Source organism: Budorcas taxicolor, chromosome 15, assembly GCF_023091745.1.
Source record: "Budorcas taxicolor isolate Tak-1 chromosome 15, Takin1.1, whole genome shotgun sequence".
NCBI classification, from domain to species: Eukaryota; Metazoa; Chordata; class Mammalia; order Artiodactyla; family Bovidae; genus Budorcas; species Budorcas taxicolor.
Window position 1 is genome coordinate 41,403,308 of NC_068924.1, and position 144,179 is coordinate 41,547,486.

At 46.2% G+C, this 144,179-nt stretch overlaps 2 protein-coding genes across 2 annotated transcripts; both read left to right on the plus strand.

Moving 5' to 3' along the window:
- The first annotated feature begins 3,787 nt into the window (after positions 1-3,787).
- Positions 3,788-119,053, plus strand: IRAG1 (inositol 1,4,5-triphosphate receptor associated 1). The gene is made up of 21 exons (XM_052652881.1): positions 3,788-3,854; positions 49,410-49,567; positions 64,193-64,293; positions 65,516-65,586; positions 68,032-68,205; positions 69,481-69,558; positions 70,238-70,290; positions 70,493-70,540; positions 71,950-72,567; positions 74,400-74,478; positions 80,742-80,865; positions 88,573-88,603; positions 90,957-91,097; positions 91,556-91,687; positions 94,067-94,208; positions 100,741-100,790; positions 101,825-101,932; positions 103,276-103,340; positions 111,212-111,331; positions 112,664-112,798; positions 118,810-119,053. The coding sequence occupies exons 1-21, from the start codon at positions 3,788-3,790 to the stop codon at positions 119,051-119,053; spliced, it is 2,739 nt and encodes a 912-aa protein (XP_052508841.1).
- An 8,404-nt stretch (positions 119,054-127,457) lies between these two features.
- On the plus strand, positions 127,458-141,728 carry LYVE1 (lymphatic vessel endothelial hyaluronan receptor 1). The gene is made up of 6 exons (XM_052652970.1): positions 127,458-127,694; positions 131,321-131,492; positions 131,599-131,738; positions 138,250-138,555; positions 139,687-139,765; positions 140,307-141,728. Exons 1-6 carry the CDS (start codon positions 127,610-127,612, stop codon positions 140,491-140,493), a joined length of 969 nt encoding a protein of 322 aa, XP_052508930.1. The 5' UTR covers positions 127,458-127,609; the 3' UTR covers positions 140,494-141,728.
- The last annotated feature ends 2,451 nt before the right edge of the window (positions 141,729-144,179 follow it).

The following is a 144,179-nucleotide window of genomic DNA, read 5'->3' on the forward strand; positions in this document are numbered from 1 at the left end:
CTGTTTCTAGCAACGCTTCTGTTTCATTACTATTTTTGAATGTAAACACGTGACTTATTCACATGATTCAAACTTTAAATGTATAAATAAAATATACAGTGTGTACTCTTTGCCCCAGCCGCTTAGATTTCCTCCCCATAGGTTACTACGTGCCAAGTCACTTGAGTTGTGTCCGACTCTTTGAAACCCTATGGTCTGTAGGACCCACCGGGCTCCTCTGTCCATGGGATTCTCCAAGCAACAATACTGTACTGGGTTGCCATGCCCTCCTCCAGGGGATCTTTCTGACCAGGGACTGAACCTGTGTCTCTTACGTCTCCTGCACTGGCAGATGGGTTCTTTACCATTAACAATTAATGTTAATGTTAATGTTAATCTGGTAATTAATGTTAACGTTATTTGTTTCTTGTGTTAATTTTAGTGAGATTGTGTGTACACACACATATGTACTTGTGAGTATGTATGTGTGAATGTAAGTATATTTATATGTATGAAGCTGAAACTCCAGTACTTTGGCCACCTCATGCAAAGAGTTGGAAAAGACTCATTGGAAAAGACTCTGATGCTGGGAGGGATTGGGGGCAGGAGGAGAAGGGGACGACAGAGGATGAGATGGCTGGATGGCACCACGGACTCGATGGACGTGAGTCTGAGTGAACTCCGGGAGTTGGTGATGGACAGGGAGGCCTGGCGTGCTGAGATTCATGGGGTCACAAAGAGTCAGACATGACTGAGCGACTGAACTGAACTGATATATATATCTATACTGTTCTGTTATCTTACTTTTTCCACTTAACCATGAGATCTTGGAGGCTTTTCTTATCACTACATAAAATGCTTTCTCACCCTGTGCTGCGGCTATACCCATCATTTTTTATGGCTTCCAGTAGGTGGACACTTATGTTGCTTCCAATCCTTCTGCTTTTATACACAAAGCTGCAGTGAATAATCGTGTTCATTTGCCATTTCCCCAAGTGTGGGAATATGTTTGCAAAATAAATTCTTAGGTGTGGAATTGGGTCAAAGGATACAAGCCTTATAATTTTGATCATGCTAAATTGTCTTCTATAGAGTGTGCTCATTTCACACACCCATCAGTGACGTGCTTTATGAAATGTGTGTTAATGTAGTAATTTTAAATGTTATTTGGTGACCCCTTTCTGAGTCCAGTGAAAGCTATGGGCCTGTGCCCAAGAAAAACAGAAATCACACAGTATTTTGCACACAGTTTCAGTTGGCTCAGAGACCCCTGAAGGCTATCCACAAACCCTAATTTAAGAAATTAGGCTGCAGGGAAGGACATATGGTACGAGGGAAGACTTTTAGGGCCAAACCACCTAACTTCACTTCTTCACTCTACAACTTACTAGCTGTGGAACATCAGACAAGTCTTTTTCAAGTCTTAGTTTCCTTTTCAAAAGAATGGTATAATAGCTCTACTTCATGGGGCACGTAGGAAGGTACATGCTTTCATACAGAGTGTCTAATATAGTGATTGGAATATAGTAGGTGTTCAATATAAGGTATATATAACACATACAGACACATAAACACACAGACATACACTCACACCTCCTTCCTCACATGCACACAAACCCAAGTTTCTAGTTGTCTTTGCGGTAGTTGCCGCTGGATTCACAAAATCAACTTTTGGAGTACCATTCCCTAAAATGGGGTTTTTGGACCAACGGCATAAGAATCACCCAAGGGCCTTAATTAAAACATGGGTTTCTGGGCCTCACTCTAGATCCACAAGATTAGAATGTCTAGAAAAGGGGTCCAGAGAGTTTCACACTTGATGGTCCTATTGCACAATGAAGTTGGAGAAACAGTGCTAAAGAGTTTGATAATTCATTCTAGTCCCTATACCTGCAGTTCTAGTAGCTATCACCTTGTGGTTTTGCCAGAGAGAGCCTGTTCCCAGTAGATGGGTAGGTGTAGATGCCTGAGAGAAAGCATAGCTAGTACCCAGGAGTCTCCTCTGGTTCCATCTACAAAAATACAGTTATTTATGGGTTTGACAGACAGCATGTATTATAGTCTCATCAGGAATCTTTTTTGTAACAAGGAAGAAGAGACAGTCCAGGACTGGATGTTCATGGAGGGGGCTGGGATAGAAGCCCAGTGGGCCAGGTTTGGGGGAGAAAGCCTGCCACAGCCAGGAACTGAGGATAAGGACTGTATGCAGCCAGGCAACAGTCACCAGGAGGGCTTGAGGCCACACGTCTTGAGGCACCAACACTTAGAGCTCTCAGCATGACTGGTGAGCACTTTCTGAGGCGGTAAGTGATGGCCCACGACTAGAGTTGCCAGATTTAGCAAATAAAAATACAGGATGAGCCATTAAATTTCATTAAATTAGAATTTCAGATTATATATATATATATGTATATATACACATACATGCACATATATATGGGGCTTCCCTGGTAGGTCAGCTGGTAAAGAATTCGCCTGCAATGCAGGAGAAGCCAGTTTGATTCCTGAGTTGGGAAAATCCCCTGGAGAAGGAATAGGCTACCCACTCCAGTATTCTTGGGCTTCCCTGGTGGCTTAGATGGTAAAGAATCCACTTGCAATGTGGCAGGCCTAGGCTTAATCCCTGGGTTGGGCAGATGCCCTGGAAGAGGGCATGGCAAGAGGCCACTCCAGTATTTTTACCTGGAGAATCCCCATGGACAGAGGAACCTTGTGGGTTACAGTCTGTAGGGTCACAAAGAGTCAGATACAACTGAATAATTCAACATAGCACAGCATATGTGTGTGTGTGTGTGTGTGTGTGTGTGTGTGTGTGTGTGTGTGTAGGAATGTCCTGTGCAATGTTTGGGACATACTTATACTATAATAGATATGTGTTATCTGAAATTCAAGTCTAAGTAGGTGTCCTGCATTCTATCTGGCAGTCCTGCTCAGGGTTTCTCTGAGCTGCCTCTAACTGCTGAAAAGGGCTGGAGCCCCCATGTGACTGGCCAGGGCCCGCAGCACCATGATGCACCCAAAGTGGTGAGGAGCAAGTAAGGGCAAGGTGTGGACTTCGGGAGAGAGCAGCTTTTCCTCACCTGTGTCTGAGCAGGGGCAGGAAACTCGCTGGTGTTGATCAGCAAGTCTGAGATGCTAGCGCTGTGCTAAGCCTTTCCGTATCATCTCATCAAATCCTCCTGCAACCCGAGGAGTTAGGCATTGTGATCCCAATGATTCCCACTTTAGGGATGAGGAGACTGAGTCTCCATGAGGTTAAGACCACAGGGCTACTCAGTGGAGGAGCAAGGACTGAAGCCCTGGGGCTGGTGCCAGGTCTGGGATTAGCTGAATCTTCCAGGCCCTTCTCTCTGCTAATCCCGAGGGCTTAAGGTGGGAGCAGCCCCCACCTCCCAATCCCCGGGACAGGAAATGTTCCCAGTCTCGCTGGCGCTGGGCCAGGGTCTTGTCCAGGCTCACATGCTCGCTGGAGACTCCAGGCTGGGAGGCAGATCGGCCGAGTTCTCTTGGTCCCTGCCTGGCCAGGACATGCCCAGCAGCATGAGCTGCCTGTGGGCACTGCCCTCCACTGTGTGGGTGCCTGTGGGAGGGGCCCAGGGCCAGCCGCTGCCTCTCAGGCCCAGCCTGCGCTGAGCCTCGGATGGCCTGGCCAGCTTCCCTGCCGTTTGCCCCCTGAGTCGGGCCAGAGGGGTCCCCGAGGAGCTCTGGGCTAAGTCCCAGCCCCTCTCCGAGGAGGCGGGCAGTGGAGCTCAGCAGCCAGAGGCTTCTCAGCTCCAAGCTCCGGAGCCAGATGTAACATTGACCTTAAATGGTAAAAGCTCCCCAGAGTGAAGAGAGGCTGGCCAGAGGAGGAAAGTGGAATAACTCAGTTTTAGGTAAGTCGTCTCTGTCTCCAAGAATAACCTGCCTCTTCAGCCGGGAGCAAGGGAACTCTTCTCCTCCTTAAAGGTACAGGGTGTGCTGGGATGGGGGCGCCTGACTTTAACTTTCTAGGGGAGCTGGCTTGGTCGAATGGCATTTCAGCCGAGTATTTTTATTGTTGCTGTCATTTTAAAATAAGAAGTGAATCTTAGCCCGTCCTAACTTAACTAAATTGTGTCTCTTTTGCTTGCTGTTGGAAAGCTGCACAGGTTAGGGTGAAAACGTGGGTTCTGACTGGGGATCCCCATCCCCAGATTTCCTGTGGACCACTTTGGAGTAATAGAGGGTCCCCAGATTACGTAAGCCCACTGGGCAGGGTTCTTCGTGCACTGCCTGCTGCCCCAGCCCTGCTCTGTGAGCACTTGTGTCTCTCTCTGCCACCGCCACCCCCAACCCCCAACACTCTCGCCTCCTGTCCGCTCTGGCCCTTGTGCTGGCCCAGCCCTGTCTGTCTCCCTCCTTGACCTGCCCCTGTGTCTGTCCCTGCACTTTCTATCCTGTGTCCTGGTGGCAGCCCCTGTTTTTACCCCTGTCCCCATCTCTCCTGCCTCCAGCTTTGCCCCCCTGTGACCTTTCCCTGCACCCTCGAGGGGTTGTGTGTGCCTGGCCTGTCCGCTGAGCCTGCACACCTCTAGAAGCTCGGAATCAGAGCTATTCCTAGAGTGGAAGGCACTCAGGCTGCCTTTTTCCAAAGGAAAGGCCGGTGGAAGCCAGAGGCCAGAGAGGGGCCCAGCTGACTGTTCCCTCCTGTCCAGTAAACGGCTATAAAAGCCTGGAGATGCTCTGCAGATTGAGTAAACACAGTGTGGGATTGTCAGGGCCCCCTGGCCGGTGCTCCCATCTCCCAGAGTTCAGCAGCAGCTGCCCTCTTAACACCCACTTTTCAGGCTGTTCATTGAGGGTCTCGGTGTGGGGGGACTCAAGCAGCCTATGGATCTCGTGCAGGAAAAGGCAGTTGCTTCCCAGGCTGTTAGGTGGGGAGCACTAGGGAGGCGGAGCCTGTGGGGCTTCTGTTGTCCCCACCAGGTGGCAGTGACGTGCGGGTGACAGGTGGCGTGAACTCCCCTCAGCTTCACCCCAAGGCTTTTATGGGGAGGAAACTCAGATTAAGTGACTTGTCTAGGGTCAGACCACTGAGGAGGAGCAGAGCTGGGAGAGCTAGGAGTCAGAGCCGCGAGTCCAGCCACAATGCTCAACACAACCAGGAGTATGAGGGTACGCTTTTGCCTAGGGGAGCGTCTTGGGCTTTTTGTCCCTAATGGAAATTACAATCGTCATTGTCACGTTCGTTTTGTCCATGATTCAGTGGTGTTTGTGTGTGGGTGCGCAAGTCTATAGGTGTGTGCTGAAAGTGGCTGTTTGTATTCACGGCTGATGCATCTTCCTCTGTGCTTGGTAGTAAGCAGGATGTTCTTGCATACCATGTAAGATTGGGAGGTATAATCCTGTACAAATGGCTACACCATGATCAGTGATCCCCATAAACATGTTTTCTAGAAGGAAAAAAAAAAGCAAACATGCCACTCTTACTATGCATGGAACACTGCTCTAAGCACTTGCTGTGTAGTAATTCAGACCTCCACAACCCTACAAAGCACAGGTTATTATTGTCCTCAGCATGTAGATGGGACATTTTAGCCCAGAGAGGAAACACAGCTGGTGACAGGTGGTGCTGGCCTGTGACCCCAGGCAGCCCATCTCCATAGGCTCTGCTCTAACCACCATGCCCTGTTCATCTCTGGCTGGCGCCGCTTCTGAGCGGGTCGTGGGGAAGCACCGACTCTCTTCCAACACTGAGGGGCAGACTTTGATATGTGATTTCGTGTGCTCTGGCCAGCAGCGCTAAAGGGGGTGTGTCTTCACCGCAGTTTCATAGGCGGACACTAGAACCGGGGGATGTTACATGACCTGTCCAAGGCCATTCAGCCACCAAGTGACAAGCAGGAGACTTCGTATCCTGGGTGAAGATAGTTAAGGCCATGGGATCTCTTCTACTTGAAACTAACTCTCAGGTGGACCAGTGGGCTCATAATTTCAGGATGAGGGGTTGGTTCTGTGAGTCTCTGTGTGAGGAAGCCAGATTCCTTGCCTGGTGGACTGAACCTCACATATGGATTCTCAGCTTCCCAAACAATCCTTGCCTCTGTCCTATTAGTAACAAAGGTGGAGGGATGTGCCCACAGCTTCAGCAGGAGTGGATACTGAGCTCTCTTAGGGCAGAGACCCCATCTCATTCTGTAGAGTGTGTCCTACACTCAGAATAATGCCAAGAGTATATCAATACAAAGTTCTCAGGAGCAATTTTTTTTCTTATGAAGAAATGGACATAATGTTTATGATGTGGTTTCTGGTTAAACAGGGCCCTGGGTTTATTACATATGTGTGCCGGATGATCAGATTCTTCTGGTGTATCTTGAGAGAATGCAAGGTGTGTATGTGGGGGGGTGTCTCAAGTTATCCACCACCTCCTTACCCTGCCACCTCTCCTGGGTAGCCGCATGTAGCTTCTAGAGTACCTCTCAGCTGCCCTCTCTGTGGCTTGGCAGAGGGACTGTTTGATGAGTGAGGAGGAGCAGAGGCCCAGAAGGGTGGGGAGGAGAGATCTAGGAGCCTCCAGATTCTGCTCTTTGAGCTTTTGGAGACAGGGGGACAGAGATAGAGAACTGAGTTCTCTTGTAGCAAATGTAAAAGGAAGGAGGAGAGAAAATGGATATGAATTGACTTTGTGCCAGGGTCTGTGCTAGAACTGTTATTTCATTTAATCCTGTGGTCGAGATGAGAATGTTGTGGTTGAGAGAGGTGAAGCAGCATGCCCAAGGGATCACAGTTGGTGGGCGGTGAGCAAGGGCTCCAGTGCAGGCCAGTGTGGTCCAAAGCGGGCACCTGCGGGGCTAGATGCCATCCTGCCTCTAGTTAGTGACCAGGGTCTCGGGCAGTTACAGTGCCACAGTCCAGGCGATGGGAAGGCCAAGGGGACTCCTTTTGCCCCGTGGACCTTGGAGGCCAGACCCTGAGTCCAGGTGACAGCCCAGGGCAGCCTCACTGGATGAGGTGCAGAGGCAACATGAGTCCGTGACCTTGGGCATGCCCTGACTTCTCTGTGAGGGCCTTCCCCATGGAAGAAGGCAAACAGGTAACAGTCAGCCAGCCGGACAGAAAACCTCTTCTGCCTCTCAGCTAATAAGCCACAGATGTGAAAAAAGGGTTCGTGAAGGCTGGGGCGTAATCTGCTCTGATTACTTTCTTCCCACCCCAGTACTTTTTAAATTTATAATTTTTTTTTAATTTTTACTTTATTTTACTTTACAGTACTGTATTGGTTTTGCCATACATTGACATGAATCCACCATGGGTGTACATGAGCTCCCAAACATGAACCCCCCTCCCACCTCCCACCCCATTTCATCTTATTCAGATAATATAATTCTTATTCAGATTTTTTCCCTAGTAATAAAAGTAATGTGTATTCTTTGCTAAACTTTCTTGGAAAGTATAAATAAGAAATTCAGAAACAAATATAAATAAGAGAAAGATCTCTGTGGAACTGCATCATTCAGAGATAAATACTGGGTTTTTGTTTTTGCCCAGGCTGCACAGCATGGGGGATCTTAGTTCTCTGACCAGGGATCGAACTTGTGCCCCCTGCATTGGAAGAGTGGAGTTTTAAGCACTGGACCGTCAGGGAAGTCCCCAAAACTATTGTTAATATGGTGTGTCTCTTCCTTTACATTTCTGTATATTTTATAAAACTAGGGTCTTACCATACGGGTTTTATAGTCTGCTTAAAAACATAATTGTTTTAAAGGAACTCCCTGGTGGTCCAGTGTTTCGGACTCAGCGCTTTCACTGCAGTGGCCCAGGTTCAGTCTCTTGTCAGGGAACTAAGATCCTGCAACCCACACGGCACAGCCAAAAAAAAAAATTTTTTTAAGACTGTTTTTTCAGAGCAGTTTTAGGGTCACAGCAAAGTTGAGAGGAAGGTCTGCACAGAAATTTCCCAGTTCCTCCCCACCCCCACACACCATAGCCTCTGCCAGGTAACAGCTCCACCAGGGTAATACATTTGTTACAACTGATGAACCTGCATTGACAGTCATAGTCACCCAAAGTCCATGGTTTACCTTAGGGGTCACTCTTGGTGTTGTACATTCTGTGGGTTTGGAAAAATTGTATAATGACATGTTTGCACCACGATAGTATTATACAGAGTATTTTCACTTGCCTAAAAATCCTCTGTGCTCCATCTATTCATCCTTCTCCAATAACCCCAACCTCTAGCAATCACAGATCTTTATTACTGTCTCCGTAGTTTCACCTTTTCCAGAATGCCATACAGTTGCAATCACACACTATGTAGGCTTTCCAGACTGGCTTCTTTCACACAGTAACAAGCATTTAAGATTCTTCTATGTCTTTTCATGGCTTGATAGCTCATTTCTTTTTAGCACTGAATAACATTCCGTTACCTAGATGCACCACAATTTATCCATTCTCCTACTGAAGGACATCTTTGGCTTTTCTTCCCCCCAATTTTTAAAAAACTGAAGTATCAATGATGTGCAATATTATATGTTACAGCTTACAACATTCAGTTCAGTTCAGTCACTCAGTCATGTCTGACTCTGCGACCCCATAGATTGCAGCACGCCGGGCCTCCCTGTCCATCACCAACTCCCGGAGCTTACTCAAACTCATAACCATTGAGTCAGTGATGCCATCCAACCATTTCATTCTCTGTTGTCCCCTTCTCCTCCCACCTTCAATCTTTCCCAACATCAGAGTCTTTTCAAATGAGTTAGTTCTTAGCATCAGGTGGCCAAAGTATTGGAGTTTCAGCTCCAGCATCAGTTCTTCCTGATTCACAATTTTTAAAGGTTATACTCCTTATATAGTTTCAAAATGTTGGCTGTGTTCCCTATGTTGTACATTATATCCTCATAGATCATTTATTTTATACATAACACTTTGCAAATTTTAATCCCTTACTCTTATCCTACCCCTCCTGCTTCCCTTTCCCCACTGGTAACCACTGGAGTTATTTGTGAATCTCTTTCTTTTTTTGTTATATTCACTAGTTTGTTTTTTAGATTCCACATAAGTGATATCATAAGGTATTTGTCTTTCTTTGTCTGACATTTCACTAAGCATAATACCCTCCAAGTCTGTCCACATTATTGCAAATGGCAAGATTTCATTCTTTCTTTTTTTAATGTCTGAGTAGTAGTCTTTTTTTAACCAAACATTCTATCTTGATTATTTTCTCATGTCATGAAAGATACTTCAAAACGTGATTGTATGCAAAACATGGTTGTATGCAAAACATGGTTGTATGCGACTGAGGAATTCTGCCCTGCGACAGTTAAATCATCGTTCCTCCCACTGGGCATTTACAAGTGTGGTTTTTCTTTGGGGCCCACCTCAGTAGCACACACATGACGGCTTTTCCATCCACATGTGGCGTTTGGGAACTCCGTGCTCCCAGGTGGGCTTGTGTGGTGTGGCTCTAGGGTGCGGGTTTTTTTCTGCAAGATGCTAGTGAGTGGGATATTGACTCAGCTCTAAACACACGGATTCACGTCAGAATTGCCTTTTGTGTTCTTTCCTGTCTATCTGCGGCAGCCCAGGAGCGCGGGTGTGCAGGACTGGCAGTACTAAAACCAGACGTCCCAGGCAAATCGGGGCAAGTTGTTCCCCCGGGTTTGTGCCTAGTGTGCCTTCAATGTCTTTCCAATGCTTTCCTGTCTCTCTTCTTGACAAAAATGAGAGCAAGTCTTGGGCTTGGAGACTTCGTCAGGAATAGTTAGAATTTAATAACTGTTTTCATTAAGTTTATTTTTACAACTAAGTCCTCTCTATTTGTGTTACAAATGGTACTGACTTTTCCATGGATGGTAGGGATATACAGTTCCCTTTTAAAATAAGTGTGACGACAGGGGAGGCTAGTACACCGGGCACTTCTTGTGTGCTTAGCGATATCTATTGTTTTCCCTGCAGGACCTCATTTCATCCTCGTAGCAGCCCCCTGAAGTAGTTACAACTGTTCGCTCTATTGTACAGATGAGGAAAGTGAGGGCCAGAGAGGGTAAAGAACTTGGCCAACAACACAGAGCTGGTAAATGGCCCAGCCAAGAGAGCAATCCTGGCGCCTTGCTAATCAAATGAAAAAAATTAAATCACTAAATATATAGGAGAGAACATGTGAGGGTGAGGTGTAGATGACTCGGGTTTAGGGAACACAGGTTCTGTGAGCAGGCGTATCAGTGAGTATAAGATGGGGCAGAGGGAACTAAGTGAAAATTAGGAGCCAACGGGCCCAGAAGAGGTTGGAAGGGACGGGGCCATCCAGTGATTGCAGCAGGGGTGCAGCGCTGGGACATGGTGCAGAGGGCATGGTGGTCATTCCAGGAAGAGACACACAGAGGCTACTGGAGGCTACCCACAAGCTAACTGGAGCATGTTTCCAGAGAGCCCAAGGTTCCTGGTTCATCAGAAGAGAAAGAAAGCCGGAAGACACCCTTGATTTTGCTCATACAGATGTGGTCAAAAGAGCGCCGGCTCTGAGTCGGGAGGAGGGCTCAGCTTTGACCTGCTCTTCTCTCACAGTCACAGTGGAAGCTGGTGGTTGGAGCTGGAATTAGCACCTTGCCTGGTGGAGAGCACAGGCCCTGGAGTGACCACGTGACTCCACCACTGACCAGCTCCACACCTTGAGCCACAGCTAACCTCTCCGAGTCTCAGTTCCCTCTCCTGTAAAACAGGGATAATGATGGTGTCCGCTTCGTGGGGTTAAATCCCTCAGCTTGGTGTCTGCTCTCAGCGACCCCCTCCCATCCCACCCTTCTGAGTCAGGTCTTAGTTGTGATATGTGGGATTTTTCGTTGTGGCCTTCATGCTCAGTAGTTAGTTCTCACATCTTAGTTTCCCTACCAGGGATTGAACTCTCATCCTTTGCATTGGAAGGTGAATTCTTAACCACTGGACCGCCAGGGAACTCCCAGTATATGGCAGTCTCTATCAGGTCTCATAACCTTGTCCATGAGCAAGACCTTATCTTCTGTTTAGTAGGAAAATACAAGTCTAGAACCATGAGCTTTCTATTAGCAGGAAATGTCATGTCCTGTGTCATGAGGCCTGAGTCACTCTCTCTGACCCACCAAGGTTTATGCCCGAAAAGTTCCTAGACATGGCCAAGGCCACGCAATCTCCTACAGAGGCAGCATGGAGTATGGTTGGGACCTCAGGTGTTCAAATCAAATGACCTGAATTCAAATCCCTACTCTGCAACTTACCGTGTGACTTTGGGGGAAAGAATCTAACTACTTTTCTTACCTGTAAGATGAGGCTGAAGATGATAACAATTTAACTTGCTCAAAGAGGTTTTATGAAAATGAAATGGACTGCTGTATCCATAGTACTTATATGTGTATAAGTACTCAAATAATAACTGTTATTTAAGCTTAGATTAACATCAAGCACAGGGAACACCTAGAGTTTTGTGGCTCCAGGTGGTCAGGTTTCACTAAGGGCTGTCTTATCATGATATTTTCCACTTGTTTGGGGTTTGGATCCCTGGTAGAAAGACTGTGATGCCCTTCTGGACTTCTTACCTTAAACATCTTTCCTGTTTCCCAGTTGAGATCCAACTGGTCCCCGATGGAAGGTGATGATGATGAAGCTGAATATTGTCAGGAGGAATGTAGACTCGATGCCAAGAGGACTCCCTAAGGAGCATGATCTTGGGGGTATTCCAGGGTCCTGGTCTGTGGCCTGGAGTTAATTATGTATATGGAGACTGACTCATGATAATCAAACTCATAAGAGAGTGAAGTATGTGATTCTGAATGCCTGTGTGCTAATGTATGGGAAAGGATTACCCTTCCAGTGACCAAAATGCCTGGGAGATGGAGATTTAGCTCAGAAGGTGGAAAGTTCTAAGGAGTATTTCATGTGAGCCATTAGATGGCCTGATAGCCATCTCTGCTTATAACAAAGACACTCCCCCAGAGCACAGGATGGGTCTGTCCCCTGAGAACTTTAGATAAGCATTTCTCTTTGGAATTCCCTTTGTCTTCTGTAGAAAGATGGGATTTGTTGGAACAGAGTTCAGAGAATCAAAGGAAGGAGGAGACTTTCCCCAGGAACGCAGCCCCCGGGCAGTGGAAGGGACCCGGCAGCAGGAACTTGCCAGTGTTTTCTTTAGAGCAGAGGTCTTCTCTACAGCAGAGGGTTTTGATGGTTCATCTCATCAGTTAAAATATTTTAGAATGCATCTCTAATTTATGTGTATGTCTCCATTTTCAGTTGTGTTCATGAGCCACTGCATTCATGTTGTCCTTGTGTGCAGTCTTGTCCGAGTCTTTTGCGACCCCATGGACTGTCGCGCTCCAGACTCTTCTGTTCATGTAATTTTCTAGGCAAGAATACTGGAGTGGGTTACCATTTCCTACTTCAGGGGATCTTTCCAACCCAGGGATCAAACCTGCGTCTCTTGTGTCTCCTGTACTGTTCTCCACTGGCAGTTGGATTCTTTACCACTGGCGATATGCAAGTTATTTTATAAAATTAGTAAAAATAGAAATTTTTAAGAGATAAGAAAGACAAAACACTATTTAAAAGTCTTGCTTTGTGTTTTCACCAGTGCCAGCGACTTGTTTTGTTTTGTTTTGTTTTCCTTAAAAGCGTATTCTTTACTAAGAGAAATGTGATTACTTATGCCTCATTATGTTTTAAGATCTCAGCACTTTGGATAACCTCTGGCTTTAATAACTGTCATGACTCCATGAGACACGTACCAGCCTCCCGGTGAGGAACCAAGTTTAACTGAGTTGGCTCAAGAGATTTAACAAAAGAAAGAACCATTTATAGAGGTTTAGAAACCACAAGGGATGGTGCCCAGGTACTCCCTCAAACTAGCAACAGCAGGGAGCCATTACCAGTTCTAGCCAGGAGGGGCGAGAGGAGAAAATAGTGTGATTGGAAGCCAGTGACACCTGGAGCCGTGGAGGTGGGACCATCCAGGTTGAGCTGTTATTAAGGAGGGTCACAGCCACGGCTAGAGATGTAAGCGAGAAGGGTGCAGGGAAGGAAATGCCCAACCTCTCCCCCTACCTCCTACTGGTCCGTTGGCCAAACTCAGCAAGCATGGAAGCCTGCATCTAGTCTTCTAGGTGTCATCCGGGAGCCCAGAGCAGAGAGGATGAATCCTGGGGCAGGGCAAGGAGAGAGAGCAGGCGGAGGACAGCCAGCTCAGACAGCTGATGTAGAAGAAAACTGTCCTTACTTACAGAATTGTAAGTGAGCTTCTTTAGTTTGATCCACTAGGTTGTAGAAACTTTTGAAGAGTTGCTTGCGGTATTATTAGTAGTTATAGTATTCTTACTCCACATATTTGCAGGAGACATTTAAGCCACTTGTCCAGTTTATGATGATTGGTTTGCTTAAAACTAGATATGTGTCACGAATCCACTTGATCACATATAAACCGTGTCATATGTCGCTGAAAGCAAATGAATACGTGAGGGTGTGACGTCAGTCCCTTAGCATTGTAGAATTCCCCGTGTTCCCTCAGGACATCTCACACACTGGATGTGACAGTGACCTTTCGACGTGTGACTGAATGAAGGCATCGTTGCCTGTCTGCTTATTTAATACTAAAGAAATGAAATAAGTGATAGTTCCCGATTGTCTTCCCGTGTTCCACAGATCATCTTGGATATTCCTTGGGTATGCAACCCCCACCTGGAAGACCACCACACTAGGGCTCAACTCCTATCTTAACCAGGTTCCATGGCTCCTCATCTCTGTCCGTGGTCTCAGGGGAGAGACCCTGATAGGTAGGCCCAGTTTGGTTGGGTCAATATCAGTCAGCCACGGTCAGGTGACAGGACCGTGGGATATAGATGTGGCCATAAGGAGCCATTCCTCAGGATGTAAGGGATCCTCGTAGAGAAGGGGAAATCGCTGAGAGCAAAGTTCTCTCCAAAAGGTGTCGTCACATGCTTATAATTGTCTTTCTGTCCTGCCCTCTGGAGATCCTGGTCAAGCCTCCCGTCTCTTCAGCCACATTTACAGACAATTTCTTGGGTTACTTCCACAGATGACTAATCATATCCATTGCATGTGGTTTTTCACATGGTTGTACATCAGAGGGCAGCCTTGTTTCCTTTGCAGTTTTCTCCACATACAGCCAAAATTTCCAACAATGCTGGGGTTCACAGGGCCTTCCGCTGGTTGGGGCAGACTGTTTCTCTGGTCAGCTGGGTTCAGCAGACAAAGATGGACGTGGTGATGACTTCAAGGATCTGGTACATTAGACCCAGAAACACTTGCAAGTTGTCCCTCTGTCATGAGTCCTAGAGTTTGTAAACCACAGAAGTTGTGCACGCACGTGAACAAAGAAAGCCTGACTTTTCAGCATTCTGGGTGGGAGGTTCCACTTGCTGAAATCCCCAGGAGCTTGTTTCACTTGACAAGAGCAAGGGAATAATGATGTACTTATGATCATTACTATCACAACTGTCATTGACTGAGCACCAGCTACATAGTGTGTTAAATGCTTTACACATATTATAACATTTTTGCACCTTGTGAGATAGGTAATAATAATATCTCTATTTTACTGATGAGAAATTGAGGCTTTGAGTTTTGCTAGTTCACTCGGGTTTACACAGTGGAAAGTGGTAAGGTCAAGGCTAGATTGCCCTTGCTGCAAAACACATACAGCCCATCAACAGATAGAAACCCACACTTGGAACTATCAGGCTGGAGGACATAGAGGCTGGGCCAGTAAGACTCTTCAAAAGGTTAGATCATTATGATTTTATTGAGATGTATTAAGGGAAGCTAGAACCATGGCAGGTTTAGGGTGGTTTTCAGTAGACAGTGAGTGAATGAAAGAATGAATCTTCCCAGGTTTGAAAACAGTAAAAGTCTGAAGGCAGTATTCCAATATCCATCCCTGGTGCTGAAATGGAGACTGCATATATAAACAGTGGTCCCAGGTGCTAGGCATGGCTCTGCTTCTAACTCATTTTGTGCCCTTGAACAGATGACATCTCCCTTCTGGGACCTTAGTTTCCTCATCCATGAACATACACCAACCAAGGCCCAATGGTTCACCCCAGTAGTTGCATGACTGAGGCCAAGCAAGAGCAATAATTGTGTCAGACGCATCTGTGACAAAGGAGGATCGCAGGTGCGTTAGAGTCAGCTACTATTGTCCAATCTCTCAAAGTAAATGCAGTGCTTTTGGGGACAGTCAGACCTGGCATCAGGTCCAAATGGATGGCTGTGTTGTTAAGGAAACATTTACTGCTGAAGGGAATGCTTATTCATTCTCTTTCTTGTCACAAGGCGTTTGACTCGTGCTTTGAATGTTTGCTGCTTAGATTAGAGATGATGGTCTTGTGTTCATCACTAACAAAAAATGCCTCTGGAGCCGGGTCCTTCTTCCCTTTCACTACAGGGCCAGCTGCTCCAAGCCCCCCAGCTCTGGGAGCACATGGGTGTGTCCTATGCCATGGGGAGCAGGGAAAAAAAGACTGGAAGTCTCTTGGAAGACTTTGGGACACTAGAATTTGAGGGCCGCCAGGAGGCATTGGGTACCCCTCAGAGCTCCCTAAGTGGAGATCTTGAGAACCTGAGGACACTCAGAAAAATGGTTCAAACAACTAACTGCATCTTGGTGACTAAGTCTAATGCAAATTGGGATGCCCACCTCCATCTTGTGGCAAGAAGTTCTAGAAGAGACCATCCTAAAAGGAATCAACATTAAGTGAGTATGGATGCCAAGAATTTCTGGATGAGCTTGGCTGCCAAAGCCATTCTGTGTTGCCTAGTAACATGTTCTTATACTGTATCTCCTATGATCCTCCCCACTGAGAGGACCACAGAGCCATTTTATCTGTGTCACCTTTCATGACTGCTCAAGATTTCACAATTTTATGTACTATAGAGGGGTTTCACTGATGGCTCATCAAGTAAAGAATCCACCTGCAATGGACTGAAGCATGCCAGGCTTCTCTGTCCTTCCCTCGGTCAGGAAGATTCCCTGGAGGAGGAAATGGCAACCCACTCCAATACTGTTGCCTGGGAAATCCCATGGACAGAGGAGCCTGGCAGGCTACAGTCCATGGGGTTACTAAGAGTCGAATATGCACACTCATATACACTATAGATGGCGTAGCCCCTCCCACTGCCCCCCTGGCCTGTGTAGGATTTTGGTGGGGTCTAGGCATTTTTGCCTTAATGAGGCCTTTCTTTTTAAAAAAAAAAAAAAAAACAACTACTTATTTACTTTTACTTTTTTGCTGTACCTTGAGGCATCGTATTTCCTTGACCAGGAATCAAACTCATGCCGCACTGCAGTGGAAGCACGGAGTCTTAACCACTGGATGGCCGAGGAAGTCCCCGTGAGCCCCTTCTTGCTTACAAAATCTATATCTCTGTTGGTGTAAAGATAAATATGTTAAATGTTATGTATTAAAACATTTTCTTTGACCTAAAAGCTTTTTTTTTTTTCTGATTTTTTAAAGTGATTAAAACATTTTCAAGGGCCCTAGGTTCTGTTCCTACCATATGTAATGGATGAGTCAGCCCTACCCCCTCACCTTCCTGTTCAGAACATAGTCTAGTGACCTGGGAGCTTGTTAGAAATGCAGGCTTTTGAGTGCTGCCACAGAATTACTGAATCAGAATCTGCAGCTTAACGAGACCCCTGGGTCATTTGTGTGTATATTGTAGTCTGTGGCATGCTGTCTGCCACACTGTCCCATGGTACCGCTGGTATATCAGAATCACAGGTCACACTGTTCCCCCAAATTACAGCGAGAAGTTCAGTCACAGAAAGCCCACTTGGAAGGTGCATCTAGCGCTAAATGGCTGTGTAAATGCCAGGAATTCCTGGACGGCCCTGTGGGCAAACACTGTGATCCTCTCTTAGCCAGCTGTCGCTGTTCAGTCACTCTGTCATGTCCAACACTCTGTGACCCCATGGACTGAAGCACGCCAGGCTTCTCTGTCCTTCACCATCTCCCAGGGCTTGCTCAAACTCATGTCCATTGAGTAGGTGAGGGCCCCTCTTTTCCCCTCCCCGCTCACACACTCTCAGTGGAGAAGGCAGACCCAGGAGGACGGGGTGTGTCTGCTTCTGAGTTGGTTCTGCCAGCTCTTCTATGAAGCTCCTGGCCTCCGGAGCCATCTTGACAGGGGCAGAGGTAGGAGGCCCTGCCCCTGGCGCCTCAACTCAGAGGTGACACCTGGTCTCTTGGGCAGAGATAGTTATACGGCCCCAGTAAACTGCAAGGGAAGCTGGGAAATGCGGAGGGGCACGGACGTATGCAGAGAGTATGGGCCATCTCTGCTCCAGGTGAAGTCAGTGGGACAAGCGACAGCTACTGCACAGCCTGAGGCCTCCCAGAGGCAAGAATTCGATAAACTGGGATGTAGACCTCTAGAGACTCAGACTTGCAGAGAAGACTTTTAAAAGCTGAGAGCATTAACACATGCTCTCCCTCAAGGTCTTGCTTCTCCGATCAGAGGGAGGAGAGCATCAGCCGAGCAACAGAGAAAGGTTTTGGCAGCCAAAGTCATCCAGGAATTCTTGGTATTCACATACCCACTTAATGCTGGCCATATATTCCATATAGACTGGTCTCTTCTAGAACTTCTTGCTAGTGGAGGTGGGCATCGCAACTTGTGTTACACTTTGTCCCCAAGGTGTACATGCAACGCCACTAAGATTTTAGGTCTGTTGCAGCAGTTACTGTGAATTCTCCTATTTTAGTATCCAAGTCCACTTGTCATATTCCCCGTCTCCCACTTCCCCCAAAGGGGAAGACACACACCACCTGTCACCGGTGCTGTCCTCTGTGGCTTGGCCATCCAGCCTCTGCCTGCTGTAACCCCACCCACTCTGTGCCTTACCATTGGTTTAGAGGCTTGTTATGTTCCATGTTGTTGGGAAGGAAACTCAAGATCCCGCTGGAAAAATAAATAAGTAGCGTGCAGAATCTTGGTCTTCTCATTCTTATGTGCCTGTCTGTGAGTGAGAAAAATATCACGTAGAAATAAAAGGCGCTTTCACAGCCATCAAGGATAGGAAGGATTATTCCCAGGGAGCTGTCTTTTAATTGGCTTTGCATCATCTTCACTGAGAGGCTTTATAAAACAACAACAAAAAAATGCTACTGTTGGCCTGGGGGCAGGGAGGCCAGGTGTAGACTCTGCCTTGCAGGGCTCAAGAAAGATTGAAAATGCCACTTGGCATCTAGTGAGTGCTATGTGCTGAACATTGTTCTAAGAAGCTAACATGTAGAGTATAATTTACATTGTTATCATCATCCATGTTTTACAAATGCAGAAATTGAAGTACAGATAGATGAGGTAACTTGCTTGAGGTTCATGCAGCTACTACGCAGCAGGGCTGGGATGTGATCCAAGACAGCCTGGCTTCAGAGCCCAGGGCACAGCCATCATGCTCCCTCAGTTCTGGATACCCACTAATTAGAGGGCTCAGGGGCATCTCTGATCAGGGCTTTGAGGAAGACACATTGAGCCACTTCTTGAAAAAGGAGATATTCTGTTTGACATCCCATAATCAAATAAATTTAAGGCTATCTAAATATCCTTTCTTAATAGTGTTTTTAAAGTTTTCCTCCTTGTATTTTACTTATTATTTTATTTTTAAACATTTTTAATTGGAGGATTATTGCTTTACAATGTTGTGCTTGTTTCTGCCATAGGTCAACATAAATCCGTCATAGGCATACAGGTCTCCTCCTTCTTGAACCTCCCTCCCACCCACCACCCATTCCCACTCCTGGCACCCTTCTAGGTAGTCACAGAACACCTGGCTGAGCCCCCGGCATCATGCAGCAAACCCCCACCAGCTATCCCCATCTGTTTTATACGTGGTAATGCATATGTACCTGCGCTACTCTCTCAGCTCACCCCATTCTCTCCTACCCCTGCTGTGTCCACTGTTCTCCATGTCTGGGTCTGTTTATTTGTCTATTTATCTAAATCTTTGGGCCACACTGCAAGTTATGTGGGATCTTCGATCCGGGAACAGGGATTGAACCCACACCCTCTGCATTGGCAGTGCAGTCTTAACCACTGGACTACCAGGCAAGTCCCAGGGCTATTTTGCCTCTTAAGGGCTGAGAAGGCCTACAGGACAGACACCTGCCTCATAGTGATAGCCCCAAGTGTATCAAAATGTGGAGCCTTTATTTTCGGAGCTCCTGTTATCACCCCGGAGCACCAGGGTTCCAGAGGACATAACTTGGGCGAAGCTGGCTCGGGACGCCTGTGGCTGAGTTGCAGTGAGGCAGATCCCACGGCCGCTTTCAGGACTGCCAGAGCAGGGCCAGTCCCACTCCCAAAGCCTCTCCCTGGGAGGCAGGTGGCGACCAGGATGAGGGACAGCGTGGGCTCTGCTGGTGTCCACCTGCCCGGCCACCCTCAGCCCTGCTGCTCTGGAGAAATCACCACAGGGCACTGAATCTCAGCTTCCTCACCCGCTGAATGACATCCTCCTTCAGGCGCAGCTGGGGGACAGCGTGAGCCAATAGACCTGAAGCATCGGGGGCACGGTATGCTCTGATGAATGTGAGTGTTGTCATTGCCGTCCGTCGTCTATTTTGCTTTACAGTCTTCCGTGCGTTTCCACGGGGAAATAGGATACTAGGGTTGGAGGCTTCCAAGCAAGGCTGTGCCTCTTCTCTGCTCCAAAGAGATCACGGGACTCCTCAGTCCAAGAGAGAGTTTCCTCCTAAGAAGGGGAAGAGGATGCTCTTGGGTTGAACTTGAGTTGGATAAAAGAATGGGGAGGAAATGTCAGATTGAGCTGAGGGACACCCTCACATTTAGCTTCAGCTCAACACCAAAAGGGAGTATTAACCCAGGATTGCAGCAGGTCCCAGAAGATCCAGAAAAGGAAAAAGTTGATCTTCTTGCTACAGGCAGAATCTGCCCCAGGGAAAAAGTTCTGATTATAAATGAGGTGCCAACTGGCAGAGTGTGTGAAGTCTGTGCCAGCACTGACCAGTCACCTAGCAAGGGGCATCTTTAACAGTAATGGATCTGAGAATACATTTCAGATATTCAGAACACATTATTTCAAAAAAGACCTTGGACAGAGAGGGACACTGTGGTTGTATGGAAAGGGCTTGGCGCTGGGCATCAATCTCAGTTGGTCCCCTATGGTTGTGAACCTTGTCAAGTCACATCCCTCCACTGAAATTCAGCCTCTTCGTCTGAAAAACAGACATCATAATATCTACCCTGCAGCATTTCTGTGATGCACAAATGAGACAAGCGGACCTGAACAGCTTAGACAATAGAAAATTCAAAACAGCAGAAGGTTAATACTAAAAACTGGGAACACCCCGTAAGGATTGCTGTCAGGAGACAGTCATAAAGATGAAATAGCTTACTTTTAAAAAGCTGACGGACTCTCCTGAAGTAAAGTCAGTTAAGCAGACTCAGGATATTGGTGAAATTAAAGATGACAAGTGTGAGAGGCTTCCCAGTAGATGTAGAATTACCATGTGACCCAGCAATTTCACTCTGAGGTATATACCCCAAACTTGAGAACAGGTGTTCAAACAAAAACTTGTACAGCAATGTTTATAGTAGCACTGTTCACAATAGCCAAAATGTGGAAACAACCTAACAGCCATCAACTGATGAACAGATAAACAAAACGTGATATAACCGTGCGGTGAAGTCATTTGGTCATTAGAAGGAATGAAGTACTAACATATGCTACGGCAGGGATGAATCTTGAAAACACGATGCCAAGTGAAAGAAGCCAGACACAGAGACCACATACTGTATGAGTCCGTTTACAGGAGATGCCCAGCACAGGCAAATCCATACAGACAGAAAGCAGACTAGTGGTTGACAGGCCTGGCGGGGGGAGCGGAGGAATGGGAGGGGACTGCCTAGCAGGTATGAGGTTTCCATTTGGGTGCTGAAAAGTTCTGGAACCGGATCATGGTGACAGGTGCCCAGCATTGTGATAGCACTTAATGCCACCAAACTGCATACTTTTAAATGGTTTAAATTTACAATTTATTTTATGTGTATTTTACCACAATTAAAAAAAGTTTCCTGGTAAAGAGGAAATGTGACCCCAAGGCTACATTCCCTTCTCCTAGAGTGTGGTTGAGAGGAGGGGCGGGGGCCTCAGAGCTTGTCAGCTAGAAGCTGAGATCTTGTTGTCAACAAGTTTACCAAGAGCATATGGCAGGCAATCCTTGTGTGGGGGCCCCGGGGGGACCCTTATCAACATGACATGCTTCTTGCTCTCAAAGTGTATACACGTTATTCTCACTTAAGGACAGACTGACAAGTACTATGTATAAGCAGGGAGGAAGGGCAGGGCAGTGAGACATTCACTCTGCCTGGGTCATCTGGGCAGGCTTCTCAGAAAAGAAGATAGCTGAGGAGGTGGAGTGTTGGCAGATTGGTGAGAAGGGGAAGGCTTTCCAGGGAAGGGCATGGGGCGTGTGGGAGGGTGCGGGGGAGCATTTCAGAGTGGGGAGCTGGCAGCTATGGATCAGGCACAATATCTGTAAAGCAGCAGGTGGGGTGGCGGGAGAGAGGGTCCTGAGAGGGAATTGGGTCAGACTGTAGAGGGCTTTGCAGGTAGAGCTGGGGAAGTGGCGACTTGTTCTCTACACAGTGGTGGGGGCGGGCCGGGAAGGAGCCTTCTAAGCGAGGAGTAACAGGACTAAGCCCGTGTTCCAGAATGGTCAGGGTGGTGGCTGATGGACTGAAGAGAAGGAGGCTGAGGACGAGAAGGTGGGCTGTGGTATTAGCTCTGCTGGCCTCAAGGAGCCCCTCCCCACACCCTGAGCAATGGCAGGGGGCATGGTCAAACCAAATCTGGTGAGCTCTGCATTAGCCAAGATTCTTGTTTGCATGGAACAGAAAGGCATTTGAATTAGATTAGACAAGAACCAGAATTTTCCTGGTCACATAACTGAGATGTCTAGGGCAGTTCCAGAAATGACTGGACCCATGGGGCTCGTTCCCTCCATCTCCCAACTGCCTTCAGTATGGGACCCCTCTCCTCAGGCAGCCTCTGCCTCTCGGTGGCACCGTGGTGCTTGCAGTTCCCAGCTTATATCCTCCTCTCAGAACCTTCCCTCATACCTCAGTTGGTAAAGAATCCGCCTGCAATGCAGGAGACCCCTGTTGGATTCCTGGGTCAGAAAGATCCCCTGGAGAAGGGAAAGGCTACCCACTCCAACATTCTGGCCTAGAGAATTCCATGGACTGTATAGTCCATGGGGTCGCAAAGTGTTGGACACGACTGAGCAACTTTCACTTCACTTCACTTTCAGAACCCCCAGCAGCAAGGATTCCCCCAATCCTTCCAATGAAAGTCACCAAGTTGAATTTATTGGCCCATTCCTTTTCTTTATTTTCTGCAAGGGAAATTCATTTTATTTTTCCTTAGTACAGAAAGGATTTTAAGAATGTCCATGGTAGTAACAGTTAAACACTTTCATTTTAAAATGTGCAATGATATTTTTTCTCAAAGCTATTCATAAAAATAATTACAATACATTCATTCACAGTAGGACAATTAGTGTGCAGACACAGGAAAGCCCAGGTGGGAGTGTGTATTTGGTGTCCTAGTCCGTGGATAGGACACTGTTTCTTCCTCCAGTATTGGCTCATTCTGACCCATTTGATGTTCCTCCCTCAGTGAATTGCCAGGGCCAGGGGCGTGGGGTGCTCTGATGAGCCTGGCCTCATCCCTCCCCAAGCAAAGGGATGATGATGCTGTTGTTGCTACCAGAAGAAGGGGGACTTGCGGCAACAAAGGGCATAATTTGCAGCTGTCCCTCAAAGCAGCAACTCTGAGCCAAGTTGTTTACATATCTCATTTCATCCAAGTAACCATCCTAAGGTGGAATCAGTGATCTTCCTTTTGCAGAAGAGGAAACAGAGGCATAGGCTAGCTTGTCCTCCCTCCCCACTCCCCAAGCACTTTCTCTGTTCTGTGCCACATGGGCATCTCTTAAGGAGGCAATGTGGGGCCACTAAGGAGGCTGACAGCCAAGAAAATGAGAAGTAAAGCACACGATCTTTAAGCTGAGAGACACTCAGGCTGCGTTCGGTCAGGCAGCTCATGCAGTGTTGGAGAGCCTGACCACTTCATTTTTGGAAGACTGGAGGTCAGTCCAGTTGTTGGAGATGCTCATTCCCTGTGTCCCTCCTGTCCTGGGGGCAAGGCAACTGGGAATCCCTGTTGATCGAGAGGTGGGCGAGTCTGGGGTGTGCATCTCTAGACATGGACTACAACCTGGCAGTGATTCAGAAGCATTCAATGCAGACAAACTTCACGCACACCGTGGCTTCCCAGTCCTTAGCAAGACATTGCAGAAGAGGGCAATGGGGCATTTGTCAGGCAGGGAAGAGGGGGTAAAGGACATTCATACTTGGAGCAGAGGATGTACAGAGGCACTGAGACATGCTTGGTATGACAAGTCTTTCTGATGATAAAGTTCCCTGGGGACCCAGAATCATTCTGAGAGATAGGCTGTCATGGAAATGTCTTTCTTTGGCATCAGCATCAAGCCAGAAGCTCTGCCCGCTACCAGGTGATTCTGCTTTCCTGGTCTTCATTTTTAGGAATTAGTTTGGAATTAATTCACAGCTAATGACATACTCAAAGCTATGGTTTTTTCATTAGTCAAGTCCAGATGTGAGAGTTGGACCATAAAGACGGCTGAATGCCAAAGAATTGATGCTTTTTGAATTGTGGCATTGGAGAAGACTCTTGAGAGTCTCTTGGACAGCAGGGAGATCAAACCAGTCAATCCCAAAGGAAAGCAACCCTTAATATTCATTGGAAGGACTGATGCTAAAGCTGAAGTTCCAATACTCTGGCCACCTGATGCGAAGAGCTGACTCACTGGAAAAGACCTTGTTGCTGGGGAAAATTGAGGGCAGGAGGAGAAGGGGATGGCAGAGGATGAGATGGTTGGATGGCATCACTGGCTCGATGGACATGAGTTTGAGCAAACTCTGGGAGATAGTGAAGGACAGCAGAGCCTGGCTTGCTGCAGGTCATGGGGTCGCAAAGAGTTGGTCACAACTTAGTGACTAAACAATGACAGAGAGTCAGCCAGGCCACTTTCTGCCCTTCCGAGCCATGTGCCTGGTTAAAGGCCTTTGACCTGGTGGCAGCAAGCAGCATAAATCTAGAGCATTTCCTGTTTGGGAAGCAGGACAAGTGATGTAGCATTGAGAAGGCCTGGGCAAGAGTGAACCCAACCAGCAGACCTTAACGGTTGCCCAGATCCCTACTCGGGTCTGACACAAGGCACTCTGGGTGAATGGAGACATTCTAGAAATACTGACATCCCCAGGGGACTGGCCCAGCCCAGGGTGGAAGGCAATTTTAGATGCTCTGAATACTATTTTTGGAGCCTGGATCACATTAATTCACTACCGTTCCAAATGGTGGCCAGCTGAGGAGGCCTTCAGGGAACCAAGCGCTGTTTCCCAGCACAGCTCTGGTTCAGCCTGCCCAGAGTCTGCAAGCCAGTGTCCCCTTCCTGCATGCCCTGGGTTTTATGAATTTCCTACTTCTCTGCCTATACACAGTGCCCAAAGCACTGAATACCAAATCTTCCAAAGAGAATTCTTCACACACTAATACAAAAGGATGGATGGGACTTCCCTGGTGGACCAGTGGTTAAGACTTGGCCTTCCAATGCAGGAGGTATGGATTCGATCCCTAGTTGGGGAACTAAGATCTCACATGCTTCAGGGCCAAAAATCCCCAAAACTTAAAGCAGAAGCAATATTGTGAAAAATTCAATAAAGACTTGAAAAATGGTCCACACCAAAAAAAATCTTAAAAAAAAAAAGGGAGGGGGGATGAACTACCAATTTAGGATGACTCAAGACTATTTCAGGGATGTTATGCGGCTTGGACTCTGGCTAACTTAGGAGAAAAGGGATCAGAGCCAGAAACATCCAGAAACTTCCCTGCCTTCCTTTCTAAATCAGGCAGGGAGCAGAGTCTGTGGAGGGAACAGTCACATTTCCTGACGAGCTGAGATCTCCTCTCACGCGCTTGTCAGCAGTAGAGGGGACAGGAGACAGGAGAATGGGCAACATGAATGTCTTTATCAGGATAAATCTGAATGGATGAAAGGACAATTATAACAACGTGTTCTGGGAACTTTCCAGCTGCAAGCCCAGAGGAGCAGTCCTGGTGTACTTGTTACAGTTCATATTCCTCTCTGTTTCCAAAGCCAGTCCTTACAGATGAAGGGGAAGAGTACAAGGAAGCTCCTGACTGCGATGAATCCTGTCCTTGAGACTCTTTTATAGAAACTTTAGGAAGAGAATAAAAGACGCCATTCCCATTTGTGCCTGTGCTTGTAAAAGTTCAACATATTTGAATATTTGAATGTCCTTGTTAGCAGAACCTTAAATGCTTCAGGTGAGAAACGATGTACAGGGCAGGATTATTGGACTTTGGGGAATGCGGCACGTGTTGCGTGTGGTCTGGAGTGAGTATTTGTAAATGTCTGTGGACCGGTGGACCGCATTCCAGCTTTCACCATCCATGCCTGCGAGTGCCTGACGGAGGCTCTGTCTCTAAGCACGGAACTCAGTGACTTGCTCTGCCTGGTTTACTAGATATATACAGAGCTTGGCGTTGTAGGTGCGCAGTAAATACCTGCTAGATGGAAGAATCGACGCACGATCTGCACATGCACCTTGGGGTTCTCTCTCTTTTAGGTGTAGTCTTGTCTCCCCGCCTCCACGTGTCTGTCTCTCTCAGCTCATATCTCTGGCCCCTCCATCCTTTCCTATTTCCTATCATCATTTTGTTGTCTCTTTCTCCTTTATTTCTCCACACTTAGCCCCATACACAAACAGATATTCCATCTGTTTTCCTCAATCTGTTTTCTTAAATTTTTTGTTTTTTCTTTTCTTTTTTTGGCCAAAGTTTTTTTTAACAGCTTTATAAAGATATACTTCCTATATCATATAATTCACCCAAACAAAGTGTAAATAAATAAAATATACAATTCCAGTGTTTTTTTATATGTTCAGAGAATTGTGCAGCCATTACCACTATTTAAAAATTCCAGAAAATTTTCACCACTCAAAAAGGAATTTGTACCTACTAATAGTTACTTCCCATCCTCCCACATCCTGTGAGCCCTAAGCCACCACTAATCTACTTTCTGCCTCTATAGATTTCTCTATTCTTGCCATTTCATATGACTGCAGTCACATAATAAATGGTCTTTTGTGCCTGGCTCCTTTCACTTAGCATAAAGTTTTCAAGGTCTGTCCTTATTTTAGCATGGATCAGTACTTCGTTCCTTTTTATGGCTGAATAATATCCCATTGTCTAGATATACCATATTTTATTAATCTGTTAATCAGTCGGACATTTGGTTTATTTCCACTTTCTGACTGTAATGAATAATACTGCTATGAACCCCGTGCACGTGTTTTTGCGTAGCTGTAAGTCTTCATTTCTCTTGGGTATATACCTAGGAGTGGAACTGGCAGATCATATGGCAAATAGATGTTTAATCTTTCAAGGAACTGCTAATGTATTTTCCACAGTGGCTGTATCATTTTACATTTCCACTAGCAATGTGTAAGTGTTCCTATTTCTCCACATCTTTGCCAATACTTGTTCTTATCTGTCTGTTTCATTTTAGTCATCCTAATGGGTATGAAGTGGTGTCTCATTGTTCTTTCGATTTGTACTCCCTGATGGCTAATTATGTTGGACCCCTTTTACATGTTTATTGGCCGTTTGTATATCTTCTTTGGAGAAATGCCTATTCAAATATTTTGTTTACTTTAAAATTGATTTTTGTCTTTTTATTATTGATTTGTAAGAGTTCTTTGTATATTCTGGATACAAGTCCCTTATTAGATATGTTAGTTGCAAATATTTCTCCTATTCTATTGGTTGTATTTTCACTTTCTCGATCGTATCATTTGCAGTGCAAAAGGTTTTAATTTTGAGGAAGTCCAAGTTATTTATATTTTCTTTTATTGACTGTGTTTTTGGTATTTTATTTAAGAAGGTATTGCCTAACCCAAGGACACGAAGGTTTATTCCTATATTTTTATTTAAGAATTGTATAGTTTTATCTTTTCCATTTAGGTGTTTGATTTATTTCAAGTTAATTTTTATATATGGTATAAGGAACAGGTCTGACTTTATTATTTTGAATGTAGATATTAACTTGTTTCAGGAATATTTGTTATAGAGATTATTCTTTCCTCCATTGAATTATCTAAGCACCTTTGTTGAAATCAATTAGCTATAAATATAAAGGTTTATTTATGAACTCTCAATTCTGTTTCATTCACCTTTATGTCTATTTTTGTGTAGTATCTGATATCACACTGTCTTACTGTAGTTTTATATATTAAGCTTTGAAATTAAAAAGTGTGGATTACTTATTTTCTCCCTTCTTTTTTTGAGATTGTTTTGATTATTCTTGGACCCTTGCATTTCCATATGAAATTTAGGATCCACTTGTTGGATGTTGATAGGGATTGTTTTATGTATATATACATATATCTCAACTGGGGGACTATTCCATCTTAGTATTAAGTCTTCTGATCTGTGAACGTGAGATGGCATCCTGCTTATTCAGGTCTTCTTTAATTTCTTTCAACAATGCTTTGTTGTTTTCAGAGTGTATGTTTTTCATTTCTTTTATCGAGTGTGTTCCCAATTATTTTATGCTTTCACATTTTCAGATTGTCCACTGCTAGTGTATAGAAATATATAGTTGACTTTTGTACATCAATCTTGTATCCTGCAACCTTGCTGGACGTGTTTATTAATTCTAATAGATTTTTAGTGGATTTCTCAGGATTTTCTACATATAAGATTGTGTCTTCTGTGAATAGTGATACTTTCACTTCTTTAAAACTGGAATTCTTTGGGCCTACTTCAGAGCATTTTAATTTTATTAGAGAGTCCTGAAAGGACATTTGTGGCTGGCCTAGAAACATGCTAAAGCAATTATTCCCCCAAATTTCATTGATACCAAAGACTTGCTGTTTGAAAAATAATTGACTTCAAACCTGACATGACTAAGAAATCCTATCAATAGCTGTATTACTTTTCTAGGTCTCCCATAACAAAATACCAAAGATTAGGTGACTTAAACAACAGAAACGTATTTTCTCACAGTTCTAGGTGTCAGCAGGTGTGGTTTCTCCTGTGGTCTCTCTCCTTGGCTTGCAGAAGGCCGCTTTCTTGCTGTGCCCTCCATGGTCCTTCCTCTGTGCATGTACAACCCTGGTGTCTCTCTGTGTGTCCAAATTTCCTCTTCCTATAAGGATGCAAGTCAGACTGAATAAAGTCCTAATGGCTTCATTTTGATGCCCTCACCTCTTTGAAGACACTATCTCCAGATACAGTCCCATTCTGAGGTGCTGGGGGCTAAGGCTTCAGTATATGAAATTTTGAGGACACAGTTCAACCCATAACAATACCCTTATTATTTTTTTTCTGAGTCATCTGATTTCTGGTTAGTTGCAACTAGTGAAGCCAGAATTTTTTTAAATGACCCATTCACAAGACCACCGAATGACAGGACCTGCAGCAAGAATTAAGAGGCACTCCCTCTAGTCCCTGAGCTAAAGGACCCTCACTTGTGGTCCTGGATGTTCCTTGAGCTCATTTTAGCCAGTTTACCCTAGAGCCACGTCAAGGACAGTCAGTGACCAGCCATCAAACTCACACATGCATATAACACCTAGAACCTCTATTTATACTGCCTGCTTAAAAAAAAAAGTTATTCCAGATCCTGCTGTGTAGCAGCATGATGACATACTTGAAGAAGGAGTCCTTTTGTGGAGTGAAATTTGAAGTTCTTAAATGGAAAGACTCCTGTGAAATGAACTTCAAAGTTCTGAAATGCAAAAGCTCACTCTAATTTTGTTCTTTTTTGAGCAAGAGTCAGTTTTGAAAGTTCAAGATGTTAACTATTCTTTGGTCTTTATGTCTTTGCTCTTTAATTCTTATAGTAGCCCAAAGCAAAATTAGTTATGTCTATAAAAACTGAAAATTAAGCTTTCTCTCCAAGTCATCTGAATGGAAGACATATCCCAAACTTGACTGGTGAAATTATCCCCTCTTTCCTCTGCTCTCTTTTTCAGCCTTTTATTTTTAACTCTCTTACCCTCTGTTTGTTTTTATTGACATCTGGCCACACTCCATTTTAGGAAGCAGGCAGTTATAAATCACCCACAGGAAAATCAATAAAATCCAGCTCAATCCATAGTAAGACTGATTTGCTCCCAGATAACCAGGATTCTGCAGGCACAGGAGTTAAGCCCATGGGGGGATCTGCAAGGAGGGTGAGGGGTAAGGGGTGCTTTGTGCTCTGAAACGGGAGGTGGGCAGCCAGCTCCCAGAAGCTCAAGGAAGGGATGGACTTTGGCCTCTCTCCATGCTCTTCTCATCTGGCCTCCAGGGAAAGCTCTGTGTTTCCGTTTCATCTAGCTCAGATTTTTCCAACTACATCAGTGGCATTTTCTTATCTTCCAAGGATCAGCTTCAGAGCTAAAGTATCTTCTTTAAGCCTCGAGAAAGGGCAGTAGGAATGAACTGCTGGATTTGCTGGGGAGTGGGGAGAAGGCAGAGGAGGTTACCGTAGCACAGGGGCGGGAAAGAAGAAAGAAGTTCTATGGAGCCGTCTGTTGTCAGGCCACTGCTTTCCGTCCCTGCCCAGGGAGTCAAAAGTCTGTATGTTTTTGGGCAGAAGCTGAAAGCTAGGCCCAGCGAAAGGCATGACTTGCCAAGGTCAGAGAGTGGTTTCATAACAAGGTCACAAAGAAATGGCCTCTCTGCATTGAAATCCTAATTTCTTCGCAAAAGGAACTTTGGTCAGGAAATGCAAACTCATAAGCAGTCAGCACTAAAAGAGAAGACTAGAAAGAAAAAATATCAGCTAGTTCATTTATTATTTAAGAAGAATATATCAAATTGTCCACTGTAAGGGGCAATTTGGACCAACCATTTCTGCCCTCTTGGATAATGAGAGTGTACTAACTTTGAAAAGAAAATTTCCTAGAAGGAGCTTCTCCTCTCCTTCCATCAAGGAAAATATTCTAACTGCAAGGCCCAGGGTGCTGGAATTGGGTGATGGAAGTCAGTGAGACCATCTGTGGGTGCCCTGAGAGCAGGGCCACCCCTGCCTAAGGCGGGAGAATCATGCTCAGAAGCAGGACCATGAGGAAAAATTCAGAATGCCTGATTTTACTCCCCAGGTGGCCCTGGTTTCCTCAAGTCGCACATCTCTGACCTTCCCAGAAGTCTTGTCCCCTTTCTCCTTGGAGTTTTCAGGAGACGTATGCATTAATCTGGGTTAAAGAATTATTTGACTGAGCTCAACTCTTGCCATATCCTAATTATATCTGTATCTGTTGCTGGGGATGCACAGATGAGGAGACTGGGCTTTGAAGGATGACTAGGAGTCTGCCAGGAAACCCACGGGGTTGCTGTCAGTGAAGTCGGGGAGACCAACTTGAAAACAAATAACTGGAATTGTGTTAGAGCAGGGTTGGTAAGCTTTTGTAAAAAGCCAAATAGTAAACATTTTAGGCTTTGTAAGTCAAATATAACAGTATATGTCTTACCTACTCGACTCTGTCCTTGGAGTGCAAAAACACCTATAGGCAAGGCAAAAATGAATGGTTGTGGCTGTGTTTCAATACAATTTTATTTACAAATAAAGTCAGTGGGTTAGAGTTAGTTCACTGAATCCTGAGTTTGAGAAGTGTCATCATAATATGGGAACCAACCCTCTCGAGGTCCATTTTCTGATTCGTTATCAGTTTCTCTTACCTGGAAGTGCAGATGAGAAATTTCCAGAAGCTTCTTAAGAATGACTCAGCTTAAACTCTGCATTGAACTCTATGCTACTTACCTGTTAACTTAAGGACTTAACCAACTGCAATTTAACAGACAGAAGCTATGTGAATCTGACATTAAGGATGACACCTTCTCCATGATGAATCGGTGAATCCTTGGCCAGAAAAATCTCTTCTGCTCCAGCACTGGTGTTTCTTTTGTGCCACCACAGCTGCTGGGTTCTGTAATGCCCACATCATGGTGTATTGAACAGAACCCTGGGCTTGGAGCCAGACTATTCTGAGCTCAAACTCTACTTATAGCGCTTGCAATGCATGGAGCAAATTGCTTAGCCTTTCTGAGCTTCCCATCTGTAAAATGGGAATAACAAGACCTTGCAGGGCTGATGTAAGGACTTTTTAAAGGATGTAAAGAGCCAGGAAGAGCACCTCGTGCAACAAATGTATGTTCTCTTCTGCCGATGCCTTGGTATTGTTGTCATGCGCTTGCCATCTTTCCACTGTGGGAAGATGACAACTCCCCTGGAGAGAAATCCTTTATGGTCCTTCCTGTCTCAGATCATTAAGCAGCTGTTGTTGCTCATGCCTGTTCAAGTAGCAGCACAATGAAATCCATGTGCCGCAGGCCACCAAAGTTTGCTACTGGGATAGCCATTCCCAGGCTCCTGCCCTTGCCCTCCCCACCCCCAGCCTCCCAGGCCAATTCACATCACTGTTTACCATAGTCTGTTCTCAAGCTGTGCTTGAAGACTCAAATCCCACAGCTATTTGCATAGATCTGGACACCAAGGGAATTGCTGCATTTGACTTAAGCACATGGCTTCTTGTGGCCACAGCCCCCACCCAAAGGGCATCTTTGGAGTTGACCAGACTGCAAATGCAGTTGGATTCAGATTCTCTTAGTGAAGATAAGACCCTAACCAAGATCCAGAACTACTCCTGTCTCCTCCACAGGCCTCAATGAATGAGAGGTGTGAGCTTCTTCCTTGTCCAGCAAACTGGGGTCCTCATCCCCAACTATAGGACTGGGGTCCAGGGCAGAGGGTGGGAATTGTATTCACACAGCAACCCATTGCGGAAGCCTTGGGATCTGCTCTCCTGGGGAGGGTTAGCAGTCAGATCCCATCTGACTCTGAGCTGAGGAGTGGGTGGCGGAAGGTCCCGGTGGTCAAAAACAGGAGGCAATGACATTTGATATGACGCACTGCTGTACATGTCAAAATGGATACCCAACCTACTGTATAGTGCAGGGACCTCTGCTCAATGCTATGTGGCAGCCTCGTCGGGAGGGGAGCTTGGGGGAGAATGGATACATGTATGTGTTTGGCTCAGTTGCTTTGCTGTCCACCTGAAACTCTCATATTATTGTTAATCAGCTAAATTCCAACATAAAAAAAAGTTTAAAATGTGTCAATTAAAAAAAAAGAAAAGAAAATCACGATATTTGATTCAAACATGTTTTTATGTTCATCATGCCATCTTTTAGGCAAGAACATGCTGGCTGCTCAAACCTGGTCCCTCGCACATCTGGAGCCTGAGTTTAAGAGAGAGAGAGAGTATGTGTGTGTATGTGTGTGTGTGTGTGTGTGTGTGTGTGTGTGTGTGTGTGTGTGTGTGTAGTAGGAGGTAGGGTGGGAGACAGGCCTTGTGCAGGAGGGCTTTGGGCTGGGGGTTCTGGGAGGGTGCTGAGCCCATCAATGAGGGCAGGGAATGCAGAATGAGGAGCAGGTTTTGAGGAAAGGGGCATGGTAATAAGTTTAGTCACAGAATAATAGGGCAAATGCATTTGCTCCAGATCTGAGTTTTTCAGATCAAACGCCCATGTAGGCAGCAGAACAATAAGAAGAGAGAAGCCTTTGGTGTCGAGAGAGACCCTGTACAGCCAACTTTACAAAGACTCAGCTGTGTGTCCCAGTTGGAACTCTTTTTAGCAAGAGACAAAAAAGTCAACATAAGCTAGTTTAAGCAGAAAGGGGTATTCATCAGTTCTTGAAACATAAAAGGCCAGGGATATCAGGCATGGCCTGATCAGGGCCTTAGATGATAGCCTTAGAACTTACTTCCTTTCTGGATCTTTGCTGTGCTTTCTTTCACACTGATTCCATTCTTAGACAAATTCTTTACCTTCACAATGAGAATTCTGTTTTCACCCTCTTACACTCAAGGTCTGCACTTAAGAATCTCATTCCAGAATGACCAGCAAAGTCTTACTGTATCTCATTGGCTCTGGCTGGTCACATGCTCACCCTTGAACCCATCACTGTAATAAGGGAAGTGATACAAAGATGGCCTCAGACTGCCTCTGCTCTGAGGTTGTCAGTTAAGACCCCTCATCACTGGTTGTCTGATTGCTCTCAATAGGCTCCATGGACCCCAAAATTGTGGGGCACAGACCAGCAACATAATCAGACCCTGTACTGCAATGGGGAGACTGAGGGCTGAGTGCTGAAGGAACCCATCCCCACACAGGCTGGGGACGTCACAGTCAACTCTCCATTCTCCCAGAAGGCTCCTTCACCAACCCATCGTAATTCCTTCCTTTGGCCTTCTGAAGCACTTATAGAGCCTGGCTCTGCCATGCAGCTCAGTCCAGGTTATCAGGCCTGTTCCCACAGCTTCTGAGAACTGGGATTCCTAACGTGGATATACATGGGGGACAGGTAGAGCTATGTCTTCTGTTTGCCTCGGGTTGTACAGCTACTTCCTATCTACCCAGGGGGATGCTGTGAAGAGGACTTTTAGTTCTGCACCTCAGCTAGGGTTGCCCTTGCTGGCCCAGGAGTAGGGCTGTGACCTGGAACAATCCAGAGCCCTTGTCTGGAAACCTGTCCCAGTGCTCTTGTCTGTCTCCATTGAGGTTACAGAGGGACAGAAGTGACTTTGCTCTTGAGAAAAAAAGTACCCCATTTTGGGCACAGGAGGCCCAGGTTTTTGTCCTGACTCTGCTCCCCAGTGGTGTGACCCAGCACAAGTCACTTTACCCCTCTGAGACTCTATTTTCTCATTTGTGAAATGGAAAGATAAAACCCTTCCTCACAGAGCCGAGAGGGTTCAAACGCTAATAAATAACATTGACATAGTGTGCTGTGTGTGGAGGATGCCAGATGAAAAACAAGGTTTGATTCCTAGAGCCCTTTCTTTCCAAAGGAGGATCCACCAGGTGCTGAGCCCTGGACCCTGCTGATTCCCACAGCTGGGGCACAGACGAGAGCTCTCTGCCTTCAGGCTTGGCAGATGCGGCTGGGATGCCGGGAACCACTGTGCGGCAGATGGGGGCAGCTGCACAGCGCTGTCATGGACCAGAGGGCACACAGCATCCGGGAGAGGCCAGGACGGCTTCCTGGGGAGGCGGCCGTGAAGGACGCGCTTGGAGCCCCAGTGCCCAGCATGGCACTGACACTGAGCAGGCACTCCCTCGGCGTTTCCTGAATGAATGAATGATTTAGACAGGCACCATGCAGCCCATATTTTCCTTCTGACTTTCCCAAACCAGTTCCTACATGTAGTCCCTGATGGTCACTCCCCAGAACAAAGCTGGGAAGGGAGAGGAAGGAGGGGCCATGGAGGGAAGAATGGCAAAGAGAAGCAAGCTGGGACCTGGACATTCACTAATTATTTTTGTTTGGGGATAGGGGTGTTGCTGAGTTGAGGAATAAATTTTGTTTTCTTTTATTATTATTATTTTTTTGGCCACATCATTCAGATTGTGAGATCTTAGACCCTCGACCAGGGATCAAACCTGGGCCCTCAGTAGTGAAAGTTCAGAGTCCTAACCTCTGGGCCACCAGGGAAATCTCAAGAAATTTTATTTTTATTTGGAACAAAATTCCCATGGTGGTAGCATGCTGTTCCTGGGTTTTCAGACAGGTTACTGCTGGTGGTTTCCTTTAATTTCTCAGGACACCAAAGAGAGTATCTTTTCTTCCTTTTAACAATTCCATTATTTATTATCCAGGCAAGTCAGGTTCAGTGTAGAAAAAAAAATGGGAAAATATACACATAAATATTTAAAAGATGTTCAGTTCAGTTGCTCAGTCACGTCCAACTCTTTGCGACCCCATGAATTGCAACATGCCAGGCCTCCCTGTCCATCATCAACTCCCGGAGTTCACTCAGACTCACATCCATCGAGTCAGTGATGCCATCCAGCCATCTCATCCTCGGTCGTCCCCTTCTCCTCCTGCCCCCAATCCCTCCCAGCATCAGATGTTAGATTGAATTTATTCATGATTCTACTTGAAAGTGTTAGTCAGTCAATCGTGTCTGGGTCTTTGAGACACCATAGACTATAGCCTGCCAGGCTCCCTTTGTCCGTGGGATTTCCCAAGCAAGCATGCTAGAGTGGGTTGCCATTCCCTTCTCCAGGGTATCTTCCCCACCCAGGAAACAAACCCAGGTCTCTTGCATTGCAGGCAGATTCTTTGCCATCTGAGCCACAAGGGAAGCCCATCCTACTTGAAGATAACTGTTTTTAACGTTTGGGTTTTAACCTTCTTGACTTCTCCTCCCCATCCTCATGAATACATAGAGTCATATTTCGATCTAGATATATTTCACAAAAAAGGTGTATACATAAAAATATATATGATTTTAAAATAAACGTAGAATCATGCCACCTGTTCCCCCCCCCCCACACACCCCCAGTCAATATTTTACAAACAAACAATGTCCAAACCATCAAACTTTTATGCCTTTGAACCATTTTGGACAGAATGTTCTAAAATGGAACTTCTTCTCCAATCTTTCCCAAGGAGCCAGATGCGAGCTCTGTTTCATCCACACTCACTGTGGGCGCTCCAGCTCTGTAGCAGGGCTGAGCACAGGGGACGTGTTAGTTGCTCAGTCATGTCCGACTCTTTGCAACCCCTTGGGCTGCTCGAGGGTCCTCTGCCCATGGAATTCTCTGAGAATACTGGGGTGGGCTGCCATTCCCTTCTGCAGGGGCTCTTCTGACCCGGGAACTGAACCCAGGTCTCCCTCGTTGCAAGCAGATTCTTTACCATCCGAGCCACCAGGGACGCACAGGGCCTGGAAGGCCAAGACAGGCCCAGACCCAGTGGCTCCGGGTCTGGGCCACACAGAGTGCTTGTCTGCTCTTTGGCTGCTGCCCTCCTCGTGGTCAGTTGTGTCTTCTCACTGTTGTTGATCTGCCGTGACCTGGAAAGCCAGAAAGCCAAGCCTGGAGAGGTGCTTATGTAGGTTTGAAGTCAAACCCTCTGTTCCATGAGGTATGGGTGATTAGTGTTATCAATATTTTCTCTCTCAGAGGTGAGTAAATGAGCCTTTCTTAAGTATTTACTGTGTCCTGGATACTTTACATGCCAAATGTACTTAAATCTCCTAACAACAGTTTGAGAGGAGTATCTTAATTCCATTTTACAAACAGCAGTCTGATCCCACCGAAGTTCATTGCTTTGTCAAGAGCCACTGAGCTGTAAGTTTCAGAGCTGCAGTGGAACCTCTGGTCTGTTTCACCCCTAAATCCCAACTCTTCTTGATGTACCACATCTCATGTTCGCTGCCAGTCCTGAGCTGGGTTTGGTTTCATGTCCTTGCCAGAGGCAGGGCCACTGGACTGGGGAGATGCTTCTGCATGGAGCAGGCCTTCGCCTCCATCAAGGTCTGAGGCCAGGCAGAGAGCTGTGCTGTCTCCTCAAGCAGCAACTCCAGGACCTAGACAGCAAAGAGAGACCCATAGACTCACAAATCACCCAAAGAACCCATGGGATGGAGCCTCATCAGTCTTTAGGAAGTGCCAGTCTCCACTTAGCTGGCTGGCCTTCTCAGATGGTGCTCGTGGTTGGCACTGCTTATTGGACTTGATTTGAATTAGGTTAACTAGCAGGAAAAGTCAAGGGGAACATGTTCGCAGGATATAAATCAGAGGTGATAATTTGTGGCTACAGACGGAATCTTGACCAGGGATGTGTTTGTTTTGACAAACATTTATAAATTGGGGAGACTTAATATTTATACATCTGGGATTTGGGCTTTTCTTGAAAAACTGGGAGATCCAGGCAATGGAGATGGATATTTTTTCATGACCCACCTCTGCCAGTTGAGTAGCAGTAACTGTCACAGTTAGATGGTACCTGAGCTCTGTGGTTGGCCACTCACTGTGACGGCTCTCTTTCATCTCAGCTGCCTGGCCCCTGGAGGATCTCAATCTGCCACCTTTGCATGAGTCCTATTTTTACAGAAGCTAGGTGCCAGTTAAAGCAAACCCTTCTTAATCTGTTTATTAATATATGGTTTCATTCATTCATTCAATCAACATTTAGTGGGTAGCCATTCTGGGTTTCACCCTGGATGTGGGTCATAAAAGTATGAAGACTTATTAAAGACAGTCATAAAAATATGAATAAGGTATAGTCCCTGCTGTTGAGGTGCTCAAATTCTAGCTGAGTTGAGGCCAGTGCCAATCGCTCAGGGAGAACAGAGAGAAATGTGGTAAACTGAATACTCCTCCCCTGCTCCCCACCAAGAGGTCTGTGCCCTAATCCCTGGACCCTGAATATGTTACCTTAAATGGAAAAAGGACTTTTGCAGATATGATTAGATTAAGTTTCCTTAGATTTGGAGATCATCCTGCATTATCTGTGTGGGCCCAGTGTAATTCCAAGGGTCCTTATAAGAATGAGGCAGGACAAAGTCAGACAAGAAGGAAATGTGAGAATGGAAGCAGAGGTCAGAGAAGAGAAAAGATGCTACACTGTCGGCTTTGAAGATGGAGAAAGGGCCACCAGCCAAGGAGTGCAGGCAGCATCTAGAAGCGGAAAAAGCAAGGAGATGGATTCTCCCCTAGACCCTGCGGAAGGAACACAGTCTGCTGGTATGACTTTAGTCACTGAGACTGAGTTGGGACTTCTGACCTCCAGAACAGTAAGATAATAAATCTGTGTTCTTATAAGAGACCAAGTTTGTAATAATTTGTCACAGGAACCATAATACTAATATACGAAGGGAGAATTTTTTTCTGGGGTGAATGAAGGACTGTTTGAACTGAATGAATAGGACCTCATCAGGTATAGAAAGGGGATGAAAGGCAGCCTACGCATAGAGAAAAGAATTGTGCAAAAGGTGTAAAAAAGCAGGGCATGTTTGGAGGTTAGCTGGTGGGCCATTGTGGTTGGATCATAAGATGTATGACGGCTGAACTAAGAGATGAGGCCAGTGAGAGGGGTTGGAATCTCACCTTAGATCTCGTCCCATGGGAAAAGGGACCAGTTCTAAATCACGATTTATCATCTCAAGGATTAAAAGAAAGGAAAGGGCGATCCAAATTATGTTTTAGAGAGACTGCTCTGGCAGTTTGGGGAAGGTGTTTGGGAGGGGCCAGACCAGAGGCAAGGAGACCAATGAGACTGCCGCAGTGACTTGGGTCCCACGGAGCCATGGCAAGGATGGCGGCCACGGGAAGAAGGCAAGTGACCAAAGACACGTGAACTAGGATTGACAAGACTCAGAGTCTAACTGAACGAGGGGAGTGATGCAGAGGGAGGAGAGATGATGGCTGGGGTTTGAGCGTGAGTCTGTTCTCTAGGTCACAGGAGTGGGCTTGTGGGAGGGCAGGGCTGGGGGCGGGAAGAATGATGGGTTCTGTTTGGGACATAGTGAGTGTGCAGGGCCCACAGTACCTGTGGGAAGAGTTGTCCAGAGGCAGTTGGCAATCACAAGTCCATAATCCTGCTCTCTGGGGCGATGTTCAAGTCATCTGCATCCCCTCTGCTCCCGGCAAGAGGTGAGGAGCAGGGGGCTTGGGACTGAGGGGCTCAGTGGTGTCCTGGGAAGTGTTTAACACCTGGCTCTCTAGGGAAATAAGACTTTGATATATAACATTTGCTGATTCCTGCGGTAAAGCTACTCCCATCATGACCAATTTTAAGCTATTAATTCGACATCACTGAACATGGGGCTGGGAAGAGGTACACAGTAGCAGGTCATTAGACAGTGTTCCCTCCATACAGGTACACTAGGAAAGAGTCATCTCAAGAGCACAGATAATGGTAAAACGTAGTCAAACAATCAAGACATCATTATTGTGGGTATTTATTTCCTTTGTTTCCAAGGTAATTTATTTATTTATTTATTTATTATTATTTTTTTTTAATTTTAAAATCTTTAATCCAAGGTAATTTAATTTTTCATAATATCTGTGTTTAATGACCAGCTCACCAAACACTTGACAATTTTACATTCGGCTCTTACGAGCCCATACTAGCAGGCATCAGCACAGCACTGGAGATGTTCCCGTGAAACACAGGATGGAAGAGCCTGGAAAGCCACCTCCTTCCCAGACAGCCTGAGCGACTCCCTGAGGTCACACACCTGAGGAGGGTAGAACCAGGTCCGAGATCTCGGAGGCAGTTTCTGGTCCTCTATTGACTGGAGGCAGCTTCGGCTCTCCCTGCTGGCCCTTCTATGCCCCGGCCAGCCCTGCAGCCCCGGGAACACTGTGTGGTCCTTAGCCCCAGGACGATGACTCATGTCACTCTGGAGTGAGTGACTCAGGGAAGAGGCTGCTGGGCTGCCTGGAACAAAGAGAACCGAGCGAGATTTATCTCCTGGGAGCTCAATGCAAGACTCGGATATTTTTCTGCTGTTCCCGGTACCTTTGAACTGCCTCTGATGAAGCAATTGTACATATTTCCAAGAAAAAAATTTTTTTCAAGTGGACTTATTTTTAAAGAAAGAATTGCTGAAGTGAACAAGCTGGAGCAGCAAGCTGGGGAGATGCTCTGGCTAACTTCCTGTCCTAGCTGGGGCAGGGAGTGGGGGTGGGGGCGGGTGGATAGAGGTCTGGCTGTGACTCGACCACTTTTTAGGGGTGTAGAAGCTGGATCCCAGGCACTGATGGGTCTCCAACCCTCCACTTCTTCCTGAGCAGCATCTGAGTTTCAAGAGGCTTCCCGCATGAGCAGGGCACCTGTCATTTGACAAGACAGCCCCCTGCTTTCAGTCCTTGCTTAGGAGTAACTTCCGGTCTGTCTTCTCAAGGCATCTTCGGGTTTGGCAACTCTGCTCCTAGGTGTGCAAAAATCTCTGTGCTCTCAGCCCCATGCCCCGCACCCCACCCCCAGGGGTGTAAAAAATCCAGTGACAATGTCTGAAGGCCTCATCGAGCAAGTCACAGCAAACAGCCATCTCTTCTCTTCTGAGGTGTCTGGGGAATGCAGCCCAAGACCTCTCGGTTCTCAGATTTGGGGATCTTTGCTCACCTCCCTGGGGAGGAAGGGCACAGGCCCCTTTCTCAGGGACTCACCAGAGCCTAACTTCTCGCTGCTCCTACTCCACCTCCCCTGTCTTCCCCTCACCCCATCATCTTCACGGTCTTGGGTGGAGAGAGACTTACCCTTAGAATGCTTTTGCCCCAATTTTTTTTTTTTTCTGAGCACACACACATACCATGGAGAACCATAGCAGCTATACCAAAATACAATCTCATCAAATAGGACACAAATTTGCCCTCACCAGCATTTGTCAGCTCTTGTCTTTCTGATGATAGCCATTCTAACAGGTGTGAGATGATATCTCATTGTTGTTTTAATTTGCATTTCCCTAGTGACTCTTGATGTTGAACATCTGTTTATGTACCTGTTGGCCTTTTATGTGTCTTGGCAGAAATGTTTATCCAGCCCTTCCAGTTTCCCTAAGGGCTAGCCCTTTGTGATGCGTAAGGCAGAGACAGACTCCCTTTTCTCTACCTCCTGCTGCCACCACGAGCCCCCTCTCCCCAGACCCCCTTCCCAAGCAATGGGCACAGAAGGGCCTCACTGTTTACTGGAGGGGAAAGGCAGTAGGGGAAAGGAGATGTGAAGGGAAATGAGTCTGTTATGATTCCAGATGTGCCATCTATCTGCTGTGGCCCTCCTTTCCCGCCCACCCCGGCCCCCATCAGCCGAGCATCAGCCTCACTCAGGTACTCTTCCTCCGGGGACTGGCCCCACCCCCACTCCTGGATGTAGTGCTGGCACTGGTCTCAGCAGATGCTGGCTCACTCTCAGGACTAGATCGGTGTCTGAATTAGGGGAGGAAGGCACCCCCAGCCAAATGGGCCCATAAAAGATCCTCTGGGCTAGACAGCACAGCCAGACCCCAGGGAGTGTCAGGAGTGCTCAGGGCCCCCTTGCCCAAACACTGCTAGGCCGAGACCCCTTTGCTCCTAGTCCCTGGGGCAGAAGGGTTGTGGTGAGGATGAGAAGTAACTGAGGGCGTCCCTTCCGGTTCCTCGTCCTCTCTTCTCTGTTGCCCACAAGGCCTCTTGCTTCTACCCTTCTACACCCAACCTTAGCTCTCCACTCCTCCTTTCAATCCAGATCTGCCACCAGGATGGAAACCTGGGGCCCCTGCTGACTTGCTGAGGGCTGTGCCCTGTTCAGCCATCAGTTCTCTTATTTACCCTGTGCAGCCTGAGCAGCTGCTCCAGTTCTCAAGCCAGGTGTCATCTCTCCCTTGCAGAATGACAACCTCTGTACTTTGGGAGTCAGCACCGGGGTGGCCGAAAAGTCTGGGGCTTTGGAACCAGATATGGGCTTCCCAGAGGGCTCAGTGGTAAAGAACCTGCCTGCCAATCTGCAGGAGATGTGAGTTCAATCCCTGGCTTGGGAAGATCCCCTGGAGAGGGCATAGCAACTCACTCTAGTATTCTTGCCTGGAGAATCCCATGGACAGAGGAGACTGGCAGGCTACAGTCCATGGGGTCGAAAAGAGTTGGGCATAACTGAGCATGTACTTCCTTTGGAATCAGATAGACTCAGGACTGACCACAGCCAGAGCTCGGACAACCACAGTACTGCACACTCTGTCTGTAAACCCACCACTGCTGCCCAAGAACAGAGAAAAATGTCAGCATCACCAGAGTGCACAGCCCCTGAGGGTCTGATTGCTATCTGTGTGTCAGGACGGAGGAGAAGCCCTGTCCAGGCCAGGGCTCTGTCTCCTTTATCTGCCAGGGACAGAGCTGGGAACTCTGCCTCCCAGGATGAACACCAAACTCTCTGGGCCTTGATTGGGTTTTGGTGATGTTGCAACTTAGAGAACTCAGCTGTCCAATTCAGAGAATGAGAAAGGAACTCACTGAGTGTATACTCTGTGTGGGTACCATGTGTATTTCCTAATTTAATCCTTTCAACAACTTGAAGAGGTAGGTCCTGTTCCCTCCATTTTACAGATGAGAAAACTGAGGCCAAGAGGAGACTAATCCAGCAAGAAAGAGGCAGAGGGAGAATTACAATCTAGTCTGCCAAGGTCCAAAGCCCTCTCACAGCATCCTGAGGTTAGGAAGCAGGATGGAACTATCCTGGCGAGACCCCCAACTTGCCCTCACTTCCTCAGGATACAGGACCCAGGGGCTTCCCAGGTGGCACTAGAGGTAAAGAACCTGCCTACCAATGCAGGAGACGTAAGAGACACGGGTTCCATCCCTGGGTTGGGAAGATCCCCTGGAATAAGGCATGGCAACCCACTCCAGTATTCTTGCCTGAGAAATCCCATGGACAGAGGAGCCTGATGGGCTATCATCCACGGGGTCACAAGAGTCAGACATGACTGAAGCGAGTTAGTAAGAGGCACCTCTCAGTATTTTGAGCTGATCTGTGATGCCCAAGGAGACTTTCCAAGTGTGTCCAGGGCTGCCGGGGGCAAATGCAGGGAACTGGGGGCATCTTCACTCTCCCAAGATCAGAGGCACTGCCAGGAGACTCCTGCTTTCACGGCAGAGACACACCGACTTACTATTTACTAAAAGCAAACCTTCAACATAAGAGGCCAGAAGGCTAAAGTGTGTGCTAGGGCTGAGGGGCAGGGGTTCTGGGACCTTCTCTGGCTGCTCCTCACCCACAGCTGTGGTTTTGGCCAAGTCCCTGCCCCTGTGCGGGTTTGTCGGATGGGAGCAAGGACAGGACTTGCACTTCTCCAGTGGCCTCTCCGTCATCCTCTGAGTTTGCAGAGAACTGAGAGGGATGTGTGTGCAGCCACCCCAAACAGTTCCCTCCATCGAATTCTTCATCTAGAGATAGACCAGTGGTATTAATAGCAACCTAATCTCTTTCAAATTCTTTGTGCTGCTAAAATGAAAGCAAAAATTCAAAGCTGGAAGAACAACAACAAAAAAAACCCTCCCTTCTGAGAGTTCTGAGTCACTCCAGAAAGGTCAGTGGAGTCTAGGTTAACCCGTTATTTCCCAGAAGTGCCTCGGGCTCTTCCTACACCCAGAGATTAACAGAGGGAATGTGAGAGCCACTCAGTTTGCAGGCTGTGCTCCTGGGATACTGTGGTCTCAGAGAGGGGTTTGGTCTCTGCGGGTCTGGTCACCAGGCTCAGGGAGAGGCAGCCCAGGGGCCATTGTTAAGAGGTCATGCTTACCAAGAGCCCGTAATCCAGCGGACGTGACCCCGCAGGGAGCTGGGGAGTCAGACAGACCTGTGGTTGACTTGAGCACTGCCGCTCATGGGGGATGTGACGTTGGCCAATCTTTGAGCCTCTGTTTATTTATCTGCAAAATGGGACCGATCATGATGTTAATAATAATAGTATATACATTACCGACCTCAAGGGCTGCTAAGAACAGCAAAGAGGTTGTAAAGGCCCTTGTGAAATCACGCCTCCTGACAGTGGGCCCGATGCCTGCTGGCACGTAGGCAGCCCCATAGGAAGCCACCCTCCTCCCATGGCTGACGTGTGCAGGATGGAGGTCTTCTGCCAGTTGTGGGTGGCAGGACTGTGCCTTATGGCCACTCTGTCAGAGAAGCCCCCTCCTGCCCTCTCCCTGCGGCCTGCAGGGTCCTGCAGTGACCATTCTCAGGGGCAGAGTCTATGCTGCTCACCTAACAAATGTGGGCCTTCCTAGGGTGAAAGATTGGATGAACGAACTAATGGACAGTTGTATAAGTAGAAGATTAAGCATATGAATGGGTGAGCACTTGGACCCACAGACTGATGGATGGGTGAAAGGGCCACCCTACACAGTGGGGGCTCATAGAACCTCTAACAGTGGGCCCAGTCTTTTGGCCTCATAAGACCCCTGGCCTGACAACCAGTTGCTTCTGCTATCTTATCTTATCCCCACTGGGAATGTGCCCCCCATCTCTCCCCTGCAGGGCAGTGTGCCCATGCTGGGTTTGGTGGCTACACTCTAGCAGAACTTCTGATGGAGGAGACCAAGTAGAAAACAGATGAGGGGCCTTCAACTCAAACTTGCCTGGGTTATAATCCTTAGCCTGCCACTTATTAGCTGTGTGATCTTGAGCAAGTTGCTGCACCTCTCTGATCCTTAGTTCCTTAATACATAAGATGGAAATAATAAACAAGCTAGCATCTGAAATACACCTAACATAGCGTCCAGTACTCAGCAGACAACCTAGACATGTCTAATGAATAAGAAGGAATAAAATTATATTAGTTTGCTTTCTTTAATGAATAGTCAGGGGGAAATTAACATGCTTAAATGAGGTTTCGAGAATTTTGATTTTTTTGGTTATGCAACGATTGTATATTTATTCCTACAGAGACTTAGATAATTTGCACCAGTTACAAAGGTAGCTAGACCAGTCAAGTTGCTTCACTTCATTGCACCTCAGTTTTCCTTCCTGTAATATGGGCCAAGCTACATAGTTAAGCAACATCTGGGGGCTGAAAGAATCGAAAGAGCTGATGGTTTTTGGCAATGATCCACCTAACCTTTTACTGACCAGGTTGGAGAGGCAGCAAGAAAGGTCCGGAAAATGGGTTAAAGAAGGAACTGCTCAGAGACCAAACATTACTAAATATTTTTTCCTTTTTTGGGTTGGTGCTCTAGATCACCACTTCCTGGAGATTATATTCTAAACTTGCTGTGATGGATGCGAGGTCCGCGTGCCCACGAGCTCCAACGGAACCCAGATGTCACCCTGAGGGAGGGACTCTGCTTTTACCTTGCTATTTTAAGCAGCGAGTTTATAATAATGGATGGGAGAGAAAGCAACGGGGCAGGAGCAGCGTGGGAATGGTCTGAGTGGACAGGGCTGCTGGGGCTCCCCCTGGAGAACTCGAGGCTCCATCCTGTCAAGTGTGGAACCTCAGCCAGCCTCCACTCTGCTTTATCCTGCAGCAGCTGACACCTCTTGGTGCTTGTCTCAATTTGTTTCTGTTTTACTTTGCTTTCTGACCCAGGGACTGACTGAAGGTCTTTCTTTAGGAGCGGGAGGTAAAGGAAAGGAAGTGGAGATATTTCTGACGCAACTTTGGAATACTATGGCCCTAGAATCCTGTGGGATGGGTCCCTCAGGTCTGTGGTTTGCTGTGATTAGGAGGAGTTCAGGATTTCAGGGACTCCTAGGATTGGAGAAAGCCCCTGAAGTAGGTTAGAAACCCTATGGCCCTTGCCCCAGCCTTTGATGAGACTCTCCCAGGAATGCGGAGCTCACTATTGTAAAGAGCAGCCCATTTCATGTTCTGATGGTTCCAACTGCTAGGAAGCTTTTCCTTGCCTTGATCTCACCTTTCTGTCACTGGCCATCTGCCCTTCTGAGGCAATAGAACTACATGAATGGCTTTCAGATATCTGCAAATAGATCTTATTTTTTCTTGCACCAGCTCTTTTCCAGGCTAAGGTCATTAGTTCTTTTTTTAATGACTTTTTTAATGTGGACCACTTTTAAAGTCTTTATTGAATTTGTTAAAATATTGCTTCTGGTTTATGTTTTGGTTTTTTTGGCCACTAGGCTTGTGGGATCTTAACTCCCCGACCAAGGATCAGACATGCGACCCTTTGCATGGAAGGTGAAGTCTGAATCCCTGAACCGCCAGAGAAGTACCTTTATTTCTTTAAACACAAATTCTTGTCCTGCTTCCCTTTTTTTGAACATGCCCCACATTGTCTGAATCTCTCTTGGCATGCAGAGCTCAATACACCTCATGTAGATTAAGCCAAAAGAAAAGTGAAACTCTTTACCTCCCCTGTTTGGAAACTATACTGTTAAGACAGCCTGGAGACAGGCACACACATGGCATATCATTTAAAAAGTTTTCTTGGGACATGTAGTCCACTTTGCGGGTAGAACTGGGGTGTGTGGATATTTTTCTGCTGCCCTCAAACCCTGCTACCCTATACTTTACCCAGCACCACCGCTGTCCCTGGGCTTCCCTGGCGCCTCAGATGGTGAAGAATCCACCTGCAACGTGGGAGACCGGGGTTCGATTTCTGGGTTCGGAAGATCCCCTGAGGAGGGCATGCAAACACACTCCAATGTTCTTGCCTGGGGAGTCCCCAAGGACAGAGGAGCCTGGCGGCCTGCAGTCCATGGGGTCGCAAAGAGTCGGACGCAACTGAGCAACTAAGCACCCCACAGCGCTGTTGCCCCTGATGCTGACACCCAAGTCGGGGTGATGGAAATTCATCAGAGAGCTCACCTTTGGGCAAATCTGTTGCTCAATTTACTTACACAGAAACCATTAGGGCTGGGAGGCACAGCATACCCTGGTCCCGTAGCTCTTGTTCCCAAAAGTCAGGTTAAATCTGTCCTCTTGGCCGTGACCCACCTTCCTGTCTTCCCTTCTCCAGCTACTCTGTTCAGGGAAATCCCACCAGCATTTCTATTTATGGCTCGGTCTAAACACCACTTCTAAAGAGAAATCTTCCTTAAAACGGTATTCCACTCATCCCAATTTCCCAAGTTAGGGACCCTCTTCTGGGAAAGCATCTCACTTTCAAAGTGTTTACCCTCTTTATCTTGTTTGCTGGCTGTCTCGCCCCGCCCCCACTGGACTCCATGCTCCTTTGGGCCAAGGCCACATCTTCTCCATCTCCATGGTAGAGTAGACGTGAGTGTGGTGAAGGTCAGCTCACAGGTCCTCTACTTGCGATTTCTTGAGCCGACCAGCAGGGGTCGCCCCAACTGTTTCAGAGTTGAATGGGGTTCCCTGTGCACTGTAGAGAATAACAAATGTCAAGATGGTGGTCACAAGGACTAAACCTCCCAGAGATAAAGTTCTCCAATTCTTAAAATATAAGTCAACATGGATTTCTGGGAATCTGTGATCAATCGATACCTGTGGTATCGTGACCTGGGTATCTGTGACCACCTTGCCTGCCTCAGGAAGCTTGGTTTAGAGGTGTCTGTTGGGTGGGGGCGTCAGTAAGAGCTGTGGCTGATGCCACATCTGAGCCACCCCATAGCTCAGTGACTCTAGCACCTTCCTGAGCCCTTTCTTGGGACAGGTGGGACAAGAAGAACTCCTGGTGTTGTGGGCGGTGGCAGGGCTTTCTGGCTCCTTCCGCAGTAGTCTCCAGCAGACAGCAGCTTGCATAGGGCCCGGCACATAGTAGGTACTCAGTAAATGACCGTGTCTTCCATTTCCCCTGTGTGTCCCAGCAGCTCCTGGCTGTGGCCTTGGCCAGGGTCTAAGGATGACATCTGCCTCTGGTGGTTTTCATCTGCTGTCCCCCAGAGCAGCTGCCTCAAGGAACCCCCGAAGTTGTATAATCAGAATGGTTGCTGGTGCTTCGGGTCCCTGGAGGCATTCTTCACCCTCCAGGGGTTTAGGGATGAGAAGAGGTCAGGCAGAGGCCCCTGGGCTCAAGCCAAGCTTCTGGACTGCAGACCAGCATGCAAGTGGCCTCTGTGAACTCCGTGCTAAGTGAGCTGGCTTTTCATCTTGGGACTATTCTGCATGGGAGGCATTCTTATCTCTGTCCCCTGATGAGGAAACCAAGGCTCAGAAGTGAAGCCAGGCTTCCAGGCTAAGCAGCCAGTGAGGGGCAGAGTGGAGCCTCAAACCTGGATATCTGGTTCCCAGCCTGTGTTCCTTCTACCTTGCTGTCCTGCCTCTCCAGATGGAGACCTGACATGACTGGTCCCCTTTTCTAAGAGGAATCAGAGGAGCCAGACCCATGGCCTCAGGTTTATTGCCAGATCTTGGTCCTACACCTCTTAACAGCCAGGAAATGTGAAAGTGCGGTTAGTACTTACAAGTAACAGTAGTTAGTAGTTAAAAGTCACCCCAACTCAAACTGATTTAAACACTCTGAGACTTAATTCTTTGTGTGACTGGATAACTGAGAAATAGTTCCGGCTGCAGGTGAGCTTTGACCAGGGCTCCAGCTCCGTTCCTCTGCAGACCTCCTGGCTCTGCTCTCCTCTGGGTGTCCAGTTTTCTCCTCAGTCTGGCCTTCCTCATGGAGGCAGAATGGCATCCATAGCAGCAGACCTGCACACTCCACCACCCAGAGCAAGACAGGGCATCTGGGTCCCAGATCACTGCTGCGTGCTCCTTGGCTCAGTCTGGATCTATTGTCTAGCCCTGAGCCAGTCTCTGGTGACATGGATGAGATTATGCTGACTGGCGCCAACCCCAACCAGGTCTCAAGGCTGCTACCCCATGGGAGAGGGTTCAGTTCAGTTCAGTCACTCAGTCGTGTCCAGCTCTTTGTGACCCCCATGGACTGCAGCATGCCAGGCTTCCCTGTCCATCACCAACTCCCAGAACTTGCTCAAACTCATGTCCATTGAGTTAGTGATGCCGTCCAACCATCTCATCCTCTGTCGTCCCCTTCTCCTCCCACCTTCAATCTTTCCCAGCATCAGGGTCTTTTCTAATGAGCCAGTTCTTCACATCAGATGGCCAAAGTATTGGAGTTTCAGCTTCAACATCAGTCCTTCCAATGAATATTCAGGACTGATTTCCTTTACGATTGACTGGTTTGATCTCCTTGCAGTCCAAGGGATTCTTAAGAGTCTTCTCCAACACCACAGTTCAAAAGCATCAATTCTTCGGTGCTCAGCTTTCTTTATTTTTTAAATTTCTTTTATTTATTTATTTATTTATTTATTTATTTATTTTCAGAGAGCTGAAAGAAAAGGGGAGGGTTAAGTGTGGCTTTGGGGCAGAACCCAAGGTTGCTGGGGTGTGCACTGCACAAGGCACACGAGCTCCACCCTGGCTGAACCTCCAGAACCATGACTTCAGCAGAGTCCTGGCAGGTCCAGTGAGGGCTGTTCCTCAACTGAGGGTCAGAGTTGCTGCTGAAGGGCATGAGGTGAGGCATGGGGCAGGAACTCAGGAGACACCATCCCTTCCTCCTCCTGCATCTGGCCAAGCAAGGTTGTATAGTATAGTGGCCTCCAAATCAGAAAGATCTTGATTCAAATGCTTGGTCTTTGTATGATTTGGGCAAGTGGCTTCCACTCTCCAAATAGTTCTCTTATCCATAAAATGCAAATAGTAATGCCTACAGTGTGAGGATTAAACTAGGTGATGTTTGTAATGTTCCTAGATAATGCCTAACACCCAGTAGCTGCTCAATAAATGGCTGACAAACACAAGTCTGGCTCCCATTGGAGAATCTTCCATCGGTTATGGCTTCAAGGAGTTCGAGGCACCCTTCTGGGATGGCTGTTTCCTGTACAGCCTAAATTAGATGCAAAATCTCTAAGGTCACCTCTAACTTTGTAAACAGAGCGAAAGAGCAGGAGGAAATGCAATTCCAAATGCCCTCTGCTCGCCTATTTTAGCCCTTGTTGCTGTAAACTCAAGCAGGCTCTCTCTGCGGTTTGTGGCTCCTGGAAACGGGACCCGGCGTGGGTCAGGGATGGGACTGGATTTGACTTGTCCTTTTGGCGTCTCCCCAGCCTGTGGAGCCCAGGCCTCTTGGAGCATCTTTGGGGCTGACGCAGCGGAGGTTCCGGGCACACGCAGTCACTCCCGCCAGGAGGCTGCCATGCCCCACATTCCCGAGGACGAGGAGCCCCCCGGAGAGCCACAGGCAGCCCAGAGCCCCGCCAGCCAAGTAAGTGCCTCCCTTCCTGCAGCTTGCCTGGCCGGGGCCACGCCGAGCGCCCTGGGCTGAGGCCGTAGGGTGTGCCACCAGCCTTTGCAGGCAGCAGTGGGCCTGCGGAAGGTGTGTGGCTTCCACACCAAGGAATACATATCCAAAGGCCATTTGAGTTGGCCCCCACACACCCTGAGAGTGGAACCTCCTGGGCTGTGTCTCACTGAGGTCTCCTGGGAAGTCACACTGCCCTTCTAGGATGGGGAGATACCTGGAGGAGAACCCCCAGCAAGAAGGGCCCTGTCCTGTCAGTGCTGTGGGCGCCAGCCTAAGGTCACTTAAGCTGAATCCTCTTAAAATGAAGATCGAAGTTTCTTAGTAAATAGTGGAAAAGGGTTTCAGTCAGATTTTATTATAAAAAAGGCAGTGATGAAAGTAAATTGAAAGGTTCCATTGAGGTTTAACTGTACAAATGATATTGTGAAGATAAATTTTTAACCGTACATATTGCAAAAATATAGCTTATATGTTAATTTTTAGAATGAACAGAGAATTAATCAAGTATGTTGATTTTTGTATTACATATTTTTTATGCCAATGAAGCGATCTGTTCACATGATGTCACAACCTTTACATTTTACTTTTTGGCACCTTCATTAAGAGATTCTGCTTGTTTGATATTTAAGGGCTTCATTCATTTTCCTAAGGACCTCTTTCAATCCCTCAATATTCCCTCATGAAGAACCTATCTTTCCATCATCCTCATAATTTTGAATTCATCTGTTAACTGGTCTAACTCCATGAGCTCCTCGTTGATCTAAGATCTTGTATGTGAAATTCTCCGACGTGGTGTTTTGAACTTGATGAACTTTGCAGTTGATTTGCACTGAACTTACACATCTTGTTGTATCTGACATTTCTCCAAATGTCCCTGAGACTGAGGGAGAGACACTCGTTAAGTGAGGGAAGGTTATATGAGCTGGCATTAATTTGATACATTTGAAAAGTGGGCAGATTCTTAGTGAATAGTTTCATGTTATAATGACATTTGTTTTCTTTTCACATCGTGACTGTGGGAACTAAGATAATAAAAAGAACAGATAACTGGAAAAGAACAGCCTCTTGTATCCCCACATCCCAAGCTCATGGGACTGAGATGCTGTAGAACTTGGTAGCCGTGGAGAGCCCTTGAATTTCTACATGCCAGTGAGCCAAGCCCCATGCCCTTGGCCGTAGGCGCCAGCTCAGGGCTTTACTGATAGGCGCCAGCTCAGGGCTTTACTGAGCCCCACTCCCAGGAGTGTCCTGGGCTATGGGGGTGCCGCTGTCCAGTTCCTTTCAGTGGCTCCAAAGGGTTCCTCCACTCCTCTGCAGGTGACATCTAGCCTTCCCCACACTGTGCTCTGCTGTTGCCCCTTTCCTGCTGCTGCTCCTAATCACGTGCGGACAATTCCCCCAAAGTGTTACCGACAGTGACTGTAAGGTTTACCCAACAAAAAGTTTGCTAATCTACTGAAATCTTGGGGTTTAAAGAAGGGAAGTACAACACAGAATAAAACACTTGTGTGTGTGGTCAGTCATGTCCGACTCTTTCGTGACCCTGGACTGTGGCCTACCAGGCTCCTCTGTCCATGGAATTTTCCAGGCAAGAATACTGGAGCAGGTTGCCATTTCCTCCTCCAGGGGCTCTTCCTGACCCAGGGATCGAACCCTTATTGCCTGCATCTCCTTCACTGGCAGGCAGATTCTTTACCACTGAGCCACCTAGAAAGCTAGACTAAAACACATCTGGATTGCAATGTCACTGCCCCCAGTCCTCAAGTCATTCCCTTTCCCAGGTTCTATCCCCTTAGCATCTCCACCCCTCAGTCCTGGATCACTTCTTGCTGTGGTCCTCCCTGACCCTATCCACTTTACTCACAATGATAGTGCCCTTAAGACAGGTTGTGATGCAAAATCTAGCTCCTGAATCCTGGGCAACTACCCTGAATGGCTGCCACGCCCTGATCCCCAAGTATTCAAGTGCTCCTAAAAAAATAAATTAACGAAAGATGGGCAGAGACACAGCTCCATCCTCGGTGAAGAGATCTTTTTCACATTGAGTTCAGTTCCTCTTGGTTTCAAACCTCTCTAATTAAAAGACACTTCAAACCTCCACCAAGACGCAAGACCAGATAGCACAAAAGCCTGCTGGCCTTTCTCCCCATCATGGCTTCAAACCACACATAGGTGTAACTTCACTGGGTCAGAGGTGAGGGTGAATTTCTAGGGATAACTAAGCAGGGATAGGGTGCCAGGAGCTCACTACACAGCTGAGGGTCAGAGAGCCCCAGCTGAGCAGCAGAAACTCCAGATTCCAGCCCCCACAAACTCACTTTCCCAAACCAGACTTCTATAACAAACACCCTGGGCCCTCAGGGTCTCTGAAGGTCCTCCATGTGCTCATGGGGAGATGAGAAAATAGAGACTGTTTGTGGGCCTCAATAGCCTTTGCAGTGCCAGAGTCTATCAGGAGAAGGACCCATGAGGAACCCGGGTGAGCTGGAGCCAGGATGCCCGGATCCTGTGAGAGGCCCATTAGCGCAGGATTTCAGAACTGGGACTCTGGAGTGAGTGGTTTTGAGAGCAGAGGACAGCGTTCCCTTGGTCCTAGCACCTCTCACAGAGGCCCCAGTGCCAAAGCTGAGAGAGCTCAGTGCAGAGCTCCAGCAGAGGCCAGGGAAGCAAGGTTGGCCAGGAAGACTGGGCTGGAACTCCTGGTGCCGTGTGAATTCCACTCTGTGAAACAGGCAAAGAACAGACCATCCTTCTGAGTTTACGGCTCCCCGGGGTCCAGCCCTACTTCTGGTTTCTCAGGCCCCAGCCCCCACTTGCCATTGCTGACTGAGGCACTAGCTGAGGCCATCTCACACAAAAACACAAAAGATCCTGTTTTTCTTTCTGCTCACGCACACACACACACACACAAACATAGTCATAAGCACACGAACACTCATACACATGCCAGACCTAAACACACTTTCAGACACGCACAGACTTGGACAGATAAAGAGATAAACTGTTTAAGATCCCAAGCAGAAGCTATAATCAAAATGCACAAAGAACTAAAGCCTCCTGATGACGCCCTCTGGTGAGGCTGTGTCCTGAGCAGTGTTTCCTGGGTTGGCCTTTGAACAGGGAAGGGCCGAAAGGGATGAGCTGGTAGCCAAGAGGCTCTGGCAGGAGCAGAAGCTGTGAGGATATAAGCCCGCGACCTTATGGGATCACAGACTGACAGTAGGCCACTGACCAGATCTCAGGTCACATCTAAGCCCCTTCCTCTAAAGACAGGCAAAATCCTGCCTGGTCTAAGTCACCTGGGAGCTTGTTACCCCTGGATTCCTCTGCCAACCTCCACCCACTGGACCAAAGCCTCTGGGTGTGGACCCGTGCGTGGTTGGCAGCTCTGCTTCCTGGTCAGGCTGGAGCCTGCCTCCCCCGACTCCCTCAGTTCTGTCGTCACAGCGGCCTGTTGTGGGTGAAGACCCACAGACGCATGAAGGAGGTTTCTGCGTCTTCCTAGAGCCTCTCTGCCTCCAGTTCCTCCAGGCTTTGATGCCATGGCACATTTCAGAGCCTCCTCCACCCCTCCCCACACATACCAGCCTGTCTCTGCCTCACTGTGGGGCACCAGACCTGGCCCCAGGCCCTAGAGGCAGTGTGACCTAGGACATCAGCCCTTTCCAGGCCTGTAACCAGCAGCCGTATTAGCAACTCCACTCACTGGAACTGCATGGCCTCCTCAGAGGGGCCTTCCAAACCTCAAAGTACGGAGACATTCATATTAACTATAAGAGCCCAGTTCTCACTGGATCTCACCCCTCTCCCCCTCCAGGGGTTTTGGAAGGCCCCAGGGGCAGGTCAGTGTGAGCTCATACGCTGACCTCACATGTTTCACGTCATCTCCTCCGGCATCACTCTGACCACCGTTTTCTAACCACTCACTTACCCAACTTCTCCATTATCCATAAAGCCACTAATAACTGCTAACCTTGTGCTGCCGGGTACCACACTTTTCATTGTTGTTCGGCCGCTAAGTGTGTCTGACTCTTTGCAACTCCATGGACTGCAGCACACCAAGCTTCTCTGTCCTTCATTATCTCCTGGACTTTGCTCAGATTTATGTCCTTTGAGCCGATGGTGCTATCCAACCATCTCATCCTCTGCCGCCCCCTTCTCTTTTGCCTTCCATCTTTCCCAGCATCAGGGTCTTTTCCAATGAATCCATTCTTTGTATCAGGTGACCAAAGTACTAGAGCTTCAACTTTAGCATCAGTCTTTCCAAGGAATATTCAGAGTTGATTTCCTTTAGGGTTGACTCGTTTGATCTCCTTGCTGTCCAAGGGACTCTCAGGAGTTTCTCCATCACCACAATTCAAAAGCACTGATTCCTTGGCACTCAGCCTTCTTTATGTTCCAACTTTCACATCCGTACATGACTACTGGAAAAACCATAGCTTTGACCACATGGACCTTGTTGGGGTTACTACTCTATTAACTCAGTTAACTTTCAAGTCCCCTTATGAGGTAGGCATCATCAGTTCCATCTCATAGCTGAGCAGACTGAGGCACAGAGTAGTTAAGTGCCTTGCTCCAGGGTCACACAGCTTGTAAGTGAAAGGCCCAGGATTTGCACCCAGGCAGCCTGGCCCCAGAGCCCACATTCTTGGTCTATGCCCTGCACTGAGCTCTCTCAGCTTTGGCACTGGGGCCTCTGTGAGAGGTGCTAGGACCAAGGGAACGCTGTCCTCTGCTCCCAAAACCACTTGTCAGAGACAGCCAACCTGGGCCCCGTAGAACTTACCACCTTATAAACCTGAAGTGCTACAGCTGTGGTCCTGATAAAACAGCACGCTTGGGTGTGTCTTGAGCCCTAGAAACCTAGGCCACCGTGCTGTTCCCGCTTCAGGCCACACTCACGTGTTCCTCTCACTCCAGGCCTCCCTGAGCATCTACTTGACCAATAATTCCCCTACATACGAAGGAGTTCTGTTCTGAGAATGCATTTGTAAGTCTAATTTGTTCATAGGTCCAACAAAGTGAGCCTAGGTACCCAGCTAACACAATCAGCTGTAGACTACTGCACTGTAATAGATTTATAATACTTTTCACACAAGTAAGACATAAAAAAGCATAGAACATAGTGAGGTTTTATACTTTTGGACATCCTGGGCTTGAAATAAAGAAACTGTACTCCCACACTCTATACAGTACTGTGCAGTAAAGTACACAAAACACAACTGCTTGTAGAGGATGTGTGCACGAGACAAAGCACACTAGATGCATGAAATAACGTGACTTTACATGCAAATTCACGTTCCCATCTTTGAAACTTCACAGCTTGAAGGTTCGTATGTAGGGTACTTACTGTACTGCACTTTCTGGTCCTCTAGACAGAAACTGATGTTCAGCCCTCACATACAGCAGCGTCTGGTTGACATGATCACTGAAGCACTCAACTAACCAGCAGCATCCTTGCTCCCACCCTGACCCCTACCCCAATTATTACTTAACTGAAAATGAGGTTGGAGTGTTTTTTGGAAAAGCGGCCCTCTGCATCCAGCCCTAACAGGAAAGGAACTGTTTGTGGAGCTCCTAGAACCTCTGACCATGAAGCTGCGGGGCCTCCCCATCTTTTGGCCCAGAACTGGATAGCATGGTGGCCGCCACCATAACCAACCTGGAACTCTCTCCCTGCTTAGTGTAGTAAGAGACACATCCAGACTCGCTACCATCATCCCACATGGCTGTCCTGTTAGAAGAGAAGAATTCCAAGCAGGATTCCCCAAGCAGCCAGGGAGTTCTGGAAGGCACAGGAAATGCTTCTGTTTCATAGGAACATGAAACATGAGCCACGTGGCAGAGTGAAGGGGGCCTGCGCTTCATCCCTGAGTGTGACCCTGGGTGGGTTATTCATCATGCCTCAGCTTCCTTATCTATAAGCTGAGTGTTCCAGTAATAGCTGCTCACACCAGCTAAATTTTAAGGCAATTCCAGGCACGATGCTAGGTTTCTGTCTATTTTATCTCATTTAGTTTTCACACTAACTCTGTGAGGTCGGTATTATTGCTATTCCCATTTGTAGATGAAGAATTTAAGCACAGAAAAGAAAGTAAGGTTCACTAGGCAACACAGCTAAGGGGTTAGATTGTAAGAGCCTAGACTCAAACCCAGGCAACCTGACTTTACCAGAATAACATATAGCCAGTGCTAAGCAAAGCACTCAACTTTACTCAGTATTCAACAAAGCTCTCAGTCCCTCACACAGCACAAAATGGTACACTAAAAAGTTTTCACAGGTATCACTGCTGTTGGTCCTCTAATGCCACTGTGGGGACAGAGATCATCAGCCCCAGGAAACTGGAAAGCTCAGAGCATGTAGGTATTATAGCTGGAGAAGCTCAGAGCATGTAGGTATTATAGCTGGAGAAGCTCAGAGCATGTAGGTACTATAGCTGGAGAAGCTCAGAGCATGTAGGTATTATAGCTGGATGCAAGGAGGGAAACCAACATGTGAGGCTCCTACTGTGTTCTAGGCTAAGCTCTTTGTACTCACGACCTCAGATGACCTTTATAATGCCCTGTAAGTTAGCAATGCCTGTACCCTTTTTATAGATTAGGAAAGTAAGTCCTGGAGAGGTTAAGCCAGTTGTCCAAAGTCACATAATGAAGAAGTAACAAGGCCTGAATTTCGCTGCCTCATGGCTCGTAGCTGAGAAACAGGCCTAGAATGATGGTTTTTCTTCTTTCTAGTCCAGAAAACACCCCATTGCAATGCAGTGGAGTTTGAGCACACAGGAAATGGATGGCAGTTCACTGACGTGTGGTAGGTACTCAGCAAATATAGAACTGAGTTTAATTTACTCAATAAATGTTTATTGAATTCATTCACCAAGCATTTATTGAGCTCTAACCAACCAAAGTCCCACTCTCAGGGAGTTCACTTCCTTGTGGATTTACAGCTGAATGACAGGTCTCTCTGATCTGATTTGCTCTCATGACCTTCTCTGATCAGGAACTGGCGGATCTTTGATCTATGCCATCCCCAGAAATATCTAGACCTTAACACATGAGACTGGGTAAGGTGGATTGCCAGCTTCACTCTCCACTTTGCCTCCCCTTGGCTGTTGAGACCCTGTGATCACTTGTCAGTGGGCTAGGGCTCCATCTATACCCCAATGGAGGCCCCTGGAGAAATGCGTGCTCTACCGTGGTGGGAAAAGGGTTCAGGACTCAAAAGAATCAATTCTCTGTCAGGAATGAGATGAAGGCGAAATAGATAATGTGTGTTAAATCCTTGGAAACTGGTAATGACTGTGCAGAGTGGGGAGACCACCCTCCCAACCCTCCCAACTAACCCTATGAGAACCGTCTTACTTACCGTGCTTCCTATGTGACTGACAGTGCTCTAAGCATTTTACACCAACAATTCTAGGAGATCAGTATGATTATTACCCATTTTACAGATGAGAAAAACTGAGGCAAGGAAGTGCACTCTAACCACCAGAAGCTGAGGAGTACCTTGAATACTCCACTCAAAAATTTTGAATTCATCCTTATCTCATCCTGCCCTTTGCAGAAACAGGCTCTATTCAGATCTTCAGTGAAGTATCTTTAAATAAACTGTCAGTAAAGCATTAGAGTCTGATGTATAAGATATTGGAGATATCTATTGGGAACCCCCAAAGTAGACATTACTATTATCTGTATTTTGTAGAAGAGGTTGCATAATTGTCAAAGGCCACATGGAGTGTCATGGCTGAGTGGAGATTCAAACCCATTTCTGCTAAGGTGTTCCCACCACCTTTGCCTCCTTCCCTGGTGCCACCCAGCAGTAAATCCAGTGTCTTGGACACCAGAAACCCCAGGCATGGGAGGTAGGTGCTTGATGCCCCATCCTCTATGGAAGAGAAGCTCAGACAGAGTCAAGAGGACTGTTCTACCAGGATGGCTTCTAATGGTTTGGGTCAGAGAGTAAGAGCTGTGAGGTTATAGCTGTGCAACTGTCCAGGACAGAGCAGAATGTGGTTTAGAAATGTTGATTATTACAGATGGTCAGGAATGTATATCACAGTTATTGGTCTTATTATAAGCCAATGGATGTAGCTTGTCTTTTTTTTATTTCTCTGAGTACCCTGTCAGGTTGCATTCCTTTAGGGTCAGGGCTGATGTGTGTATCTCCAACCCTCAGCATAGGCTCTTGCACATGTAAGAGCTTAGGGATGTATGGTTGTGTGATAGGCTGGGCGCATAATTGGCTGTATGGATGATTAAATGCCTGGACCTAAGGGAGGAGGCGATGGACAGGAAGGATGAGGAGGGGATAGAAGATAATCATGGATGAACGGCCAACTGGTTGAGTGATACCCTCCTCCCCGACAGAGGAAGGCTCACAGACACTCTATGCACTTTCACACTTCAAAGGCTGATGGCATGAGAGGAAACACAGCGACGAAGAAGGTAGGATAATCTGGGGGTGGGTGACCCCTGCCTGGGGCTTCCCTGGTGGCTCGGCCATAAAGAACTCGCCTGCCCATGCAGGGGTTCCCAATCCCCGGTTTGGGAAGACTCCCCTGGAGAAGGAAATGGCAACCCACTCCCGAATGCTTGCCTGGGAAATCCCCTGGACAGAGGAGCCTGGCGGGCTACAGTCCGTGGGGTCGCAAAGAGTCGGACACGACATAGCAACTAAGCCACGATCCCCAGACTGCTAGGAGTAGACCGGACAATGGCCGGAAAGAGGACCGACAGAGGCAGGGCAGGCCGCGAGTGACGGGGAAGCCCACACGGGGGGCAACGGGGAGCCTTCCGGGAGCCAGGGTCTGATCCTCCACGCTTGGCAGGGAGGAGCCCCAGGTCCAGCCGAGCTCAGCAGAGGCACTTCTGCTCTCTCCCATGCTCTTAGGACTCATTGCTGGAATAATCATTTTCTCTGAAGTCCCCAGAGAATCCTTTTATCCTGCCACGAGAGTGCTAAGCCTCTTGGCGGCCAGGGCTGTCCTCTCCAGAGACAGTCCTTGTTTGCCCTTCGGGCTGTGAGAGAGAGACCTGGGGATACAGCTGTAGCAGTGCCCGCCCTCTGTCACTATCCTCACTGTCACTGTCACCCTCAAAACTGGCCTGGAAAATGGGGATTATTTGCTCCAACTAATGTTTGAGAACAGGAAGCCCAGGGAAGTTAAGTGACTTGCCCGAGGTCACCGAGCAGTGTAGACCTCCCAACTTCACCACCCGACACTGCCTGCCTGCACAGTCTTCTCCCAGACCGGCTGCCAGGGTCCCAGTGCAGGAGCTAAACTCCCCACTCCTGCCTGGGCTGGGGCTGGTCTGCTGCTCAGAGCTTCCGAGCCAGGGCTCACCACGTGACATGGGGGAAAGGAAGCTAATATTCCCGTCTGTGACACTGGCCTATATTTATCCCTGCACCCAGGCAGTTAGGAAACTGTGGTGCATTCTTGGGAATTTATGAGCGAAATAAACATTTAAATGTTTCTATAAGGCTTATTTAAAGAGAACAAAATGTGACCTGCTGGCTTATTAAAGGGCAAGCTTGCTGGGAGATGGCCCAGCTCCCGCAGTGCTCGGCTGACTCCAGGGAAGGGGAACGGATCCCTGGGGAGGCTGGGCCCTGGAAGGTGAGAAGGGTGCCCCTGCTATCTTTCCTCCAGCTGTGTATTCAGCCTGAAGGGCTTCCTGGAGGAAGGGGCTTACTGGGTAAGGTACAGTTTGGAAGAATAAGAGAGGCACGTCAGAGGCCTGCAGGGCACCAGAAATCAGGGAAGGTGAGACCCAAGACCTGGAGACAACTTGTACAGCCAGCGTGTGTGACAGGAAGGCCAACAGGCCTGGTATCTGTTTCTTCCCCAGGGTTGTGCAACCCTGGACAGTCTGGTTTTTATTGTTGGTTAAGTGGAAATTGAAATGTGAAAAAAGGGGAAAGAAAAGAAATATATTAATCCCCTATTTCACACTCAGGGCTTTTGCTTTCGTCTTCTCATCTCCCCTGCACGGCTCTGTGAGATCAGGAGACATTGTCACCCCACGTTGTTCATGGGTGTCCTGAGGTTCATCCTCAGAGCTGCTGGAATGATTATGAGAAAATACACAGGAAGTGCCTGGGGCAGGGCCCTGCAGGCAGTAGGTGGGACTAAATGTCACTTCCTTCTACCCATGTTTGTTTCTTTGCTTCTCCTATAGGTAAGAGTCATCTCTACCTTGTCTGAGACGCAGGTGGTGAGAGAGGGGGTGGAGCCAGGTGAAGGAGGCCTTGGATGTAGGCTTCCCTGGGAGTCCTTGATTACTTGGACTTCTGTGGCTGGGTGTCCCACAGAAGATATTCCGTGGCTCCATGACCAGAAGTGCAAGGTCCTCCTAACTGAACTCCAAAAGGTTGTGTAGATGCAAAACTAAGAACAATAATCTTCTCCAAACCAAATTCCAAAGTCATTAATTTAGCCCCAAAGGTACCAACAACAGACTATAACATCTGACACTTATTGAGCATTTACTAGCTGCCGGGTGCTCTTCTACAAGCTTACCATCTGGAGCTGCCACACTTAGCAAATGAAACAGTTATGTTCATGCAATATTTGGGACGTGTGTTAGTCACTCAGTCATGTCTGACTCTTTGCTACCCCATGGAATGTAGCCTGCAAATCTCCTTTGTCTATGGGATTCTCCAGGCAAGAATACTGGAGTGGGTTGCCATTCCCTTCTCCAGAGGATCTTCCTGACCCAGAGAGCGAACCCTGGTCTCCTGCACTGATGGCAGAGTCTTTACCTTCAGAGCTCCTTTACACTGAATACTTCAGTGTAAGTAAGTATTTGGGACCTACTTACAGTAAAAACGTAATTGTTGTTTATTTAAAGCTCAAATGTAACAGGGTATCCTGTATTTTATCTGGCAATCCTATTTCTACATCAGTCTGTGGAACTGTTGTAACTATGCTGTGAGATAGCTATTTTATAGATGAGGCACAGAGAGGAGAGGTCACTTGCCCAAGGTCACACAACTAATGTGAAAATCTGTATCATGAATTAGTGTGGCTCCAGAGCCTGAGTCCTGAAGTCCTGGAGCCAGGAACTTGCCTGGTGGATTCTGTTTGAATGCGCCGCCCAACAAGCTTTCTTGAGGCCCTGCCTTCTGTTTTGGCAGCTCAGAGCCGGAGCAAGGATGAGTATTTACACGGCATTAAAACCTGGCAGAATTCACCCGGAGGGCCCTTGGAATCTTCCCACACTCTCTCCTGATTCCCCGTTAAAGTGAAACCCAGCCAGCACAAGACTAAATGTTCCCCACAAAAACACTTTTGCAGGAAATTAGATATTGCCTGGAGCTTTCTGTGAGCTGATTAAGGAGAGAACAATTTGATTTTATTAGTGTATATTTTGTACACTTTGGAAGGAGAGCATGAGGACATTCCAGGGCATTCCATCAGGGGATTAGAGGATTTCTCCCTGATTGCTTTGTGCCTCCTGGCTTTTAAGCAACTTCAAATTGTGTGTGTGTCTGTATTTACATGCTTGGCACTCGCCACCAGGGGCTTGTTTCTGCCTTTCTGCGTGGGAATCTTTGCCCTTGACCTTCCTCTGGGTAAGGGTACCAGCAACCCCGTGGATGACAGTCACCTCTGGATAGTGACTCATATTCATCACTTTTGCCAGGAGTCAGGGAAAACTCCACTGGAAAACAGTTCCTCCAGTGCCTTGCAGACCAGTTACCTCACAGCGTCAACCTTGACGGCACCCGACCGGACCGGACCTGCAGGACCGGCGGGACCCTACCTGGGATGGGTAGCGGTGGGAAGGAGGCTACTTCTACCTCACTCCCCTCCCACTGTGCTAGCCAGGAGGCGGGGGGAGTATTTCAGAGGTCCTCCTGGTTCGCCTTTGTCTGCGTAGGCCCTAGCACGTAGTAGGCGTTCAATAAATGTTTGCTGGATGAATAGACAGAATAAAGTGTAATAATGTGCAAAAGTTTACAGACTGGCCGCTCTCTTAGACTCTAAGACTTTTGAAAACTTTTGTGTCAATCTTAAAAAAAGGGAGGGTAAAACAGTCTACACCATGAATGGGGCTAAAGACTAAGCTGGGTTGGGGGGCAGAACAGAGAGAGGGAGAGAGGAAAAGGGGTGGCGGGAGAGTAAGCAAGTTATTTCACCTACTCCATAGTCTGTGCTCCAGCTACACTCATGAATCCTTAGTGCTGTTACGCCTTTTACTAATGCTGTTTCCTTTGCCCAAAGCCTCCCCCCTAATTCTTACTTTTAATTAATTAAATTTGGCTGGGTCGGGTCTTAGCTGCAGCCCAGGATCTTCACTGTCATGTGGGATCTTTCGTTGTGGCATGCAGACTCTCTAGTTGCGGCTTGTGGGCTTAGTTGCTCCGTGGCATGTAGGATCTTATGTTCCCTGATCAAGGATCAAACCCCCGCCCCTTGCATTACAAGGCGGATTCTTAACCACTGGACTACCAGGGCAGTCCCTCCTCTAATATCTTTGTATTGCAAACTCATATTCATCCCTCAAGAGCTAGCTTAAATGTCCCCTCCTCTGGAGAGTCTTCTACAGCTCCCCTCATAAGAGAGTTTGCTTTGCTTTCTTTGAGCTTTCAAAGAGTGTGGTTCATCCCTTATCACCTTATATGTATTATCAGCGAATTACTGATGAATTACTTCTCTGTCTCCCTTGCTTGTCTGTGAGCTCATGAGGGTCTTTGTATCTCAAACTGCTTCTGGCACATGATGCGTAACTAAAATGTGTTTGTTGAGTGAGAGAGAAAAGTGATTTGACAGTGGTATGGCTGTTTATTGATACATCAGTCTTGTGCTAAGGTACTTTCTCCACATTATTTTTAATCCTCACATCAGCCTTGTGAGTTATCATGGGGCATAGAGAGGTTAAGTAGCTCGCCGAGGACACACAGCCAGTGGATGACGAGCAGAAACTTGAGGGTGTGATTCTTCCAAAGGGAAAGGAAAAAGGCAGTGCTGCTTCCTGCTCCTACCCAGCCAGGGTCCTTGTCCGAAGTTTCCTTCCATGTGCTCAGGGATTCTGCGGGCTTCCCCCTGTCTCATCGCTACAGCTCCCTCCTGCTGAAAGATCGTGGAACACAGGGATCTGGCGTTCCCCGGCTGCACTCAGAGACTCTTCCCCAGCTCACCTGGCCTCACGTTTGAGGCCAAGGGAGGGAATAGACGCAGATGAAAATGGAAGAGCTGGTTTCACTAAAAGTTGTGGGAATCAAGAAGTCCAGATGGCTCTGTATAGTACCCACTTGACAAGAAAGAATAATGTGAAAAGGAGAGAGGGCTTCCTCCCCACCTTGCTAAGAGCCAACTCCTGCATACCAAGGACTTAAGAACACAGCTCAGCCTGGCTCTATGAGGGCAGCCCCCTGGCCATGGCTTCATCAAGGCCAGTAGAGGTAAGAGCACTAGTCCCCAGGGGTTCCAGAAGGACATGACCTCCACAGAAAGTGGCTGTGGGGACCCACTGCTCTGAAGCTTCAGGAAGCTGCATTGATATTGTAGGTGGTGTGACATGCTCAGGGGCATGGGGAGACAGGCCTTTGGAAGGGAGAGTAGGGCATTCACAGAGGGCTAGAACAGCACACACCAGTATGGGAAAGCAGGGCAAGGAGAAGGAAAATGATGAAGGGTCATAAAGAGGACCCCCAGAGAGTCTCCCAGATATAACTGGGAACAATTCTGAGATGGATACACTGGGACAACAGGTGGCAGAAAAGTCAGACACTACTGTTCCTGTTCATTGGTCCTATTTCTATCTCCAGTCCACTCAGATATGGAAAAACACAGGTTGACGTGCATCTTTAGGAATTTTGTTGTATATCCTATACAGCATGCTTTCATTTCATTCATTCATTTACTCACTCAACAAATACTTATTATACAGATTTGTAACATACACATTTGTTGTTACATTTGTATACGTAGGGTTTTACCACTCACACAGCCATTAGCAGCATAACAGTATACCATTTTCACTACAGCTGCTCCAATCTACAGTGTAATAACTTTCATTTTGATGGTTAGAAGTTTTGTTCTATTTTGCTTAGTAGTTGCAAACTATCTCAAAAATTTAAGGATTGGCCTGTAATTTTTGTTATTATTTCAGAAATGTTTGTTTATTTAGATAAACATTTTCACAAAGTTATAAAAGTTAAAAGCCATGTTCCATTACCCATGGGACAAATCGCTTTATTGACATGTCACCATTAGCCACATGGAGAACTGTCACTGGGTGTCAGGAACATGGGTGTCGCTGCGTTTTCTGCTGGCCTGCATCGTTCCCCAAGCAGGCTGCTTGCAGCCTGAGGACTCCACTGTTCTTTTCCTATTAATACAGTGTTAGTGAGGAATAACCAGGGATGGCTTTGTGGTTTCCTAATCTTAGCGCATAAAAGATAGACCAAGTTAAGCTAGGTGAATGAAGGAGAAACTTTTTTTCTTTTTCTTTTTTCTGGATAATCCAAATAAACTGCCTTTGGCCCATTTCAAGAAGGCTCTGGTATCATGATGCTGGAATAAAGGTTCCAGCTCCTGGAAGCTTAACTCCATCTGTGTTCTTGTTCTAAATCACCAGGACCCTGCCACCACAGGAATATCTTGCAGTCCACCCACCATCATCCTAACTGGGGATGCCAGTTCACCAGAAGGAGAAACTGACAAAAACCCGGTCAACAGGTACATCCTCTGTGCCTAATCTATGCAATAAAGGGCACTGTTTCCTAGCATGTGGGATTAGACAACTCTATTTTTTTTTCAATAAATCTTTTCTTCTTTCTTGATGATTTTATTGATGAAATAAAATCAAACGGTTTTTCAACATGAGAGAGAGAGCATGGCATTTTCCCATTATCTCCCCTTCCCTCATATTATTTTCTCTCCTGGATTCGGATCTTTGTACTTGGCTAACGTGAGTCTGAGTGAACTCCGGGAGTTGGTGATGGACAGGGAGGCCTGGTGTGCTGCAATTCATGGGGTCGCAAAGAGTTGGACACGACTGAGTGACTGAACTGAACTGAACTGAACCTTTAAGAAAAGCACAAATCATAGCAGGGGAGTTTCCTATAATATCTGCCCATATATTTGCAAACAGACCTGAACGATGTGGATTCTTGACTAGTATTCTGCCTGTGTGGCAGATGACCTCGTGGTAGGAATACTGGCTCACAGGCACAGAGATGTCACTGCCTCAGTCTTACACAGCACTAGCTCATGCATTCGTCTAGCTAGAATGAGATGGCCTAAGTATAATTTCCAAAAAGTTACGAAGATGACCCTAATACAGATAGGTAATGAGCATGTGTCAAAGATTTATGTGACAAAGATTTATGTAACTCATTAACGGGGTGGGGGGACCAACAGGAATACAAAGCTGGTTCAAAAGAGGATGCAAGAAATGGACATACTTAATATAATCAGTGAGGAGGACAAGAAAGCTGGAATAAGATTGCTTAAGTTAGATATAAAATAGGTTAATGTTTCATGGAACAATGAAACCTTGTTTTTTTAATCCTTTTTCCTCAACAGAAATCATCTGCATCTCTACCAGGCAATTATTCACATTTTATGAGTTTTCTGCAAGTTAGATGCTCAGAGTCTGAGCCCTGATAAACAAAGTTACATCTCCTCAGGGAAGTGGTTTAGCGAGCATCAGAAGCACCTGGTTGTTGGGGGTGGGAATTGTTCAGTCAATCACACAGTGTGGGACCCCATCCCCAGAGTTTCTGATCCTGTTGGTGGGTGAGGCCTGAGAATGTGTGTTTCTAACAAGTCCCAAGCTTAGATGAGATTGAAAGCCATGCTCTAGGATGAATTTTGAGCATAGGCAAGCATCTAGACACCTATTTACATGCTCCATGGACCAGTTTTCTTAACAAGGTGATTCTGTCCTGTCTTTCAGAGCCCACAGTCCCCACAGGAGGCTTTCTCACCGACACTTGAAGGTTTCCACTGCTTCGCTGACTTCTGTGGGTAAGGGCTGGGCTGATTTCTCTTATTTCTGCAACCAGAAGTAGAGGTCCAACTGAAGGTGTGTTTGAGTAGGAAGACTGAGGTCTGGCAGCTTGGCCTCTTCCCCACTCCTGTGTCTCGGATAAGTCCGTCCCTAGAAGCCCAACAGGGCAAAATCGATGAGCCCTCTGTGTTTGAGCCCAGAAATATTATATCTGATTTTAGTTTGTTTTGGTAAAAAGACAAGTCCTGGGCATACAGAGGAAGATGAGGCAAAGGGAGACGGAAGGGCTGGGTGAGGCCCTCCGCCCCCAGCTAGAAAGGCCCACATCCAGGTAGGTGTGTGCTTAGCTGCAAGGCTGGCTGCCCCAAACACCTTCTTCTTCCCCAGTGTATCTCAGAGCCTGCTCTGGACCATCAGGACACAAATGCAGGCATGGTCTCTGCTTGCATGCCACTGTGGGTGAGGAGACTGACAAGCGAACAGATAGAATCAAGACACTGTGTGGCAAGGTCCTTCACAGAAGTGTTAGGGAAACTGAGTCAAGCAGGGGACCAGTTCTGGCTAGAGACGGGGAAGGCTGGATAGGTATTCCAGATGGGAGAGTGTCTGAGTTGTGCCTTAGAGAGGTGGACAAGAGGGAGGAAAGGTCATCCGGACGGAAGAAGCAACATTGGTGGGGTTCAGGAGCCTTAACAGAGCAACTGAATGCTTTGCTGTGTGTATTAATCAGGACTCTCACATCATAGAAACTCAGCTTACAAAACCTCATGCCAAAAAATAAAAATAAAAGCCAGGGTCTGTGTTTTCAGGGTGTGCTAACCCCAGGTGCTCACGCTGAGTCATGAGCAATCATCTCATTTCCTTTCCCAAGTCTCCTCTCTTGTGTGTTGGTTTTCTTCTGGGCAAATAAATGTCTATGAATTTATGCCCCTTCAGTGAAAAAAGAGTTCCTCTTTCCCATATACCCAACACCTTTCTCAGAATTGCCTCTCATTGCCTCGCCTGGCCATCCCTGAGCCAGCCACCCAGGGGGACTGAGCTCGTTGGCTGGCTGAGGATGGTACAAGTTCCATTACTGGTACATGAGACGAGGTGGGCATCAGGGTTTAGCTCCTTCCTAATTTCCCAACATGACTGAGACTCCAGTGAGCTTCACCCAGTAGAGACTGGGGTGCTCTGACCAGAAGAAGAAGGAAAGGAGGCTGGAGAGGCACAGCGGGAGCCGTTCACCATGGAGGGGCTGGAGGAAAGGAGTGTGTGGGATCAGGAAGAGCGGCTGGGCCCAGCTGGGCATCTGATGTCACCCTGGGGACCGTGAGGAATCCTGCTGAGCTGAGGCAGGAGAACTGCATGGTCAGAGGAGGCTCTCAGGATGGTCATTCTGACAGGCAATGGAGCATGGGATGGTGCAAGTAACCTGGAGGTGGAAAGGACCTGGGAGGTGCTGATGTAATTGAGCAAGTAAGTTACAGCTGATGAGCAAAAATGGAGATGAGGCCCAGGTCCCAGGGACATTTACTTGATGATGAGTTGTGGGGACCTGGGTGGACTGAGAAAGAAGAAAGAGTGTGGAGTGACTCCCGTATTTCTGAGCAGCTGGGTGAGAGGTGGTGCCACTCACCCAGGGAAAGTCTCCTGGAGAAGGGGCAGCTGGTGGCTCAGAGGTTAAAGCGTCTGCCTGGAATGCAGGAGACCCAGGTTCGATCCCTGGGTCAGGAAGATCCCCTGGAGAAGGCAGTGGCAACCCACTCCAGTACTCTTGCCTGGAGAATCCTATGGAGGGAGGAGCCTGGTGGGCTACAGTCCATGGGGTTGCAAAGAGTTGGACACGACTGAGCAACTTCACTTCACTAGAATAAGGATAGAGGGGCTTCCCAGGTGGCGCTAGTGGTAAAGAACCCGCCTGCCAATGCAGGAGACGTAAGAGACACAGGCTCAATCCCTGGGTCAGGGAGATCCCCTGGAGGAGGGCAAGGGAACCCACTCCAGCATTCTTGCCTGGAGAATCCCATGGACAGAGGAGCCTGGTGGGCTACAGTCCATCGAGTCACAGAGTCGGACACCACTGAAGTGACTTAGCTCAGCACAGGGGTGAACAATGTGAATAGAGGGTAAAACAATGGAAGGTGGCCATGAAATTGTGTCCTTGGCTTGTTAAAGGAACAGAGACCCAAGGAAGAACACTAGGGGAGCAGACTCTACTGATGGTTCATGGGGGATTTCATGATCACTTGTGACAGAAGGCATGCCACAGCCATGGGCCGGTGGGGCTAGGCCTGCTGAGGGAGCCTGTCTGTCCCCACGTAGCCCTCTCCAGGGCCCAGAATTGGGCCAGGGTTTGGCTGGCCGAGTCCACTCTGGGCGGCATCCGTGGGCTGGGGGCTGGGGGTTGGGGGCAGGGCTGAGGCCCTGAGGGACCAAGGATTCCGTGGATCTCACCTGGCGCTCACTTGCCTCTGCAGACCCTGCAGGGCACGTCATTGACCTGGTCAATGACCAGCTGCCGGACATCAGCATCTCAGAGGAGGACAAGAAGAAAAACCTGGCGCTACTGGAGGAAGCCAAGTCGGTGAGCGAGCGGTTCCTGACCCGCCGTGGAAGGAAGTCCAGGAGCAGTCCCGGAGAGTCCTCACCAGGTAGGAGGCCCCTCTGAGGGGCAGGGAGGCCCGGGCATCAGTCGCAGCAGGAGCCCTGGTTCTGAGAAGTGCCCTCAATGCGCCTGCCCCCAGGAGGACTGAGCCTCATGAAGAGGATCCTGTGAGGGGAGGGCATCTTGCCCCACATCAGAAGCTCTGAAATACCCAACTCTATGGCACCCCACCACAGTACTCTTGCCTGGAAAATCCCATGGACGGAGGAGCCTGGTGGGCTGCAGTCCATGGGGTCGCTAAGAGTCGGACAAGACTGAGTGACTTCACTTTCCCTTTTCACTTTCACGCATTGGAGAAGGAAATGGCAATCCTCTCCAGTGTTCTTGCCTGGAGAATCCCTGGGACCGGTGAGCCTGGTAGACTGCCCTCTATGGGGTCACACAGAGTCGGACACGACTGAAGTGACTTAGCTTAGCAGCCCAGAAAACTCTTTTACCTTTCAGTTTAGGGGGACTATGTGTTACCATTGTGTCCTCCTGCTTTGCCAAGAAATACTAGCCCATATGATACCCGTGAACTTGACCTGGGCTCCCCAGTCCCTGAACCCTGAAAGAAGAGAAACCCTTTGTGTGATGCCAGCGTGCACGGACCCCTAGGCCACCCTGCAAGTCAGGTCTGCGTGGCATCTCACCATCCCCAGGAGGCCCTGCTCTACGGGCACCTCCTCTGCAAAGGTCAGGAGAGGCCGGCACTGGGCTCCCTCTTCTTGACCTCCAGCTGGAGACCCCGCGAAGGATCCTAGCTGCTAAGGGGAAGGGAAGGTGGTCTTCGGTGTTTTTATGAAATTTCTGAATTAGAAGATTTTCCTGGACCCTGAAATCCTCCTGTTAACCCTTTGGCTAAAGCCACTCTTTTTTCTTGAGCAAAAATTTGGGGCAGTTAGACAAGTCTGAATGTACTTAGGAGACAAGGGGTGCAATGAAAATCAGGGCCATCCTGGCAAGCCTAAGATGTACAGCCTTTGGAGCTATACCTGCCAAGTGATGCCAGGCCCTCTGTTTCTAGAAGGTACTTTGGGTTGAGGCCAGGCAGACGAGGAGTAAGATCCAAATTGCTGTCTGTCACCCCTAAGTGACCTTAGTGCCCCCTCTGTTGTGGCAGGGAGGAGTTAGGCTGTGGCAGGAGCCTTGTATAGAGTCTAGAATCAGCCTGTGAACCCGACGAGGCAGACCCCAAGGGTGAGACAACCTGAAAGGATGTCTTTGTCAGACTGAAGTCCTGAGCCTTCACGAATGCTGGCCAATCTGTGTGTCTCCACAGCTATTTCGCCAAACCTCAGCCCCGGAGCTTCTCCTGCGTCCTCTCAGAGCAACTCCCTCACTGTCCCCACGCCGCCCGGTGAGGTCCAGTCCCCCGACATCGCCTGCCCTGGTTCCTCCCTGGGCTCCAGGGCTTCCATCCTGTGGGCTTCCCAGTCGGGACCCCTCTTGGCCCCTTCCCCTGGGGCCTGGCTGGGCGGCCTCAGATGAGGAAGATATGCTTGCTTTCAGGGCTTGAAGCTAGCGTGGGGAAGTGGGCCTGGCCTAGGGTGAGGAGGCACACAAGGTGGTGGGAGCGAGCTGTGACCGGGGCCCCTTGTCCAAAGAGGCCTTGGAGAAAGGTGACCTCAGAGCTTACTGCAAAGGCCTCTGGGCCACAATTTGTATTTTGACTGCTTCCCTTCACAAGGCTGCGTTCAGAGCCATAACTGCAGCTCAGCCAGGGAAGGAGTGAGGTGCCCAGGAGAGCAGCTTGCCCTGGTCAGAGGTGCAGGGCAAGCTCAGGCTCAGGCCAGGCAATCTGGGTTCAGAGCCCAGTGCTGACCCTCTTGGCTGTGTGGCCTTCTCTCCCTCTGCCCCAGCCTGCTTACACGGTTTCTGTGATGATTAGATGAGGGCTCCCTGCGGAGCAGCATTGTGAGGGGTATTCAACAAACACGGGCTCCAGGCCTGAGGGACCTAAGGGAGGGCCTTCTGGGGAGGACAGCTGAGAGTCTGGGGGCGCTGGGCATCACTCACCAGCGTCTGGACTATTGTAGGTTTGGATGTGTGCAGTGGCCCACCGTCCCCTCTGCCCGGAGCACCGCCACAGGTAATAGGGCTGCTGTAGGGTTTCTACGCCAGCTAGTCTCTTCTCTTACCCCTTAGCTCCTGAGAGGCACCCCGTGACCCCCTGGAGGTGGGGCTGTTGGGCGGGGGAGGCATCGACACCACCCTAAGGTCTCCTTGAGGGTGTTTCAACAGGAGATAGGGTCTCTTCACGTGGCTGGCTGACTGGTGTTTACTTTCTCCAGCAGAAGGGGGATGAGGCCGAAGTCCCTTCACCTCACCTTGCCGAGTCTGTGAGTTTGAGCTCTGCCCAACTGGGATGATTTGAGTGTGGGAGACACAGTGTTCCAGAAGGCTAGGCCCTGGGCAGCCTGCCAGTGGGTGTGCGTGAGTAGAAGGTCCAGGCTGAGGAGGCTAGAAGTTTCCTCTGCCCTGCATTGACTAGAATTCTGAGGAGAAGGGGGTGAGGAGGTGGGATTTAGTGGGAATGATTTCTGTGGTGGTCCTGCTCATAGCCCTAGACCCCCAGTCAGGCTGCTGCCAGAGACCCGGGGGACTGCTGGACCCAGCAAAAGCCAGGCAAGTCTGCTGTTCCAGTCAGCTTGCATAAAAATTGCAAGGAAGCTCCAGCCCCTAGTTGGGGCTCTTCTTGGGGGGCACCTGGAAAATTTCATCTTGGCTGGTGAGCAAAAGAAGAGTCCCACACCTGCTCAGAGTCAACTGCTCAAGGTGGTGTCAAGAGCAGAAGAGAATATAATCTCATCTATTAATAGAACTGGGTCTGGGATAGAGTCCTCTATTAGAGTGTTAGCGCACACACAGGACAGCCACACAAATACCCACACAGAACCACATGCGCCTCACAAAGCAGCTTTCCCTGGGAAATGAAAGAATATAGAATCTTAGAACTTCTGAACAGTAAAATATCAGCTTTGCAAGAATCACCTCATTCAGTGATCTATAGCCTCTTTGGGTTCATAGAACTCTGAGAAATTGTTGAAAGCTGTGGATTCTCTTCCCAGAAGAAATACATACAGCCCATGAACAGCACATATACATTTGCATATAATTTCAGGCAGTTTAGGACTTCCCTGGTGGCTCAGATGGTAAAGCGTGTGTCTACAATGCGTGAGACCTGGGTTCGATCCCTGGGTCAGGAAGATCCCCTGGAGAAGGAAATGGCAACCCACTCCAGTACTCTTGCCTGGAAAATCCCATGGACAGAGGAGCCTGGTAGGCTAAGGTCCACGGGGTCACAAAGAGTCAGACACGACTGAGCGACTCCACTTTCTTTCTTTCTTTACAAATCTGATGGGAAATCTGAGGCCCTAAGAGTTAAGGGCCTTGCCAGGCAGAGTCAGGGCTAGAATCTGGGGCAGTTGAGTCAAAGCCAGAACTTGTGACTGCCCCCATGCTGCCCTCCGTTCCACTGTCTTCTGCAGCTCGTAACCCTCGAGAAGTTCTTGGCAGGTTTTGAAAGTAGGGCCCTTGTCCTGTCTGTTTTACAAACCTCAGGCTTGTTTGTAGGTTCTCTTTACTGGCTCAGATGTGACTTTGCAGTCCTCCCTTTCTACCCAGCCCACCCTCTACGTGCAGTCCCCTTAGCAGGGTCTGTGGGGTAGAGACCCCACAGCAGAAGCGAACTCGCCTTTCTTCTCTCCAGCCTGCCTCCGGGGTCCCAAATTTACCTTGTCTCTTTCAGAACGTCCTCAAAGGGCTAGCTGACCGGAAGCAGAATGACCAGAGGAAACTGTCTCAGGGCAGGCTGACTCCCCGCTCTCCCACAGTTGAGAAGTCCAGAGAAATTGCAATAGAACAGAAGGAAAACTTCGATCCCCTCCAGTGCCCGGAGGCCATACCCAAGGGCCCAGCTTCTGGCCCAGGCAGTGGTGGGAAGATGGCCCTTAACAGCGCCCAGCCTGGCCCTGTGGAGAGCGAGCTGGGAAAGCCACTGGCAAAGACAGCCAAGGAGGGCAACCCTCTGCCCAGAGGTCCAACCCAGGGCCCTGGGGGGGTGGCTCCCCAGGCCCCCCAGGGGAAGAGTACAGTCGGAGAGCCCACAGGGTCCAAGGTTGGCTCCAAAGCTGAGCTGTGGCCCCCGACGTCCCGGCCACCCCTGCTGCGGGGAGTGTCCTGGGACAGTGGCCCTGAAGAACCCGGCCCCCGGCTGCAGAAAGTGCTTGCCAAGCTGCCACTGGCTGAGGAAGAGAAGCGTTTTACAGGCAAAGCTGGTAGCAAGCTGGCCAAGGCGCCTGGACTCAAAGACTTTCAGATACAAGTGCAGCCTGTGCGGATGCAGAAACTGACCAAGCTTCGTGAGGTGGGTTTCTGGGGCCTCCTGGGGTGGGCTGTGCATGCAGGTCCCTACCCTGGGCTGAGGACCGCTGGGCTGAGCTGGGGTGGCTCTGGCCCAGACGTGGGCCTTGTAGAGCCCTAAATGTCTTCACCCTGATAAGCCAGGCCCGCTGGGCTGTGCACTCGGCGTAAATAGCATCTTTGAGGGTGTTTACCCGCTCACTCGGGCGAGGTCAGTTGGGAAGTAGCTGCCACACAAAGCCACATTTTGAGGGGAAAGTGGGTGTATGGAAGGGCACATGGCCCCTCAGTGCTGGACTGTGTTTCCCCACTCCAGCCAGAGCTGATGCCTTATGAGCAAGGAGCCTTTGATGGAGCACCCTGTCACAGACAAGGATGGGATGGCTTTTCTTTCCGTCATGCCCCCAAGTTTTCCTCCCTGGTGCTTGTTAAAAAAAGGGCCTCAAATCCAACATTCCCAGCCAGGAAGGGCTACTCCCTCTTGGAATTTCTTCCAATATCCATCATGTCCCCAGCTTTCACTGGCTATCAAACCAGACACAACTGTCTGTCATGAGGCTGCTGCCCTAACCAGGGAATGACTGGGGGGCATCCAGAGATGGGGGAAGAGAGCCCTGGATGTGAGGAAGAAAAGAGGTTACTAAAAGAAATCCTTACCTGAGCCCTCCTTCCCCAGAGGGCCAACCCAGACCACAGGCCAAGGCAGCCAGGACTCCACAGGGTGGAGTGACACCAAGGAAGCCAAACGGTCAGGCATTTGCCTTCTTGGGCTTCTGGGCATCAGAGGCCAGGCCCAGGCAACAGGCCACCCCCAGACCCCTGCATGTTTCTCTCTGCAGCAAAGTAGAAAGAATCTGGAAGCCTCATTTCGCTAACCACTGCCCTGCCTCTGACCTCATCCCCAGCCCCCACCACTACCCCAAGCCAGGGTCCTGAGAGCTGCTTGGTTGTGGGCGGCTGGCTAAAGAAACAGGTAAAGGGCGCTGGCCTGTGGCTTCCATCTGGGCCAGAGCTCCCTCTGCTGGCCTCTTCCTCTCCTTCATCCAGGAGGCAAACCGCCCAAGTGGCCTCTGCTACAGGGACACTGAAAACCCTCTTAGAAAGCACAAGTCCCAGGGCCAAGGAGCCCTGTCCGGTAATTCCTCTTGGTGGCGCTGGTCTTGGACTTGGTACAAGTGTGAGGCCCTCTGTGACATACCTGGAGTCAGCAGCCCCATCTCTCCCCAGCTCCGCTGGTGAGGCCCCCAGCAGCAGGGGCTGCTGGCTTGCTGCCTTGGGGTGGCAATCGGCAGTCCTCACTTGTCTGGAGAGTTTTAACATCTCAAGAGGTGCCATCACAGGCCACTGAGGAGCTGGGGGCAGGAGAGGACACAAGTCCCAGAAGTGGGCACTCACTGCCCAAGAACAACAAGGCAGGAGGCTCCAGCCAGCTCAGAGCACAGCTATGAGATCACAGAGATTGTTTCCATCTTTGGCAGCTCCGTATACACCCAGGGGACCTTCCTTTCCCCAGAGCCCCGGGCTCTGCTTCTGTTTGTCCTTCAGCCTTCAGCCACTGTGTGGCTGGCAGCTCTCTCGCCCTGAGGCTCACAGGCTGATTTTAAAAGGCAGCCACACCAAGGACAATTCCTGACTCAGGGAAAGGGGTGCTGAAGCTGGGGTTTCTAGCACCTTCACAGGCCGGGAGGGAAGCAGTCTTCCTACTGCCCCGCATGTGTCCTGACTACCCATGTTCCCAGGGTCTGCTCCGTGAGACCGAGCAGGCACAGAGCATAGAGCGGGAGGGGTCCAGCCTGAGGTCACCGTCTGAAATGCTGTCTTTCTTTCCCTAAAAAGGAGCACATCCTGCTGAGAAATCAGAACTTAGTGGGGCTCAAGCTTCCAGAACTTAGTGAAGCGGCCGAGCAGGAAAAAGGTAGGTGGGATTGAAGAGACACTCTCCTCAGGCTAGGGCTGGGTTCATTTTCTCCAGATCAAAGAAGCTGAACGTGTAAACACTGCACTTCCTGTCAGGGCCTTTGTCTGTCCCAGTGGCCAGTGTGGGCCGGATGCCGAGCAGGCCCTTGCTAAATATTTGCAGATGGGTGAATGAATGAATCAGATGGTGTTTCCTGCTCCCTCAAAGAACCTCTAAACCTGCCTCCTTCCAACCAGCCCCTGTTCCAGATCCTGCCAGTCCTCCCTGAGTCTCATTAGCACCTAGTGGGTCTGGAACCGTGACCCAGGCCTGAACTTTTGATGCTTCCTTTTCCTTTTCCTCTCACACCCAGGATGTCACCAACTAGAACAGTTCCTCTTTTTGAGACATTAGAGTCATCACTTGCTTTCTAATCTGCAGTCACCACAGAGTCCAGACCCCAGCCCCTCCTGCCTGGGGACTGCAAGGCCCCACCCACCCTCTTGCCAGACTTGTCTTCAGAAAGGAAGACTAGGGAGGGAGGGGTCTTTCCTCCCCTCCACCCCAAGCTCCCTCTCCTGACTTACCTCTCCGGACGGCTGATGGCTCATTCAGTCATTCTCAGCACAGAAGCCTTCTGCTTGAGGATTGCTGTGTGTTCATGTCCATGGTGCCACCAACCGTGTTGGAAGCCCCCAGTCTGACATAGGGGTTTCCCAGGTGGCGCTAGTGGTAAGGAACCTCCCTGCCAATACAGGAGGCGTAAGAGACATGGATTCAATCCCTGGGTCAGGAAGACCCCTGGGGAAGGGCATGGCAATACACTCCAGTGTCCTTGTCTGGGAAATCTCGCGGACAGAGGAGCCTGGCAGGCTACAGCCCACGGGGTTGCAAAGAGTCGGACACGATTGAAGCAACTTAGCACACAGTCTGACGTATAATAACTAACACCTACCTATTCAGCATTGACAAGAAGATTCACAGAAGTAAAATATCCAGTAATTTTTAAAAGAACTAATTTTAAAAAAATCATCTTTCGATGAGATCTTTGGAAAAAATATGATATAATCTCTACTTTTAATTTCTAACTTCTTTATTAAAGCAGATCTAAAACCCTAGGAAAAGATTTATCTTGAAATTTTACCCACAACCACATAAATTCTTTAAAAGCAACAACTTTTTATTCTCTCCGGTGTATATGTGTTAGTCATTCAGTTGTGTCCAATTCTTTGCAAGTCCATGGACTATAGCCCACCAGACTACTCTGTCTGTGGGATTCTCCAGGCAAGAATACTGGAGTGGGTAGCCATTCCCTTCTCCAGGGGATCTTCCTGACCCAGGGATCAAACTCAGGTCTCCTACATTGCAAGTGGATTCTTTACTATCTGAGCCACCAGGGAAGCCCAATTGTTTCTCCCTAATTGGGGTAGCAAATATGTTTTCCAGCAGTTTATATATAGTTATACTTGTATTTATCTTACTAATACTTCTGAATTTTGTTTTATTTAATAAGATATACATATCTGAAGATTTAAGATTCTGTTACCTCAAAGATTGGGCTTCCCGGGTGACTCAATGGTAAAGAAACTCCCTGCCCAGGAGGGGATGCAGATTCGATGCCTGGGTCGGGAAGATCCCCTGGAGGAGGGCATGGCAACCCACTCCAGTATTCTTGCCTGGAGAATCCTATGGACAGAGGAGCCTGGCGGGATACAGTCCATAGGGTTGCAAAGACACCGGACACATTGAAAGACACCAGACACATTGAAAGACACCAGACACTATTAAGTGGTATTTGGCCATGAAGTCCAGTTTCCTGAATTCTTCTCTAGTTGCTCTTTCTATTAATTCTCACTGAATCTTTATATCTAAAATATAATGAACACTCTTAAAAAAAAACAGCAAGGGGGGAGAAGTAACTGACTATACACTTAGAACATATTATAAGGCAGAAGTAATTAAAGTGGTACAGTACTTATCAGAATAAAACAGAATCAAGGGCCCAGAACCAGTCTTTGATATACATTTAAAAAGAATGCAGTGTATGATTATCTAAGCCATGAAGTAACAAGAAATATAAACACTTCTAAAATATCATTGAGGTACTGTTGCTGTTGTCTATTTAGGCACTAACTCATGTCCAACTCTTTGTGACCCCATGGACTGTAGCCCCCCAGGCTCCTCTGTCCATGAAATTTCCCAGGCAAGAATACTGGAGTGGGCTGTCATTTCCCTTCTCCAGGGGATCTTCCCGACCCAGAGACTGAACACGCCTTCCTGCATTGGCAGGTGGATCTTTACCACTGAGCCACCAGGGAAGGAAGTCCCCTGAAAGAGAGCTTGGATGGTTATACATTCTGGACCTCTCTTTTCCCCAGAGCTTTATAAATGCTACACTGCATTCAGTGTTGCCAAGAAGTCTAAGACCAGCTTATCTACAGCACCTCTCAATCCTCACCTTTCCCTGTAGGTGGCTTACTCTTTCTGGGAGGGTAGTTGGAGAAGATATATAGCTACAGATCTATATAAGATGTATCTACATACACAGAAAGAATAAGATTATATGTACACGTATTTTTTTCTGTAGCGGTGTGCTTTTTCAGTCTGAAAATTTGGCTTTTCAATCCATGGAGGAAATTTTTTCTTCTCTCATGCCTTTGACTCTACTCTTTGTTCCTTTTGTTTTCTCCCTACTTCAGAGCCACCTTAATCTGGAAATATCTCAGCAGTGTCTCCACTGTAGGTCCATTATTCTACCTCTCAATACTTTAATCTTTCTTTCCTTGTTTATTCCTTGTGCTCATCTCAGTTTCCTCCACTAACTCAGCTTTGTTTTTATTTCTTCATATTGCCAACATATTGGTTAGATCTATATTTTTAGAATTTTTTTGCTTTGCTTCATTATTTTTGGTCTTCAGTTTATTTTCTTATATTGTAATCTTCTTCCATTTTTATGCTATCCTCTAATTTCACCTCTGACTCTTTTTTTTCATTTTGGGGGGGGGGGTTCTAATTTCTCCTGAGTCAAAGCACTTGTGGCACACACTTTACACAAAAATGCATTTTTGATGCGCTTCTTGCATCTCTATTTCCATCCTGACATCTGCGTCCTGCATGTTTCCTTTCTTCTTTCCTTTACACCTTCCTCCCTACTTTCCTTCCTCTTTTGACTATTTTTGTATGGTTGCCATGACATTTGTTTTCATGTAATTTATTTTTGATAAGAACATTTCTACTTGAAGTTTCTCTTGACCTAGATATATTGTGTAGATCAATTTTCATTGGCTTCTTCCTACCTTTTCTGAGATCTCTGTCCTCCTGGCAGTGCTTAGTTGAGGACTGGGTATTTCGTGTCTGCTTGGTCACTGCCTGGAGAATGGGGAAAAGAGGAAGTTCAGATGGAGCTGTGGGTAGTGGTGGTTGTGGGTTGGTTTCTGCTCTTTTTCTATAACTTTGTACCATAGCACTTGAATTTATTACACTGAAGTGAGGGTATATCTTATTCCCTTGGGTGGGCAGTAGTAAGGCATAGATTATTTCACCAATTCAGGGTAGAATTATAGGGACAATCTGCCCGGGTGTTTATTTCCCACACTTGACGCATCCATTGCCAGCAGCCACTCTCACTCTTCTGCCAGAGAAAGGAAGGAAAAGACAGACAAAATTCAGAGAGTTTGGTCACTCTGCTATTTCTCCGAAGTGCAGGATGGGTGGGTCAGTTTTCAGCTGGGGTTTTCCATGTGTCTTCTGCCACTCACTCCACCAGAGGGACTTGTTTGATTTATTTTCACATGTATCTTCCTTTCTGGTAAATCCCTTTATATTGTTTGAGATTATCAGCTCTGGTAGAATACCATGCTATCATTCTGCTTTTCCTTTTTTTTCCTCTCGTCCTCAGTATGAAAAACAAACAGCCGCACAGGCCATTTTTCATCTTGTTGGAGTGTTGTTTGGTGGGGCGGAGATCTTTCTACTGCAGAGAAACTTTCTGAACACCTCTGCATCTGCCCACTCATCCCTTGGTCCTGTTCTCTTCTGGCTCTGCAGTCACAAAAGTGACTACAAAAGTTTATCACAACCTTACCGTTACCTCTGACGTCTTCCTCTCAGGACTGATTCTTTGAGGGGAGGAAGAAAGGGTTAACAAGGTTGGGAGCTCTACATTTATTTCTAGGAAATTTTTTCTCTGGCCATTATTTTTAAAGATTGTTATCATTTCCTGTATTTGAGAGTTGTGATATATTTTTAGTTGACTTTAAAGTTTTTTGCTGGCTTTGTTGTCAATTTGGTTGCAATCAGGAGGGTGGCTGGTTCTGAGAGCCACTAGTTCTAGGATCACCATTTTTAAAAACGATATTTACTTATTTATTTGGCTGTGCCTGTTCTTAGTTGCAGCATGCAGGATTTTAGATCTTCATTGTGGCATGTGAGATCTTTAGTTGACGCGTGTGGGGTCTCTTTCCCTGATCAGGGATTGAACCTGGGACCCCTGCATTGGAAACCCAGAGTCTTAGCCACCGGACTACCAGGGAAATCCCATGGGATCACTCTTAAGACAGCCATTTTAATGGGTGGGGTTCTACCTAGGGGACTTTTCCAGGCAAAAATCCCCTCATATGACTTCCCTATGATTATTAGGTCTTGTATAGCTCTGTCAATCCTGCAGATTTCTCAGGAGCCCACTTCTTCATTATCTCTCTGCTGGGTGCAGTGGGGATACGTAAAGGCAGAGTGAGGCCTCTGTCACATGGAAATGTCAGAGAGCAGCAAGTGCCAGGGCAGAACTCAAGAGGTGACGGGTAGCTAAGAGAAGTAGCTACCTGATAGGAGTAGAATCTCAGATCCCAAGAGGGATTGCTGGCTGCCCTGGCTCTGACAGATGATTCTCCAGACTTTGTTGGATGCCTTGAGGGCCAGGAACATCATCAACGCTGTTCAGTTGTTGGAAAGATCTAAGTATGTAAACATTCTTCACCTAGAGCCAAAGTATACCTAGTCATCTCACCACGTGATCTCGGTTGAGGAGGCTTCTGATTCATGATTCCCAATCTTAGCTCCATTTAGATGGCTACCACAACCTTGCCCATAGTCCTGATCTCAGGCCTTGACTATAGTTCTGGAAATCTGCTGGGCCCAAATCCATGAAAGATGGTAACAGATGGATAACTATAAAGTCCTGCAATGGAAAGTAAGCATTGTATGAGACATAGATATTTGATTTAGCTCAAGTTAAAGAGATTTGAGACTTTTAATTCGAAGTGTGCTATGAGCCCGTAGGGCACAGCAAGTCTATGCCAAATGAATAACTGAGGTCAATGCAAAGGACATTGCCAACATGCTCCAGAGATAAGAGTTTGATGGAGCACATTGGAGCCTCTGGGGTAGCAACAGCCAGAATGTGGGGCCATGGGATGTGTCTAGAGGCCACATTGAACAGTTGGGAAAATGGAGAAAGGAAGCTTTGGAGCTGTCTGTGAACATGAGAAAAATTTGTGGGAAAGAGAACACTTAGCTTGTTATTTCTGCCTTCAGAGCATAGACCAAGGAAAGGTTTAGGAGATATTTGGGGGGGGGGGGGAAGCTTTTTATTGGTCCTGAGACAACTCAGGACAACTAACTCGAGGCAACTATTTCAGAGATCCACAAAAGATCAAGGATCTAATGACCTTAGCCTTACTCTGGAAAAACCCTGTTTCTACTCCTGTCTGTGGGAATATGGAAGCAAATGCTTATTTCTAAGTGGGACACAGATGATGGAATTCACTTGAGGAAGATTAGTTGGGCAGTCAGCCTCCTGAGAAGCCTGCCAAAGAGAGGGGACTTTTCTAAACATTACAGACCAACCAGCTTCCAATTGCCAAAAACCAATCTCAGACCCCAGACAAAAGAGACTGCTTGGTACTGTGGGGAGCAGTGGGAAGAACAGAGAACTTGGAGCAGATAGAACTGTTTGTAGTCCATGCCATTTACCAGTTCTGTGACCATAAGCAAGTTACTAGGTTGGCCAAAGGGTTTGTTTGGATATACCCAAATGAACTTTTTGGCCAGCACAATATTAATCTTGCTGAGTCTTGGTTTACCCTCCTGTAAAATGGGATGATTAAAGTCTAGCTCATTGGGTTATTGTAAGGATAAAATAACAATTATAAAGCCCCTGGCATATAACCAGGTTCTAATAAATGTTAAAGTTCTTCCTTACCCCCTGAAACAAATTGCCAAGAATATTACTGTGATTTCAAACAGACGTTTTAGAAGTTAAATACTTTTTTCTGTTCTTCCAGGACACCCTTCTGAACTCTCCTCAACTATTGAGGAAGAAGAGTCAAAGGGCGGGCTGGATGTCATGCCCAATATTTCTGATGTGCTGCTTCGCAAACTGCGGGTCCACAAGTCCCTCCCTGGAAGGTAAAATCAGGGCATGGGCTGCACAAGAGCCCACACTGGGTGGCCTCTGTGTTCGATTCTGGATGGAACACAAGAGCACCAGACTTGAGTTTTGACCCCAGAAATGTCAAAGTCCAATAGTCCAGGCAGGGCTAATGTACCCAAAACAAACAGAATAATAAAGGGCCTGGTGAGGTGGTTCCAACTCAGAGAGCAGGTAAGGTTCATAAGCGAACATTCTTTTTGTAATCCAAACAGTGCCATCGAGAAGGTGAAGAGACAACCCTCAGAACAGGAGGAAATATTTGCAAAGCACGTATATGATAAGGGGCTTCTTTCTATAACATATAAAGAACTTATAATTCAATAACACAACATTTGTTAAATTTTAAAAATAATTTTAAATTTTTTATTGAAATAGTTGTACAATATTATATGTTACATATATGCAATATAATGACTCACAATTTTAAAAGGTTGTATGCCATTTATAGTCATCATAAAATACTGACTATATTCCCTGTTTTTGTACACTATATATTTACAGCCTTTTTTTTTTTTTTTTTTTACTATAGTTTGTACCTCTTAATCCCCTATTCCTATATTGCCCTTCTTCCCTCCTCTTTCCTTCTCCCCACTGGTAACCTATATCTGTAAGTCTGTTTCTTTTCTGTTATATTTACTAGCTTGCTGTATTTTTTCAGATTCCACAAAAGTGAGATCATACAATATTTGTCTTTCTCTGTCTGGCGTATTTTACCTAGCATAATGCCCTCCAAGTCCATCCATGTTGCTGCAAATGGCAAAATTTCAATTTCATTTTTTATGGCTGAGTAGTATTGACAACTAATATCTTTAGGTGGCCAAAAGATTTAAATAGGCATTTCTTCAAAGAATGTGTATGAGGGGTCAATGAACACATGAAAATATGCTCGGCATCATTAGTCTTTCAGCTCAGTCGCTTAGTCACGTCTGACTCTGTGATCGCATGGACTGCAGCACACCAGGCCTCCCTGTCCATCACTAACTCCCGGAGCTTGCTCAAACTCATGTCCATCGAGTTGATGATGCCATCCAACCATCACATCCTCTGTCGTCCCCTTCTCCTCCTGCCTTCAATCTTTCCCAGCTTCAGGGTCTTTTCAAATGAGTCAGCTCTTTGCATCAAGTGACCAAAATATTGGAGCTTCAGCATCAGTCCTTCCAATGAATATTCAGGACTGATTTCCTTTAGGATGGACTGGTTGGATCTCCTTGCTGTCCAAGGGACTCTCAAGAGTCTTCTCCAACACCACAGTTCAAAAGCATCAATTCTTCGGCATTCGGCTTTCTTTATGGTCCAACTCTCACATCCGTACATGACTACTGGAAAAAAAAATAGCCTCGACTAGATGGACCTTTGTTGGTAAAGTAATGCCTCTGCTTTTTAATATGCTGTCTAGGTTTGTCATAGCTTTTCTTCCAGGGAGCAAGCATCTTTTAATTTCATGGCTGCAGTCACCATCTGCAGTGATTCTGGAGACCAAGAAAATAGTCTCTCACTCTTTCCACTGTTTCCCCATCTATTTGCCATGAAGTGATGGGACCAGATGCCATGACCTTGGTTTTCTGAATGTTGAGTTTTAAGCCAGCTTTTCCACTCTCCTCTTTCACTTTCATCAAGAGCCTTTTTAGTTCCTCTTCGCTTTCTGCCATAAGGCTGGTATCATCTGCATTGTCTGAGGTTGTTGCTATTTCTCCCAGCAGTCTTGATTTCAGCTTGTGCTTTATCCAATCTGGCATATCGCATGATTTACTCTGCAGATAAGTTCAATAAGTAGGGTGACAATATACAGCCTTGACGTGCTCCTTTCCCAATTTGGAACCAGTCCATTGTTCCATGTTCTGATTCTAACTGTTGCTTCTTGACCTGCACATAGGTCAAGGAGGCAGGAAAGGTGGTCTGGTATTCCCATCTCTTGAAGAATTTTCCACAGTTTGCTGTGATCCATACAGTCAAAGGTTTTAGTATAGTTAATGAAGCAGAGGTAGATGATTTTCTGAAATTCTCTTGCTTTTTCTATGATCCAATATATGTTGGCAATTTGATCTCTGGTTCCTCTGCCTTTACTAAATCCAACTTGAACACCTGAAAGTTCTCAACTCAAGTACTGTTGAAGCCTGGCTTGGAGAATTTTGAGCATTACTTTGCTAACGTGTGAGATGAGTGCAACTGTGCAGTAGTTTGAGCATTCTTTGGCATTGCCTTTCTTTGGGATTGGAATGAAAACTGACCTTTTCCAGTCCTGTGGCCACTGCTGAGTTTTCCAAATTCGCTGGCATATTGAGTGCAGCACTTTCACACCATCATCTCTGAGGATTTGAAATAGCTTAGCTGGACCATCACCTCCACTAGCTTTCTTTGTAGTGATGCTCCCTAAGGCCCACTTGATGTCACATTCCAGGATGTCTGGTTCTAGGTGAGTGATCACACCATCGTGGTTATCTGGGTCATTAAGATCTTTTTTGTATAGGTCTTCAGTGTATTCTTGCCACCTGTTCTCAATATCTTCTGCTTCTGTTAGGTCCATACCGTTTCTGTCCTTTACTGTGCCCATCTTTACATAAAATGTTCCCCTGGTATCTCTAATTTTCTTGAAGAGATCTCTAGTCTTTCCCATTCTATTGTTGTCCTCTATTTCTTTGCATTGATCACTGAGGAAGGCTTTCTTATCTCTCCTTGCTATTCTTTGGAACTCTGCATTCAGATGGATCTATCTTTCCTTTTCTCCCTTGCCTTTTGCTTCTCTTCTTTTCTCAGCTACTTGTAAGGCCTCCTCAGACAATGATTTTGTGTTTTTGCACTTCTTCTTGGGGATGGTTTTGATTACCACCTCCTGTACAGTGTTCTGAACCTTGGTCCATAGTTCTTCAGGCACTCTATGTATCAGATCTAAACCCTTGAATCTATTTGTTGCTTCCACTGTATAATTGCAGGGATTTGATTTAGGTCATACCTGAATGGTCTACTGGTTTTCTGTACTTTCTTCAGTTTAAGTCTGAATTTTGCAATAAGGAGATCATGATCTGAGCCACAGTCAGCTCCTGGTCTTGTTTTTGCTGACTGTAGAGAGCTTCTCCATCTTTGGTTACAGAGAATAGAATCAATCTGATTTCGGTATTGACCATCTGGTGATGTCCACGTGTAGAGTCATCTCTTGTGTTGTTGGAAGAGGGTGTTTGCTATGATCAGGCAAATCTCTGTCAGCCTTTGCCTTGCTTCGTTTTGTACTCCAAGGCCAAACTTTCCTGTTATTCCAGGTACCTCTTGACCTCCTACTTTTGCATGCCAATCCTCTATAATAAAAAGGACATCTTTTTTCTGGTGTTAGTTCTAGAAGGTCTTGTAGGTCTTCATAGAACCTTCGAACTTCAGCTTCTTCAGCATTAGTGGTTGGGGCATAGGCTTGGATCACTGTGATATTGAAAGGTTTGCCGTGGAAACAGAGATGATTCTGTCATTTTTGAGACTGTACCCAAGTACTGCATTTCGGACTCTTCTGTTGACTATGAGGGCTACTCCATTTCTTCCAAGGGATTCTTGCCCACGGTAGTAGATAAAATGATCTTCTGAATTAAATTTGCCCATTTCAGTCCATTTTAGTCCACTAATTCCTAAAATATTGATGCTCACTCTTGCCATCTCCTGTTTGACCACTTCCAATTTACCTTGATTCATGGACCTAACATTCCAGGTTCCTATGTAATATTGTTCCTTACAGTATCTGACTTTGCTTCCATCACCAGTCACAACCACAGCTTGGTGGTGTTTTTGCTTTGGCTCAGCCTCTTCATTCTTTCTGGAGTTATTTCTCCACTCTTCTCCAGTAGCATATTGGGCACCCACCAGCCTGGGGAGTTCATCTTTCAGTGACACGTATTTGACGTTTAGCTTATTTGATGTTTCACGATGTTAATGGGGTTCTCAAGGGAAGAACACTGAAGTTGGCTGGCCATTCCCTTCCCCAGTGGACCACGTCTTGTCAGAACTCTGCACCATGGCCCGTCCATCTTGGGTGGACCTACATAGTTTCATGGCTCATAGTTTCATTGAGTTAGAGAAGGCTGTGATCCAAGTGATCAGTTTGGTTAGTTTTCTATAACTGTAGTTTCCATTCTGTCTGCCCTCTGATGGATAAGGACAAGAGGTTTGTGGAAACTTCTGATGGTAGGGACTGGCTGTGGGGGAATCCTGGTCTTGCTCTGATGGGCAGGGCCATACGAAGTAAATCTTTAACCCAATTTTCTGTTGACGGGTGGGGCTGTGTTCTCTCCCTGTAGTTTGGCCTGAGGCCAAACCATGTTTGGGGGTCCTCCTTCAAAAGGACTTATGCCAGGACTCGTATTCAGTGCCTCTGACCCCACGGAAGGCCACTGTCTACCCATGCCTCCACTGGAGACTCCTGGACACTCAGGCAAGTCTGGCTCAGTCCCTTGTGGGGTCATTGCTCCAGTTTGTGGGTTTGTCTGCTCGGTGGCTCTGTGGTGGGGCTCATACAACATGCTTCCCAGGTCTGCTGCTGGCAGAGTCCCTGTCCCCGCTGCAGGCCACTGCTGACCTGTGCCTCCAGAGGAGGCACTCACACACTCAAAGGCAAGTCTCGCTCAGTCTCTTGTGGGGTCCCTGGGTCCTGGCATGCACAAGGTTTTGTTTCAGCCCTCCGAGCATCTCTGGAAGGTATGGGCTTTGATTCTAAATGTGATTTTTCCTCTCCTACCCTTTTCGAGGCTTCTCCTTTGCCCATGGATGCAGGGTCTTTTTTGGGTAGGCTCCAACATTCTCCTGTCAATGGCTGTTCAGCAGTTAGCTGCGATTTTGGAGTTCTCAGAGGAGAGGATAAGTGCACGTCCTTCTACTCTGCCATCTTTTAGGTGCCTGCCTTTCCTCACCTTTTAGTCATTAGGGAAATGCAAATTCAGATGGTTTATCATGAATAATAACTTCATTAGATGAATGATTTATCATTAATTATAAATGGCTAAAATGAGATATAATTTTAAATCTCTAGAATAGTTGTAATAGAAAACACGTGCCGTGCTGTGTTTAGTCGCTCAGTCATGTCCAACTCTTTGCGACCCCATGGACTGCAGACCTCCAGGCTCCTCTGTCCATGGAGATTTTCCAGGAAAGAATACTGGAGTGGGTTGCCGTGCCCTCCTCCAGGGGATTTTCCCAACCCAGGAATCGAACCCAGGTCTCTCACATCGCAGGCCGATTCCTTATCGACTGTGCCACCAGGGAAGCCCAATAAAAAACATGGGCAGTAGCAAATGTTGGTGAGGACGTGGAAGAATTGAAATTCTCAGTAAAATGGTACAGCCACTTTGAATAACAATTCCTCGAAAAGTTAAACATACGGTTATCATATGCCTCAGCAATTCCAGTCCTACATATACAGCAGAGATGAAAATATGTGCCCACACAAAAACTGGAATGTGAATATTCAACAACAAGTATTTTTCATAATAGCTAAAAATGGAAGCAAACCAAATGCCTATCAGCTAATAAACAGATAAGTAAAATCTGATATATCCATAGAATAGAATACTATTCAGCCATAAAAATGAAGTATTTGTATATGCTACCAGGTGGATGAACTTTGAAAACACTATGGTAAGTGAAAGAAGTCAGTCACGTGTTATATGACTCCATTTATATGAGATATCCAGGATAGGGACATCCATAGAGGCAAAGCAGATTAGTGGTTGTCTAGGGCTCAGGATAGGGGTTGGGAGACTGACTGCTAACTGGTTCAGAGTTCCTTTTGGGGGTGATTAAAAAGTTCTAAGGTCGACTGTAATGATGTTTGTACAGCTCTATGACTATACTAAAACTACTGAATTACACATGTAAGAGAATGAAAAAGAGGGAAGAACATAAATGCAAAGGCCCTGGGGCCACATGAGATGAGCGCGTTTGAAGAGGAAGCAGCCCTCATGGCTGAGAACGAGAGTCTGGTAGGGGACAGTTCACAGAGGCCCTTGATTTTATTCTAAGGCCTTTTAAGGCAGTTTGAATTCTGAGGCACACTATGATACCCAAACTTGTCTCCTCATACGTCACCACCTTTTTGGAGGGTAATGGCTTTGCCCCCTTGCCTGCCAGTGACAGTTCATGAGGTAGAGCTCTCTGCTTTGGGAGCTGGCCTTGTCATGCAGTTTCTTTACCTAAATAACACCTCTGTGAGCACTCAAGGCCTTGTACATTTAAAAAAAAAAATGTGTTCTATAGCAAAAAGAAAAGCAGCCAATGAGTAATCAAGGTTGAAAAATAAGTTTGGTTAATAATTGATGAAAATATGTAATTTTCACATAATGTCCAAACAAAGTCAAGAGTCAAAGGTAAGCTCAATAAGTTTTGTTGCACCATTTAAGCAAGACATGCATGCTCTATAGGAGAGTTGAGATTGTTGGCTGGCCCCCAGAGGAAAGGGCCTGACGGATGGGGCTGTGGCAAGAATTGCAAGCATCCAACATCTTTGCACTTGTTTATCTCATGCTCTGTACTCTGCTGACTGGATGGCCATGGGGTCTTGTTGTCTCATCCTGACAGGAAGGTTCTCATAGTCCCTTGTCAGGGGTGAGAACCAGCCCCTTGCAGAGACTGCTGACCCCTACCTTTGCTCTCAGGGTCCCTCCACACCCGTCAAAAGGAGGAAGCTGTGTTTCCTGAGAGCCTTATCGATGGCACACTGTGTTGCCAAGTCCTGTGACGCCCGTGGGACCCCTCCTCGTCCTCCCTCCCCAGCACAGGAAAGGGCCCATGTGTTATTTACGTTGTCCAGGTTTCTGAGCTGGGCTAGCTGTAGTCACCGGCCAGAGTGGTGGCTGAGTGAGCGTGCAGAGTGGAGGGTGCTTGCTGGGGGAACCACGCCCTCTGCACCAGCTGGGACTTTCTCGCCTGATCTGATTCCAGCCATCAGAGGAGGCCCTGGGTAGGGAGAAGAGCTTGGCCACTCTTTGCTGCCATTCATTCTCTGACTCACATTCTCCCTTGTCACAGTCCTCAGGGGCAAGAGAAGGGCCAGGCTTTACAGACCTGAGCAGCCCCAGAAAAATGACAATGGCTGTTCAGATGTGTACAGCTCATAAATTACATAGCTTGTGTATTCGCTCATTAAGACTTCACAACACGCCTGTTAGTCATAGTAGTAGTCAACATCTCCTGAGTGCCCACCACGTGTAGACATCACGTGTATATACACACATGTACACATACACACACATACATATATATGCTTGTATACATACATACACATAAACAATTGTGTAGATGTCACGTATGTATGAATATAAACCCACATATATATGCATTTACTGTATATATATATTTACATACATACATGTATTCCTTACAAGATTCCTGCAAGATAGATATTATTCCCATTTTATAGATGAGCAAACTTAGATTAAAGAGCTCACCCAAAGTCACTGTTCGTGGAGGCACTTGGAGAGCACTGAGCCCAGAACCTAATATTTTCCAGCACACTTCCTCTGTAGGAGTCAGCGTCCAGGCAGTCTCGCAGGTTATAGAACTCATGCAAAGTGCACCCTGCATCTTCTCCATCTCGCCAGCCCTGCTTACTCCAATTACTGGAAACACCTGGTCTCCTGGTTGGCCAAAGGCACCTTTGGGTTTATTTCATGGGTTGGACAAAGTTCATTTCGGTGTCTTTTTCTTTTTCACAGTGCCCCTCCGCTTACTGAAAAGGAAGTCGAGGTAAGTAATTCCAGTGCTTTATGAAATTGAGTACTTGGGCATGAGTGGGTTTATTCAAAACATTTCCTTCTCCAGCCTCTGCTCCTGACATTTTCACACACACACGAGAGCAAGTGACCCTGGAGGAAATACGGGCACTGTGATCAGACACATTGAACCAGCCATCCCCCCGACCCCACCCCAGTTAATGGAAGATTTTAACAACTTTGGTCAGGGATAAGAAGGTAATCGGAAGTCCCACATTTCTTCAAAGATTGTTTTCTTTAAAAGCATGACTTAGGTACACAAAGTCAGCTGGGAGGCTGCTGAGTGAATCAAATTTATTTTAAAATTATTAAAATAAGGTCAGATTTCATGTTTCAAACTTTGGAAGATGAAGGTGCTTTCCCTCTAAGTGTTTCAGACATAAGGAAGCCAGTTCAGCCATGGTGAGAGACTGTGAGGGCAGCTCTCTCACCTCGACTGATCCCCCCAGGGCCTCCTTATCTCTGTAGAGATGCTGTCCCAGTGGGGGCGGCGAGAGAGCTGAGAGGCATTTCATCCTGGTGAAGGGGTAGATGGACAAAGAGAATGCATCGGAGGTGAGACAGTGAGGACTTCCAACACCAGCAGTAGTTTGTTTCCATGACAATTATGTCGGTGCTGACGGAAGGGAGCAAGAACATAGATGATTCCAGAATCTTTTCACTTCAGGTTAGGAGGATGGCAGGTTTTACAATCTTATAGCATGGTTTACCCCTGATAACAAGAAAGCGAACATACCCTTCCTGAGACTCAGTGGACCACATAAGCAGAGAGAGAGACAATGTGAAATACTGGCACCGATAGTAATAATTGCCTGGCACACAGACAGGGCACTTGCAGCCCATGACACACACATGTCCATGCTTTCAACTGACCCTCTCATCAGCTCTGAGAAACAGGTACAGTAGGAAGCAGAACAAAGGAGGAAACTAAGGGATTAAATGACTCATCTGAGATCCCAGACCCAGTGCTTAGCAGAACCAATATTTGGATCCTCGTCTTCTGACTGAATTTAGGGCACTTTATATTGCACTGCCTTTAAAGGGGATAACCCAGGTATAGAGAACAAAACATTGACCATTACTGATAAACTTGATTGAGGTCTGGGCAGGACAGAAAATCCCCACCCACTCACGTTGATGGCGATGGCCATGGGTGGTTTGGTTAACAGTGCCCTCCTGCCCTCGGTGTGTACTGACACAACCTGTGGTCAGCACAGTGAAAAGAATACAGGCTTTGCAATCAGAGAGTCTGAGGCTGAATCCTGTTTCTGCTATGCCCTGGTGGCCCATTGAGCCAGTTAATGACCTCTCTCAGTCTCCGTCTCTTTACCCATAAAGTGGACACAGCAGTTCCTGACACAGAATGTGGTTGAGGGATGAAATGAGCTATGGTGCATGAAAGGCCTGGCCGTGCTGGCACAGAGCAGACATTTGATACAGAGAAGACTTTAGTGTTGCTCTCATCGTCTCATTGAGTGGCTCAGGGTTTTCGGTTCTCCATCTGGAGATGTCTACCCACCGTGGACCATGTTACATGAACCGCAGATGCTCAGGCAGAATCGGCTCGCCTGAAGTGGAAATCTGCTACCATTTGATGCAGGCAAGGCACATGAAGGCCATTGTTTATTTCCCGTGTGGAGTCCATCTGTCTGTCTCTCCTCTCCAGCAGTTTCCTACTAGCCCAGGAATTCCATGTGTGATGAACCCCACCTTTCAAAGTTCATTCACACAGGCTGCACTTTTGGCATGGAATACTGTTTCCAAAAAGCTTCTCCTAACACAATCATACCTGGTTTTTTTTTAATCTCCTGGCAGCTTCTAAGAGCTGCTTTCAATGTAGGATTTGGAATATTCAGGTAAGATGCTGAATGAAATGTGCTTTGGATTAGCAGGCTTACATCTCAAGTGGGGTTTCTTTAAATATGGTAGTTTCATGCAAAACCTCCAAAACTCACGTGCCATAAATCCTAGCATGAATCCAAATTGCTTACACAGTCAGCTATGTTGGCCTGAGTTTATCTAAACCCAAATGCAGGATGTTATTTTCTTGACATTTAGGAAAAAGCAAAGTGCTACTCTCTTATTGTTTATCAGTAAAATGTGTTTGGTCTTCTGGTCCTGAGAAGGAATTAGTACAGGTCTCAGGTTGCTGTCTCACCATCTTTTGTGCTGTTTGCTCCATGAAGGGAGAGTCTCACTTGTACTTGGCTGCTTTGGGTGGGCTGGTTCCACGAGGTGATGCAAATGTTCATGCAAAAACTCAGTGGCAGCCTTGCTCCCTCCAGTACCTCCTCCTAGCGCTTCTTCCACATTCTTGTTCCCAACAGAACGTGTTTGTACAACTGTCCTTGGCCTTTAGAAATGACAGCTACACCCTGGAATCTAGAATTAACCAGGCAGAAAGGGAACGCAACCTGACAGAGGAAAACACAGAGAAGGAACTGGAAAACTTCAAAGCTTCCATTACGGTAATTGCAAAGCCTGACGGGAGAACCCTTGCAGGAGGGACTGTCCCCCGGGACTGGGCCAGGTGTCCTGCTTTTCTTAGTCACCAAGAAGAGTCTCATGAAATGAGAAATGGGGCTGAGGCCCTTAGCCAAGCAGAATCTTCTTCAGAGAGCTGAGACTGAGATCCTGAAAACCTGGTTACCTCAGGGGTGTGTGTAAGGCCTTTGAGCCCTCAGCAGCTTTTCAGGAAGGGGGCTGGGTGACCTGGGATGGCAAAGGGAGCACCTTGGAGACCAGAGACCCAGATGTGATTGCCTTCCTCTGGCCTGGCCAGGTATATAGTGTCCACACTGGGCTTCTCCAACCCCAGAAACAGCTGCAGCTGGTGGCCTACAGAGGCCCCTCCTCTCGGTCAGGACAGCGCAAGTCAAGTCTTGGTCTGCGAGGACCCCAGGTGATGTTCCTTCTCCCTCCCCAGTCCTCAGCTTCCCTCTGGCACCACTGTGAGCACCGGGAGACCTACCAGAAGCTGCTGGAGGACATTGCTGTCCTGCACCGCCTGGCTGCCCGCCTCTCTAGCCGTGCCGAGATGGTGGGGGCCGTCCGCCAGGTGAGCTCTGCTCTGCCTCTGGTAACTGGGGCTGCGGTGTAGGCACTGACAACTGCAAACACCACTGACTGATGCCTTCCTCTGGGCCAGACATCCTATGTCCCCAGTTGCGATTGTTTCAGAGTATTTTTGGCAGACCACTAAACCCTTGAGGTGCTCCCCCAGAAAAAACTTTTATGTCAGTGGTTAAGAACCCACCTGCCAGTGCAGGAGATGTGAGAGATGATAGTTCAGTCCCTGGGTTGCGAAGATCTCCTGAAGGAGGGCACTCCAGTATTCTTGCCTGGAGAAGCCTAAGGACAGAGGAGCCTGGCAGGCTACAGTCCACGGGGTCACAAAAAGTCAGACACAACGGAAGCAACTTAGCATGCATGCATGGATACCTACTGTGGGGGGACTGCTGCGTGCTACCTTCCTTGGAGATTTCTAATGCATGTTGGCATAAGCAAGGCTTTGAGAAGTCCTGTAATGAAAAATCCTGTTTAACGTTACCTATGTATTTCTCAAATGTATTTGAGTAAAGAACCACCCTTTCCTTCTTTTTTTTTTCTCTCCCTATAAAATACCTACTCAATTCCCATGAAATTAGTGTTTGGCAAAACACTCTTTAGGAAAACCCGCTTTGTTTCATTAATCCTCCCAGTAACCTTGGAAAGATATTCCTCAATAAAGATGTGAAGTCTCAGAATAGCACTAGTGATGGGCAAACCTGGGATGCAAGCCCAAGTGTGGCTCCCTTGCAGCCACTTTGAAGCCCTGAGGCACACAAGGTACTGCCCCAACCCATCATGGTGTTGTGGGGTCAGATGGCCTGAGTTTTCATTCTGATTGTACCAGGGTTCACTGTGTGACCTTGGTTCAGTTAACAAGCTTTCTGTGCGCCAGCTGCTCCAACTGTAAAATGTAGTATCTGCCATACAAGGCTGCTGAGACGCTTGTAAAGCACCTGGATGTTGTTGTCACTGTTGCTGCTACCATGGATCTGTGTACCACGTGTCCCGACTCGTGGATTGCATGACAGGGGTGTTCCTGGGGCCCAGCCCTGGGCGGCCCTCATAGAATGAAAGAAGAACAAACCACAGGGCTGTCCCATCTGTGTTCTTCCAGGGAAAAGTCACCCAACTTTCCTGGGTGGCAGCACCCAGAAAGCTCTTCCAGCTGGGAGCAGCACAGAGGGAGAGCTTCAGGGAAGTGACTGGTCTCGGCTCAGGGCTACGGGGACTTTGTCCAGGGTTTGGTCACTGAGCATGCCCCTCCACAGACCGGCAGGTCGTGGGCTCTCTGAGGGACTGGAGAGGTGTCAGCAGAGAAGACTCTTCACTTTGCACAGTCCTTGCGGATGTGCTTCTCCGTGCATGGGCTGCTCACTCCAGCCTTCCCCCTTCTCCAAGTGGCTTCCTTGTCTCAGTCCTCAGAGTCCTCTCTGGCCCCACTGGACTGGCTCAGGCACTCATCCTCATTTTCCTTGTTGCTCTAGCTGCCACTCATCTTGTTTCCTTCAGAGCAGTCTCCGCTGGTGAACTGATTATGACACTCCGTTAAGACCTTCAGTGGCTCCCCTCTTCCTTCAGAATGAGTCCAAAGCACTCAGTTCAGCTCTAACTCACCTTGTCATCTTGTGAACAAACACAACCATTTGCTGATTCCTACATGAGCAGGATGACCTGTGCGTTCCTGGCTTTCCAGACAGTTCTGGTATATGCCTATTGCCCCAGCACAATTCCTGATAAGTAAGTGAAAGTCACTCAGTTGTGTCTGACTCTTTGCAACCCCATGGACTGTAGCCCGCCAGGCTCCTCTGTCCATGGAATTCTCCGGGCAAGAATACTGGAGTGGATTGCTATTTCCTTCTCCAGGGCATCTTCCCAACCCAGGGATCGAAACTGGGTCTCCCGCATTAAAGGCAGATTCTTTACTGTCTGAGCCACTAGGGAAGCCCACAATTCCTGAAGGCATCCTCTTTACTCTCCAAAGGATTCTGTCTGGAGGGGAATTCTCACCTTGATACAAGCCTGGTAATGTCCTGCCTCTAGACCGTGGCTCTTAGAGTTCCCTGGCTGAATGTTCTTTGTCTCTCATGTCCATAGCTGCGTGCCCAGATGCTGCCTATGCCCTACACAACTTCAGCCAGTTTCGTGAAGCCTTCCCCGACCCATTCTCTGCAGGGAGGACTCTGTTCCTTTTTCATCTCCTGAGGCTTTATGGCTGGGCTTGTTCTTGTTCTCGAGGGCAGGTGCCTGAGCCCCTGTTTCAGCTCACACCCCACATAGCAAACTCTTAGAGAGTAAAGTCATATCCCTGTAACCTTTCGAATCCCACAGCCCAGAGCCTGGCTCAGAGCAAGCAGGGCTTATGAGCTTTTCCTCTCCATCCCTGCAGGAAAAACGCATGTCGAAAGCAACAGAAGTGATGATGCAGTATGTGGAGAACCTAAAGAGGACGTATGAGAAGGACCATGCAGAGCTCATGGAGTTTAAAAAACTTGCAAATCAAAATTCGAGCCGCAGCTGTGGCCCCTCTGGTAAGGAACTGGACTCCTGCCCACTGCCCCACCTTGGCCCTGTAATTATGGGTCCCTGATGGATCCAGGCTAGGATCACACCTATGGGGCAGTCCTAGGGCCTATGTCAGGGTGAGCAAGGCTTGCTGCCCCACCCAGTGCTGCCCACAGGGGCCTTGCAGCCACTGCTCCCGTGAGCCCCGGGCGCCTGGAACTGGAAAGCATGAATGGCCCCCAAGCAACTCCTAATAAAAATAACCAGAGAAGCTGACTAGTGATGCAGAGCCCATAGGCTGCAAGAATTTAACCTCCTTTATGAGACTGGCTGGTGGCTCAGCTGGTAAAGAATCCTGGCTGCAATGCAGGAGACCTGGGTTTGATCCCTGGGTTGGAAAGATCCCTTGGAGAAGGGAAAGGCTATCCACTCCAGTATTCTGGCCTGGAGAATTCCATGGACTGTTTAGTCCACGGGGTCGCAAAGAGTTGGACACGATTGAGCGACTTTCACCTCACATGAGACAGACCCCAGACCTTACAGCTTGGTGCTTTGGGGTCCCCACTTTGGGCAGCACATGCTAAGGGATTTGCATTTTCATTCTGGAAAGCATTAGGGGTCCAACCAAAGATTTTAATCAGGGGATTGCCATCATCATATATAGTTCAGAAGATTCCCTCTGGCAATAGTGTGACAGTTACATCACTGGGGTAAAGACAGAGACAGGGAAACCCACGAGCCGGCTATTACAGGAGTCCAGATGAGCAGGGGAGTCTGGGCAGTGGGGGTGGAGTGAGAGCCTGGCTAAAGGAGTTACTGCGAAGATAACTAGCAGAACTGTGGGCAAGACAAGTGCTTTAAAGAAAGACTCTTTTTTTTTTTAAGTTCTAGAGAGATTGCTATAGAACCAGAGAGAGGGCCAGCTGATTTCACTTGATACTGAATTGCAGTGTGTTTTTTTATCTTTTATTGAAGTACAGTTAATACACAATGTTGTGTTCATTACTGCTGTACAGCAAAGTGACTCAGTTTACATACATATGTATACACATTCCTTTTCATTTTCTTTTCCACTATGGTTTATCACAGGATTTTGAATGTAGTTCCCTGTGCTATGCAGTAAGAGAGTTGCTATGTTTTAAAGTAAAAATAGGAGTTTTCCAGACTAGAGGGGGAAATACATCCCAGGTGGAGGCAACAGCATGTGCAAAGATGTGGAGGTTGGGGTGAGAAGACTCTGAAACAAACCGTCTTCTGTTTGGTTGCGGGGTTGGAGTATGACAGTGACAGGCTAAAGGTAAAACTTGTGAGGCCAGGGCCACACGCCAGGCCCTGAGAACAATCTGGGTGTCTGCCCCACGGGCAGTGAGGAGACACCCGTGAGTTCACTCCAGCTGCCACGGTCAGATCTTATTTTTAGAACATTGCTCTGCCTTCAGAGTGGATGATGTATTAGGAGTGGACGTTGAGGAGTGGAGAGATGCATTTGGAGGCGTTGCCGCAGTCCACGGGGAGGAGGATGGTGCTTTGGGCCAGGATCTGTCCTTGGGAGCTGCCAGGGTTTGAGCTCTGGCTGATGAGGGTGGTGTTAGCCGGAGAAAACAGACCTTTTAGTGACAGGAATCCCTAGGGAATGCAAACATCCGTATTACCAAGAGGAGGAGGAGGGAAAGTATAACAGATGGAGAAACCTTTATAAACAGGAGGTTTCACAAGTTTCCTGGGGAATATCAGTGATACTTCCCAGAGTCCGAAGGCAGCGCACACTCACTCCAGACCGTCTGTTTTGGATCTTGGCAGCAAGGCTCCTGACCCACATGCATCTGGGCCTCTAACAAACCTCTCTCTGTCAGAGTTAGAAGTTGGAGAAGCTGCCACCAAAGATATCCTAACACGCGGGCTCTTGCGTTATTGTTCTGCAAGGAGCAGGGCCTCTTGCGTGCCACCTTACCCACGATTTGTGGAATGAGCACAGCTGCCCATGAGTCTCAGCCATTAGTTCTACAGACATTAACTGAGCACCTCAGATGTGAGCCTTGTGATACTGGACTAGAGAGGTGAAGAGAAGCCTGTGCCTGACCCAGGGGAGCTCCCAACCTGGGGTGAGGCAGGGCGGCGTAAGTGGTGCCATGACGGAAGAAAGCAGACTTTACGGGGTGCACATGGCAGAGTCCCACGTTCAGCCTGGGGACACAAGGAAGTGCTTACATTAAGACGGGAGCTGGTGGCTGAGCGCTGAATGGTGAATGTGCGGTTTTCACAACCTGGTTCCACTCCACTGTTTTTCCAAGCTACACTTCAGTTTGGGCTGGTACAGAGGGGCCAGACGTGCCCATCAGCTGCCCCGTGACCATTCCCTGATGGCGCTTGTTCCTTAAGCTTTTATATGACTTCTTTGTTACATATGTAATCTTTCTCTGTGCCTGAGACTCTGAAGACTACAGGGCAAGAAAAATATCTCTGATTTCAAGAAAGATGATGTACGTTCAAAAGAAAAAAATAACATCTATTTTTTTCTGAATGTGAAACATGACAGTTTTCTGCATTTTGGATTAAGGTAGATTTCCAGAAGTGTAAATACTGGCTCAGGGGAAAGGAATATTTAAAAGGCTCTTAAAGCAAATTATTTCCAGATAACTCATTGATATTTCCATTTAATGGGTAACAGTAATGCTCAATTTATCATACCATGGACAGTCCTGTCTTTTTTTTTCTTTTCTTTTTAAAAATATTTTTGACTTTGAACCAATATTGTACCTCTTCTCACAGTTTTAATTTGTATTTCTTGACAGCCATTTTCAAATGTTTGTTGGGCCTTTGTATTTCTACTTGTGTAAATTCTTTAATTCTTTGCCCCTCTTGTGAGATTGGTATTTCATTAATTGCATGAACTCTTCATATACAAAGAATATTTTCTGGTACTGCTATTTTGGCTGACTGGAAAACTTGAAAATCCTTTGACTACAAATACTTAGAAATTTCTGCTGGATAAAGTGAATCAAACATTAGCCTAAAGGAATAGCTGAATCCACAAGAAAAGAAATGGAAATACTCAGATACAAGAAAAGAAAAGAGAACTGAAACCAAGCTGACCCTGCAGCTTCCGTGGGGATAAGAGTCAGCCTCAGCTATCTGGACTCTGGGCTTTTGCACTCCCATGCAATCTGAGATGAGGCCTCAGAGGCCCCACGGCAGGGAGCTGACTCTGAGCCTCCTATAGCAAGTGAAGACTTTTCAAGGACTGCATCTTTGATACAATCACCAAGTCACAATGGAACAAATCAAGGAAGTTTATCTGCTTCGCCCTGGACTCTGATAGAAAAAAAACTTTCTCCTTCCTCATAGGAAAACTGCAAACCCACAAAGTACATGCTATAACAGAAGAGATGATGCAATACGCAGAGATTCTGAAAAGAACATCACAATGGTGTTACTAGGAACACTATTGGAAATAAATATAAACCACTCTGGAGAGACACACCCTGTGCCCAGGAGACACAGAATCCTCTAAGTAAAACTTCACAGGAGATGAGTTGACAATATAGAATTATAAAATAAAACAGTCTACCATCAATGAGAATCATTAGACACCCAAACAATAGGACTGTATCCTAAACACAGCAGATAATAAAGCAATCTTATTTTTTCAAGATGTGTATAAAATTAGAGGCATAAAAGAAGAAATAAAAAAATATGCGAATAAAGAATACAATTATAAAAAATATAATCCTAGATATGAGGAATAGAGGCATGAAAATAAAACTCAGTTGTTTAGGAGTGGTAGTTTCTTTTAGTTCAGCTGTTCAGTTGCTCAGTGGTGTACGGCTCTTTGGTAGTTGGACTCCTTGGTAGTTCCTATAGTTGAAGCTGTTTCTCAGTATTCACATCTCCTCCTGGGCACACTTCTCCATCCCCTTGAAGTTAGGTGAGCCACGTGATTTGGCATTAAATGTCAGTGGAAGAACGTGTATCACATTTGATCTGAGATCCCTAAGACTAGTCTGCAATTTGCCCTGTGTCTCCTTCCACCAGACTTGATAATCATCCCTGCTCCAGAATAGTAGAAGCTCCATCAGCCTGAGTACTGAGTGAGGAAATGCAGAGCAGAGCCTGTTGCTGACTCATAAGCAATGTAGCAAAAGCAAGTAATTAATCTTAGTTGTTATAAGCCACTGAGACTTTGTGGTTGTTTATTATTGTAGCATAACCTTGCTTATCCTGATTGGTATAACATTTACATCAGATTAGGAATAGTTGAGGAAAAAATTTGTAAACCAGAATGCAGAAAATGAGGAAGTCACCCACAGTGTGGTTCAGAGGGATACATTAATTTAAAATATGAAAAAATGTTATATATGACATGGGATATAAAATTTAAAAAGATTTGAAATACACTTGTTAGGATATACATCAGGAGAGAAAATATTCAAAGGAATTTCCCAGGAACAGAGAATTTTTCAGAACTAAAGAAAGACACGAATCATTGCATTTAGAAAGTACAGAGAATCCCAAGCAAAAGAAAGAAAAACACATCAAAGAGAAACTTTAGAACCCCAAGGGCAAAATGAAGATCTTAAAAGTAACCAGAGAGAGAAGACAGATTATCCACAAAGGAGTGACAGTTCCCACAACCACCACCAGTACCGGGAGACAACGAAGTCAAGTATTGAAAGAGCTGAGAGAAAATAACTCTTAACCTAGAGATAATACTACCAATAAAGTGTCATGCAAGCATAAGGGCTATGGAAAGACACTTTATGAGAAAAACTGAGAAAATTTACCTCTCACAGCCCCTTACCAAAAGAACGACTGAAGAATGCACATAAGGAAAAATAAAATTGAGATCGAAAGAAGGCTGAATGCAAGAAGAGATGGTAACCAAAGGTGTGCTGCGATTCATGGGGTCGCAAAGAGTTGGACACGACTGAGCAACTGAACTGAACTGAAGTAAATCTAAACAAATAGCCACTATGTAGAACAACAGTCACAATAATTTGAGATTACAAAAACAGAGTGAAGTAAAAATATTGAAAAACAATATAAGATTTGAAGGCATGATTATTGTTTTAAGGACAATTCAGGAAGAATAGAGATCTTGATTTATTTAAATCTAAAGTCAAATAACATGTTAAAAATTTAAGGGGGCACACTAAAGATTACAACTAAAATATATAAATTCCAAATCAATTTTAGGGAGGGGGCAGTTAGAATAAATTTGATTTATGAAGCAAGGCAATTAGAAAATACAAAATAAGGTGGTAGAAATATATCAACTGCAAGAAATATAAACAGCTTAGAACTGTTGGTTAATAGAAAATCTCAGATTAGATTAAGAAAAATGTGTTTAATTACGTGCTTTTCAAGAGACACACCTAAAATACATGAATGTGAGAAATAGACAAACATACAAGCTGAAGCAAACTGAACTGAGCTGTTGAAAACCTTTCTCTACACATATTTGTGTTTTCTAGTGGCAGTATTATCCATCAGTTCAGTTCAGTTCAGTTGCTCAGTTGTGTCCGACTCTTTGCGACCCCACGAATCACAGCACGCCAGGCCTCCCTGTTCATCACCATCTCCCGGAGTTCACTCAAACTCATGTCCATCGAGTCTGTGATGCCGTCCAGCCATCTCATCCTCTGTCGTCCCCTTCTCCTCCTGCCCCCAATCTCTCCCAGCATCAGAGTCTTTTCCAATGAGTCAACTCTTCGCATGAGGTGGCCAGAGTACTGGAGTTTCAGCTTTAGCATCATTCCTTCCAAAGAAATCCCAGGGTTGATCTCCTTCAGAATGGACTGGTTGGATCTCCTTGCAGTCCAAGGGACTCTCAAGAGTCTTCTCCAACACCACAGTTCAAAAGCATCAATTCTTCAGTGCTCAGCCTCCTTCACAGTCCAACTCTCACATCCATACGTGACCACAGGAAAAACCATAGCCTTGACTAGACGGACCTTAGTCAGCAAAGTAATGTCTCTGCTTTTGAATATACTATCTAGGTATTATCCATGTGCAGTGCTAAATATTTAACACAAATTTTATCACTTAATCTATGTACTAAGCAGAAGAAAATCTGAGTATGCTGGTTTCCTTTGTTCAAAATTATTCTGTAGATGACATATTAAAATTGCTGTTGTCAAGTTTCCATTTTTTATTGACACCACACCTTCCTTGCTCATAATTTCCATGACTGTTCACCCCTTAAATGAGCAAGATGATCCGATAAACCCTGGTATTGCTATGAGGAATCCTCACACCCTCACCAGGGCGTAATCCAGAGGTGGTGCAGTCGGTGGAGACCAGAGGGGCCAGACCGAGACTTCTCATAGTGTCCAGAGGCGTTAGGATGAAGGTTCTGTCCCCTAGAAACCCCCCTCTGCAGGTGACTGTCTCAAAGAGTCAAGTGTCAAAGTCAGTGACCTCGGCACCTAGGCCCTTGGGGAATCCCTTGAGGGTCAGTTCTGGTCCGTAGATACCTTGGCTCAGTTTCTGTGATCTTCTTCCTGCTGGAGCCTACTCTGAAAACTTACCTGGCTTCTCTTCTGTTTCCTCCTCCTGCAGAAGATGGAGTCCCTCGCACAGCGCGATCCATGTCCCTCTCGCTGGGAAAGGTATGCATATTCAAGGAAAACTGGGGAGAGACAGAAATGTCTACAGTCAACCAGGAAACCATTCATTCTCGGATCCACAGGTGCCAGAGAACCTCTGGACAGAGCCTCTCACGCAGCTTCCTACACTTGCTAGCTCCCCACACTTGCTAGCTCCCCCTGCAACCTTCCCTCGCTCATGGCTTCCCAGATTGTACCACCTCTTTAAGGAACATGAAATGATGCACGCACTTTGCCATTCTCATAGATAGTTCTCTTGTGCTAGTCGGGTTTCATACACTGTCCAATGACTACAGGTCATTTTTGTTCCACTTCTTTAGGATCTGATTGATTAAAATCAGAATTGGGACTTCCCTGGCAGTCCAGCGGTTGGGAAACCGCCTTCCAGTGCAGAGGGTGTGGATTTGATCCCTGGTTCCCTCATAGCTCAGTTGGTAAAGAATCTGCCTGCAATGCAGGAGACCCCAGGTCAATTCCTGGGTTGGGAAGATCCCCTGGAAAAGGGAAAGGCTACCCACTCCAGTGTTCCTGGGCTTCCCTTGTGGCTCAGCTGGTAAAGAATCCACCTGCAATGCAGGAGACCTGAGTTCGATCCCTGGGTTGGGAAGATCCCCTGGAGAAGGGAAAGGCTACTCATCCCAGTATTCTGGCCTGGAGAATGTGACCATGGGGTCACAAAGAGTCAGACACGACTGAAACACTTTCACTTTTCAGGGAGCCAAGAACCCACATGCCTCATGACCAAAAAACCAAATCATTAAACTGAATCAATATTGTAACAAATTCAATGAAGACTTTAGAAATGATTCACATTAAAAAAGAAAATCTTTAAAAAATCAGAAGATGTTGAGACATCACTCCTCACTAATAAAGAAATTTGTTAATTTGGGCCACTCTCTCCACCCCAACCTCCACCATCATTACCTTAAAGCCAGAATAGCCAATGAATACAGCATTAGGAATTAGTAGGCATTTCCCAGGCCTTCCTGAACTTTAGGTGCTTCCTCTGTGACGGTGGATCCATTCTCTTCCCACAGAACATGCCCCGCCGGAGGGTCAGCGTTGCCGTGGTGCCCAAGTTTAATATCCTGAACCTGCCGGGCCAGTCAGCCAGCTCATCCCCCATCCCCTCCTTACCAGCCCTGGTGAGTATCATGATGCTTGCCTCCCAGGCCTCAGGCTCACAACTGTGGGGGTGACCTGGATGGGGCAGCATCAAAGAAGTGGGGAAATTCACAGCACAGATTCTGTGCAATAGGCTATAGGCTGAGAAACCTCAGCATAGACCAGGCCCCATGTATTGCACTGCCCAGAGAAGAAGATAGTATCCCTGAACAAGGTGCTGGCTACTCAGAGAGTGTTCCTTACAAAGTGTGTATCTCTTCATGCTTAAACCAGAATCCTCCACTCTACAGTGCATTTAAACAGCTGAAAGTTGCAGTGTGGAGCAAGTGGTAAGCTGAGCTTTGAACCCTAGGTACTCTGATCCCAGAGCCCGAGTTCTTCAACCTGATGTTACCCTGCCTTGATTCATTACTGCATTGTTTACAACATTGAAAGACTGGACATAACCAGGATTTCCATTAATAAGAGATCTATTTAAGTAAATTATGAATAGCCCAATAAGGAGTTTCTGTGCAGTTGCTAAATATAATGATTAAAATGTAAATTTTTATTTATTGGCATGAAGAAAGTCCATAATTTATTACAAACAAAAAGCAAAACCCCAGTATTTACAGGGTAACTCTGTTTTTTAGTTTTAAAAAAGTGTAGACATAGAATATCTCTGTGTAGACATAGAATATTCTGAAATAATATATATGGAACTACTACTAATAGTTATTTCCAGGCAGTGGTAAAAACCCAGGTAATTTTAATTTTTTGATCCCTTTTTATATTTCTATAGTAAAGCTGTATTACTTATAATTAGAAAAAAAAAATCATTTCAATTTTTTTAAAACAAAGACTGTTCCTATAAACAGCTCCTATAAACTGTTCCCAGAACTTTGTGAATCTGGTTAATCCTATTTAAAACTCTTTCATTATTTCTCCAGTTGTTTCTCTATGCCCTGTTTGTTCATGATCAGCACTATTCTACAAAGAGCCCATCTGACTGTATAAGCAGTAAAAAGCTTTACTGTACTAATAGGTAGAAATAACTCTAAAACTTCTTTCACTTCTTCCGATCTTGAGCATTTCAGTCATCCATGAGATCACTGTAAACTCCCAAATCACTCACTAAAATAAAGCAATTTGAAAAAAATTTTTTGAAAAGGAGCTTCAGGAGTACTAATTAGTATGTTTTAACAGAGACTATTTTGCAAACTATACTAAAGGGATTGGCAATCAGGGCTGTCCATTAAAATCACACAGGATGCTTCTAGAACATTCAATGCCTAGGCCCTACCCCAGGATTCAGAGACTGGTCAGCCCTGGCTTCTCCCTTCCTAGCTCATCCTCAATTCAATATCTCCTGTTTTCCATTCAGTCAGAATCATCCAATGGAAAAGGCAACCCACCTGTCTCCTCAGCACTGCCTGCACTTTTGGAAAAGTGAGTATGTCCATTTTCTTCTTAACTTTGGGGATCTCGGAGGAAAAGTTCTCCAGCTCACTTTCCTCCCATCCTCACTCATAAAATGCAGTGGGGGGCAGATTAAGTTCTAGGGGGAAATGAATGGTACTCTGAGACCCACAAGGATTTCAGACCCAGTTTGCAAAATTTCTGGACAAGGAAGATGCTGTAGATGAGTGCAAGTGTGCCTCAATCCTAGAAGAGCCCAGAGGGGACAGAAGCCTTCTTTATTCATTAGGATCCTTTGAGCTACAGGTACAAGAAAGCCCCAAATCAAAGGTGTTTAAATAGTAGGTGAGGCTTTTCCTGGTATGGCAGGGCCCCAGCTCAGCCTCTATAGTTTCCTTGTCTCTCCCCACTTTGCATGTTGACTTCATCAGCAGATTTGTGACAAATGGCTAATGCCAGGTGTTTCATCCAGACATGACAACATGTTGAGGAAGAAAGGGACCATCTTGTCCCATGCTTGTTTCTTAGGGACCAGTCTTTCAGTCTTCCTTTTTATCTTGTTAGCAGATTTGGAACATGGTCCCTTTCTAAACCAATCACAGGCAATGTGATTGACAATGAGATTGTCATCATAGCTTTAAACTATACCCTGGAGATGGGAAGAGAAGATCAGCTTCCCATGGAGCAAATGGATCCATGAAGCAGAGTAAATTCCCAGGCATAAATCACGTTGCTGTTAGGAAACAGGAGGAAGAATGAATAATGGGTTGGCAACAAACAGTTTCTGCTACATGTAACTTTTCTAGGCATCTATGCTATTTGCAGTTCTTTTCATCCTTAGCTGAAGCAAGGCAGGTTATTTCTACATACTCAGAGAAGTTTATAACTTGCTTTTCCAATTCTTTCATTTACTTGCTGGAAACATCTGGATCACAGCTGCCACCTCTCAGAACTTTCCCCTGTGTCTTTCTTCATTTGGTAGAACATACACCTCTATTCTTCCTTCTTCCTTGCCTTGAGACAGCTTTAGTACTTCATTTTTCATTGCTGTTAGAATAGTTTTGTTTGACCTGGCAAGGAAGGTCTGTGTCGTGTGCCTTTTTTTAGTACAGGCAAGCTCCCAGCTCCTCACCCCAGACTCAGCCTGTTTTCCTCACTTCTCAGTATATGCAGCCACCAACCTATCACTCAGTGATTCATTCTCTGCCCATTAATCTTGAAGTTGGCTGGCAATTCTTCACCTTGCCACCTTACCCAGAGAAAGCTTAGAGATCCTTCATGTTAAGTAGGGTGTTTTGTTTGTTTCCTTGTTTTTTTGATCACTTCAGGGACATTGTAAAGGGGCGATAGACTCACAACCGTGTGGAGCTAATAGAGCCTACAGAATCTTGCCAAGTCCCTAGAGTCATAGTGTCTAGGCCATGGTCTCTGAATCTCTCCAGAAACAGTCATCTGATGCCCTGAGTGAGAGGAGCATGCTAAAATTCTCCCCCCAGGTCCCACCTTAGGACACACCAACCCCTTTTCCAAGAGGGCCCTAACAAGGCTCCATTCTCAACCCTCAGCCTGTAGAGCCAGTCAAGGCAGAAGATCTATATCCCCTTTCTCCCCAGCAGACTTTCAGGACGCGGCAGGGCCTGTACTCTGTAGAATGAATGCTCAGGCCAGCTGACAGCTTCCATCTGAGGCAGCAGAGATCATCAAGGATCTAAACTATCCTTAAGTAGGAGAAAGTGAGGTACAAAACTGGGACAGTAGGCAGCAGCCCTGAATCAGGAGCGGCAACGAATGAGGATCAATGGTGGCAGCACCACTCCAAGGGTATAGAACCAAGAGAGACCCAGACAGAGTGAGGACTGAACCTCGTCGAGCAAGAAACCCTAAAGAAGCAACTGCGTGCTGCTCATTCTTATGGGCTATTCAAAAAGACCACTGTGATACATTACCCATGCTGTGGTTGACTTGCCTGTTGGGAATACACCCAGTCTATAAAGATGACTGCAAAAAGGGGAGGGTCTATTCAAAGGAGGAGGGATTCAGATTAACAACAACTCTCCATTCTGGATTTCTAAAAGATGCAAAGTAATTTTGATCTAAATTTATGGAACTGGAAATATCTGATGGATTGCCAAGAGATCGGCAATGAGACAATCTGTGAGTGAAAATGAATTCTTAATTTCCATTCTAACAGAAACATAGTTGTTTATAACTGCCTTTTCCATACTGTTAAAGAGAAACAATGCATTATCAGTTCATATGTATTACTACCTAGATTGTTGTGTTTCAATGATCTCACATTTCCCTAAGCATACAGTGATTGAGCAGGAAGGGAGTTGGCTAAGCACAAGAAAGATGATGAGAAGATCATATTTCCTGTGGATAGTTCACAAGCAAATACCTGATCACAGACTGCACTCCCGATAATAACTTGAAAGAATTCTGAGCCTTGTTCTTCCAGATGACTTCATAGAAACCCATTCTTCACTCAACAAGGGTCTAGGAACCTGTAGACTTAGAGAAAAATAGAGTAATATTTAAAATTAGTATTAAAGATTAAAATAGAAGAAGGCTCAAGAACAGTTTCATTTTAACTTGAAACAGTTTCAGTTTAACTTGAAAAAGCTATTTATTCATAGTCTTTCATTTCTTCACCAATTAATGACCAAGACCCAGGCACCTGGAATGCACTCAAAGAGCTCACAGTATAATGGGAAAGACAGATGGAAAACAGCCTATTGTAATATAGTGTGATGAGTGATATCAGAACGAAGAACAGGTTATAAGCAAACAACACACAAGAAAATGAGCACATCACCCAGTTTTGGTAATTGGGGTTGCTTAGAAAACATTTCCTCTGGCAATTTATGTTAAAAGTGAAACCTGAAAGTTATAATAGTTAACCAGGTAACTAGGAGGTTAATAACATTCCAGGCACCAAGGCAATAAAGTATGGAGTAATCAAGGAATAATATTGAAGATAATGAGAATTACTCTTATTATTTACTGCATGCTTACTTTATGCCAAGTTCTGTTCTAATTGCTTTGCATTAATGATCACCTTTAATCCTTATAATAATACCATGAGGAAGGTATACTATGAATATTTTTGTCTTATAGATGGGGAAACTGAAACTCAGAGAAACCATCACATGCCTGAGGATACACAGCTAGTAGATAATAAATCTCATGCGCTTAACCTCTTAATAGACACTCCAGCTGGAAAAATGGGAAGACATTCAGTGTGACACGAAAGAAGAGAGTGGATTTAAGAGCTATTTTTGAAAAAGCTCCTGTGAGCTATTGTGAAAGAACTTGGTGACTGGGCGTGGAGTGGAGGGTGGAATGGATGGGGGTGCAAAGTGCACACAGAGCCATTCACTGAAGGATCAGCACCATCATAAATGCGGATGGTGCACAGGGCTGGTTTCATAAAAGGGGCCATTATATTGCTATAGCACAGAGCAATTTCCTCTTTAATCTGTAAAATAACCATTTATACATTTTTGAAGCAGTCAAGATAATTGCTTAAAGGTTTTATATGACATTAAATGTATGTAGTGAAACAGTTCCCCTTTGCTGATAGTATTCTGGAATGGATTAGCCCTCAAGCAACCTATTAGTAAACTCCAGGAACCTGGGACTGAGTAACCGAGACTAAGGGAGTTCTTGTAGCCAAGGTCCCCCAGGCTGGACTTGTCTGAGGGAACCTTGGTAATGGGGGTGGCTTCCAGACATAGCTGAGTCCGAGAAGGTAAGATCTGTCCATGGGAAAGCACTGGAGTCGCTTTCAAATACTGTTGACCACGTGGGAAAAATAGAATCTAATGTATCTGCAGGTCAAACAACACATTTTGACTAAATATCTCTTCACATTACTGAGCTAAGCACAATGACAAACATTTTTGACCCAGTGGACGTGAAAGAACAATGAGCCTCATTCTAATCAGTCATCTCAGGAAGAAAGCACACAAGATTATGAACTGGGGACAGATGCCAAGATCCATGAGTGTCTGGCCCAGAAATCTCAAGGTGGGCACTGGCTGTGCTCAGCTCCAAGTTTACAACCATGCATAGGGGTTCCTTCAGCTCAGTCCAAATACTGAGTTCTCAGGAAAGAGTCATTTACATAGAGGACCTGCCCATTTTGTAAGATTAACCGGTAGGGGATGAGCCACAGCGAAGGCAATACAGCTCAGCAAACACTTAAAGGCGCTTCCCATGTGCTAAGCATCATTCAAACTGAAACAGCCTTTCTCTGCAATCACAGTCATACAGAAGGAAGAGCATGTGTATAAAGTGCCATGGCTCTGAGTTATGCTGTAAAAGAGGTTTCCTGAGAGTATAAAGGGAGAGATCAACTTTAACCAGAGGGTATGAGAGAGAGGAAAACATTAGCAAGAGTTCCACAAAGGAAAATATATTTGAACAAAGCCTTTGAAGTGCATGGGGAGAAGATTCCAGATAGTTGGAGAAGATATTTTAGGAACTATAAGCTCAGTCTAGGGGCTTCCCTGGTGGCTCAGATGGTAAAAAATCTGTCTGCAGTGAAAGAAACCTGGGTTCAATCTCTGAGTTGAGAAGAACCCCTGGAGAAACAAATGGCTGCCCACTCCAGTATTCTTGCTTGGAGAATTCTATGGACAGAGGAGCCTGGTGGGCGACAGTCCATGGGGTTGCAAAGAGTCAGACACAAATGAGCAACTAACACACACACAGGCTCAGTCTAGGGGTCAGGAAATAACTGCAAACATTTTACACCCTGCCATATTTTGTAAAGGCTTCCCATAGCTCAGTCAGTAAAGAATCTGCCTGCAATGCAGAGACCTGGGTTCAATTCCTGGGTTGGGAAGATCCCCTGGAGAGGGAAATGGCAACCCACTCCAGTATTCTTGCCTGAAGAATTCCATGGACAGAGGAGCCTGGTGGGCTACAGTCCATGGGGTCGCAAGATTCGGACACAACTTAGTGACTACACCACCACCACATTTTGTACAAGAATGGCTTTCCCTGCCCTTGGCTGTCGCTCTGTTTTTCTGCTCTTTTTCTAATCATTTGGAAAAACAAGAAAATTGTACGTTCGGCAGAGGTCACATAGAAGGGAGGGGATAATGTGATTTTAAAAAGGAGAAATGTTATGAATAGCTGATATTTTTAGAGTGTTCTTTCTTGTTCACAATGGGTTTTGGTTTCCAACCTGATGAAATATAAATTTTACAAGGCCTGAAGGAAACTGATGCTGAGAATGAGGAGACTCACTTATGAGGTGGTCAGGGAGGGTAGCTGCTGTGAGCTTCAGAGTCCTGGCTGCAAAGCTCTAGTCACTGGTCTGCCTTGTTTGTGGTCTCCTCCATGACAGGACTCTCATTGGAATTCCAGGCCCCTAGGTGAGCTGCAGGATACATAGAGAAGGCATGGCCATCAGGATATTTCCTTTCAACTCGTGATTTCATACCTCAAGTGGACTCCTGGCACCATCAGCTATCCTGCTTTAATCTAGCACATTTGTCCCCCTTACCTCCACCTCATGATGCGTACGCCTTCTCTTCCCTCCTCAAGATTGCCTAGCCTCCCTACTTCTCACTTTTAGTAGATGACCTTGTTTTTCCATTTTATAAAGAAAATTTAAGCTCTTGGATGAGAAGATTCCTCTCATCTTCTTTTGCCAGATTCCCAGCCCCCCATCTCCATCGCCTTCCTGCCTTTGTTATGACTAAGGAGAAGTTTCTCTACCTTTCTAAGGTCTGCCCCTACTTTCCTTTTCAAAGGGTGTATTTCTTCGGTCCTCCCTTTCCTCTCATCCCCGCTACTGAACCATTCTATGCACATTCACGTGTGTTTCTGTCCCTTGACCCACTGCTTCAGCTGCACAGTCCGCCCACTCCCTGTCCTTGTCAGTTTCCTGTGTCTACGTCTTCACCTTTCTCACCTCCCAGTCTTCACTCAGCCCTTTCCAATCTGTCTTTGGCTCCGGCAGTGTCACCAGAGCTCTTCTTGACCTCCACGGTATCCAGTCCAAGAGTCACTTTTCCTATACACATCTGAGTCAGATTCTCAGAAGTTTGTGCGTATGTGAGACAACGCTCCCTCCTTGACACGCTTTCCATGTTCAGGGCGGGCAGGGGAAGAGGGTCCTGTTGCTCGCTGCTTATAAAATCAATAAAGTGGTAGAAAGGAAAATTCCTTTCATTGGAATGCTGGTAGTCTGTGAAGATGGTGGACTCACTGTCCCCCAAAACCACCTCCAAAGATCCTGCATGGCCAGGAAACCTTTAAGCAGAAGGAGGGAAGTCATCTCAGTTAATCAATGGGATGCGGGTCAGAGTGGTCACTGTCCCCCCACTGCGTGTAGTCTCATTGACTCTAGATGTTATGTTGTTCACACAGTTTGGTCACATGGTTTGTTTGGGAGATGACTGGGGAGCTAGGGAATAGATCTGGTCATCTGTTAACTTATTCTTCATTTCTACCTTTTTGATCTATAGGAGGAACCAGAAAGTTAGGCAAGTTGTGCTTGCGCCAGAGATAAGTAGAGCACGGTGGTGCCTGGTTTAAAAATTAGTTACAGGGACTTTCTTGGCAGACCAGTAGTTAAGACTCTGAGCTTCCAACACAGGGTGGGATGGGGTGGGGTATGGTGGAGTGAAGTAGGTTGATTCCTGGTCAAGGAACTAAGATCCTATATGCTGTATGGCATGAATGAATGAATGAATGGTTAGTTTCAATATAGCTTTGCTAAAGTGGCAAGGAAAGGGGCTTCCTTCTGAAGGAGGTTTCCCACAAAGAGCTGCTTACATTTTCTCAGCTCCCAGGACTCCTCACTCTCCAGATTCTCCTCTCACCTCTCTGCCTGCTACTTCTCAGCTCCTCCGCAGGCTCCTCCTTCTCCACCTGAGCTAAGGGTGGACATGCACATGGCTCGGTCCTGGGTCATCTTCTCATCTTCCCTCACACTTGTCCCCAGACATTCTTTCCCACTCCTCTGGGATTAAACCCCAGCTTCCTCCTGAATGTCTCCAGTCTAGAGTTCTCCTCTTATGCACTACGGTACATGCAACTGCCAACTTGGCATCTCCAGCTAGACACCTCGCAGGCATCAAAAATACATCTTATCCAGAAGTTAACTCTTACTTCATTGCCTCTCTTCAGTCCCTCAAACTTCACATCTTTTGTATCTCAAGGTCTTCACACATCTGAATCCTCTACCTTGCATGATCTTCCCTCTGCCATAGATGTGGCTGGCTTTTCATCTTTCAGGTCTGTTATTCCATTTCCAAGAGGTCTTTTGTAGCCATTCAATCTAAGCAGATTCTTCCCTTGTTATTTTCTGTCATTGCACAGAGTTTATTTCTCTCATAAAAGTCATCACAATTTGTAATTAATTTAATATTTTTTCTTAACTTTTTTGGGCATTTTCTCCTGCTGTGCTCCATGTTGGCTAAGACTTTTTCTTTTGTTTCCTAATGTTTCCCCAGCACATTACAAGGTGCCTGTGACTTAATCCTGGGTAGATATTTAAATGAATGAAGCAGAAGATGGACCACAGGGATGGGATGACTCTGAACATTTGGTCCACCCCCATCTTCTTCCTCTTAGTGCCCTGGAGCTCCCAATAGCTGTCTGTCTACTCACAGCATCTCCTGGAATAAGAACGAAAGTGGGTTTGAGAGCAGGAGGGAAAAGGGGAGCTGGTACAGTACTGGATGTTTGGGGGTCGTCTAGGGAGGATTCATGGACCAGAGCCTTTAAAAAAAACGAATCTTATCTCAAGATAGAAAGATTGAAATGGATTCAACCAGAATGAGCTTCCTCACTTCTGTGCAGGAACAGGCCAAAGACATGGTTTGGTTTTCAGATGCCCTATCTGTCCCTGAAAGGATGTCCTGTACTTGCCTTCTCACTAGTGGAAAGACAAATGGGGACCCAGATTGTGAAGCCTCTGCTTCTGTGCTGACTCCAAGCTGCCTGGAGGGGATCAGCCAAGAGGCTAAGGCCAGGATGGAGGAAGAAGCTTACAACAAGGGGTGAGTCAGCTGTCAGCAGCCCTGAGGTCACCTGGCGTGTCTCACAAGATACCTTCCCACAGACCTTTCCTGTTTCTTAAAGGATTTAGGGAAGCAACTCATGGCCCCAGGACCTCCTTGCCTGAGTAAGGAATTACATAGGAAAGAGCAGTACTGTTCCACAGGAAAGACAGGAGGAAATGGGGCAAGAGGGTGTGGTTAGATAATAACCAGACTGCCCTCTTTTTAGGCATAAAGCCACCAGAATGATCTGGAAGTCAAAGGCCCTGGGTGGGTTCCTCTTGGTGGTGCCTGAGGCTTCCTGACACATGCCCAGAGCAGTCACGCCGCTGCCAGCAGTGTCGTGGAGCAGCTGCAGCCCCACTTCCCAGAACTGCCTCAGTCATCCCTTCTTCTTGCCACAGGAGTCCCCTCAACTTCTAGCCACTCCCTTCTCCAGTTGAGCTTTAGTAGCACCTTTGGCCTGTTGTCAGTCACTGATGGGGCAGAATACTGAGCAGGGCCCCCGCCCAGCCAGGTAAAGAATTACCTCTGACCAGGCACTGCATCCTGGGCTTCTTGCCCTGTAGCCCCTGAGGGAGCTGCAGCCTCTTTCTGACATGGAACCTGTGGGCTTTGGTGTGGTGGTACCTACAACCACAGTGGGGTTTGCCCCAGCCCAACTGTGCTGGCCTTAAACACTCAGTTGTTAGACGAGCAAAAAGTATGCTCAGGGTAATATCAATCCTGGGAGAAGGAAGTCAGAAGATTTCTCTCGAAAAGCCTGTCTTTTCACCCATACCTGTCCTCTGTACTTAGAATGGAGGGGAGTGAATGCTTCCATTGGCTTTGCGACCATTTACAGAGAACTTGTGTGCGTTTCACTTCTGCAAAGCTTCCCAACAAGCCTGTGTATGAGCCCCACCTTCCCTAGGCCAAGCTATACTCTTGTCACTTTCTCAAAATGTTCCATCACCTGTGCAATGGGTGCCAGCCCCTCCTTCTCACAGGGGAGTGGCCGAGGCTCCAAGGCCACACAGAGAGCAGACGCAGTCCTTAGCCCTCCCAAAAGGTTTGTTGGAGAAGAATCTAGCCAGGAGACTGCACCCACATTTTTTTCCCCATCTGTTTTGTCACACTTTCACATAAACAGGAAGGATGACTGGGGGTGAAGGGAAATCGTCCTGATATGAGCCGCCGTGGGATGTGGTGGCTTTTCCCTATTGTGTGGAGCCACAGGAAGTGAGTGCAGAATCCCGGCAAGTGCTCAGAGCCGCTCCTCTAGCAACTCGGGGAAGGATGCTCTGCATCTGCTGGCCTTTCCAGACTCAGTTGTTCATTGTTGCCTTCCAGATACCAGGAAGGTCTAAAGAAAACCAAGGAGCTTCAAGACCTGAAGGAGGAGGAGGAAGAACAGAAGAGCGAGAGCCCGGAGGAGCCGGAAGAGGTGGCAGAAACTGAGGAAGAGGAGAAGGAGCGGAGAAGCAGGTTGTAGCCCTCACAGTTGCTAACATGGGCCTCAGTCTCTTTCACCGCACAGCATCCCTGGAGGGGCCAGTCCAAGGCGTCCAGGGCCCAAGTGAGCAGCCAACAGAAACCAAGAGGGAACTCATGTCGGAGGAGGAGGCAGAGGGAATCCCAAAGAGTCCAAGTAGTTAACAAGGGGGTGTTTGCAAGGGTTTAGGGGTCAGTGATGGCCAAGGGTGGGGTCAGGAGCTCCTAAGAGCTGGGAAAATACAAGGGACCACAGTTAACTCACTGCCCAGCCATCCCCATGAGAGATCCAAGGTCAAGGGAGTTGGCCTGAAGCCCTAGAGGAGGATGGGGGTGGAGAGAACACGTGGAGATAGGGGACAACTGAACTTTGTGGCAAACATGAGTCTCCAAAAGGTTCCTTCCATGGTGACCAATCAAATTTGGTCATCTGGACATTGTTTTTCTTTGGATTGGAAATACTCAGATTTTTCTTTTTAAATATACTTTATATTTTAAGTGCATTTCCCACAAAATCCTGAAAAACCTATGTAACATGCAGATAAAGGTAATATAGATCCAGCATTTTGCCCTACCTGTGCCCTATGGATCTAGTGACAAATTGACATCCTGGATTTTAACAGAGGGCCCCAATTTTGTATATCCGGCCCTATTATCTCTATTAGCACATTTAAACTAGAAGTCTTGAGTTCTGGATTTTTAAAATGTAGTTACAGCTAACTTGGAACACTTCACCAAAATCACTGCTTTTAGACTCCCAGGCTACCTTTAGTCCAGAATGACTCTAGTCAAAAATGATCAATTAATCTAATCAGCTGCTTCATTTGTGATGGGGTATGTTGTCTATGCCTCATTGCTAGCAGACTCTGGAAACCATATGCATGCAATGAATAATAAAATGCAGATTCGAAGTGAGATGGATATGCTTCAAAGCACATAAGAACAAGCAGCAGAGCCCAGTTGGCAGATTCAACCAGAGTAAGAGGTGTTAGCCTGCATGAGTCAACTCCAGTGTTCATGGGAAGAGAAAGTGTTTCACAGTTGGAAACAAACGTGTGCTAGGATGCACTACCTCTGCTAGGGAGAGAAGCCTAGTGTTCACAATCAAAGCACAGTCCCTGCCCTGAGCGACTGGGTCCTGTCTTTCTCGGTCTTCTGGCTCTCCTGGGGGTCCTCTGCTCTCATTTTGTGGGCCACCACTCTATCTCCTCTCCTTTAACGCAGTCAAGCCCAGGCCTGACAACAGCCCTTTCTTTGGCTCCCTTCAAAAAAAAAGACAGGCTGGGACTTCTAACCCTTCCAAACACCAGGAAAGAACAAAAGGAACAGAACACAGAGAGTACATGGAATATAAACAAACTGGTTTACAAAGTACAGGGCTAGAATCCTTATCTAGCTGGTTTGATCTTGGGCCATTGGCAGCTCCCTCCTAATTCGTGGAATCCCAGCAGAAGAGAGGCTGTGCCCAGCTCTTCTTCTGTCCAGCTCTTGGTCAGCAGTGCGTGGCAACGGTTGCCTTTCACATCCAGCGTCCAAGAGTGTTCTCTCGGTCCTGCTGATCCTGAAAGGCCTTGTTCTCTCTCCCAATCCCTGCTCCCTCTCAGATTCACTTTCTGATCTTAAGAACATGCCTGGACCTCAGGGGATGGATACCAGGCATCAGCACACCCTCAGAAGGGTCCTTAGCACATGGTACAGCTTCACTTGTTCAGGCTCAGCAGTGTGGCATCATCTTCTCCATAACGACTGACACTGCTATCAGAGAAACTGCCCACTCACAGTCACAGGATCCCTTCCTCACCCGTCACCCAACCCAGACCAATCCCAAGAGCCATTGTCTTGAATGCCAGACAATCCATTCATCCCCAAGTCCCTAACACACATAGTTGCCTGCAGGCACCTCTACTCAAGCACAATTCCCACCCTGAAATTTTGGCATCTCACTAACAAGCAAGGTCTGAAGTTGTGAAAAGTTCCATGTCCTATTTAGTGCATTTGAAAAACACTAGGATCACCCCAGCAGCCAACCCTTTATTGAAGACATTCAACCTCAAACAATGAATCTCTCCTCTATTATAATAATATAATCTGTTCTCAATATTACTTTCTGGAGGATCAGCTTCAATGAACTTATTGGGTGAATCAACCCAAGATCTTAACTATATTAAAACAGAGAACATAGGTCTTCTGACATTTATGTAATGCACTGAATGAATGAGACTCATAAGATGGGACAGAAAACTGTTGTCTTGGCTCCCAGTGTCTCTTCAGAACTGCTCCATGGGGTTAAGATGATATTAGGCAGACTCTTCTACTTTTCCAATAACTCAGAAAATAGAAGCCCTCTGGTCAACTTTAAGTCCCAAGAATAACCTCATTTCAGCCATGTAAATGGCTGCTGCTGCTGCTACTAAGTCACTTCAGTCGTGTCGAACTCTGTGTGACCTCATAGATGTCAGCCCATCAGGCTCCTCCATCCCTGGGATTCCCCAGGCAAGAACACTGGAGTGGGTTGCCATTTTCTTCTCCAATGCATGAAATTTTAAAATGAAAGGGAAGTTGCTCAATCGTGTCCGACTCTTAGCAACCTCAAGGACTGCAGCCCACCAGGCTTGTCCATGGGAGTTTCCAGGCAAGAGTACTAGAGTGGGTTGCCAGTGCCTTCTCCGTGTAAATGGCTAGATCCCTGAAACAGTCAAAATCCTGAACTTAAAAAGTTCAGCCTTCTACCCATCCCTTCCTGCCTCCAGTCAGCTTGGCTCTGCCTCAGGAAGGAAGCTGATAGTGGGGACAGAGTTGACTACTTCTCGCTCTCTGTCACTTGTGCCCTCCACTGAGCTTAGTTAATGCAGCACCTGACCTCTCCAGGGCTGGGAAAGGGGACGGAGATTAAGGGTAGGAAAGGTATTAACTCGCTGGTCTTATTGTGAGCGGGCTCCAGGCCTTAGCAGGGATTTAAGGCTGATTTTTTTTAATTTATTTTTACTAATTTATTTGGTTGTGCCAGGTCTTAATTGTGGCATGTGGGATCTGTTTCCTGGACCAGCAATTGAACCCGGGCCCCCTGCATCGGGAGCTCAGGATCTTAGCCAATAGACAAGGGAAGTCCCCTGACTTTCTGGTTTTGTTCAGTGTGGTGTTGTATGGAACCTTCAGAGAACCCCACACCACCCCCCTTCCCACACCCACACCATTACTGAGGATCTCTCAACTGCAATTCCCTTTGTGAGGTCAAATGCAGCTCTTCTGTCTAGCTGCTTACAATCTCTCTCTCAGTCCTTGGGCAGCTGGAAGTGTACCTCTGTGCTCAGCTTCTGGGCAGCGTTTCCAGGTCTATGCCACCCTGCGCCAGCTCTCCCTCTCCTGCCTATGCCCAGTCAAAGTGAAATACGCATCTCTGGCCCACTAGTGGTGGGAGGACGGTTCTCGGTCTCATGGCCCCATGTTCTGATGGCATCAAGGAGTTCCGCAAGCTTCTCATTCTTCAGATCCCTCAGGTGGGGGTCGCACATCAGCCCACTCACCATGTGCCCAAACGGCAAGGTACTGAGCTCTCCACGCAACATCTCCTGGCCTAGGTGACGGGGAGCAACCTCACTCCTCCCAGTGGAGGAGTAGGCAGAACTCAGAACAACCAAAAATTGATTTCCAAAGGAATTCTATTTCTAATCAATAATTCTATTTCTAACCATTTTTATAGACTTTAAATAACTAACCAGCTGAGGGTCACAAAGCCTATCTTACCCTCCTCCTTCCCAACCCCTCTAAAGGATGGAGTGAGAGTGGGATTCTTCCAGCTCCAGCAGCTTGTTTTGGGGCCCAGAAAAATACAGCCCAAAAGAAAGACTGTGCCATAGCATCCAACTGTATCTAAATAGAAGTTAAAGAATCAAAACGGTGCCAGAAGAAAACAAGCTTCCATTTCCAAATCCTCTCTCCGCCTACAGTTAAGAAAGTAGCCAATAATTTTCCACCTTGGCTCATGTGCTCACTGTTTTGCTTTGCTTAACTGCTTCTGAAACAATTATCGATGGTTTCCCATGTGGAAAAGAAATCAACCAATGCTTTAACATCCAAGACAGGTACTCTGAGCATCTAATCCCTTTGTACAGAGGGTATTTGTTTAATCTTCTTACCCATTGTAAGACATCTAGAACTGTCTACTTCTCAGCAAGTGGCCTGCATATTTCAGGGTCTATGTGAGCCTCAGGATCTGGAGAAGGCCCTCCTGTCACTTCTCACCTCCTCCATTTGGTGATGTTCAGTATTCTCAGTTTTAGATCAATTGATCGATCAATCAATCTGGGATTAGAAACAGGAAGAAATTCCAGCTTAATGAACATGTCCAGGGCTTCTCCAGAGAGCTTTAAGAATGGACTCTTCCAAGTAGGCCATCTGACCAAATGTCTTTTCAGTACAGTCACTCAGTCATGTCCAACTCTTTGCGACCCCATAGACTGCAGCACGCCAGGTTTCCCTGTCCATCACCAACTCCCAGGGCTTGCTTAAACTCAGGTCCATCGAGTCAGTGATGCCATTCAATCATCTTTTAACTGTGCCACAAAAAGAGTGGAAAAGTTGAAATGCAGTCAGGAAAAGAAGAAGGAAAAGGTGGGGGGGTGGTGGGAAGAAAGGGGAGGTGGGAAGAAATTCTAGCTTAATGAATGTGTCCGAGGCTTCTCCAGAGAGCTTTAAGAAGGGACTCTGCCAAGTGGACCATCTGACCAAATGTCTTTTCAGTTCAATCACTCAGTCGTGTCCGACTCTTTCCAACCCAATGGACTGTAGCCTACCAGGCTCCTCCGTCCATGGAATTTTCCAGGCAAGAGTACTGGAGTGGGTTGCCATTTCCTTCTCCAGGGGAGCTTCCCAACCCAGGGATTGAACCCGGGTCTCCCGCACTGCAGGCAGATGCTTTACCGTCTGAGCTACCTGGGAAGCCAAGGGTGCAGGGTGGGGGGACACAGGCAAGAAGCAGAGGTGAGGGGATGAATGGCAAGGAGAGAAGAGAGAAAAGTGTGGAGAGACCAGAGAAAGTGGAGGAAGAGATATTTGGGAAAGAAGATTTATTTTAAATTTATATATATATATATTTTTTTAATTGAAGGATAATTTCTTTATAGAATTTTGTTGTTTTCTGTCAAACCTCAACATGAATCAGCCATAAGTATACATGTATCCCCTCTCATCTCCCCATCCCACTCCTCTAGGTTGATACAGAATCCCCATTTGAGTCTCCTGCGCCATACAGCAAATTGTGTTGGCTCTCTATTTTACTGGGAAGGAGGATTACCAGGACTGAGAAAATACTTGAATAAGTCACCCTGAGGTTGCCAGAGCTAGGAGTTCTCTGGAAGCCCCTGGGATGGTCTGAAGTGAGCTCTTGAGGTTCCTCATTCTGTGTTGTTTATTTATTTATTTTTTTTTTAATTTTAAAATCTTTAATTCTTACATGTGTTCCCAAACATGAACCCCCCTCCCACCTCCCTCCCCATAACATCTCTGTGGGTTATTCAACGTCAGGAGTCTTCTAGGAGTTCGTCACAGTCCTTCCACTCTGGACATGGTCATATGTGGAACTGAGCACAACAAATTATGCCTCTGAACATGGAGGCAGGGGACAGGTTGTGACACCAAGTACAGAGAAGATGCTGGGCCCGCATGGATGCATGGGAGTCTGGGTCAGCCAACCTGGATCTCGGGCCTTGGGGGAGTTCAGATGTCAATGACCATCTCATGAATGGATGAGGGCATGTGGACTGTTAGCATCAGAATCACCTGGGGAAATGTTTTAAACAGTAGACTCTTAGACCGTAGCTTTGAAGATTCTTAGTCTGTAGTCCTGCGGTATTTCGAATAATTACTGCTAAGCAATTCTGCACAGGTAAGTTTGAGAACCACGGCTCAAGACAACTTGGAAAGTATTCCAGACAGAAGTATGGGTCGGGGCATCTTATATGTGTCCAATATACTAAACCCGCCACCTGTTTTTTTTCATTTGACAGCAAACTTGAAGAACTGGTTCGTTTCTTACAAGTCATGTATCCCAAACTGTGTCAGCATTGGCAAGTCATCTGGATGATGGCCGCGGCGATGCTGGTCTTGACTGTCGTGCTGGGGCTCTACGGTTCTCACAGCTCTTGCGTAGAGCAGGCCGATGGGTCCCTTGGGAAATCCACGTGCTCAGCAGCCCAGCGGGACTCCTGGTGGAGCTCAGGACTCCAGCATGAGCAGCCTACAGAGCAGTAGAAAACCCAACACTCAGGCCGTGCCCTGCTCCAGCACACAGCCTGTCGCCCTTTCCTCAAGCGAGACGCGTCAGGCCTGGGCATGGGCATGCCACTGCTGCCATCAGGGGAGCAAGCAGGGGTTCCTTCACACTCGGCACCCCTGCGGGAGCTATTCACACACAATAGCTGATGTTCCTGGAGGATCAACAGAAAGCATCAGTGGACAAAGAAGTAGCCATCACCAGGGGACTTGAAGAGAAGAAGGGAATGCGGCCGCGCCAGTTCAGATGGCTGGGGAGAAACAAAATACCTTCCTCACAGGCAAACATGAAAAGCCCACTCTCCCTGGTTTTCCTCTCTACAACTGATCAGAAATCAGGCACGACTGTGCCTAAGGGCTAACTCTGCCCTGAGGATCAGACCTGGAATTTGGAATAGCAACATGAGTATCTTCCCATTTCACATCTCATTCTTACTGACTCTCCTTCAGCCTCGCCGCCTCCTCATTGCAATCACAGTTGCTCTTTACAGAAGATGGAAAGGTTTCTCAGAAAAATATTTAGGCTGATTTTAGCTCAGTGCTTGAAATGAAATGGGAAGATGTAAATTAACACATATGCCTCTGTACACATACAACACGCACACACAGAGACACATACACACACAGAGATACACACACACAAAGCACACACGTGCATGAAGTCAACTGTCCTCCAACTGTGTGCTCTGGGTGTGTGTTGGGCATAAAGCCAACCCACAGATTTTCACGTGTGGGGCAGTCACCAGGCACTTACCTGTTCAGTGAGCTCTCCACATGGATTTATGATGTTTGAGAAACACTGAAAACTCATAACTTGCGTGGTGAACTTGCTGGTCTCCATTTCCAGTGTTAATTCTAAGCTGCTATACAGCATGGTGGGGGCTTCCCAGGTGACTCAGTGGTAAAGAATCCAACTGCCGATGCAGGAGACACAGGTTCAATTCCTGGGTTGGGAAGACCCCCTGGAGGAGGAAATGGCAACCCACTCCAGTATTCTTGCCTGGAAAATCCCATGGACAGAGGAGCCTGCAGGCTATACTCCATGGGGTCACAGAGAGTCAGACACAGCTGAGCGCACGTGCATGCTTACGGCATGGTCTACCCCTACTTTGCTCTCTCTGGGAAAGGAGGAAACAGGGTGTGCTTCAACTTCGCTGTGCCCACGTGCCAGTGTGCATCTCTTCCACAAGGCTCCAGTTTCAGTGGGATTCCCAATGCAAGTGAAGGTCTTGGAGCTCTCCCATTATTCAGCAGAAAACAGCAAATCCCACCTGCAGCTTGACTTCTTGCTCCCCCTGGATAGCCACTGCCTGCCTTCGTACCACATCAGATCTGGGGAGTGCTGGTTTCTGTGTGGCGTTTATGGTGGCTTCTTTGCTTTTGTTTTGCTGTTGCCATTTGTTTTTGTTGCTGACCCTATGTAGAACTGACTATGAGCCAAACACTGGTATTATATAAGGATTCATTTACTGTGTCCTCAAGAAAAAGAAAAAAGCTATGACTCTGCCCATTTTCACTTAAGGAAACTGAAGCACAAAAACACAAGTAACTTGCCAAGGATACCCATGGGGTTGGAAGTTAAACCCAGCCAGGCTGGTCCCAGAGGCTATGCTCTTAACCCTGCACTAAATTGCCTTTTCCAAAGGTCTTCTATCTAGACATGTTCTGTTTCAGCCCCACACCCCCAGGTAGCCCTTCAGCCACTCCAAGTCATTTCTGGTTCCCAAACCAGACTGCTTTCTCACACTCATTTTTCTTCTGCTGCAATCCTCTTTCCTTCCAGTCACTCTTCAGGACCAAGTGCAAAAATCACCCGCTCCATGCAGCTTTAGTGGCCTCCCTCCAACTCCACACCAGACCACATTAATAGGTCATACCCTTCTCTGTACTTTCCAGCACTTTTAAAACATTTTCATTACTACTACTAATGAACATTACTACTACAGTGTATCATAATATTAATAACTTATTTATGTGTCTGTCTTTCCAAGCGTTTTTCCTCAAAGACAAGAACCATGTCTTACCCATTCTCTGGGTAAGTGCCTAGCATGGTGGCTGATGCTTGGGAGGGTGTCATTTAATGTTGGTCAGAAGAATGAGTGTGCAAGGTGGTGGAGAGCAGTCTGGGAACCGCTGACGTTTAGCACACTTCCCAGCACCAGCATCCTCACCACCACCATCTCAAATGGTGAGTGAGAGAAATCACATCTTTATTAGCCTCAACTTATTCTATTATTTTTTCAATCTACTCTGTGACCTAACAACATCATTTCCAAACTAAAGGGTTGGGCTTGAAGCAATCACTTCTTTCAGAAAGACCAACCTAGATCAGGACCCCCGGTAAAACAGCTTGATTTTTTTTTTTTTTTTTTTTGGAGCGGGGAAGGTGGCACCCTTTTCAGTGGCAAGAAAACTACTGCAAGAGAAGTCCAAGCCAGGGTTGACCAAGGATGTGCCATTAAGGTAAAGAGGCGCAGATCAAGGCAGACAGACATTGGATTCATGGATGGATGGTCTGCCCTACCTCTTCAAGGGGGAGCAGACACACGAAGGAGCTTTAGGCCCTCAGAGCCAAAGGCAGGGTGTAAACAGAGCTCTGGAGAGTATGGCTGTGCCGCAGGACTCTGGGCTGGCCAGTCTCAGCCTGCCTTGAAGAAGGACCGAGCCAAGCTGACCCATTGCCCGCTTGGCCACAGGGTTCCCGCCTTTGTTTCCAGTTGAGACAAAGGCCAGGAGAGGAGCTGCAGTGAGCTCTTGAGCCCCCAGCTGCTTCATAGAAAGGCCTGCAAGAATGCTTCCAGATCAGGCCCTCAGCCAGACGACTTTATGAGTAAGGGAGGTCAAGGACAAGAAGTGACCAGAAGGAGCAAATGAGTAATCACATTACCAAGGGCATTCCTGAAGCAGGACTCCTCGGTATTTCTTAAAAGCGAAGATGGACCTAATGCAATTGGAACTGTTGCCAAAGCAGCAGTGAAATGGAGAGAAACAGGCCCTGTAGGTCCAACAGTGAGTGATATTGATCAGAAATAAAAGCTCCCTTCCTTCACCATGCCTCTGGGGTCTGACATTTCTGCTTGGCCCTAGGACTCCGTTGTTGGTGCCGCGATGTCCCCTCCTAAAGGACCTTCACTTTCTGTGTCACTCCCGCGTACAGCCTGGCGGAGTAAGAGGACAGGGAGACGCGGGGTTTATGTATCACTGGCTGGCAGTTCCTAATGTTGTTAAACCTCACACAGATGTGCTAGCATTGAACTATAGAGTGTCACGTACCTGAGTTTGAAAATAAAAGCACATTTCCAAACCTTTGGCAGCAGCCAAATGCCTCCTCATTTTGTGGAGCTGAGTCAGAACCTTGCCTAACCCTGAACTAGAATCTACCTTGGGCGACAGTGCCTCCCAGGTCCCCAGTCCTTAGGTCACCAGATCCCTTCCAGGGGCTCAATCAATTCCTCTGCTTCTCATCCTCATTCCTGACCCTAGTTTCCCATATCTTCCTGGTCTATGTGTCGTTTTTTTTGATACATTTTTCTGTGATAGAGACTGCTACGTTTTCACCAATCTGATTTCTACGGTTAGACAATCTTTTTTCGTTTTTTCTTGCAGCGAGGGGCAGGCCAGTGTGAACCTTCCAGATCCAGTTTCCTAAACAGACTCTCCTGCCTAGTGCCTTGCATTCCCTGCAGTCCCCTTTCTGCCTGCCAGATTCAGGGCATTCAGTTTAGAACCTGAGGTCCAAGAAGTTGCTGGCCCCACTAAGTAGAAGCTGAGTCTTATGGGCGCTCACAGAATTCAGCTGACATAAGCAAGAAATAACAGTTTAGCATATTAAGCCACAGAAATTCAGGAATGTTTATTATAGCAGTTAGCCTACCCTGACTAACACATACAGAAGCAGAAATAGGGAACTTCAAGAACAAATTTTCAACATAGGAGACACTGACTTAGCAGTCAAGTGGCAGGAAACCAGAACACTGATATTAGGGACTGGAAATATGGTGACCTGTGCTGTGAATAGAACAAAAATAATAGGTAAAGGCTTACCCATGATAACTTAAAAGACAGTCCATGGGCAAGCTATAGCTCTAGGAGAAGCGGCTGAAAAGAATCAGAGTATTGAAGTATGTGAACCCTTTTTGGCTAACTTTTGAGAGAGATTGCAAGAAAAAGAAGTACTTGGGTAAGAAGTGGATAAATTGAAACAGAAAGGGAAAAAGATACAGAGTTGCTAAACTGAAGACTTAGAAACCCTGACTGCTTCTAAAACCCGATTAGACTGAAAAGAGCTTTGAGTGAAAAAGAACAAGTAGAACTTTTTAGTTGAATTCAGATCAGACCAGCCCTATGGTAAAGGTCAGAGTCAGAATATGGTCCTTCCATCTGTGGTTTCAAATGAACTTCAATAGCCACCACTAAATTAGAGAGGGGCATGGGGCTGAGATAAAAAAAAAAAGGAAACATCTTGAGAATTGTGACTGGGAAAGGATTTGGGGTATGATTACTGGCACATGAAATCAAATGGAAGCAAATAGACCAGAATCCTAAGTTTGGGAAGGAGTAGTATTTACAAAGAGATACAAGCCACGACTAAAAAGTCCTTCAATTGTTAAGTTAGAAAACAACTTTTGGCATCCTAAGCTTACATCAGCAGAAAGCAGACTGTACAAGCTGTGCTACCCACAAGAAGCCTTGGAGGAATTTGCAATTCCCACTACAAATGTGGCCAAGGAAGATTCTATCCAATGAAGAGCTACAGAGAACAGTGGACATGGGACTTGGGCCTTTCTCCTAGGAAGCAGAATCAGGATCTAAATGAAGGTAGGGAACTATGGTTGACAGAACGTCTAAAGTACCTCCCCTACACCTCACTCCCTGGAACTTTTGAATGTGAGACATCACTCCTGTTATTTTGCATAGTGCAGTTGACCTTGAATAGGGAGATCCTTTCCTAATTCTCTTTTCCTTTCCTGTCTTCCTTCCTTCTTCTTCTTTGTAATACTTTATCAGGTGCTTGAAGGCTAACTCTCTTTCAGGTGTGATGCTAGCTTTGAGGATAATGATGAAGAGGACACAATTCCTGTTTTCCTGTCTCCCTGGCTCCATGGTGATAGAGTCATTTTGTTTCTGAGGTCCCTGTAGCGTAGGTCTTGTGCTCACCCGAGTAATGAGGTCTAAACTACAGCTATTTAAGGTGTATTAAGGTAAGTCCCCTGGTCTCTGGGCTTCTCAGGTGGTGCTAGTGGTAAAGAATCCACAAGCCAATGCAGGAGACGCAAGAGATACTGCTTGGATCCCTGGGTCAGGAAGATGCCCTGGAGGAGGCATGGCAACCCACCCCAATATTCTTGCCTGGAAAATTCCATGCACAGAAGAACCTGGCAGGCTACAGTCCATGGGGCTGCAAAGAGTCCAACATGACTGAGTGAGCACAAACAAACCCTATTTATGTAGAAGTGCTCTATGCCAGTGCAGAGCAGATTCTCCTTTCATATTGGTTTCTTCCACACCAATATCTAACTTCATGACCAATACCATTTGTAGAGGAAAGAACTAGTTACCCATGTCAGTTCAGTTCAGTCACTCAGTCGTGTCCGACTGTTTGTGACCCCATGAATCACAGCATGCCAGGCCTCCCTGTCCATCACCAACTCCCAGTGTTCACTCAAACTCATGTCCATCGAGTCAGTGATGCCATCCAGCCATCTCATCCTCCGTTGTCCCTTCTCCTCCTGCCCCCAATCCCTCCCGGCATCAGGGTCTTTTCCAACGAGTCAGCTCTTCGCATGAGGTGGCCAAAGTACTGGAGTTTCAGCTTCAACATCAGTCCTTCCAAAGAACACCCAGGACTGATCTCCTTTAGGATGGACTGGTTGGATCTCCTTGCAGTCCAAGGGACTCTCAAGAGTCTTCTCCAACACCACAGTTCAAAAGCATCAATTCTTCGGTGCTTAGCCTTCTTCACAGTCCAACTCTCATATCCATACATGACCACTGGAAAAACCATAGCCTTGACTAGACGGACTTTTGTTGGCAAAGTACTATCTCTGCTTTTCAATATGCTATCTAGGTTGGTCATAACTTTTATTCCAAGGAGTAAGAGTCTTTTAGTTTCATGGTTGTAATCACCATCTGCAGTGATTTTGGAGCCCCCAAAATAAAGTCTGACACTGTTTCCACTGTTTACCCTTCTATTTTCCATGAAGTGATGGGACCAGATGCCATGATCTTCGTTTTCTGAATGTTGAGCTTTAAGCCAACTTTTTCACTCTCCTCTTTCACTTTCATCAAGAGGCTCTTTAGTTCCTCTTCACTTTCTGCCATAAAGGTGGTGTCATCTGCATATCTGAGGTTCTTCATATTCCTCCTGGCAATCTTGATTCCAGCTTGTGTTTCTTCCAGTCCAGCATTTCTCATGATGTTTTCTGCATATAAGTTAAATAAGCAGGGTGACAATATACAGCCTTGATGTACTCCTTTCCTATTTGGAACCAGTGTGTTGTTCCATGTCCAGTTCTAACTGTTGCTTCCTGATCTGCATATAGGTTTCTCAAGAGGCAGGTCAGGTGGTCTGGTATTCCCATCTCGTGAAGAATTTTCCACAGTTTATTGTGATCCACACAGTCAAAGTCTTTGGCATAGTCAATAAAGCAGAAATAGATGTTATTCTGGAACTCTCTTGCTTTTTCGGTGATCCAAGGGATGTTGGCAATTTGATCTCTGGTTCCTCTGCCTTTTCTAAAACCAGCTTGAACATCTGGAAGTTCACAGTTCTAAGCATCTGAATGCAGAGTTCCAAAGAACAGCAAGGAGAGATAAGAAAGTCTTCCTCAGTGATCAGTGCAAAGAAATAGAGGAAAACAACAGAATGGGAAAGACTAGAGATCTCTTAAAGAAAACTAGAGATACCAAGGGAACATTTCATGCAAAGATGGGCTCGATAAAGGACAGAAATGGTATGGACCTAACAGAAGCAGAAGATATTAAGAAGAGGTGGCAAGAATACAGAGAAGAACTGTACAAGAAAGAGCTTCACGACCCAGATAATCATGATGGTGTGATCACTAATCTAGAGCCAGACATCCTGGAATTGGAAGACAAGTGGGCCTTAGAAAGCATCACTACAAACAAACCTAGTGGAGGTGATGGAATTCCAGTTGAGCTATTTCAAATCCTGGAAGATGATGTTGTGAAAGTGCTGCACTCAATATGCCAGCAAATTTGGAAGACTCAGCAGTGGCCACAGGACTGGAAAAGGTCAGTTTTCATTCCAATCCCAAAGAAAGGCAATGCCAAAGAATGCTCAAACTACCACACAATTGTACTCATCTCACACGCTAGTAAAGTAATGCTCAAAATTCTCCAAGCCAGGCTTCAGCAGTTACCCATATACTACTCCTCTTTTTTTCTGCCACACTCGAGTCACATGGGGTCTTAGTTCCCCAACCAAAGATCCAACCCTCATCCCCTGCATTGGAAGCGTGGTACCTTAAACACTGGAACCACCAGGGACGTTCCTATACACTGTTCCTGAAAATGACACTCCTTTTGGAGAAAACTAATAACCTTTTGCTCAAGGCATTACTCTCAAGCCAGAATCCCATAATTACCATGGAAGACAAACCACTGAAACTCTAGCTGGGAAAAGAGAGCATTCAGACTGCTCGTACACGTGCAGAAAAGCCTCACACTCATCAAACGAAGAAGGGGAAGTCTGAGTTGAATTTTCACCTACCAGAATACGAGAAGTTATTAAAGAGAAAGTTATATAAAGGACCTCTGTGGTGATTACTATTGTAAAGTATTACTCATTTTATAAATTGCCACCCTAGTCATGTTTTGTATTTGTCTTCAATGTGTCTGATTTCTTTGAAGCAGGAATCACCTATGGTGGGGTAGACATTTCAAATAATAAAGAAATCTTGAAAGGGTGCATGAGGATTCTGTCCTCAGTATTTAAATAATCATTTGTTTTCATGAGTCTTAGCCTCATTTCCCTACAGATCACAAGGATATGCAGTTGGGGGATTAAAAAAAATAAAATAAAAACCCCACTGATCGTAGGAGGAAAAGAAGCATAATCCATGTTCTGTCCCCTTTAGAGACAGAGACATTCATTCCTACAAGGATATAAATGAGCAGCTACACAGACAGTAACAATGAACCAGGTAGGAACTGAGCTGGTGGGGGACATGGGTGGTGGCAGGGGATATGAGAATTGGGGAAACCTCCAGCAGTTCACCCTGTACTAACTGCCTTCCTCATTTGTGTGTTTTCTGAGTCAGCATTAGCTAAATTTTCCAGAAAGCCTTCCACAAAGTACAGCCTGGGCTTTCAAGGACGTCACTCATTTCCCCCTAGTGACCTTGACAAGTCAGAAGCTTGAAAGCAGGGAAATCCGGATGTCTCGGTTATGAAGCAGAGCAGTGGGGGCCCCACATATTTCCAGAAGTCTCCATCCACTGGTGATTATTGTCTGCCTTTGATACTACCAGTGCTCATCTGACCTACTTCTCTGGCTCTGAAGGTGCTGGCACAATGGCCAAGTTCTTCAGTCTGGGGTTGCTTCTTGCCTCCATCTGGACCACAAGGCTCCTGGTCCAAGGCTCTCTCCGCTCAGAAGGTAGGTTTCTTACTAGATGACCAGCCTGAGGCAAAGCAAGATGCTGCATATTGTCCAAAGTCTACTAACTTCTTTGTTGAATTTCTGGGGTGGGGGTGGCCCTCAGTGTCAATAGAAGATCTCATTGGTATGATTGTCCTGGCAGAAATGTTTTCACCATATTGTCAGCTTCACCAAAATGATTCTCACTTGCCTTTATGTTATCTTGACTTTTATTTTTGGCTATGGGATATTTTTAATGAAAATATTTTGACACAATGAAGAGAGATCACTTGATTTTAGTGCTTCATTGAAGGAGCAAAGAATGATTGTGAAAAACTTTAAGCAATCATGAAGCCTGGGAAATGGTTAACTTTCACAGAATATTGGCCTGTTTTATGTCTTTGGAAGTGTCAGTGTGATTGTTTTAATTTTAGTTTTACTACACTATCATGGGATGCATACATTTTTAATATGCAATAAACACCAAATTAACAACAACAACAACAAAAACTGAAAAAAAATACAGGTTTGAAAATTAGCTATCAGCCCCCTACCAAAGGAATGACTTAAATGATTTCTGGGCTTTTGAGATGCCTAACTGGTAACTTCACTCTGCACTGTAGGCAAAAAAATAAAAATAAAAATTTGACCACAAATCACTCATTACAGCTCTGGGCAAATGAAAATATGAGCACTTTAACAGGAAAATTATGTGTTCCTCTGTTGGGAGATGTTCTGAAGTATAAAATATGTTGGGAACAGACCTCCAGACTTGATTTAGATATTGTTGCATTCCATTTCATAAAGGTTAGAGTTATAGGATTGATTTTTTTTTCAAATGCCAGAATATGTTACTTTCAAATAAGTTAGAAAGTAACAAACTTATTTGACATCCCCCTGGGGAGACTCTTCACTTTTCCCCAAAACACTGCCATTAATACTCAAACTATTATGGAAATTGTCCTTTGACCCTGATTCATCACACTCTTCGGACCATCCTCAATAATGGCAAAATTTTCCTAAGGAAATTAAAATTTTGTAAACAACTGAAAGTTATCCAGAGCCATGATTAGAGAGGAGGTGCTTGATGAAGGTAAGTGGATAGGATTGGGTACTAGTATTTTTGAGGGCCTATTTTTGTATATTGCGTATACAGTATGTAAAATATATATAAAAGAAATGTATGCATATATATTTCTTAAGAGTACGTTTTATAGATGAAGGAACTGGCTCAGTGAGGCCAAGCAACTTGCCTAATGTCGTAAAATCAGTAAATAATAAAGCTCGGGTCTGAATTCAGCTCTGTCTGATTCCTAGGTATATACTCTTTCTATGACACTTGCAATTTTCTAAGAAAACTTAAGGAAGGGGTTACTGGAGGATCCCTTAGTTTCCAGCTCCCTGTTTTTGTCCTTACATAGGAAAGCATAAAATCTACGAATATTTGTCAACTGCCCACTTATGCACCCAGCCTCCACTAGGTACAAGTTATATATTTAAAAATTCTGACAAATATTCTGTAAAGATATAACCACCCCCCTTTTACAGCTGAGAACACTTCCACAAGGTTACACAGCCAATTAGCAAGAGAAGAAATGGTCAAAGCTAGGTCTACTGTCATTACTCATAACAATAATATTTAGAGTAAAAATGATGTGTGATGAGAGAGCATCAAGACCACTTTACAGTGTAATTAGTACCTTCTCTATAAGTATTCCCGAAGACGCTGCTATAAGCAAGCTTATGAGTTAAAATGAGCCAAATTCCAGGACAAGTGGTGTGTTGCAAGAGTTCAGCTCTAGCTCTGTGTGTGTGTATCTTCTCCCCATTGCACAGCGAGAAGCAGAACAGTGTCCTAGTTAAGAACTGAGATTTTCGTATCAATCATGGTTGGATTTGTGCCGCCAAACTTCCACCTAAATGCTCTATATCCTTGGATTGAGAAAGGTGCTTATCTCCCTGAAATTCAATTTTCTGTCAGAAGAGTCAGGGTTTGGCACAGAGTGTCATATACAGATGATAGAAGTTGGAATTAACATTGGCATTAGTATTAATATCAATGTTGGTGTAGGTATTAGCATTAGTGAACACAGTCATAAGAAGCTGTTCTGTCACAAACACTCATAATGGGTGTTGGCTCTCTAGTCTCTCTTTCCGCAAGAGCAGAGTCTGGAAGCAAATAAGGTTATCCACAAATGCCATACATCATATTAATTTCCTTTCCCCCAGTCCCCTGCTCCACAGCAAGGTCGCCTGGAGTACTTAGAAATGCTCTTTGCATGTTTGCAAGAAGAAACTTCCTTTAAACACCAACTTAGACAGTGGTCAAACATTTGACTAGGCATCCAACGCACAGATCTGTGTTTAAGTAATTACTCAGGAAATGCCCTTTCATGAACTTTCGAGGGTGAAGCCCAGTAGGAATAAAGTACCTGAATGCAATGCAACTTTGAAACTTCATACAGGTCTATAAATCCCAGAATCCAGAGAAAAGGGATCAACAGAACTCTCAGATTCATTAGATTTTGAGTAAGATATTATTCACATCTTAACTGTTCGACTGCCTCAGCTTCCCTAGGGAGATCAATCATTAGCAAACTAAAACTAGAGTGCTTTGAAGATGATATAATGAAACTATGTTATTATTTATTGAGCACCTACTATGTGACAGGCACTGTGCTAAGCACTTTTATTTGAGTTAACTCATTTAACTTTCACCACCTTATGCTGTGGGCTTCTCTTGTAGCTCAGTTGGTAAAGAATCTGCCTGTAATCCAGGAGACCCAGGTTTGATTCCTGGGTTGGGAAGATCCCCTGGAGAAAGAAATGGCAACCCACTCACTCCAGCATTCTTGCCTGGAGAATCTCATGGACAGAGGAGCCTAGTGGGCTACAGTCAACGGAGTCACAAGAGTCGGACAGAACTTAGTGACTAAACCACCACCGCCTTATACAGTAGATACTGTTGTTCTTTCCGTTTTCTAAATATGGAAACTGAGGCTCAAACACATAAGTAACCAGCCTGAATTCACAGAGCTGACAAGCAATCTATGCTAAATTCGAATCCAGGTCTGACTCTAAAACTCCATTTCCTTTATTTAGTTTCTCTGCCATGCAAGCTTTACGAGCTGACTCCTCCAGGAACTTCTGCGTAAGCCTGCCCCCCAATGGTCAGAGACGACCTGGGACTGAGAAAGTTAACATTCTATTATAACAAGTACAACATTTTTCAGCCCATCTCAGAAACAGTGCTGTCTCCAACCCACACTAATTGGGAGTACTGCTATTGTGTTTACGCAGAGCCCTGGATTTCATCTTTCTCAGAGTCTCAGACCCCTCATTTTATAGACTCCAAAAAGGTTTGCAGCAGCTGCATCCCCAAGACTTGCCTTTGCCCAGGAACTAGGAGCCAAAGTCTCCATGTAATGAACAAGGCACCTGAACTCAGTGAGGGGGGATGGACTTGGACCCGGTGAGAGGTACAGCATGGATCCAGGCTAGCACCTACCTGCCTTATCTGTGTCCTGTTATTTCTGAACTCCAGTCCCAGCTGCTGTGTTGACAGTGAGGCTCTACTCAGAAGGAGAGCCCGAGGGCTGAGACAAAGACACAGCACACTGAGGGGCTTTGTGATTCCTTTGCAGAACTTTCCGTCTCAGGACCATGCAGAATCATGGGGGTCACCCTAGTGACCAAAAAGACACAGCCGCTTCTGAATTTCACAGAAGCCCAGGAGGCCTGTAGGCTTGTGGGACTCACTTTGGCCAACCAAGACCAGGTTGAAGAAGCGCGGAAATTTGGCTTTGAGACTTGCAGGTGAGAAACACACTCACAATCACTGTGGGAGCTTTGCTGGCTCTGTGTTCCTGTTCAGCAACAAGAGATCTATGTATCCATTCAATTCTTGCATATTCTGTTACAGCTATGGATGGGTTAAAAATCAGTTCGTGGTCATCCCTCGAATTATCTCCAACCCCAAGTGTGGGAAGAGTGGGGTAGGCGTCGTGATTTGGAGAAGTTCACTCGGCAGTAGGCACAGGGCCTATTGTCACAACTCATCTGGTGAGTTAGACGTGCGGTCTCTCCACGTGGTGTGTTTCGTCTGGATTTCAGTAGCTCTGTAACCAGGACTTCTCTGGTGGCTCAGAGGTAAAGAATCTGCCTGCAAAGCAGGAGACGTGGGTTTGATCCCAAGGTTGGGAAGATCCCCTGGCAAAGGAAACAGCAACTCACTCCAGTATTTTTTCCTGGGAAATCCCATGGACAGAGGAGCCTGGCAGGCTTCGGTCCATGGAGTCACACGAGTTGGACATGATAGCAACTAAACCACCACCACCATGACCAGTCTGAGAAGAGTAAGCCTGAGCAGCTGCAGAAGCAGTCTCAGTGATGTCCATTGAATCCTCCCAAGACTGCCTCTTTGACAAGGCTAGAGGTGGCAGTGTCCCCCTCAGAGGAAAAATTTAGGGGAAACATGACAGATTGGCAATATAGGGAGAGGGTACCCCTAGAGGCTCCATCCCCTCCTCTCATCCCACAAGATAAACAGGAAGAAGGGAAGGAAACACCCAATGGACAAAGCGATATACTAATTTATCTCACTAAACCTTGACAATGTCCATAGGAGGTATGCTTTATCATCCCTATTTTGCAAATGAAAAAGCTTAGGTTAGAGGACGTAAGTACATGATCTAAGATTTCCTTACTATGAAGACTCACACACAGATCTCCTTCGTTTATCCCACATTCCTTTACAGGAGTGGAAGTTCAAATGCTACATTAGATGTTTTTAAGAACAAGACCCGATTTTCATTTTATGAAGGAAGGAATTGAAACTAGAAAACAGAACTGATTTGCTCACGGTCATCCCTTTAACCTTGTTGGAAAACCTTGGCTGCCTTAGCCCAAGTGCTTTACCTAAGTAACTTCTGAGAAAGCTTTTGACTAAACACTTGTTCTCCACTTATCATAAGAACCTCTGTCTCGTTTATTACTTTTCACACATACTCATAAATCTGACCTTCTAAAGGTCAGTGGCTCAGTGGTCATTCTCTAAAAGGTAAAATTGCACCAGCAATGTTCTATTGCCCAAAGGCAGCAATTAGATCCAAGCGATTCTACGAACTATGGGGCCTTGGCCTCAAAAAGTCTTGAGATTTTGCACTTCCCTTACTTCACAGATGAAATGACTACAGCTCAGAATGGAGGTTTGTCTTGTTCAAAGTCTTACAGTGAGCTTCCAGCTATGTAAAGACTAGAGCATAAGCTTCTTACCACTTTTTTCACGATCCTCCTCTCCCCACCTCATCCACCTATCACTTTTGGCTGGGGAATTGGTGGTTTGTTTGCCTGCTTATATGGCAGCCAGTGCACGTCTGTCAGAGGGCCTGGCCTTTCAAATGCCCGCCCTTCCTGCCAGCTGTCAGTGTGATAAACAAACACCCAGTCCTCTGGACTAAACGAAAAGAAGTCCAGGGAGATGACTCAGGTTTGCGTGTTTCCTCATGGTTTCATTTAACTTATGCTTCCATTCTCTATGCTTTCTATATTCTTAGAGTTAAGTATAGAGGCTTGATTAGACACACAGTGACTAGTTTGGGCAAAAATACTTGATAGGTTAGATATTGTGTACTTTAGATCATATCCTAACAAAAGGCACTGAATGTCAGTATATCGCACTATTAACATGCTGACTTTGATCATCTGAATAAGATGGTGAGTGCTGGACCTCCCTAATGAACTCAGATTTGTTTTCCCTTTGGCAATGAGGAGGGAACCTCTAGTGTGATATTTTGGCACCATGCATACCCCTAATCAAATTTTACCTAATAGTTCAAGCAGACCTTGATGATCCTTGCTGGAATCAGTTATATGCAGGGCTACAAAATGTGAATTTTCTAAATACATTCTTTCTTCTACATCTATTAGCTGGCATTCTTTGATAAAGAAGAATCTTTCTCTTTCACACACACACACATCTTCTCCCTCCCCTAATACTAGAATTCGTATGGTACTAATACTGTAATCACATGGATGCATAGCATTTTACTTAGTCTCTGTGTTAAATATGTTGTCATCAATTTTACAATTATTATTACTTTATTCTTTTTGATGCTCAAATAGTTCCACATTTGGCAAGTGTAAACCCTTGCTAGTTGACTTTTGTGTCCTTCATCCCATTAGTATTTGAGCAAGTCATTGCTTTCTGTCATAACAACATGTCACAGGCTCACTTTGTACTTCCTTTATCCTAGACATGGAATCAGCCATTTATAGCTATTTCTCCAAGAGACCTTTTTAATGGGGAAGGTTAATTAGAAACCAAAATCTGCATGCAATTTGTTCTAATTAATACTCTCATTTTCATTGCTTCTCAGCCCTTTTTAGTGGGCAACTAGGAATATATATGTGCATATGTATACACACTGGCATCTTTTTTCTCTTACATGGAAAATTATTGTTTTCAATAAATAATCTTAATATATTTTCTTATCCTATAATATTTTCAAAATTATAAAAATGACATTATTAAGATAATAAACCTACTGAATGGAATTTGCAGTTCATTTGCATTTTTAGTCCTCAGAAGGTATCTCTCTGAGAATGTACTGTCAGAGAATTATATATAAAAGTGACTTGAGAAAATTTGCTACCCTTTTAAAATGAAGTAAGTTCACTTGCTTCTGTTTGCCATCTTTGTGAGGATCAGAGTTACCCTAGCCCTCCTCTTACCACTGACCTGGATTTATCTTATGCTTCCTTGTTTTTGTAGCTTCCTTTTTTATTGCTATCTTACAGGCTCTGAGGATCAGAGTAACCTGAAACCTGACTCTGGACGCTATCTTCTTACTGCTGTCTTTGTGAGCTTTGGGAATCGGACCAAAGTGCTTTTAATGCTTGGCACGCACCATGGGTTCACCTCTGCCACAATGCTGGCACGCACCATGGGTTCACGCTGTTCCCTCTGCCACAATGCTTATCCTCTCATCACCTAACTGGCTTGTATTCTTTATTCAAGTCTGAATAAAGACTTCCTTCTTCAGGAAGACTTTCTGTACCCCTGATTCCTAATCTTTCCTCTTGTGCGCCAACCACACTGTGTTTAATAATCTATCAAAGGATTTGGCATATTCTAGAGAAATTATATTTACTGTTTGGAGGGAAAGAAGACCCAGGTCCTATCACTTCCGGGTGAGACACACTGTGCCCTCAACTGGTAAGGAACCGGATTGCTGCTGCTCCCTCACATGGCAGCCTTTGCCTAACCTTAATGAGCAGGGAGTCAAAGGAAACCAATTCTTATAGATCTTACCGATCATGTCATAGATGATGCTAGGCCCTACACACTTACTGTCTCACTACTCCTCGGTGGAATCACACAAGGGTACCACTACCACTTTCCAGGAGAAGTAACTCAAGTGTGCTCTGCAGAGCTAGGATTTAAATCTTGGGCCTTGGGTGACTTCATCATCACCTTTCCTGGTGATTACCACATGACAGTAACATTCCAGGCCCAGGGTGGGTCCTTCAGATGAACATGTCTTCAAAGTTCCCCAGATGATTCTAACCTGCAGTCAGAGTTGAGAACCATCTCTCTCGCCAAGATCTCTAAGACGTAAGTTCTAGAATTCCAGATACTCTGGATTCTCCTATTTCTGTGCAGTTGCAATAACCTCTTTGTTGGCTCCTGAAAATTAAGTAACAATGACCGTGTTTACTCTCTCATCTGTTTCATCCTCCACACACATCCTCCTCTGCTCCAGAGCTTTGGGTCGGCTTTTCCCCTGAGAATCTAATGTGAACTATGAAGACTTTTTTCACATAAAACTGGGTGTATATGAGCACTTCTATCTATCAGTTGGAAAATTTGCCGACTCCAGTTGAAAATTTCTTCTCCTACGGAACAAATTCCAAATTCTTCACCATGGCAGTTTTAACTCTTAATACTCTCCCGCCTATCTTGCCAGTCTCATCTCCTCCTTGCAGTCTTTCATGCTCCCGACATAGACACACCCTGCACGCCAGCCACATTGTGTGCCCTGTCATTTTCTGACATGCCTACACTTTCAAATTTCTGGAATCTTGGGTCACGCCATTTTGACTGACTGGGATATCCTCTTCCATATTAGAGAAGCTGGAGCTCTATCCCAGCCATACTGGCCTTCTTATCATCAAACGTGCCGAGATAATTCACTTTCTGGCTCTTGAACTTCCTGTTCTCTTCACTTGGAATGCTGTTGCCTGAGACCGTCAATGGCACACTACTTTTAATATTCAGGTTCCAGCTTAAGTATCACCTCCCCAAGGAGACTCACTTTTATTACCTTATCCAAAGTATCTGTTCCCATTCCTACCTCTTCTAGTTTGATCCTGTTTAATTATCCTCTCAATTATCATCTTCAGAAATTTCTAGCTTATTTTGTGTTTGTTTTTTTTTCATTATCTATATCCTTCTTTCCAGTAACATATAAGCCCCTTATGAACAAGCACTTTGTCTTATTTGCACTATGTCCCTAGTGCCTAGTACAGAGTTGGAGCTTATTAAATATTTGTTGAATGAGCACATTAACCCTCCACATGCTGTTCATACCATCTCATCTGTGAATCCCCAGTTATCTCCCCCTACTCTCATCAAAATGCTTCTCCAGGAAACAGGAATCCCCCCCTATTTGATTCTGTATTTTCAGTTCCAAGCACAGTATATCGTGTTCAGTATGCTTTTCCTCCTGATATTTAAAAATGTTCATTTTTTGAAGGAAGAACTTAGCATGTGCTCAAGAATAGAAAATGTAGCTTAAAGTCCAGGGCAGCATTACTGGTATAGTGGTGAGCAGAGCTGCCTTCCCAAGTCCAGGGCAGAGGTCAAGGATGATGCCTATTTGAATAGAGGTCTTTTCAAAGTAAAAAGAACAGTATAAAACACTGACTGAATGCATGTGGGGTCAAAATGTTTTATCACACTCACCACAGACTTGGCTGGTAATTTTTACTTAATTAAAAAAAAATAGAATAACTTTTCCTTTATGGCTAAAATTCCAGCCTATGCTACCCACTCTCACAAATAACTAGGGATTTAAAAGAGATACAAATGCATGTTGGAATATATCGCATGGCTCTAACACTTACAAGGTGTTCAGTTTCTCTGAATTTCAGTTTCTCCTGTACAAATGAGGGGTTTATGAAATTGTAAATGAAGTACCATGGTTGACTCAAGAGTAAGATATTCGTCACATGCTAGTTTCCTCTCTACCACATTCAACAGATTGGAGAGAAAACCAACATCCCTCCTCTGTCCCCTACCTCCTTTAAAAACATTTTTTTTTCAATGACCACGGAACAATCTGGTTTTAGTGGATCTTTGTCCTGAAGTGGTGTCAGGCATGCATGTCTGGCCTCCCCATCTACTCCTTCCTTCATTTCACATTTCCTTCCTTCCTTTAATCATCAGATGTTGAGCATGTGCTACGTGCCAGGCAGAGTGCACAGACCACAGTGACCAGGACAGACGGGAGGCCTGTTCCAGGAGCTCATGGTCCAGTGGGAGCAGTGTAGAGAGACCCACGGGTCCAGTGGGGAGCAGTGTAGAGAGAACCATGGGTCCAGTGGGGAGCAGTGTAGAGAGAACCATGGGTCCAGTGGGAGCAGTGTAGTGAGAACCAGGGGTCCAGTGGGGAGCAGTGTAGTGAGAGAGAACCATGGGTCCAGTGGGAGCAGTGTAGTGAGAACCAGGGGTCCAGTGGGGAGCAGTGTAGTGAGAGAGAACCACGGGTCCAGTGGGGAGCAGTGTAGAGAGAACCATGGGTCCAGTGGGGAGCAGTGTAGTGAGAACCGTGGGTCCAGTGGGGAGCGGTGTAGAGAGAGAGAACCATGGGTCCACTGGGGAGCAGTGTAGTGAGAGAGAACCATGGGTCCAGTGGGGAGCAGTGTAGTGAGAGAGAACCATGGGTCCAGTGGGGAACTGTGTAGTGAGAGAGAACCACGGGTCCAGTGGGGAACTGTGTAGTGAGAGAGAACCATGGGTCCAGTGGGGAACTGTGTAGTGAGAGAGAACCATGGGTCCAGTGGGGAGCTGTGTAGTGAGAGAGAACCATGGGTCCAGTGGGGAGCAGTGTAGAGAGAACCATGGCAGAGGAAATACCAGGAGGTACAAGCCTGCAAGTCAAGGGATCCAGACTGGCCTTCAAGTCTGTCTAAGTTTGAGACCTGAAGGACAAGAAAAGCTTAATAAAAAGTGGCTTCTTACAGGTGAAGAAAGCATCCTGGTCAGACTTGACTGTGAGAGAAAGCACATCAAAGAACTGAAGGAACTCCATTATGGCAAGGGGAATGAGAGAAAGATTGATCAAGTGAGGCAGGCCATGTCAGCAGGCTCTGGTCATGAATGACTTCATAGGCCGAGCAGTATAGTGAGGGAAGGATTCCAAAGAGAAAGTGATATGATTAGATTCACATTTGTGTAAGACCATTCCTGTTACAGTATGAAGAGAATGGAGGAAAGTTAAGACTAGATGCAGACAGACCACTTAGGTATTTCAATACGTACTTCTTATTTTACTTTTCCCTCCCTGGACAGATACTTGGATTAACTCATGCTTTCCAGAAATTATCACCACCGATGACCCCTTATTCAACACTGAAACTGAAACATACACAACAAAAATGACGGTCAGTGACAGTACACACTCAGCATTGTCTACAGATGGTCCTGACTATGTTACAACGACTGTGGCTCCCCCTCTGGCTTCCACTTCTACTCCCCGGAAAAGAAAATTAATTTGCATAACAGAAGCTTTTATGGAAACTAGCACCACAGCTACAGAAAGAGAATCAGATATTCAAAATAGACCAGCCTTCAAAAATGAAGCTGTTGGGTTTGGAGGTAAAAACTTTCTGTCTGTATTGTGCGTGTGTGTGTGTGTGTGTGTGTGTGTGTACACACATATAACAGACAATACATAGAAACTAGCCTGTATCCAGATTAGGCACTCAGGACCTGACAAATATTAATGCAAATAAAATCTTGGTGCAAATTCAAATTTCATGTAGTCATAGAACTTGAGGTCTCTAGAGAACGTTAATGATTAAACTAAAAATCATGAGTCTAAAGGCAACCCCTGGTGACTCAGCAATAGAGAATCTACCTGCATTGCAGGAGATGCAAATTTGATTCCTGGGTCAGGAAGATCCCATGGTGAAAGAAATGGTAACCCACTTCAGTATTCTTGCCTGGAAAATTCCATGGACAGCGGAGCCTGAGGGGCTAAAGTCCATGGGGTCGCAGAGTTGAACACAACTTAGTGAAACCACCACCACCACGAGTCTAAAATAGATTTACTTTTCAGTAGCTTGGAATAAAATTCTAGTGACAACAGCAAAACACTTTTCTAAGAAGTATACATATCCCCTAAGTTTTCATGGAATTGTATTGTATGAGATATGGAGATATCAATGATTTTGAGAAAAACAAAGGGACTCCAAATATGAAGACGTTTTGGGGGGACCTTAACCAATTATTTTTCTTCTTATACATGTACAAGAATGATATGTAATAAAAATCTACATTTAAAAAAATAAAATAAGATAGCTTCACTTTTAAAATATAAAGTCTTCTCAGAATAAATTACTATCTATTCATATGCAGAAGTTTTAAAAATATATCCAGACACCTTAAATGCCTATGACCAGTAAGTTGGTTTTCCTATTTAAAAGGAAGGGCCTTGCACTTAATTTGCTCCAAACTTATCATCTTCAAGGCCACAGATAGGAATCGGACTCTGTCATATTGCAACTGAGTAGAGAGTGTGAGAGAGACAAGACCAAGGATTCCATAGGCAAGAAAGAAAGAAGTGCATGTGGGCCTAACACCCTAAGTGGCCCCTGTGTGGTCACAGAGGAGGCTCTTCCCCTGCTCTGTCTGTGGTCTCCATCACGTGGAAGGGTGAGTCATGAGAAGACCAGCCCGCAGCAATGTCGGTGTGAAGACCGACAAGCCCTGTCTCTGTCTCCCCAGGTGTTCCCACAGCCCTGCTGGTGCTCGCGCTCCTCTTCTTTGCTGCCGCAGCTGGCCTTGCAGTCTGCTACGTCAAAAGGTGGGGTTGTTGGCGCATGGTCGGTCTCATCATTTTTGTCGCATCTTTATCTTTTGTTTATCCAAGGTCGCTATTAGCATTTCCCTTTCCCAAATGGAGATGGCAGTCCTCAAACACTGAACATGTTCCCCCTCACCTCACTCATCCTCCCTACCACCCAAACTTCCCTACTATTTCAGCACATGCATGTTATCCAGCTTGAAGATATAGCTCAACAGCTGTCCCTTTGAATATCAAGAAATGAAAAGACTGGCATCTAGGAGGAAATGGATATGCTTTATTTGATTTTCAATTCTTTGCTTTTGATGAGAGGGTTTTGAGACCAGGCTAAAGTTTGGCCTGTGAACCTACCATCCCATCTAAATGAATCCATTCAGGTCAGGATAGGTGAAGGTATTTGAGCATGCATGCATGTGTTAGCATCTCTCTGAAATAAAGGAACCCAGTGTGCTATGCCAGTGTAGGTCTTTACAAAGTGTTATCTGTTGTTCTATGTGTTATATAGAAGTCTCTTGTTTTAATTTTGTGTTTATGCCTACAGGTATGTGAAGGCATTCCCCTTTACAAATAAGAACCAACAGAAGGAAATGATAGAAACTAAAGTAGTAAAAGAGGAGAAGGCCGATGATAGCAACCCTAATGAGGAATCAAAGAAAATGAATAAAAAACCAGAGGAGCCCAAGAGTCCACCCAAAACCACAGTGCGATGCCTGGAAGCTGAAGTTTAGATGAGCAAGAAATGAAAGGACACACCTCAGGCTTATTTCCGTCCTGATACACATCCTGGTCCCAGATGGGGAGCCTAAAAGGACCAGAGAACCAAGCAAGCAAGTTTACCCTTGGTTCCTGACTAGAGTCAACTCAGGACTACCTTTCAACTCTGGCGTACACCAAAGGAAATTCCCTTTTTCTTACTGCAGTCCTTTCTGGATCCTACCCTTCTACCTCCAAAGCTTCCTACAACCTTTCTAGCCTGGTTATGTCCTAATAATATCCCAGTGGGAGAAAGGAGCTTGTGCAAAACACCAGGACCTAAACAGCTAAGCAGAACATTTTTGTCAAGTGGCTTTTATGCTGCCTGAGAATAGGTGAGTTGAGAGTCAAGAAACCACTGACATCAAGGCTTTGTCTATTGATTTGACTCTACAGCCCAGATTGTTTCTTCAGCTCTGGAAAGGAAACACTTTTACCACTTGGCATGTTCTTCTGAGCCAGGCAAGAGTGAGAGAAGGAAGAAAAAGTTTAGCAACTAAAAGGCATAGATTCCCATGATGTGAGACCTAATCTCTGTAAAGCGAAAATAAATAGAGAAAAAGAACGATGCTGGGGATGTTGGGAGCATTTGTCAGTAGGGACTATAAATACAGACAGAGCAAATGTTTATCTCTGAATAATTTGAAGTGAAATCACTTATCAGAAGCTACACACACTTGCTTTTCTCTCTTGAGCTGCTGCTAGTTTCTCTAGAAGAATATACTGTTTTAAGAACCTGCCCCCCCCAAAAAAACTCTTACAAATTTCTATTTTAATCCAAATTACAGAAATTATTAGTGAATAAAATTACTGTGTTAAAAAGCAGTAAAGTTTAATAAACATTTGCTGAATGCCTACTCTATGTCAGGTGCTGTGCAAGTTCTTACATTCCATAATTGAATATTATTCACCAAAATTTTTGTATAGTAGAATATATGAAGATAATTTTTTCACTGTTAATATCCCAGCTTGTCTACTTCCAAAACCCAATTATTTTTTTCGGATACTAACCTACTCATTATCTTCTCATTAATATGGCAACCATTAAGCCTTAATTTATTATTAACATGCCTGAAAAATACATCATTACCTCTATATGCTTTTTAGATGTCACTACCAAATGTATCGCTAGCTCTCCTTCTTCTAGCAAAAGAAGCCTGGGAGGTGCAGAAATAATTGTGCTGAAAAAAATAAAAGCATTTATAAAGTTTCTTTGCTCTCTTATTTACACTGAGGCCTTATACCTTCCATGCAATGAAGTAGCCTGTTGTTTGCAAAAGTAAACAACTTTGGTTGTTGAAATATATCTACAAAACCAATAGAACCTACGTCACCATGTGGGACTTTACTTGCTTCCGATGGGCTTATTTTAAGTAGGTCAATTATACACACATAAATCAGTCCTTTACTTAGTATTCAGGTCCTACATTCCAATATGTTTCAGAGTCACAGGACACTGGGGATTCAGGACCTCTCATTTGTCCTGTGTCTCTAAATTTCTCTCTCTCTCTCTCTCTACAGTCTTTCTCTCTTAGACTGCTAATGTCTTCTTCCCCTCATCAGTAACCCCACAATTCCATGATCCTTTCAGCTCAGAGACCATAACCTGTTGGCGTAGTCTTTTACAGTTGGCCCACAGAGTATTCTCTTAAAATTATGTTTAATTGCCAAGAATTTAACATCAAGAGATGTCATGCTTATACTTCTGTTCCCTTGAAAGCTGGCAGGGTCTGAAACTGCAGAATGCTTACTGCCTCTTAGTTTCCATAGTTGCTGATCCTGAGCTGTGGCTGCCCCCTTAAGTGGACGATGCTCTCTGCACCTCACCGCAGTCCTCACCATGCCCGACTGCAACCTCGGACCAAAGTAAAGGTGCCATTTCCTATGAATCTTATAGTACTCTTGCCTTTTTGTTTTTCACACCCAGTCCATTTCATTCATTGACAACATGCCTGGCTGGCCCTGAGGTCTACGAATTTAAAACCCTGTTTGTCAGTCTTTAAGCTTAATCATGGAGAAGGACATGGCAACCCACTCCAGTATTCCTGCCTGGGAAATCCCTTGGACAGAGGAACCTGGCGGGCTGTAGTCCATAGGGTCATGAAGAGTCGGACACGGCTTAGCGAATAAACAACAACAATGACAAAGCTTAATCAGCCTCAACCAGTTCACAAGAAGTGAAGAAGGAAAGGGGAGAAAAGCCTCAGTGGTGGTCTTCCATCTGTGGTGTTTAGCTGGAAAATAATCAGCTCTTCTACACTAGGTCTTCCATCCATGAGTACCTACCACACTTGTTGCTTTAGTTGCTAAGTCGTGTCCAACTCTTTGCAATCTCATGGACTGTAGCCCACCAGGCTCCTCTATCCATGGGATTCCCCAGGCAACAATACTAGAGTGGGTTGCCATTTCCTTCTCCAGGGAATCTGCTCAACCCAGGGATCAAATCTTCTCAACCCAGGGACCCACGTCTCCTGCTTGGCAGGTGGATTCTTTACCACTGAGCCACCAGGGCCCATTCTCCATACAGGATCTTGTATTAATTTAGACAAGACTATGCCCTACTCAGGAGGAGGGAGGAAGAGAGACTAAAACTCTACCCAGCCACATATAACTGCTAGTCCAAATGTCAATTGCAAAAATACTGATGAAAATGTGTAATTTCCATCATTATGGAAGAAAGGAAATAAGAAAAGAAAGAAGGGAGGGAGGGAGGAAGGGAGGAAACTATCATTTATTGAGCACCTACTAAGTGACAGTCATTTTCTTATGTTGTTCTGTTTAATTGCCACATCTTCCCTGAGAAGGATTATTACTGTCATTTCCTATTATTAGGAAGTTGGATTTTCAAAGGAGTTTAGTCGCTTTTCCGAGATCATAGGCCTAGTTAAGTGGTGAAGGTAGGGTTCAATTCTAGGTCAGAATGACCACAGAGCCCACCCTCCTTCCCCTACAACAATGGACTTCCCTTGCAAATGACAATGTAGGGATGTAAACCATTCCAACATGCAAGGTTGAAATCAGTCACTTGCCAAAAAACACAGAAGTGAAATAAGAAAAACAACTCAGGATTCCTGTCCCAACCTCAGGGAATTTTTCTTAAAATCCATTGCAATAACAAGGGGAGAAGAGAAGCACCAAAAGACTTTGAGAACTGCTCCTTTCTTGAGGCAGATACTGACCTCAGCAAAGACTTAACCTGATTCAGTTCATAGAGTCGCAAAATGTAAGGCTCAGAAGGACCCAAGATAAGCTTCTCTAAACTCTGTTTTCATAGTTAAAAAAAAAAAATGGAGCCCAATGTCACAACCAACTAGAAGTAGATTCTGGTCTAGAAGTTTCCTCTTTCCTAGTCAGATTCTCTTTATTCTCCACCGAACAAAGAGAAATTGGAAGAATGTGAAGGGGCATCTCATGTCAGACCTACAGGCCAGCCTACCAAAGCCAGTTTTAGAAAGAAGCTGGTAGATAGCCGTGTGATTACATTTGCAGGTGATGCAAAGGATTTCCCTGCCCAGAAATGACTTCTCCAAGCCTGTCTCACAGGCTCAAATACTATAGATGCACTCCTTTGGACAAAGTTACTCTGTCTTGGGAAGGAGTCCTCTGTAAAACTGCATACTTATAAAGTCCAGGCCATCTGTCCCATATTAACACGCCAATG

Excerpts from the sequence above, each read along its gene's own strand:
- IRAG1 (XM_052652881.1), top strand. The coding sequence starts at position 3,788 with ATGGTAAAAGCTCCCCAGAGTGAAGAGAGGCTGGCCAGAGGAGGAAAG. Across the intron at positions 68,206-69,480 it reads TCCCGGAGAGTCCTCACCAG|CTATTTCGCCAAACCTCAGC; the intron begins GTAGGAGGCCCC and ends GTGTCTCCACAG. Across the intron at positions 91,098-91,555 it reads ACTTCAAAGCTTCCATTACG|TCCTCAGCTTCCCTCTGGCA; the intron begins GTAATTGCAAAG and ends CTCCCTCCCCAG.
- LYVE1 (XM_052652970.1), top strand. The coding sequence starts at position 127,610 with ATGGCCAAGTTCTTCAGTCTGGGGTTGCTTCTTGCCTCCATCTGGACC. Across the intron at positions 131,493-131,598 it reads TTTGGCTTTGAGACTTGCAG|CTATGGATGGGTTAAAAATC; the intron begins GTGAGAAACACA and ends ATTCTGTTACAG. Across the intron at positions 139,766-140,306 it reads GCAGTCTGCTACGTCAAAAG|GTATGTGAAGGCATTCCCCT; the intron begins GTGGGGTTGTTG and ends TTATGCCTACAG.